The 121,896-nt window shown below is 49.2% G+C and overlaps 2 protein-coding genes across 3 annotated transcripts; both read left to right on the forward strand.

Moving 5' to 3' along the window:
• The first annotated feature begins 7,446 nt into the window (after nucleotides 1-7,446).
• Nucleotides 7,447-27,153, forward strand: E2F2 (E2F transcription factor 2). Its single transcript, XM_055140458.1, has 7 exons — nucleotides 7,447-7,695; nucleotides 14,388-14,493; nucleotides 17,801-18,020; nucleotides 18,988-19,146; nucleotides 20,957-21,071; nucleotides 22,709-22,915; nucleotides 26,884-27,153. Exons 1-7 carry the CDS (start codon nucleotides 7,447-7,449, stop codon nucleotides 27,151-27,153), a joined length of 1,326 nt encoding a protein of 441 aa, XP_054996433.1.
• Nucleotides 27,154-61,023: 33,870 nt separating this feature from the next.
• ASAP3 (ArfGAP with SH3 domain, ankyrin repeat and PH domain 3) lies at nucleotides 61,024-121,130 on the forward strand. Of its 2 annotated transcripts, none has more exons than XM_055138936.1 (25): nucleotides 61,024-61,336; nucleotides 91,083-91,155; nucleotides 91,249-91,394; nucleotides 95,505-95,579; nucleotides 96,759-96,808; nucleotides 106,503-106,614; nucleotides 106,830-106,915; nucleotides 107,200-107,275; nucleotides 107,445-107,531; nucleotides 107,714-107,823; nucleotides 109,111-109,180; nucleotides 110,026-110,113; nucleotides 111,271-111,319; nucleotides 111,408-111,601; nucleotides 111,682-111,815; nucleotides 112,022-112,116; nucleotides 112,277-112,454; nucleotides 113,245-113,330; nucleotides 113,463-113,578; nucleotides 114,369-114,436; nucleotides 114,671-114,778; nucleotides 114,905-115,103; nucleotides 117,199-117,424; nucleotides 117,939-118,029; nucleotides 119,013-121,130. In XM_055138936.1, the coding sequence occupies exons 1-25, from the start codon at nucleotides 61,208-61,210 to the stop codon at nucleotides 119,085-119,087; spliced, it is 2,721 nt and encodes a 906-aa protein (XP_054994911.1). In that variant the 5' UTR covers nucleotides 61,024-61,207; the 3' UTR covers nucleotides 119,088-121,130. The 2 variants fall into 2 exon arrangements, with proteins under 2 accessions (XP_054994911.1, XP_004603484.2); XM_004603427.2 differs by having other exon boundaries at nucleotides 114,908-115,103.
• Nucleotides 121,131-121,896: the final 766 nt, after the last annotated feature.

The following is a 121,896-nucleotide window of genomic DNA, read 5'->3' on the forward strand; positions in this document are numbered from 1 at the left end:
GCTCTGGGGACCATATGGGATGCTGGGAATCGAACCTGGGTTGGCCGCGTGCAAGGCAAACACCCTACCCACTGTGCTATTGCTACAGCCTCATTAATTTTTTTATATGACTTTTTGAAGATCTGCCAAATTGTTTTTCAAAGTGGCTGCACCAATTACATTTCCACCAGCAAGGTCTGAAGGTTCAAATTTCTCCACATCATGCATGGACAACGTTTGTTATTGTCAGTCTCTTTGATTATAGCCATCTCAGTGGGCGTGAATCTCTTTATAATCTTGATTTCCCTTGCCCTAATAACTAATAAAATTGAGCAACTTTTTATGTACTTCTTCTGGTTTCTCTTCTGTGGAGAATTGTCCATTTAATACTAGACCTTCTCAATACATTTCAGCAGTACTATCATTCACATGCAGCACATTTACATTCTATTCCAAATACAATTATTGTGATATGATGCTTCAATATAAGTAATATATATATTTTTTAGCTTTTGGGGTCACACCTGGTGGTGCTCAGGGCTGACTCCTGGCACTGCACTCAGGAATCACTCCTGTCGGTGCTCAGGGGACCATATGGGATGCTGGGAATCGAACCCGGGACGCTGCTTGCAACAAGGCAAACACCCTACCCGCTGTACTATTGCTCCAGCCCCTATAAGTAATATTTAACTATTGCAATATGATACTACAATAGGAGGCAACCATGATAAGCTCCATTTCTCAGGTGAAGGAACTGAGGTCCTGAGTAGTTCAATGATATGCTAAAGAACATACAATTTTAGAAATACCAGGACCTAAATTTTGGGGCATTTAATAAATATTCTTATGTGTTTGTCCAGGGAACTCATGAGTGGCACATTCCAAAAGGTGCTAATATAAACATGTTTGTTATCACTAGCAGGACATCCCTTAAGCCAGAGTTTACTTACTTTTCTAAAAAAGTAATTTTCGGGGCTGAAGCAATAGTACAGTGGGTAGGGCATTTGCCTTGCATGCGGCCAACCCGAGTTCGATTCCCAGCATCCTATATGGTTCCCCAAGCACCGCCAGGAGTAATTCCTGAGTGCATGAGCCAGGAATAACCCCTGTGAATCGCCAGGTGTGACCCTTAAAAAGCAAGCACTGTAGCATTGTCACACTATCGTCCTGTTGCTCATCGATTTGCTTGAGCGGGCACCAGTAACGTCTCCATTGTGAGATTTGTTGTTACTGTTTTTGGCATATTGAATACGCCACGGGTAGCTTGCCAGGCTCTGCTGTGTGGGCAGGATACTCTCGGTAGCTTGCCGGGCACTCCTAGAGGGACGGAGGAATTGAACTCTGGTGGGCCGTGTGCAAGGCAAATGCCCTACTGGCTGTGCTTATCTGGCAGGGGAGACACCACAACCCAAAAAGGAAACAAAAAAAAAAAGTAATTTTCTTTCCAATTACCAAAGGCATGCATGCTCACTGTAGAATGTTGGGGAAACAGAACAATTTCCACAGAGAAACACCAAGAAGATGGAGCCAAGGCTGTCTCCCTTCATTTTCACAACTCCAACTTGGTTTCCATCAGATCTGGGATTCACGGATCAGATAGCATACTGGCAAGCTCCAGAATTGGAGGCTGATGCCTTTAGGCAGTTTCCATGAAATAGTCTGTAGTTTGATAGCTCGGACTTTGAGTAAACAGAGAATCTGAGGCTATTACAGAAGATACACCAGGGGTGAGATCTGCCAGCTGGAACAGGTAGTTTGCTTTGAGACCTTTGTCAGGGCTTTTGAGCTTGGCCAAAACAAGAAATCGCTTCTTTTTTTTTTTTTTTTTTTTTTTTTTGGCTTTTTGGATCACACCCGGCGATGCACAGGGGTTACTCCTGGTTCATGCACACTCAGGAATTAACTCCTGGCGGTGCTCAGGGGACCATATGGGATGTTGGGAATCGAACCCGGGTTGGCCAAATGCAAGACAAACGCCCTCCCCGCTGTGCTATATCTCCAGCCCCTGAAATTGCTTCTTTAGAGTCTCAGGCAAATCATTTAATGTCCCTTAGGCCTCAATTTCTTCATGTGTAAAATGGGACTAAGCATCCTCAGCTTTTCCTTTTTTGGGGGGTTGGATAACTTGGGAATCTGTCCTGTCTATATCTGGCAGTTCTCAGGGGTTACTCCCAGCTTAGTGCTCAGGGGAACATGTGGTGTCAGGGATTGAACCTGGGCTTCATGCAAGCCAAGCATGGGATCCAAACCTTTGAGCCCACACAACCTTAACTTGCCTAGTAGCAGGGAACACTCTATCCACTCCCTACAGTGTCTGCAGCGCTACAACCTCTGGTTCATTTGCAGAATGTTTGCTCTTTGCTAGGAGGCTCTGGGTCTGAGATCTTTGTTCAAACTACAAATTAGCCAGGTCAGTGCCTTAGGAGACAGAGATCTGAGTTCAGATATTGATTTCATCTTTAACCAGCCCTTGGTCAAGTCCCTTTACATGTTTTAGCTTGTTTTCTCATCTGTCCAAATTATGTACCTGTGTTGTGGGGGAGTTGGGAGGTTTCAGTCTAATCGCGTGTGTGAAAGGCATAGCTGGGTGTTCTACACTGAGAGGGTGGCACGGTTATTCCCATCATCATTTGCCATGGCCCACTGAGAGTGCCTGAAACTCTTTGAGGGTGGGGGAAGAGCACAAAGTTGAGGACAAATCACAGGTCCCCTTCCCAAAGTCTGAACTTTATTTACATGTCTGATTTAAGTCTCTCTCTCTCTCTCTCTGCCACATCTGGCAGTGCCTTGAGCTTATTCTTGGTTCAGGGCTCAGGGATGACTCGTGGTGATGCTCAAGGTACCATATAGGGTGCCAGGAATTGAACCTGGCTTGGCCACGTGCAAGGCAAGTACCCTGCCCACTGTGCTGTCTCTCTGGCCCTCTCTTTGCTCACGTCACACCATCATTTGAGTTGCACCTTAAAAATGGTTCAGATGTGAACATAAAGTTATGGAGGGAAGGAAGACCTTGTGAATTTGGAGCCAGGGAAGGAAAATATATAGCTTATATATATATATATATATATATATATATATATTTGGTTTTTGGGTCACACCTGGCAATGCACAGGGGTTACTCCTGGCTCTGCACTCAGGAATTACTCCTGGCGGTGCTCAGGGGACCATATGGGATGCCGGGATTCGAACCCAGGTTGGCCGCGTGCAAGGCAAACGCCCTACCCGCTGTGCTATCACTCCAGCCCTAGCTGAGATATATTAAGTGGCTACATTCCAACCGTTGGGGGATATTAAAGCCAACACTTGTTGACTCCTCAGGGAATAGAAAGGTCACGTTTGCCTTTTCCATTTCAAAGGTGAGAAAATGAAGGTTCACAGTGATCTACAGACCTAAGCACGATGCCAGAAAGAGATGAAGCTAGGCTTCAAGTTCAGGGACACCTCTCTCAGGAATTAGTCAGTTCCCAGGCAGTGAAACTCTAAAGCCAGCCCAGCTGCCCGAAACTCCCGCAGAGAGCTGGCTCTCGGCCCCCTTGCTGGCTCCTTCTTTGGTCTCAGCCCCACCCTGCCACCCCCATTACTCTTCCTGGCCCCAGGGCCCGGCTCCTTCCTCAAACCTGCTCTGCCACAATTCCTTCCAGATTCCCTCATCTGTAAAATGGGGATAATAACAGAGCTTGTCTCAGAAGGGCGTGTGTGGTGAGGATCAGAGGAGATGTCCAAGGGCTCAGGAGCGGCGTGTAGCAGGTTCTCAGACTACTGGCATCATCCCTGCCACCATGATTCTAATAATGTCTGAAGTCCTGTGAGATCAGTCCCGTGGGAGCAATGTTTGTGTTTCCTCCAACCTTCAATGGTGGAGGAACCAGGGGGAACAGAGGAGCAAAAGCCTGTCTAGAGGGGCCGGAGCGATAGCACAGCGGGTAGGGCGTTTGCCTTGCACGCGGCCGACCCGGGTTCGATCCCCGGCATCCCATATGGTCCCCCAAGCACCGCCAGGAGTAGTTCCTGAGTGCAAAGCCAGGAGTAACCCCCTGAGCATCGCTGGGTGTGACCCAAAAAGCAAAAAAAAAAAAAAAAAAAAAAAGCCTGTCTAGAGCTGTTCAGGCAGCAGGTGGATGGTAGCACGTGAACTGTGGCTTCCTGGCCATCTGATTTCAGGGCCACTCTTTGTTGGGAAGAGAAGTGAACCACAAAATCAATACAAAATCAATATTTGTGACTCACCTTCTGCATATCAGGCCAAGACCTAGATGTTGAGGAGCATCAGAAACAGAACATTCTGAGAGAGCACTGAGAGAAGAGAGAGAGAGAGAGAGAGAGAGAGAGAGAGAGAGAGAGAGAGAGAGAGAGAGAGAGAGAGAGAGAGAGAGAGATCAATTCCTGGACAGCTGAAGGAGTTTATTTATTTACTTTTTGCTTTTTGAGTCACACCTGGTGATGCTCAGGGGTTACTCCTGGCTCTGAACTCAGGAATTATTTCTGGTGGTATTTATGGGACCCTATGAGATGCTGGGATTCAAACTTGGTTCATCTTCTTGCAAGGCAAACACCCTATATGCTGTACTATCGCCCCAGCCCACCTGAGGGAGTCACAGAGATAGTACAGGGGTTAAGTCTCTTGCCTTGAATGTGGTTGACTCTTATTCCATTCCCTGGCACCATGCATGGTCTCCTGAGAACTGCCAGGGGTCATCCTGAGCACAGAGACAGAAATAAGAAAGAGAGAGAGAGAGAGAGAGAGAGAGAGAGAAAGAAAGAAAGAAAGAAAGAAAGAAAGAAAGAAAGAAAGAAAGAAAGAAAGAAAGAAAGAAAGAAAGAAAGAAAGAAAGAAAGAAAGAAAGAAAGAAAGAAAGAAAGAAAAGAAAGACCTGGGAATCAAACCTGGGTGGGCTGCGTGCAAGGCAAATGCCCTAGTCACTGTGCTATTGCTCCAGCCCCTGCACGTTCCTCTTGAAACAAACTCTTTCGAGACCTTTACATCCCTTATCTCCTAAGATTTTTCTACAATCCTATGAAATGGTTATTATTAGGAATGAGGACCTGGAGGCTCAGAGAGTTTACAGACATTGTCTGGAGTCACACAGTGAAGTGGCAGAGCCTGGCTTTGAAAGAAGTCTGTTGACTGTAAAGCCTGGATTTTTAGTCATTGCATTATTCCTACTTCATCCTCCCCATCTGAGATGAGGATCAGGCGTTAAGCTGGGCACCAACTCTGAAAGGCTGTGAATTCCACACTCAGACTTATGTAAAATCACACAGCACTAGGCAGGAATCAGCAGGCCTGGAATTTAGCAGCAGTTTCTAGCAGCTCTGCCACTTATAAGTCAAACCTGGCATCTTTAAACCGGAGAGATAAGAAGTGTAAGTGACTTGTCAGCAGTGAATTTTTTTTCTTGTTTTTTTGGGGTCACACCCTGCTGTGCTCAAGTCTTACTCCTGACTCTGTGCTCGGGGATCCTTTCTGGCAGCGCTGAGGAACCATATGGGAGGCCAGGGTTGAACCTGGGTTGGCCAAGTTCAAGGCAAGCACCCTACCCGCTGTACTACCTCTCCACCCAAGTAATGAAGATTTTGAATGGGAGAGGGAGACTCTTACGACAAAAATGTTATTTAGGAGAAAACTGGAGATACACAAATATTTACTGGTTGGGGTTCTAGGAACAGACTGAACAAGAGAGAGCTCTGTGTTCTGGACCCCCCTACTCCTCACTTCCAACCCAAGCAGGGCACAGCTTGGGAGACTGGAGGGAAAACTTTTACAGGAACAAACAAGGGTCTTTTAAACTTTCCTGTAACAAATAAGAGAATGAGGAGGTACTTTCATGGTAGCAAACAACTGGCCTTGCCACACTGGTGGCCAGTTCTCAGGTCTGCTAGTCTCTGTGACTTTGGGCAAGTGACTTTGCCCAAAAAATGTCCATTTTTTTCCATGAAGACCACTTCTCTTGGGCTAGAGAGATAGTGCTTGCCTTGCATACAATAGACTCCTGTTCCGTCCCTGGCTCTATCACCAGGAGTGATCCCTGAGCACTTAACCAGGAGTAATCCCAGAGCACAGCCGGGAGTGTTCCCAAAACCAAACCAAACCAAACAATCAAAACAAACAAAATAGACAACCAAAAACTTTTTCCTCTTGGGGCCAGAGAGATAGCTCAGCGGACTGAGGGCATGCAACGCTTGCTCTGCATGCAGGTTTGGGTTAGATACTGGCAGGGATGGGTTCAGAGCACCAGAAGCAAAACCTAACAAAGTTGGGCGTAGCCCTTGTGCACCAACCCCTCCCCCCAAATCCAACATAAATAAGCAAAAGATTATTCCTATTCCTATGGTTATGGGTTAAAATAAACAATACAGGGCCAAAGTGATAGTACAGGCACTTGCCTTGCACTGACTCAGATTCAATCCAGGGCATCCCATCTGGTATCCCAAGCCTCTCCAGGAGTAAGCCCTGAGTACCGCTGGTGTGACCCCAAAACAAAACAAACAAAACAATACAAGTGCTGAGAGAAGATAACAGGCCCTAAGAGGCTTGCCTTCCACCTGACTGGCCCCAGTTTGATCCCTGGCATCGCATACAGTCCCAGCCAGGAGTGATCCTTGAACACAGAGCCAGGAGTAAGCCCGGAGCACTGATCCATCGGTGTGGTTCCCCAAACAAAAACATGCAGCACAGTATCAGAGTGTTTGGTATATGAAGGTGCTCAAAAGATGTAATAGGCTCTGCTAACCCCCTCCTTCAAGAAAGAGAGCAGATTTCTGGCTTTCCTTTTAGCTGGGTTCGAGGGGCTGGGTTCAGAAGGGGGATATCTCTATCTTTATCTCTATATAGCATTATGCAGGCATATATATGCTAGCGAGGCAGCTGTGGGCACTTCCAAAGGGTGAGAGGCCTAGGAAAGGGACTGCAGGGACTCAGATGTGGAGTCCATCAAACCGCCTCCTCCCCAACCCCAGGGTGACTGGCCTTCCCGTGGGCGCGGTGGGGGAGCCACGCCGCGGGCCTGGCCGCGGGCTGCGGGCGCCGGCAGGTGCAGCGGCCCCTTTAAGCGGGGAGGCGTCGGCGGCCGGCGCCGCGGCGGGGACCGCTCCTTTCCGGGGGGCGGCGCTGGCGCTGGGTGCGGCGGCCAATCGGAGCGCGGCGTTTTCCGCGGGAGATCTGAATTTCGCGGCACGCACTTTGGCGCTAAAAAAAAAAAGAAAGAAAGAAAGGAAAACACCAACACAACCCAGAGGGGCAAAAAAGAAAGAGTGCGAGAAAGGCTCGGAGCTGGGGAGCGCGTGCGAGGGATCCGTGTGCCCGCGGCTCCCGGTGCGGCCCGAGCGCGCGCGGGCACGGCCGCCACCCTCGCCCGGAGCGGGGGCCTTCCTGCTGGGCGCGGGGCGGGGCAGCAGGGGAGGGTCCGGCGGCGGCCCGGAGAGCCCGCAGGTGCCCGACCCGCGGGGGCAGGGGGCGCTGCTCTCGCCATGCTCCGAGGACCCGCGGCCGTGGCTCCCGCCGCCGGACCGCCCCAGAAAGCGATGGCCGCGCTGAGCCCCTCGGAGCTGTGGCCGCCGGGCCTCAGCAGCCCGCAGCTCTGCCAGGCCACCGCCTACTACACGCCGCTGTACCCGCAGACCGTGCCTCCCGCCGCCGCGCCGGGCACCTGCCTCGACGCCACCCCGCACGGCCCCGACGGCCAGGCTGTGCGCTGCGTGCCCGCTGGCCGGCTACCGGTAATGCTGGGGACCCCTGCTCCTCGGACCCCCCGGCCCGCGCCCGACCGCTGCTCCTCCTGCTGACCCGGGCGTGGGAAAGGAGGGAGGGGCGTCTGGGTCTTCCCGAGAGACGGGTTTGGGGATGGAGAAGGCGAACTCCTAGCAACATTCCATCCCCCCTCCCCCCGCACCAATATCTGAGTTGCAGAGCTTTTCTGGTTTAGACTTGGGATGGAAATCAGCTTATCCATTCGGGGTGGGGCACTCAGTGGGGAGTGTGGCGTGTGGCGATCTAGTCCATTTACCACCCCCCCCCATCCCCCGTCCCCCTCAGTGCACCGCGCGACCTTGGAGAATTCCCGGGACCGGGAACCGAGGTTGCTTCATTCATTCTTTCATTCATTGTTTGGCCCAGAAGCCAGCACTGGACTCCAGCTATTGTCCCAGCCCAGGGGCTTGGCATAGGATTACAGTGTGGACTTTAAAGGGTGGTGGTGGGGGTTGTCTCTCAGGTACAGTTTGCTTGGGACCTACTCCAAATTTTCCATCCCATCCACTCCTCCGCAAAAATCTGCCCTCGGTTTCCCCCTCAGTAGTCCCCTCCCAGACAGCCAGCAGCAGGTGCAAGTCAGGGCAGCCCCTGGGCTTCTTGTTCAGATTGTTCCTCCTCAAACCCCCAGGCCTGTTGCCAGGGAGGGCCCGGAGTGTGGTGGCACTGCACAGGGTGTGTTTTGTGGGAGCGGAATTCTTGGAGCCGGTAAAAACTGAAACAGCCATAGGGTGGGGGTGGAGTGGGAAAGGCCCTGGAGGGGTGGGGTGGGCCGAGGCTGGGGAGCCTGGTTTGGGGTTTTGATTGCTGCTGATTCATTGTGTGTCCTTGGACAAGTCTTTGTTCTGTTTGGTGTGAGGGGGCTTTGGGCCTTTGGTTTCCTTCTGCAAAGGTGTGTGTGTTGGGTGGGGGGGGGAGTGGGTGTGGTCATGCAGCTCAGCTCTCCTCCTTGTTTATCCGGTGGGTTTTGCAAGCACTGTCTGGAGGGAGATGGGGTGTTGTGAGTCTGTTTAAGTGTGAGCTCTGTGTAACTTCAGGACCTGGAGAAGCTGTAGAGCACTGTAGAGGCCTGTGTCCGTCAGCTGGCATAGCCCCCTGACAGAGCCCCTACTCTCTGCTACTGGGATTCTGCTTTGCCACGCTCAGGGCATTCCCCTTACTGCACAGTGTTTTCCAAGGAGCAGGAAGGGAGCAGGAATCGGCTTCCCATTTCACGGGTCGAGCAGCTAAGGATAAGTGGGGCTGGCTTCAGCATTCTGCAGCCCAAAGGGTTTTTGTTTTGTTCTGTTTTTCAACTTGTGCAGTAGGTGGCCATAGTAGCTTTTTGTTGCAGAGGAAACAGGCTCAGAGAAGGGATGTGCGGTCTGTTCAGTATCATACAGGAGGATGTAGGCATGACCCCCAATGCAAGCGATCACGAATCTCAGCTCCGCCAGTCTCTTCACTGAAGCCTTAACTTTGCCCCGGTGCAGCCTAACTTGGGAGCTGAAAGTCCCCAGAAGGAGCTCAGTGTGGTGGTGGGGGGGGTTGCAGGCTCTCCTCTGGCCAGCTGCTGTCAGGCACTCAGGCAGAGTCTCCGTAACAGCTGTGGTTTTTAACTGCTTCCCTCCCCAGTGAGCCCAGTGCTACTGTTTGTCCCTTCACCCTGCGGGGCTCAGTGATCTTAGCAAGAATGGCTTTCTTTGGGATTCTTGCTTCTCTTGTGCCGGGCACTGCTTGGCAGTCTTTTCATTTGTCATCTTGGTCAGGGTGTCAGGGATGAGACCTCAGGCTATCCGATGAGGAAGCTGAGCAGTGACAGAAAGTCATCTTTCCAAGACGTAGGCCAAGACCTGAGGTGGGGTGGTCTCCTTGTATCAGATGACCCGAAAAGCTTACCAGACCTGAGCCTTCTTTTTTTCTCTCCTGTCAGCCCCCAGATGTCTATGTCCCCAGCCCTGTGGGCAGGCCTGGGTCCCCTGCTTACTCATTTTACCAGGGTGTGACCTGGAACGGCTCCAAACCCAACCCTGGGTGTGGCAGCTTGCTTTGTGGCCGGGCTGCAAAGTGCAGGGTGTGCAGGATTTGTGGCAGAGCCACTGTTTAAAGGGACCTCAGGCGCTGCCCGGGGGCCGGCAAGCCAGTCTAAGTGAAAGTGAGAGTCCACTTCCCTTCACTCCCCTTCTTGTGCTCTTTCCAGTACTTTCTGGAGAAAGCCAGCTGGCATGCTGGCATGCTGCTATGCTGAGAGCCTGCTCTGGCTGGCCACATCGCCCTCCTCCACGTACCCTGCGGCAGCTGTGTGGAGGGTGGGCAGTCTGCATGGCTCGGCTTCCCTTGTGATTTGCCCATTTTCTCCGAGAGGCCTCAAAGTAAATGAACATTTCCCACAAGTCACCTGACCAGGCCAAAGAAAATCACCATTTCCACAAACGACCTGCCGAGGCCAGATAAGGAAATCTTGGCTCCTAGAGGCATGGCAGAGGGTCCCAGGGCAAAACGCTCAACGCTGAAAGCTTGCTTCTTCCGACTGTGGAGCCAGGACTTCGTGCTTTGGAAGTGCCTGACTCCGCTTCTGGGTAATCTGGGTGATCGCTTCCCCTGCTCTGAGCACAGGTTTCCCCATTTACTGTGGGAAAGGGCTTTGTCTGGTCATCTCTGGGCCCCTGAGGAAGAAACTTTGCTTTTCCCCTTGGGGCTTGGTAAGGTGGGGGGTGTGAGAGTGAGAGAGGGGGTGGGCGGGGAGGAGAGAGAGAGACAGAGAGAGAGAGAGAGAGAGAGAGAGAGAGAGATCAAACTCAGGACCTCACATATACTAGCCAAATGCCTTGCCACATCCTGAGGCCCTGGCCAGGCTTTCTAGAAGTAGCCAAAGGGGGGGACAGGTGTCTGTAGATGTGCCCCCAGATCTTTGCTCTAGGCCCATCCCCATTTTAGTGCACCCTGCTCTTTCTCCTGCTGGCACCCCTGATGCCAGCAATTCTCCCACGTGACCCTTGCCACCATGGGCAAGGCACTTGGCTGCGTGTTTGTCTGAGTCCTGGCAGAGACGGAACACGTTAGCCCTAGTTTACGAAAAGGGCTCGAGAGGTCAATGGATGTGCCCGGCTCATTCGGCCATGGGGTCAAGGGGGTGGGGAGACAAGAGGGGAAACCAGGAGAGACCGGTTGGTTCCAAGGCCTGGGCTCAGCTGCTCCCTCTCCCTTGGCCCTTCCTATGGTCCTCTGTCCCTCTGTCCTTGCTGGCTCCTCTGCAGCCATGCCCGAAGGTATCAGGGAGCACTGTCCTGGGCAAGGGACACTTTTCGGCCTACGGGCCTTAAGGTTGTGTGTGTGTGTGTGTGTGTGTGTGTACACTAGTGGGCCGGAGGTATATGGGCACAGCCAGGCCTTGGTTCAAATTCTAGCAACTCTGGGGTCTGTTGCTAGGATGGCACCGAGGCAGCCTGGCATATGGCTTTAGTGTCGGACTGACGGGAGTCCTGACTCAGCTCTTTGTCTATGTGGCCTTGGGCAGGTGACTTACGCCCTCTGTGTCCCGTGCCTTGTCATACTGCTGGGGCAGGACGGAGCGGCACATGCAGCCAGCTCAGGTCCCCTATTCAGGGCTCTGCAGGCGCCTCCTGTGTCTCAGAGCGTGAACTCAGCAGGGGCCAGCTCCGGGGGCGGGGGGGCTGGAGTGGGGGTGAGAAGCTCTGGGTGAGCCCACCCCGCCTCTGCTGGACCCTAGTCTGACTTTCCCTTCCTCTCCCTGCACTGAGAGCGCCTTGGAGAGGCGGGTGGAGGCTCCTGGAGCAGACCCGGGTGGGATGGCTGAAGGCCTCGGGGCTCACAGGCTCTCCATCCTTCTGCCCTCGGATAGGGATTTGGGGTACTGGGAAGGTTCTGTGCGGGCTTGGGTGTTGGGGGTTGGCCCAGGGCATGTGGAGGTCTCAGTGACTGTGGGCTTTTCCTTAGAGACACGATGAGGGTTGATGAATTACTCCCTAGAACCAAGGAGCTTACCAGTCAGGAGACTAGGAAAGGAATATTCCAGAGAGACCGCAAGAGGAATAAGCAGGGAGGTATTCGGATCCTGTGTAGTGTGAGTAGGAAGGAAAGGGAGATGGTACCCAGACTCTGCCAATGAAGGATCAGGGTTCCTCGCATCAGTCCAGGAAGACCTTCCGGAGGAGTCTAGGGCAGATGACAACAGGAAGAGCTGCTGCTGCATCTCACACCTGTCAGCTCAGTTGTGTCAGCAGCAGTTAGAAGCCTCCGCTCTGCTGAGCGTGACCGCATCACTAGCAAAGGTTAAGTAAAATAGGCCTCAGCAGGCTGCGGTGCATACTTTGCATGCTGGAAGCATGGGTTCGCTCCCTGGCACCACACGGTCCCCTAAGCATCACTGGGGGTAGTCCTGAGTGCCACTGGGTGTGGCCCCCAGAAACAATGAAAAAAATAGGCCTTTCTGTTTCACCTAGGGCAGGGGTGTACAGGAAGTGGGGAGGAGGAAGAGGAAAGCAATGCGCCCTTGTGACCCCCAGCAGGTGTCAGTGAAGGGGCTAAGGTTGCATTTGAGGGAAGGAATCTTCTTCCTTCTTTCCTTCCTTTCTTCTTTCCTTCTTTCTTTCCTTCCTTCCATTATTTGACCATACCTAGCAATGCTCAATGCTCAGGGATTACTCTTGGCAGTGCTTGTGGGACCATATGGGGTGCTGGGAATTGAATCCAGGGCGGTTGTACTATTATTCTATTATTACTCCAGCCCCAGGACTCTTTTTTTTTTTTGCTTTTTGGGTCACTCCCAGTGATGCACAGGGGTTACTCCTGGCTCATACACTCAGGAATTACTCCTGGCAATGCTTGGGTGACCATATGGTATGCTGGGAATCGAACCTGGGTTGACCGCGTGCAAGGCAAACACCCTACCTGCTGTGCTATCTCTCCAGCCCAGGACTCTGCATTTTTGAACAGCCATTACATGTGGAGCCACAGACTGAGCTCAGGGCAGAAGATATTTCCTCAAAATCCTTACAACTGCCTCTTGAGGAAAGTCTCTTTTTCGTTTGTTTTGTTTTTGTGTTGGACTGGAGTGATAGCACAGCGGGTAGGATGTTTGCCTTGCACGGGATTGACCCGGATTCGATTCCTCCGTCCCTCTCGGAGAGCCGGGCAAGCTACCGAGAGTATCCTGCCCGCACAGCAGAACCTGGCAAGCTACCCATGGCGTATTCGATATGCCAGAAACAGTAACAAGTCTCACAATGGAGACGTTACTGGTGCCCGCTTGAGCAAATTGATGAACAAAGGGACGACAGTGCTACAGTGCAGTTTTGTGTTTGGGCCACATCAGCAACGCTCAGGTGTTACTCCTGGCTCTGCACTCAGGAATCACTCTGGCAGTGCTCACGGGTGGGGGGGATGGGATGCTGGGGACCAAACCCGGGTTGGCTGCATGCAAGGCTAGCACCTTCCCCGCTGTACTATCTGTCCAACCCCAACGAAGGTCTTTTTTGCCCCACTTGACAGAGGAGGAAACGGAGACTCTTAGATGTGGAGTGTTTCCCAGGTCACAGCGAGTGCATGAAGGAGAGGCGAAGCTCAAACCCAGGGCTCTGACCTATGCCCCACTGCCCTGGTGCCCGTGCCCTGCCCTTGCCCAGCCAAGAGCAGGAGCGAGGCCCCTTCCGGGGCACTGCAGTTCTGAGCCTAATCGGGCTGGTGGTGGTGGCGTGGAGAGGAACAGATGGGTCTGTGGTTTGATTTCCCCAGCAGGTGTTTCCCAAGCTTGGCGGGAACAGGGCATGGGGTGGGGGGAGGAGCAGAGGGGCCTCAGCTGCTGGTCCTTAAGACACGGGCAAGGCTGCATTGTCTGCCCTTCTGGGCAAAGAATGGCAAATGAAGTCTATTCAGGAGGCCCTGGGGCCCTCAAGCTGGAGCTCAAATATGGGGATTTGGGGGGGTTGTTGTTTGCATTGCTTCCCAATGTGGGCACCTCCCTCGGGTGTGGCACTGAGCCAGGAAGTCCCCTGGGCCTGGGCGTATGCCCAGCCCCACCCTGATAAGGGCCAGCTGTGGGGCTGTGATGGGCACCAAGGCTGGCTGGGCCAGCTGCTCGGCAGGGGAAGGGGGGAGCCTGATGTGTGGGATTAGGCCACACCTACTCCTCCCTCCCCGCATCATCCTGGAGGGGCAGGAAGGGATGTGGAAGTGACTTTGGGGCCTGTTTTTTTGTTTGGTTGGTTTTTTTTGTTTTTTTCTTTTTGGGTCACACCCGGCGATGCACAGGGGTTACTCCTGGCTCACTCAGGAATTACTCCCTGGCGGTGCTCAGGGGACCATATGGGATGCTGGGATTCGAACCTAGGTGGGCCGCATGCAAGGCAAACGCCCTACCTGCTGTGCTATCGCTCTAGCCCCTGGGGCCTGTTTTGAAGATCCCTTGAGTTCTCAGTCTGTCTGGCTCAAGAGCTTGGGCCTGGGGGGGTGGGGGGAGGCAGTGCCGTCAGAGCCCATTCAAAAAAACAAGCCTTTCTTCCCCTGGAATCTCACTTTTCAGGTCATTGATACCCATATGCCAAGTCCTGTGACTGTTTCACAGGCCGGTAAACTGAGGCACGAGCAATGGCTGCCCTGTGTCAGAATGGCTGAAGGTGGAATTCTGCTCAAACCCTGTCTCTCTCTCCTCTCTCTTTCCAAGGCCAAAAGGAAGCTGGACCTGGACGGGATCGGGAGGCCTGTGGTCCCTGAATTCCGGACTCCCAAGGGGAAGTACATTCGCGTGGATGGTCTTCCCAGCCCCAAAAGTAAGCCGCGCTGATCGGGCATCTCTGGGCAGGCTCAGAAGACTGGGGTAGGGTGCGCAGGGGCAGAGGGCAGCAGTCCTGTTCAGTTCACCACGCTGTCCCACTTACAGGCCTTTCTCATTCCCACTAGGAGCCTTGTAGGCAGGCAGGTTTCCCACCTTTTACAGTCAAAGCACTTGAGACTTAGGCCTTGAGTGACCTGCCTGGGTCTCCCAGCTGGTACATGGAGTCTGTTTGGGCCATGTGGACTAGAACCCTAGTATCCACTCCTTCTAGTTACATCTCCCACACTATGGCAACCCTTGTGACTTAAGATGGTGACCAACATTTTACTTAGGAGCATACTACATTTTTTTTTTTTGGCTTTGGGTCACACCTGGCGATGCATTAGAGTTCCTCCTGGCTTTGCACTCAGGAATTACTCCTGGCGGTGCTCAGGGGACCATATGGGATGCTGGGAATTGAACCCGGTCGGCCGTGTGCAAGGCAAACGCCCTACCCGCTTTACTATTGCTCCAGCTCCCAAGCATACTACTTTTAAAAGCTTTTGTGGGTGGGAGAGATAGTACAAGCAGACAGAGCACTTGCCTTGCATGCAGCTGACCTGGGTTCTATCCCAGTGCCCCATAAGGTCCCTGAGCCCTACCAGGAGTGACCACTGAGCACTGAGCCAGGAGTAAGACCTGACCACCTCTGAGTGCAGCCAAAAAAATAAAAAATTATTTTAAATTTAATTCAATCTGATGTTTTCTAAAAGAGAAAATCCAGTACAGAAGAGCAGAGATGCTAGCCAGGGTCTTCCTCTCCGGAAGTGATCTGGGGCTGGAGAATAGTACAGCAGGTAAGGCTTGTGCCCTGCACGTGACTGACCCAGGTTCTATTCCTGGTTCCCCATATGGTGCCCGAGTCCACCAGGAGTGATCCCTGAGCACAGCAAGTGTGGCCCAAACACCAAAAAATTTTTAAAAAACTAAAATAAGTAAGTGATCAAAGGGAAGCAACGGGATTTACTCACTCTCTTGCCTAGGAAGTTATAAGATCCAGAGGCTGCCCAGATGGTTCTTCTTAAAGCTAAGTGGGAGGGAATTTCTGCCTCTTGATATTTGCTCTGGTCACAGCAGACCTGTATTTAGTAAGGATTACTAATTTAAGGGGTTGCACAGCCAGGAATGGCCCCCGCCATCTTCCCCTCCCCCCAAGAAAAGAGGAAATTTGGTGGATCTGAACAGGGCGCTGCCCTGGTTTATTCCTCTTTTGTTGAACCTTGGTTTATCATTATTAAAACAACATAGTATAGTGGAGAAGGCACTTGCTTTGCACGCAGCCAACACAGATTCCTTCTTTAGCATTCTATATGGTTCTCTGAGCACAACCAGGAGTAATTCCTGAATGCAGAGCCAGAAGTAACCCCCTGAGCATTGCCTGGTGTGACCCAAAAGCAGGAAGAAAGGAAGGAGGGGAGGAAGGAAGAAAGGAAGGAAGGAAAGAAGGGAGGGAGGAAGGAAGGAAGGAAGAAAGGAAGGAAGAAAGGAAGGAAGAAAGGAAGGAAGGAGTGATGAAGAATAGGAAGTTTCCTCTTCAGTTGATTGATAGAGGCTGCCCAAAGCTCTTTATTAAAGGAGCCTAAGGGCAATCAATTAGTAATGTCTGCCTTGGTTGCAAAATTTGTGAAAGCAGTACCTGTGTCCTTCAGAGAGCGCAAAGGGCTGCAGTGCATGCTTTGCCTATAGGAGGCCTGGGTCTTATCCCCAGCACCACTTTGGTTCCCCGAGCACCACCAGGAACAACCCTAAGCGCTGGTTACCACCAGACATGCTGTCAAAACAAAGCAAAGCAGTCTGTGTGCCAGATATCTGCCATCTATATGTTAAGTCAAGTCCTATCCCAAGGAATCTGTGACACACTAAAAATTCAGTTTCCAGAACTTGTTTGACCACTATCTTGCTATATGATTTACAAATTCCTTGATTGCAAAAGTCCTTTTGTGGTTTAAGATCTGCATCTGAAATGTGGTCTTGTGACGTTGGCCTCATTAAGAAAGAGACCTTTTTCATGAATCTGCTCCTTTTGACATTCTAGGACTGATTCCTCACAATCATTGGGCAACACATGAAAAGAAAGACCAAGTTGATAAACATGTTCTCAAATCCAATCTTGTTATCCCCTTCCTACCCCATTTCCAAATTCCTGACATAACTGGCAGGATAGGGTAATGATTAAGAAGGAAGACACAGTCTCCTTTCTGCTTCAAGAAGCCAGAATTCCTGGATTTAAATCTCTGCTTTGCCACTTCTAGCTGAACAAGTTTCTTTTTTTGGACCTCCCAAGCAGTGCTTAGGGCACTCGGGGGCCCCTTCCAGTAATACTTGGCTACCCAGCCAGTCAGTTCCACACCAAGGCCTGGTAATGCAGTGCTGCTCCAGTCCAGCAGTACTGGGGTCCACCAGAGTCCACCACACCTGGTGGTGCATGGGGGGCGGGGGGATGATGCTGAGGTTGAACTTGAGGTCCTGCATATGTGAGACGAGCACCCTGACCTCTGTCCTATCTTCCTTAAGAAGTTTCTTAGCCCGTTGTGAGTCTGTATTCTCAGATCTTACAGGGGTTGTAAGGATTAAATTTGTTATATAGGGAAAGTGCTTAAAACAGTGACACCAGTTGGTAAATATTTGGTGGTGGTGGTGGTGTATAGCTGCCCTAAGGTTGTGTGGAATGGTATCAGAATCAGGGCTTAGGGCATGGGTTTTCCAGCCCCATCTCTGTACCTGCCAGAGAAATCTCTTTTGGGGATGAGGAAGAGTTGGCACCACACCTGGCAGTGCTCAGAGGCTACTCCTGGCTCTGTGCTCAAGGGTCACTCCTGGTAGTACTCAGAAGATGGTATGTGACTGCACTGAGATCAGCCACATGTAAGGCAAGCACCTTAACCTCTGTACCATTTCTCTGGCCCTTGCTGGGAGATTTTGTTGTTGTTGTTGGGGAGGATTGCACATCCAATGGTGGTCAGGCTTATTCCTGGCTCTGCACTCTGGGATCACTCCTGGTGAGCTCAGGGGACCATATGGAGTGCTGGGGATTTAATTTAGGTGTACAAGGCAAGTGTCATTCCTGCTGATGGGAGATCTTAAGGAGGCCACTTCCTGTCTAGATACCTGGTTCCGTTTGCACAGTGCTAGTGAGTGACCCCTGCCTCTCAGTGTGCTATAAACTGGCTAGTAGGTGCTGATGTAATGATGGTGATGCTTACTAGGTCCTGGTTAATGGAGGAGGTTTAGTTGAGCAGTCACGGGGCCCCTTTCTTCCTCAGCTCCCAAGTCTCCTGGGGAGAAGACTCGGTATGACACGTCACTGGGTCTGCTCACCAAGAAGTTCATTTACCTCCTGAATGAGTCTGAGGATGGGGTCCTGGATCTGAACTGGGCAGCGGAAGTGCTGGACGTGCAGAAGCGGCGCATTTATGACATCACCAACGTACTGGAGGGCATCCAGCTCATCCGCAAGAAGGCTAAGAACAACATCCAGTGGGTGTGAGTGCCGGGGCTGAGGGTACCAGTGGGTACCCGTGCAGTGGGCAGAGCCAGGGGCTGGCTCCGATAGGTGTGAATGTCAGGTGGATCAAAAGTGAAGTTCAACAGACTTTTGCGAGGTATAAGCTGCGTCCAGTTCTGAGATAGTATTTCCCCCTCCTTCCTCACTTCTACAGGTCTCTGTTTGCATTGTTTTTGTTTTCACGGACCACAGGGTGCTGTGCTCAGGACTTCCTTCTGACTGCCCTCAGGGGTCACTCTTTTTTTTTTAATTTATATTTTTATTTTTATTGAATCACCATGAGATACAGTTACAAAGCTTTCATGATTGAGTTTCAGTCATTAAATGATCAAACACCCATCCCTCCACCAGTATACGTTTTTCACCACCAAGGTCTCCAGTATCTCTCCCTCTGCCCTCAGGAATCACTTTTGGTGGCACGTGGCACGTGGGGAACCACTCCTTCACCCCCTCTCCCCATGACACTTGGAAAATGAATGGAGACTGCGCCCAGCTCAATGCTTGGGAGACCATGCAGTGCCAGGGACTGAGCCCGGGGCTCTGCACTCTCGCCCTTTGAGCCATCTTCCTGGCTCCACTTCTCCCAGGTCTAAATGAAGAGCCCTACAGTCCCTGGCATAAGCCCAAGGAACCTGGGCCAGGGAAGAAACTCCGATTGCCTGCCAGTTTGGGGGAGAAACTGCGGCACAGGATAGACAAAGTTGGGTCCCCTTCATCCCCCAATAAGGTTCATACCTTGACTTGTTAATTCTTCTTAGTGCAACCCCTGGAACTCAAGTTCCAGTCCCTGGCAGTTCCCCAAGAATAGGCCCAGTGCTGGGCATCCATCCCCGTAGACCTTCCTGGTGCTTGTCCCTGCCTCATTTGTAGATGATTCTGCATAGCAGGGCTGGGGTGGGGCTGTGGGGTGGACTGAGACTGACATGGGGGCTGCTCTGTTCTCAGAGGCAGAGCACTGTCTGAAGACCCCACCCGGCCTGGGAAGCAGCAGCAGCTGGGGCAGGAGCTGAAGGAGCTTACGAACATGGAGCAGTCCTTGGACCAGCTGATCCAGAGCTGCTCTCTGAGCTTCAAGCACCTGACGGAGGACAAGGCCAACAAGAGATATCCTCTCACCGGGAGAGAAGGGGCCGGGGGCAGCGGGCGGAGAGGCCTGTGGTTTGTTGGTATCTCTCCAGAGTTGCTGTAGCACTTCCTGCAGGAACTCGCTCGCCCTTGGGGTCTGGCACCTCTGTCTCTTCCTTCCTCCTCTTGGGTCTATTGAAGTGACTTTCTCATTGTAGAATTAAGGCTAAGAGAGACCAGGGTCATAGTACTGCAGGTCAGGCACCTGCCTTGTACAAGACTGACCCGGGTTCCATTCCCAGCATTCCATATGGCCCCCCGAGCACCACCAGAGGTAATTCTTAAGTACAAAGTAATGACAGGAGTAATGACCCCTGAGCACAGCTGGGTTGGGGCCCAAAAACAAAAAAAGAAATAAGACAAGTACAGTGGACTCTAAAACAATGTGGTGGGGCAGTCGGAAATTTGGGTACTTCTTTCTAGTCATCCCCCCCATTCTAACTAACCTGCTGGTGAGTGGGAGTCTGGCCTGTAACAGCTGATTAATTCATGTTTTATATTTACTTCTGTAACTACTTTTGTCTTCATCTTCTGCACAAAATAGGCTCCAGAGGGAGGAGGGTGGGTGGTTCTGCCGCCTCAGGGCTGGAGGAGGTAGCGGAGGTGGAAGGGAAGGCAGCCACACTCACAAACTTTACAGAAATGCATCAGAATTTTTGTCTGATTCTTTTTCAGTGGGGTTTTTTGGCTTGACCTGGTCATGCTCAGGGGTCACTCAAGGAGGTGCTCAGGGGACTGTTGTTGCTGGGGATTGAACCGAGGTTTCCTGCCTGCGAAAACTGCACTCAGCCCCTTGAACTATCTCTGCAGCCCCTCTGTCCAACTTTTGGCCTTTTCATTTCTCTAAAAGTTTCTGTACTGGGGGGCTGGAGTGATAGCACAGCGGGTAGGGCATTTGCCTTGCATGCGGCCAACCCAGGTTTGATTCCCAGCATTCCATATGGTCTCCCGAGCACCCCCAGGAGTATTTCCTAAGTGCAGAGCCAGGTGTAACCCCTGTGCATCGCTGGGTGTGACCCTCCCCCAAAAAAGAAAAAAAAAATTCTGTATTGTGCCAGTCCTTCTACCAGTTGCTTTAGTTTTCAGTGCCCAAATCATAGACGGGTCCATGTTGTAAAAAATGCCAAAAGCTGGGTCCAGAGCGATACTACAATGGGGAGGGCATTTGCCTTGCACGTGGCCAACCCAGGTTCCATCTCTGGCATCCCATATGGTCCCCTGAACACTTCCAGGAGTGATTCCTGAGTGCAGAGCCAGGAGTAACCCCTGGGCATCTCTGGGTGTGACCCAAAAAGAAAAAAAAAAGTCAAAGCAGTCTTGAATAGTTTCACCAGATTCTATAATGCCAATTTGTTATCTAGTTTCTATGTATTTTTTTTTTTTACCCTGTAGGGGATACTCTTCCCAAGCAGTGCTCAAGGAAACAGGGGCCACTCTGGGCCACACTCAGCCGACCGGGTGGGTAGTTTAGTAAGACAGTTCCAGGGCGCAGCGCTGCTTGACCCTGCAGTGCTGGAGGCCACCAGGGTCACCCTGGCAATGCTCAGCCTTCAGGGCCACACCCAGCAGTGCTCTAGGGACCCAGATCGGGCCTCCCACACGCAGAGCTGGCACTCAGCACATTGAGCTGTCTCTCTGGCCCCAGAGTAGTTCTTGTACATTGAAGCTGCACAAAGGAGTCAGAGTGAGCTGTCCAGAGACTTAGCAGCAGGCGTTGGCCCTCTCCACCAGGCTGGGGGTTTGAATTTTGACCAGTCATTTCCCTTTCCCTTAACTCACCCGCCCCTACACTGGCCTATGTGACCTACCAGGACATCCGGGCTGTTGGCAACTTTAAGGAGCAGACAGTGATCGCTGTCAAGGCCCCTCCGCAGACGAGACTGGAGGTGCCCGAGAGGAGCGAGGTGAGTGGGAGGTATTTGGGAGAAAACAGACTGAGGAGGGCCTGGGGCAGCCCTGGCGGCTCTGTCCCTGGCACTGCCCGGCACAAGCTTCCCTCTCCAGTCTGATCCCTATGGCATGATTGACGGTCCCTGGGGTGGACAGAAATAGAAGCTGGAAAGGACAAGGGGATCAGGTTCTAGACCCGGAGAAACCCTCCTCCTTCCTTTGTATCTCCCACCCATCAAAGTGCCATGTGCCCCAAGAATCCCACATGCTTAGCAGAGTTTCCCCCTAAAGTGCGCTGTGCTGCCCTGGCCAGTCTCCTCACCAGCACCATCCCCTCCCTGGGTTTGCTGGGGTCACGCTGACCTCATTTGCCCCATGGAAAGCTCGTCCCTAGAACAAGACCTCCCTGCTTGGCTTCCCTCCAGCCTTTTCCTCTCGCTGGGCTGCTTTACCGTGACCCAAGAGGAATGTTTCTTCTTCCAAGAAACCTAAGACCACCAAGGCTCAGTCCACTCATGCTGTGTCCCCGGCTCAGAGTTAGATGGGTGATAAGGACTCAAGAAATAAGTTATCTCATGGAGGAATATTTGAATCATTAAGGCTCCATCTTGGACTGGAGAGATAGTACAGAGGAGGGCGTTTGCCTTGCACATGGCCGACCCGGGTTCAATCCCCAGCATCCCATATGGTCCCCTGAGCACCTCTAGGAGCAATTCCTGAGTGCAGAGCCAGGAGTTTTACCCTGAGCATTGCTGGGTGTGACCCCAAAACAAAGCAAAACAACAAAAAAAATAAAACAGTAAGGTTCCATCTCTCTTTAGAGGCAATCTGAATAAAGACCCAAACCGGCAAGCAGTGAGGCTGACACCTAGAAACTGAGGAGGTGCTGGGAGAAAGGGCTTGCCGGAGTAAGAACCCAAGGGTGGCTGCGGCCTAACTAGGTCCTGCGGAATGAGTAGGTTTTTGCCTGGCAGGGCAGTGACTGGCCGGAGCCCCTGTGGCCCAGGCCTGCGGGCTGGATTGCATTCCCCTGGCGGGCCCATAATCACTGTGGCTCAGCAGTGGGGCAGGTGGCAGGTGTGAAGCAGGAAGAGGGGCAGTGGACGCAGGAGAGGCGCTTCAGTGACAAGTCACACCACGCGGAGTCTAAGTGGCTTCAGAGCGCAGGGCAGGGAGCTAAGGGACAGGTCTGGGAGATTTGGAGACTGCAGGAGAAACCAGAAGTGGGGGTTCAAATTGCAACTCAAAATCTCCCTCTCCCCCCTCACTCTGCTTTCTCTGTGCGTTCCCAGGTGAGCCCCCCCTTTCTTGATAAAGCCAGACTTTGGGACCCCAGCTCAGTAGCTCGAAGGGGTGGAAGTTTCCATTTCCTCCTCGTGCCGTGGGCCTGACACTGACTGGGCTGGTCTGAGGTTATACCCCGAGTGGCTACTTCCCGCCCCACCCCATCTCCATCATCTGACAGCAGGGGAGAATCATTTCCCAAAGGGACATCAGAGTGTCCCCCTAAGAGAAGGGGGCCCAGCAGGCAGCTTGAGCAGATATGGCCCACAGGGCAGCTGGCACAGGGCTGGGTGCCTGGAGAGAACTGCGAGGATCCTTCCCTACACACTGACCCCGAGCGCCGGGCCGCCTTCTCTTTCCACTCCAGGACAACCTGCAGATCTACCTGAAGAGCACCCAAGGGCCCATCGAAGTCTACCTGTGCCCGGAGGAGGTGCAGGAACCGGAAAGTCCTGCCAAGGAGCTCCTGCCCTCCTCCTCCACCCTCGACCCTGTTTGTGACTCCACCCAGCCCAGCAGTAGCACCACCCCTGGCATTTCAGAACCCATGGCATCTCCAGGTAGGGCCCTCTCTGTCTGGGGAATGCAACCAAGGTTTCCTCTTCTATGTCAGTGTTTGTTGGAACCTTCCTTCTACTCCGCATTCATGAATTGTGCTTTATTCTTTTGTTGTGTTTTGTTTTCTTGCCACACCTGGCCATACTCAGAGGTTACTCCTGGCTTTGCACTCAGGGATCACTCCTGACAGTGCTTGGGGGACCACATGGGATTCTGGGGATCAAACCGTGGTCGGCCATGCACAAGGCAAATGCCCTATTCACTGTACTATCACTCTGCCCTCTATTTTTTTTTGAAGTTGGGGAAGGTTGGGTCACACCCCTTGGTGCTCAAGGTCTACTCATGCTTCTGTACTCAGGGACCACTCCTGGTGGTATTCAGGGGATCATATGTGGTGCCAAGTACTGAACCAGCCTCTGCTGTGTGCAGTCTCCCTGACCCCCTATGGTTCTTTCTTTCTTTTCTTCTTTCTTTCTTTTCTTTTTTTTTTTTTTGCTTTTTGGGTCACACCCAGCAATTCACAGGGGTTACTCTTTCTTTCTTTCTTTCTTTCTTTCTTTCTTTCTTTCTTTCTTTCTTTCTTTCTTTCTTTCTTTCTTTCTTTCTTTCTTTTCTTTCCTTTCTTTCTTTCTTTCTTTCTTTCTTTCTTTCTTTCTTTCTTTCTTTCTTTCTTTCTTTCTTTCTTTTTCTCCTCTCTCTCACTCACTCTCTCTTTCTCAAGTTTCTGGGCTATACTCAGTGGTACTCAGGCCTAATTCCTGGCTGCATGCTCAGGGATCACTCCCAATGGTGTCTGGGGGACTGTATGTGGCTCTGGGGGTTGAACCCGGGTCAGCTGCATGCAAGGCAAGCACCCTGCCCACTGTACTATCACTCCAGCCTGTGCTTTATCCTTTGTACCTTACAAAGCCTAGGCACGGGCCTCATTGCACTGAAGACTGATACCAGAGAGAGGCCGGTCTGAATTCCAGTGAGGTGGCCTTGGGCAAACTGGGCAGCTCTTGGGCACCACATTCCTCAGCTGCAAATTGTGATTCGCAGTATTTCCCTAGCATGTGGGGAGAATGAAATGGGTTATGTGGGTAAAATGCTTCAAACAGTGCTGGCAAGATCTGTTAGCTTTTGTTCTGACAGTGCCTGCCTCTGTCGTTCGTGCTGTTCTTGCTGTGTGTGAGGGTATTGACTGCAGAGTGCCTGGCTGTGGGCAAATGGGAATTTGAAGATTTTTGAGGAGAATACTTAGGAGACAATAACTAAGCTTTGGTTTTTGGTTTTGTTTTGCTTTTTTTTTTGGTGTGTGTGTGTGTGTTTGTGGTAGGAGCACACCTGGTGGTACTCAGGGTTGACTCCTCACTCTGCACACAGGCTCTTCACCAAGATTCACTGATCTAAACTCAGCCCTTCATTTCACACTTGAGTAAACCGAGGTCTAGAGAGGGCAAGTGATTTCCCTAAGGCCCCACAGCACACTGATGACAGAGCTTGAGCCTGAGCTCAGACTTCCTGCTCTGGTAATCGCTCTGGTGTCCTAGCATGGTCCCCAGACCAGTGCTTCTCCCCGACCCGCCCTCTGCTCCTTGGGGCACCTCCCAGTGCCTATCTCCCACCCCAGACTCAGCCCCACCCCGCGCCCCTCCCCCACTCCTGCCTGCTGCCTTTTTAATCCGCTGTCAACACATGCTCCACTCTCAGGAGCTGAGCCACCTTCTCTTGAGTGGCCCTCTGAGAAGCTGGTGGCCCCTGGACAGCAGGCTGAGGTCAGCTTCTCACCTCCCCTTACAGAGCAGGCAGGGTGGGGCCAGGCCAGTAAGGGGGAGGAGATGGGGAGCTTGTAGGGGAGCACCCACCACCACCGCTGGGGCTCTTTGCTATTCCTGCTGAAGAAACAGGAGGATATGACGTGGTCATAGTATAGGGACTCTATCTCTGCACCCCTCTGCCACACACACACACACACACACACACACACACACACACACACACTCAACAGGAGGATATGAAGTAGTCATGGTATAGGTGCTCTGTCTCTCTGCACCCCTTTGCCACACACCCACACACACACACCCTCACACCCTGTACGCAGATGCCATGTCCTGGCCTAAAGCAGGTTTATTTTGGGGTCTGAGTGTAGGGGCCCTGACTGGAGAGGAGGCCGCCCTGTCTTAGGACCTGAGTCTGGCCCTTCTGGTGGCTTTGCCAGGGGAATGGCAGCCCTCCAGGGCTCCTGTCTCCCTCACTGGTTGGCTGGGGCTGGAACTGTTTCTAATATCCCTCTGGACTCTGATAGTCTGCTTTTTTTTTTTTTTTTTTTGCTTTTTGGGTCACACCTGGCTTTGTACAGGGGTTACTCCTGGCTGTGCACTCAGGAAATACTCTGGGTGGTGCTCAGAGGACCATATGGGATGCTGAGAATTGAACCCTGGTTGGCCCGTGCAAGGCAAACACCCTACCCGCTGTGCTATCGCTCCAGCCCTGGACTCTGATAGTCTGAGGAAACCCTCACTATAGCCAAAGGCAGGGAGCAAGAACTGGGTGTGGGGATTGCACTTGGCCCCCTACTCCCTGGGATGTGGTATCTGGGCGTGTGGCTCTCACCCACAGCCTCAGTGGGTGCATCTCTAAAATGGGCCACTCAGAGCTCTGACATGAATATGGAGTAGGTTTCAGTGTGTGGGGGTGGAGCTAGGGAAATGCCCACAAGCCAGGCAGCCCAGGTGGAGGACAGAGAGCAGAGCACTGCAAGGCCTTGGGGGAGTCGAGGCTTTCGCCTGTCTTATCTTGGCAGGTAGAGCCTTGCTTGCCCTCACGAGAAGACAGAGCCTGTGGCCTACCGCTGGGACAGGGTGGGTCACATCTCCCGGAGCCCAGGCCATGTGCCAAATGTTTGATCACTTTGTTTCCCCACTTAAATACAGTTCACGGGCCCTCAGAGCCCGGGCTTCCTCACCCGTTAATAGGTAACCACGCTCCCTCCCTCCGAGCTGAGCCCTGCAAGCTGGGTCTGTGGAGTCGCTCTGCCCAGAGCAGGCTTTCTGCCAAGCAGCTGTGCATTCCCGGGAGGCAGCTGTAAGCAGTAGCCCTGTGGTAGAGGCAAGGAGACAGGGCTCCTCCACGTGAAGTCTTTGGGCCACCTGAGAGTTAGTCCATAGGGCAGGCAGCGTGGCCAGCCTGGGGGTGCTCTGTCCTGTCTCCAAAGCAACCCTGGGTCGGAGTTTTAGGAGTGACTCCGATGGCCAGATTCTGGGCATCGGGATCGCTATGGCAGGGGGTGCCTTGTTTGCTGTTCCCTGACTCCAGGTGAAAAAAATCATCTTCTAATCTCCGGCCCTGGGACTGAGCTCTTTAAAGGATAGGAATGATGAGGGACTAGAGAGATAGTACCGTGGGTAGGGCACTTGCTTGTACACTGCTGGCCCAGGTTCAATCCCTGATACCCCATATGTTCTCCCGAGTCCACCAGAAGTCTTGAACACTGCTGGGTGTGGCTCAGAAACCAACCAACCAACCAAACAAACAAACAACAAAAAAGATCGGAGCCACGAGAGTGTGTGTGAGTGTGTGTGTGCTGGTGGGAATCGAGCAGAATGAGAAAGAGCTGCCTGCGCAGCTGGGGATGAATTTCAGGGACAAGGGCCTTGCTGGGTGGGGGGGGGGGGTCTGGTGGAAGGTGAGCCTGGGGGGTGGATAGCAGGAGACTCCCCCGGGGAAAGGAACCAGGAGAGTGTGGGAAAGCCTGGGCCAGTGCCAGAGCTGGGGGTCGGGGAGGGCGACCCTGTGTCATTGATCTCAGGCACCTGCTGCTTTATTCAGTGGCCCTGCCTGGCCCATTTCTACCTCTTCACACTCACCTGCAAGGGTAGAGGAGAAGGGTCTACAGCTCCCAGATCCCCCCACAGTTGTTCTTGTGTGGCGCCCTGACTGGCAGAAGCCAGGCATGTGACCTTTGCCTCTTTGTCTGCAGCGCCAGCGCTGACTTCCCACCAGGTGCCACCACCCCCACCGCCGCCACCACCACCACCACCGCCAATGCCCCTGGTCCCACTGGAGGCCACTGACAGCATGCTGGAGCTGCCACACCCTCTTCTGCAGCAGACAGAGGACCAGTTCCTGTCCCCGAGCCTGCCCTGCAGCTCCCCTCTGATCAGCTTCTCCCCACCCTTGGAAGCCGACGACTACCTGTGGGGCCTGGATGGGGGCGAGGGCATCAGTGACCTCTTCGACTCTTATGACCTCGGGGACCTGCTGATTAATTGAGGGGCCCGACCTGCCGCCAGGAGCCCCACTCCTGTTTCTACCTCCTCTACCTCCGGAGACTGACTGGCCCTCCGCCTGCACAGGGACATCGGACACAAGGGGCTGCCCGCAGGGCTCGGGGCCTCCTTGGCTCCTTTGAAGCCCCCCGGCTGGGGGATGTGGAGGAGGGAGTGAGGAGAATGTCAGGGGTTGGGTCCAGTCCATCTGTGTGGACGCGGGGCCTGGGAAAGCTCCCCCAGTCTCTTACGTCTGACCTCTCACAGGAAGGGCCACAGGTGAGATGACCAGGTCCAGAGGAAGGCCCTGCCACCTCCTTCTGAGGGATAGTTAGCACCCTCGGCTTATCAGGAAGCACTTACTGCCTTGAAGTTTATTTCAGGTTGAGTTTGGTTTGTTTTCCCTGAGTTTTAGCAGGGAAGAAGATTCTCGTTTTCTTGCTGGACTTCTCTGATGGGTCCAGCACAGGGCAGGCCTTGGCTTCCAGGCACCCAGGCCACCACCCTGATTGCCTCACAGTGATGAGGCGTTGGGCCCTGAGGGGCCGTTCTGTCTGCTGGAACTCTTAATTGCACTTAGGCCTTGTAATTCTCCTAAGCGAGCCTGCCGGTCCTTGGGCCTCCCCTGCCCTCAGCAGAAGCTCCAGTTGAGCTTCCTGGTCCCTGGTCCAGAGAGTTTTCAGGGAGACAGAGACTTCCCCTTGAGGCCCCTGAGGAAACAGGAGCAGCTGGTTAAGAGACACCCTTCCTTTGGAATCTTACCTCTCCTCCCCTCAGAATGTAAAAATAATCCCCACAGGAATGTGGAAGCAGCTGGAAGAGCTTCCTGTGGGCATCTTTCCTCTGTTTTTGCCTTGCCCTGGGGATGTGGGAATCAGGCAGCGCCCACATGGAGAAGGGTGAGATTAAGCCCAGAAATTGTCCCAAGGCCCCTCTCTGGTGGCCATGAATATGGTCCTTCCTCCCTAGAAGGATTGTTTTTTGCTGTTAGTTGAAGGGAATGATTTTGGTTTTTTTTTTTTCTTTTTGGGTCACACCCAGCGATGCACAGGGGTTACTCCTGGCTCTGCACTCAGGAATTACTCCTGGCGGTGCTCAGGGGACCAAATGGGATGCTGGGAATCGAACCCGGGTCGGCCACATGCAAGGCAAACACCCTACCCACTGTGCTATCGCTCCAGCCCCAAAGGGAATGATTCTTTTTTTTTTTTTTTTTTGGTTCTTGGGTCACACCTGGCGATGCACAGGGGTTACTCCTGGCTCTGCACTCAGGAATTACTCCTGGCAGTGCCCAGGGGACCATATGGGATGCTGGGATTTGAACCTGGGTCGGCCGCGTGCAAGGCAACGCCCTACCCGCTGTGCTATCACTCCAGCCCCCCAAAGGGAATGATTCTTGAAGGACCTCCTCCCTCATAGTTCTCACACAGACCCTCCCCCTCATCCCCCAAGGACAGACATGACTGGACTTGGTGACCTGTCAGCTCCTTCTGGAGACGTGACAGGGAGGACTTTTCCATTCAGACCAAACCTTGGCAGTTAATGGGGAGATGGGCTCATGTTACCTCTTTGGGATTGGGGTTCCGAAAAGTCTTTTGACTTCACCACACGCCTCCAAGGACACCCTGCATTATCCCCGTGTCCCAGCTGGTGTGTGTGTGTGGGGCCCAGGGTTATCGGCTTTTCTCCTCTATCCAGCCTGGGACTGGAAGTGCTCTGGGCTAAACCAAGTCTGTGCCTTTCCTCAGGGGCTCAGCTGGGTAGCACTTTTAAGGAGAAGGAAAAAAAAAACATTTGTAGCATTAAGTTGGTTTAGATATGAAGTTGTCCCCATTGGGTTATTCCTGAACTGTCCTGCTGACATCTGAGGTTTAGAAGGTAGGCTTGTTTGGAGATGGTGACACATGGGAGCTCATGCCCAGTTGGGGACAGCTGTGTCTTGTCATTTGCTGAACTTCCTGGGTTCCCCAGTTTGTCCCCTCTCAGGCCTGGCCAGCAGGTCCCAGGTGTCAGCTCTATAAACAGCACTGATTTTTTAAATTTTATTTTGTTTGGGGGCCACACCCTGTGGTGCTCAAGTGTTATTCCTGGTTCTGCACTCAGGAATCAGTCCTGGTGGGCTTGGGGACCATATGGGATGAACCCAGGCCGGCTGCATGCAAGACAAGCTCCTGTCCTGCTGTGTATCGCTCCAGCCCCTAAAAAGCACTGATTTTGTTTGCTTTACAGAAATACCATAGTTTTTCTCTCCCCCAGGACTCACAGGGGTCTGTCAGAAGACCAACTTGGGTGTGTGTGGGGTGGGGGGCAGGAGGACACATTCAGCAGTGCTCAGGAGTTCTCCTGGCTCTGCACTCAGGGATCACTCCTGGTGGGTTCAGGTGACCAGATGGGGTGCTGGAGATTGAACCCAGGTCAACTCCATGTAAAGTACCCGCCCTACCCTCCGGTACTATTTCTCCAGCCCCCAGAAGTCCATCTTGAAGCCCAGAATGCCAAAGGCCATGTGGCCACCTTGGGCTGTGGGCATCGTGTCGGGCTGTGTGGGGCTGGGTCTAGTGCTGCTGTCTTCAGCTCTCTGGTGGGCTGCCAGTTGGCTGAACGCCGCCTCTCAGGACAGCAGTGTTCAACTTCCATCCCTTTGGGCTCTTTCCAGAGCTTTCTGAGAAGTAAATCCAAGACAAGGAAGAAGAGACCTCAGGACCCATCAGGAATGAGCTTAATGGTGAAGTCTGACTCTAATTTAAGCCCATTTCCGAAATACCCAGTCAGAAGACTGGACAAAGGGGCAGTCAGGCCCAAGTCCTGTGCCCCGGCCGTGCTCTGCTGTCTTTTCCCCACTCAGTTTGGCCCAGGGTTCAACTGCCTAGGCCCAAGCCAAGCGACTAGGTGGGAAACAAGCCTTTTCCTCTTTTCGGAGTGACACTTGAAACCTCCCCAGTTCTATTGCGTTCTTTAAGAACATATTTCTGAGTGATAATTCTTTTGGGGGCCAGATAAATTTTTTTTAATTAGGGCAGAAGAGAAGTCAATTTTCTTTCTGTGGTAAATTTTTTTTTGCCAGGAAGTTTCCCAGACTCATCTGCAGCCCCCAAATCACTCCTGTCCCCAGGGACTGAAAGACTGGCTAAGTTGTTCAGTAGACTTGGACAGTCAAAGAGATTTAACACGGGGATGTTCTCCTGTGTCCCTTCCCGTGGCAAGTGTTCGAAAACCTCCTCAGCCGCAGGAAAGGAGCGTGTGATGGTGAAGCTCATAAAACTGGCTCTGATAGCTTTGGCTTTGTTTTTGCCCCCCAGTATTCTCAGCTGCAGTTCTGACAGTATTTAGTTGGTTTTTGTTGTTGTTGCTGTTGAGTGTTTTATTTTATTTTAGCAAGAACTTGGTTGTTCTCGTGCCTGATCCTTGTGTGACTTAGCGCATATTTGAACAGAAGCCTTTGGGGATGGTTTGTAAGCAGTTTTCTCGTTCTTGTGTCCTGAGATTCTCAAAGCATCCTGGGGCCCTGTCCTCCCACGGGGACCCTCAGTGACCACAAGCCCAGCCAGACAGACTGCTGGCTCTTGGGTGCATGAAGAAGCCTTGTCCTAGGCGCACATATCTCGGGAGGGAATGGCCTGAGAAGCCTGACCCAGTGCTGAGACTCAATCAGGGGTACTTGGCCCTGACCGGGTTTCACTCTGTGGCCTGCCTGGAGCACATTACTGAAGCTTCCTTGCGTTGTGATGATTGGGCATTAAACAAACTCAACACCTTGTCCTGTTGTGTTTCTGGAGGTTGGTACCCTGGTGAGGGGGGGTGGGGCTCCCCCTGTCAGGAGCACATTTGGCAAACTCATTTTTCCCCAGAAACAGTAACTGATCTCCACACCTGAAGGAAACCTCACCATTGGACAATGAGCACTTAGTGGCTCCTCCATCCAAGATGTGGACTTCCCTGTCCCATCCCCACCACTTCTCACAGGGCCATTTCAACAGAGAAAATTTCTCAGTATTCTCTCTGCTGCTCACTCTTCTGCAGCCAGAAAATCAGAGGTTTTCAAAGTGTCCTTAGACCAGCATTAGCTGGTAAATTGTAAGAGATTAGGTTCCTGAGGAGCTGGAGATAGTTCAGCAGGGATGGTGTTTGCCTTGCATGCAACCGACCTAAATTTGAGTCCCAGCATCCCATATGGTCCTCAAGCCCCGCCAGGAATCATTTTAATGCATGGAGCCAAGAGTTACCCTTCAACACCGCCAGGTGTGGCCTAAAACTGGGAGAAAAAAGGGGCTTCCTAAACTCTTCAATCCCCTCTGAATAAGAAGCACAATCAACGTGGGACTCAGAATTCTGTTTTTGTGTTTTTGGGGAGGGGGTCACTTTGATGGTGCTCAGCCCCATGAGGGTCTGGGTGTCCACCTGGAGCTCTTGCATTAAACAAACTCAATGCAAGTTTGAGTTTGTTTAACTTGCATTGAGTTAAATGCAAGTTAAACTCAATTGTTTAACTTTGTTTAAATTCAGAGTCCTTTGAACTATCTCCCCTGACCTAAGTTCTGTGTTGTGTGGAGCCTCCAGTGAGCTAATGCAGCTGCAATTTGAGTAAATTTTCTCTCCTGCCCCAGAGAGCCTTCTGGAATGCAGTTCTGATAGTGCCACTTTCTGCCCTTTCTGCCCTCAGAATAAAGGCTGGGGATGCTTGGTGTGAAAGTCCACGTATAATCGTACAACTGGTCGGCTTCACCTTGCCAGCCTCACCGGGTGCTCCGGCCCACAGCCCAGAGCCACAGTGAACTTCTTGGTCAGCTTCTGATAAAGTTCCCCTTCACTCATGCTGCTCATTCCTGCCGTGGGGCCTCTCTCTGCTCCTGCTAAACCTTTTCATAATTAAAAACAGTTCTAACATCAAGATACAGGATAGGGGCTGGAGCAGTAGCTCAGAGGGTAGGGCGTTTGCCTTGCATGCGACTTACCTGGGTTCGATTTCCAGCATCCCATATTGTCCCCTGAGCACCGTCAGGGGTGATTCCTGAGTGCAGAGCCAGGAGTAACCCCTGTGCATCGCCAGGTGTGACCCAAAAAAAAAAAAGATACAGGATAGATGCATGCAAATATAATCACAAATGAGGTGACAGTTATAGTAATATACATTATAGGGGAGGGGCATTAAGGGAAGCTTCCTGGAGGAAGTGATACTATTCAAGTTGTCTTAAAAGATAAATAGGAATAGAATGGGGCATGGAGCACCTTCCTCCCTTGTCCAGCTGACAGGTGGGAATTCTGGGTATGTATTGTGGAGATCTGTAGCTTGACACCCTAAGGAGGGGTACCAACAGGGCTTAAAGCTAAGATAATTGTTTCAGGAGCCTGACTCTGCCAATATGAAGCTCTTCTCTAGGAAAGTTCATTGAGCCATAAGGATTGACACAAGATTCTGTGTCGTAGGATGGGGGGACCAGGTCTGGAGGTGCTATCAGACTATGGGGAACTATGATTAATGAGAAAGGTCTGGCATTTGCCACTCTCATGTCAGTTTATAGTAAAGAAATGAAGACAATTCAGTCCATGCAAAAGAAGCAAGTTTTGAAGTTTGGGATTTAGCATAGTCAAAGCAAACAACAACAGTGCTTATGTCATATCAGATATGACAAGTTTTTATGTCATATCTGAGCCCAGTGCTGAGCTCAGTGTCTCACACATCATACCCTTAATGCTCTAATGTCAGAGTTATTTCTATTTTATTCATGAGGAAATACTCTACTTAAATAAGTTCTCAGGTAATCCTCATACTTTTCCAGTTCAGGATGTAAAATGGTATACCCATTTTGGAAAACAGTTTGACTTTTCTTAAAACACATACAGAGCTGCCATAGAAGGGTCAGAAAGATGGTTCAAAGAGCTAGGGCGCGCGCTTTGCATGCAGGAATACCAGATTCAGACCCCAGTATTGCAGCCCCCGGGCTCTACGGGAAGTGAACTCCCCAAGCACTGATCCAGAAGTAATCATAGTGCTGCCAGGTGTGGCCCCAAGACAAAATAAAGAAAAAATCAGCTACCTTAGGACCCAGCGATTCCACTTGTAAGTATTTACTTCTGAGAAATGAAAACATTCATGCAAAGACAAGATTTGCATATGAATTAATCATAATAGCCCTAAACTGAACTAACCATCAGCTGGTGAATAGGGACAAGGTGTGTTAGACCCATGCAATGATATTATTCAGTCATAAAAGGGAAAGAAGCATTGGCACATGCTACAAATATGCATCTTTGGAAACAAATGTCTAATGAAGTCAATCACAGTGTTGCATGACTCTTGATAGGAAACATCCCAAATAAGCAATCTGTAGAGACGAAAAAACGATTGGTTGCCTGAGATTGGAACTGGGAATGATGTAAATGGTCAGGAGACCTCTTATTGAAAAATTCTAACAAAGGGCCAGATGGATGGTACTGCAGGTAGAGTGTTTGCCTTGCATGTGGCCGACCCATGCCTAAAGACAAAAATGAAATGACCATCTCAATAGATTTAAAAGAAAAAAAAAAAAGCTTAAGGTTTAATCCCCGGCATCCTGTAAGGTCCCCCAGCATGTCCAGGAGTAATTCCTGAATGCAGAACCTAGAGTAACCCCTAAGCATTGCCGGGTGTGGCCCAAAGGCAAAAATAATTCTAAAAAAATACTCATTAGTAAAGCAAATTTAGCAACACGAGTAAAATTAATTAAATACCATGGAATTTATTACAGGAATGCCATATAAGTTTAAAGTTAATATCAGAGGGCCAGAGATAGCCCAGCAGGTAAGGCACTTGCCTTTCACATGTCCACCTGGATTCAATCTGTGGTACCATATACGGCTCCCCAAGCCCTCCCAGAAGGATTCCTGAGCACTGCTGGGTGTGGCCCCAAAAAACCCCAAAATTAAAATAATTTTTTTTTTTTTTTTTTGCTTTTTGGGTCACACCCGGCGATGCACAGCGGTTACTCCTGGCTCTGCACTCAGGAATCACCCCTGGCCGTGCTCAGGGGACCATATGGGATGCTGGGATTTGAACTCGGGTTGGCCGCGTGCAAGGCAAACGCCCTACCCGCTGTGCTATCGCTCCAGCCCCTAAAATAATATTTTTTAAAAAATAAAACCTGAATATCTGTCCTGAAAGATTGTACAAGAATTAAATCATGTGGCCAACAGTGGTTTATTCCCTGGCACCACGTAAGCCTGAGTCCTACCAAGAGTGATCGCTGAGCCTAGAGCCACTCTGATCATCCTTGGTAGTGCAAGAATCAAGACAAAACAAAACAAAACAAAACAACAAAACACAAATCAGAGTATCAATTCATATAATAAATTCACTGTACCAGAAGCCTAAAGACAAAAATGAAATGACCATCTCAATAGATACCAAAAAAAAATAAGTTTAATAATATTAAACACTCCTTCATGATTTTTTTTTTTTTTTCAAAAAAAAGGTGACTCGGGACTGGAGCGATAGCACAGCAGGTAGGGTGTTTGCATTGCACTCGACTAACCCGGGTTCGATTCCCAGCATCCCATTTGGTCCCCTGAGCACCGCCAGGAGTAATTCCTGAGTGCAGAGCCAGGAGTAACCCCTGTGCATTGCCGGGTGTGACCCAAAAAGCAAAAAAAAAAAAAGTGACTCAAACTCAAACTAGGACAATAAGGGAAATTTCTCAACCTGAAAAAGAACATCTATAAAAATCTACAACTATGTAATGCTACATTGTGAAACACTGATGCTTTCCTGCCTTGACTAGAACAGAGACAAGAATGTCTACCACCTTCATTTATGCTCAACATTCTGCTGGAGGCACAAACCATCTCAATTAGGCAAGAAAATGAAACAAAAACCAGCCAGATTGGAAGAAAGAAGAACTTGCTCTGTTTGTAGACAACATAATCTTGTATATAGAAAATCCCAAATACTCCATTAAAAACGACAGCACTGGGGCTGAAGAGATAGTACAATAGGTAAGGCTCTTCCCTTGCACATGTCCAACCTATGTTCAGTCCTTGGCACCCTATAAGGACCCCCGAACCCTACCAGGAGTGATCCCTGAGCACAACCAGATATGGCCCCTCACTTCCAAAAAGCAAACTTGCAGAACTAATTACTTACTAAGATTGTAGAATGCAAGATCAACATGAGAAGCAGTTGTGTTCTTAACAATAACTAGCAATAAACAGCTCAAATAAGAAATTTAGAGGGGCTGGAGTGATAGCGCAGTGGGTAAGGCATTTGCCTTGCACGCGGCTGACCCGGGTTCGATTCCCAGCATCCCATATGGTCCCCTGAGCACCGCCAGGGGTGATTCCTGAGTGCAGAGCCAGGAGTGACCCCTGTGCATTGTCAGGTGTGACCCAAAAAGCAAAAAAAAAAAAAAAATTGGGAGAAAAAATTGAAAATTGCAAAATATATACTCTTAAAACTGCAAAGCATTGTTAAAGAAATTAAAAATAGCTTGATAATTGAAAATACATCTCATGTTCATGGATTGAAATACTTTATTTTTATTTCTTTCTTTTTGGGTCACACCCAGTGATGCACAGGGGTCCTCCTGTCTCTGCACTCAGGAATCAATCCTGTTGGTGCTCGGGGGGCCATATGGGATGCTGGGAATTGAACCCAGGTTGGCCGTGTGCAAGGTAAACGCCCTACCTGCTGTGCTATCGCTCCAGCCCCTGGAAGACTTTATTAATATTACTAGGGGAAAGAATTCTTCAAATGGATTTATATGTCTAACATGACTAACAAAATTCTGGCTGCTGGGGTCTGAAAGATAAGTCAAACCATAGAAAACATGCCTAGCAGGAGGGAGACCCTGAGGTCAGACCATGATACCATGGCCCTGTGGTCACTACTGGGAAACTTCCTTGGTTTCTTTGCAAACTTTGACAAACTGACCCTAAAATTCCTATGAGAAAATAAAGAAACAAGCACAGTCAAGACAATATCCAAAAAGCAAAACACAAACAAAAAAAGAAAGCAAAAAAGAACAACATACAAAAGAAATTAAAAAAAAAAGTTGGAAGACTCTGATTCCCAATTTCAAAACTTCGTACAAAGCTACAGCAGTTAACACAAGCAAGCATTAAGAACAGATAATGAGATAAACTGAATAGAAGAGAATCCAGAAAAAAGACCCTTACATTTATAATTGATGGATTGTTTCTGTCTTATTTTGAGGGGTCATTTCTTATGGTGCTTGGGGGCCAGGTGGTGCTGGGACTGTAATCCAGGGCTCCCATAGGCAAAGGATGCACTCTACCTCTCTGAACCATCTCCCTGGACTACCATCAATTGATATTTTGACATGAGTACCAAGATGATTTGATAAGGAAAGTATTTTTTTTCAAAAAATTTTGTTAAGATAATTGGATATTTATTTATTTATTTATTTATTTATTTATTTATTTAGGTGTGGGGGCGTGAGGGGCTACACCTACTGTGCTCAGAGCTTAATCCTGGCTCTGTGCTCAGGGATCACTCCTAGCAATGCAGAGGGAGCCAGATGAGATACTAAAGATCAAACTGCATAGGAGTCAGCTGCATAGGAGGCAAGCTCCTTACCAGGTGAACTATCTCTCAATTAGGCCACAATTAGATATCTATATTCACAAGAATGTACATACACAAACAAATATCATACACAAAATTTAACTCAAAGTTCTAAATATAAAAGTGAAAACTAGGCCAAAGGGGTAGTGCAGCGGGCAAGACATTTGCCTTGCATGCAGCTGACTGGGTTTGATCCTTCACCACATATGGTCCCCAGGGCCCTGCCAGAGTGATCCCTGAGTGCAGAGCCAAGAGGAAGCCCTACACACAACCAGGTATTGGCCAAAAATCAACACCAATCCCAATCTAAAACTATAAAACTCTAAGGAAAAAAAAAAGTATAGCATAGGGCCAGAGCAATAGTACAGTGGGCAGAGCATTTGCCTTGCATGCAGCTGACCTGGGTTCGATCCCAACAAGCCATATGGTCTCCTGAACACCACTAGAAGTAATTTCTGAGTGCAGAGCCAGGACTAACCCCTGAGCATCACCCTTGTAACCCAAAAAGGGAGAAAAAAAAGCATAGCATAAATAGACTTTGGATTAGGCAGTGAGTTCTTAGATATGATACCAAAAACCTGGGTAATAAAAAAAGATAAATTGGGGCCAAGGATATAGTTCAGCGGGATAGTCCTTACATGGGTCGAACCCTGGGTTTGATCCATGCCAGCACACACACAAAAGATAAGATGTACTTTATTAAAATAAAAAGCTTTGGGCCAGAAAACTCAATGGGCTTAACACATTTTTTGCCCATAGGTGGCCCAGTTTGATCTTTGGGATGACATAGCCCCCCAAACACTGCCAGGAGTGATCCAGAGTTGGGATTAGCTCCTGGGTATGGCCCAAAATCTGAAGGGGAAAAAAAGGAAAAGAAAAGAGAATTTAAAGAATGAGGAGAAGATAGTGGCAGATCACATATTAACTAGGGACTTGTATCCTGACTAAAATGAACTCTTTCAACTCAATAATAAAAATATGAATAATCCAGTTAAAATTGGTCAAAGGAAGGTAGAGGATGTTGGGAGGACCCATTTGGGTTGGAAGATGCGAACTGAAAGTAAACTATAGACCGAACATGAAGGCCACTCAATACCTCTATTGCAAACTACAACAACCAAAAGGAGAGAGAACAAAAGGTAATGCCCTGCCGCAGAGGCAGAGTGGGGTGGTGGGGGATGGGGTGTGGGTGGTGAGAGGGATACTGGGAACATTGGTTGGAGGTGAATGGGCACTGGTGGAGGGATGGGTAAACTATCACTGTATGAGTGAAATGCAAACACAAATGTACATAAGTTTGTAACTGTACATCGCAGTGATTCTCTAATAAAAAATTTAGAAAAATAAAATTGGTCAAAGGAGGGAGAAAAATTGGTCAAAGGATATGAATGGCTAGCTCCAGCTCCCAAAGAAAATAAACAAAATTGCAATAAGTACATTAAGGGATTCTCCATATCACTAACTGTCCATCATGGAAATGCAAGTCAAAACCCCACACAAAGACTGTTAGTGTTAGGAGGAGAAATTTGACACTGCTCGTGGGGTTGTGACATAGTCAGCCACTGTGGGAAAAGTTTGACAGTTTGTCAAGGTTACACAAAGAATCCAGGCTGGGGCTCTGGCTCAGGAGTTGAGCACACACACATGTGAGGCCCAGGGTTTGGTGTCTGGCACCAGAAGTCAAAAATATAAAATCAGCACATAAAAACTTAATAACTTCCCCCAAGGTTATACTTAAGAGAATTGAAAACATATGTTCACACAAAAACATGAGCACAGTATTCATAGCAGCATTAGTCATATATTCCTATAGTAGAAAGACACAAATGTGCCTCAACTGAAGATTGGGTAAATAAGATACAGCATCTCTAGGAGCCAGAGAGACTATACAGCAGGGAGGGTGCTTGCCTTGCATGCAGTTGACGTGATTTGATTCTCAGTAACCCATATGATTCCCAGAGCACCAGCAGGGGTATGTACTTGAGTGCAAGGCAAGCACCCTACCCATTGTACTCTCTCTCTGGCCCTCAGGCTTTACTCTTGACTCTGTGCTCAGGAGTCACTCCTGGCAGTGCTCAGGGAACCATATGTGGTGCTGTGGATTGACCCAGGGTCAGCTTGTGTGTGAGACAAATGCCTTAACTGTGGTACTATCTCTCTGACCCCGAAAAGCCATTAGTTTTTTTTTTTTCTTTTTGGGTCACACCCAGCTATGCTCAGGGGTTTTGCACTCAGGAATTACTCCTGGCGGTGCTTGGGGGACCATATGGGATGCTGGGGATTGAACCAGGGTCGGCCGCGTGCAAGGCAAACGCCCTACCCGCTGTGCTATCGCTCCAGCCCCAAGGCCATTAAGGCCATTAGGTTTTAAGTGAGCATAGGAATTGTACTAGGGGACATGAAAATGTTCTAAATGACTTATGGTGATTGTCATAGATACTTAGTAAAATTTTTAGAAACAATTGCATTGCATACCTGAACAAGGTGGATTATATATTATGTAAACTAAACCTATATAAATTTGCTCTAGTTTTTTCTTCTTGGGGTCTCCCAAACAGTGTTTACAGAGTTCCAGGGTCTTATTCCGGTAGTTTCCAATGAAGCTTGCAGTTCAGAGGGTGCAGGAACTGAACTGTGGTTGCATGCAAGGCAAATGCTTTAATCCTTGCACTATATCTTCCACCCTTATAAAGTTGCTTTTAAAAGGAATTACCAGGAAATGAAGTCAGTGAGAAGCAGAGATGAACATGTATGTGAAAGTAACTTTTTGTTTGTTTGGTTTTGGGTTTTGGGCCACCCGAGTGGTGATGAGGGCTAAGTTCTGGCTCTTTACTCAAGGGCCACTCCTGGAAGTGCTCAGAGGGCCATATGTGATGCTGGGGATCAAATCTGGATTGGCTAAATGCAATGCAAGTGCCTTATCCTCTGTATTATATCACTGGCCCCTGAAAGAGACAGTTTTCTAGAAAATCATAAATATACCAAAACTGACTCAAGAAGAAATATAAATCACATGCTAGCTTGAATCAGCATTCAAGGGTTCTGACTACAAATGAAAATCCAGAACTAGATTGATTAATTAACTTATAAAACCTCAATCTTGAGGGTTGGGATTGTAGTTCAAAAATAGAGCACTTGCCTTATATATGGAAGGCCTTAGGTTCAAGCCCTGAAGTTGCAAAAGAAAAAAAATAGATAATATAAGGAAGAAGTTTATGAACTAATTCATAATTCTCTCTCTCCCCCTCTCTCTTTCTCTCTCTCCTTTATGTTTTTTGCGGGGGTTTGTTTGCCTGCATGCAAGGTAAATTTACTGCCCTCTGTACTCTGACTCTGGCCCCAGAGTAATTTTCTTAAATGTTGAGGCACAAATTTTTAAATATAAATCAGTTGTTGTAAATACAGGAATCCAAGAACATTATCAGCACATCTGCTGCAAAACTCGAAGATTTTCTCATTTGTAGAATGTGATATAGAAAAGTATTTATTGGTGGAATGGGGATAGAGTTCAATTCTAAAGTGCTCACCTTGATGTGTGAGGCCCTGGTCTCTATAGCAGGTTAGGAAGGAAGAAAGGAAGGGAGGGAGGGAAGGAGGGAGGAAAAGAAAGAAAGGAAATGTTATTTTAGGGAGATTTTTCTCAGGAATTATTCCTGATTTATTTATTTGGCAATTATTTCAGTGCCTGGTAAGCTACCCGTGGTGTATTCGATATGCCAAAAACACTAACAACAAGTCTCACATGGAGATGTTACTGGTGCCCTCTCGAGCAAATCAATGAGCAACGGGACGACAATGCTACAGAGCTACAGTGCTACTTATTGAGTGCTGGTTGTTATTTTGGTACCAGTCTATAACACAAATTCCTGCTCCCAAAAATGGAGAGAAAGCAATCTATGCAGCCCTCCACCTTAACAAATCAAAGCAAAAATTGATATTACCAACTTTATCAACACAGGAAAAACAGAAATTTGCATCCATTTGTGATTTTTAGAAAGACAGAAGTGAATACAGAGACTCTTCAAGACTAGAAATACTAGTCTTTAACACCCAAGAATAGTAGAGATTAGTACCAGGAAAATTACTCCACAGCGTGGAAGCTGGCCTCACATGCTGGGGGAAAAAAGCAGCTCAGATAGAGAAGGGACCACCAAGCAAAGGGTGCTAGGTGGGCCCGCTAGAGATGGGAGATACGGGCTGAAAATAGACTATAGACTGAACTTGGTGCCTACTTAATACCTCTATAGCAAACCACAATACCCAAAAGAAGAGAGAGAGAGCAAAACGGAATACCCTGCCACAGAGGCGGGGTGGAGTGGAGGGGACAGGGTGTGGGGCTGGTGGGAGGGATGCTGGGACCATTGGTGGTGGAAAATGGGCACTGGTGGAGGAATGGGCACTCAATCATTGTATGACTGAAATGCAAGCATGAAAGTCTGTAAGTGTAACTTTATCTCATAGTGATTCACTAATAAAAAATAATTAAAAAAAAAAAGAAATACTAGTCTCCTGTAAATAGCAACCATACTTGATAGTAAAACTTTAGAAACTAGGGACTGGAGCGATAGTCCAGCATTTGCCATGCACGTGCCGACCTGGGTTTGATCTTTGGCATCCCACATGGCCCCCTGAGCACTGCCAGGAGTAATTACTGAGAGCAGAACCAGGAATAGCCCCTAAACATCGCTGGGTATGACTCCTACTCAAAAAAAAAAAAAAAAAACTTTGGAAGCTAGACAAGGACATCTACTATCCCTCTTACAAATTAAATCATCCTAGTGATCCTGGCAGAGCAGTAAGATGAGGTGGAGAGTAAAGCCCAGGTCTGTCTATCCTACTCAAGTGTAATTAACTGCCATGCTGCTGGACAAGGGTCATTGATTTATCATACATTTATTGAGACAGTTGTTGGGCTAGGGTGGGGTCATATCAAACATTTATTGGGATAATTATTGAGCTCCTTCCTTGTCAAGAATATTGGCTTGATTTAAGAGTTGGCTTCCTCTTTCCATAGATGGGCACAGCTGGCAAGTAGATATCTATCGTCAAACTCATGAGGTGCTGACCTTCTTAGTTCCAGCAGGGACAGATGACCAAAGCTCTCTAGGGTGCTGAAGGAGAGTGTCTAGTGGGTTCAGCAATGTGACTGTATTATCGTGCTATGAATGTTCATATATTTCATTTGTTCTGATCGTTCCTGCAATCCTGGGAGAAAGAACAAGTAATAAAACTAAAGTTTAGGGGCTAGAATGATAGTTCAGAGGGTAGGGCGTTTGCCTTGCCCACAGCCGACCAGGTTCAATCACCAGCATCCCATGTGGTCCTGAGAGCACTGCCTGGAGTAATTCCTGAGCACAGAGCCAGAAATAACTCCTGAGCTTTCGGGCTGTGACCCCAAAAGCCAAATAAATAAATAAATAAATATTTTTAAAAAACACTAAAGTTTCCCAGATGGAGTGATAGTATAGCAGGAAGAGCGCTTACCTTGCACCTGTCCAACCTGGTTCAATCCCTGGCATCCCATGTGGTGGCCACAGGCTCACCAGGAATGATCCCTGAGGACAAAGCCATGAATATGGCCTGAGCACTATCAGGTGTGGTTTGGGAAAAAAAAGTTTAGAAAGAGTAGGATTCTTATAACCACAAAATGAATTACAAGTAACCAGAGAGATAGCATAGCTGATATAGCACTTGCATTGCATGTGGTGACCCGGATTACATCCCCAGCAACTTATACAGTTCCCTGAGCCTCACCAGAAGTGATCCCTGAGCACAGAGCCAGGTGTAAGCCTTGGACACCACTGGGTATGGCTCCAACCACGCCCCCCCCAAAAAAAATCCACAGAAGGGATCTTCACTCATTTGTTTTATGAACATGCTTTGAGCATCTTCAATGTGCTTAGTGCTAGGACAATCAGGCCCCCTGCTCTTGTAAGTAGCTTACAAGCTAATTCTAATTCACATTATATTGAGTGTATATTTGTATAAGTAAACACTTAGAGCCTCACTTCAGAGCTCATCAAAATCACCTAGAGGGATTTTTAAAACTCTAGCATGTCTGATTCAGTAGGTCAGGAATGGGACTTACAAATGTGAGTTTCTGACAAGTGCCCAGGTGACACTGAGGCTACCAGTTAGGGAGGTCCCACTTTGAGTCTCCCTGTATTAGAAAATGTGCCCACAGTGGGATTTGAATATTGTACTGAGTAGAATAGAAGGGAGGCTGTTCCCATCTTTGAGGAGCCTGTAGCTCCTCAAAAATAGGTTTTTCTAGGCATTCACTCACTCGCTCATTCAGTTGTTGAACAGATCAGGGCTATGCAAGCTTAGTATCATTTCTTTTTCAGGAAAACACTGCCAGCTGGATAGTGTTACTCACCCTGTTTCTAGTAAAAGAGAAAACTGAGGATTGAAAAGTTGGGTAATGTGCATATGGTTACTTGTAAGTGATGGAGCCCAGGATATGGGTTCTTAAGACTCTCCATTCTTAACTTCTTAGTTAAACTGCATGTAAATAACTGAAGTGTTATAAATGCTATATTAAAGAAAGAATTGTGTATGTTAGGAGCTCTCATGGGCTCCATGTGTAGAAGAATAAAATAAGAGAAATCAAACTCTCCATTTTTGGGAGCAAGAAATCAAGGGGGACCTGATGGTGATTTTTAATTTTTTTTACTTTATTTAGTAATTAAAAAAATTAGATGCCATGATTTATGTGATTACAATAGGGTTTCAGGCATCTCATATCTCCACTTCCAATTCTACTACCTCATGACCCCATCTCTGTACCAATGACCCAAAGTTCCCTCCTAACCCTCAATCTGACTCTTTGATAGGTATATATATATATATTTTTTTTTTGGGGGGGTCACACCTGGCGATGCACAGGGGTTACTCCTGGCTCTGCACTCAGGAATTACCCCTGGTGGTGCTCAGGGGACCATATGGGATGCTGGGATTAGAACCCGGGTCGGCCGCGTGCAAGGCAAACGCCCTACTCGCTGTGCTATCGCTCCAGGCACTGATAGGTATATATTTAAGTTTAGTTATTGTAGTTTGAACCTCATACTTTCTGTAGTGTTGGGCCTAGTGGTTTATTTATTTTTATTGAATCACAGTGAGATATGAAGTTACAAGTGGATTAAATGTGTACAGATATCGCAGACAAGCCAAAGGCTCCTAACCTTTGCCCTTATGTTACTTCTGGATCTCCTCTTCTTGCCTTTCCCCCTCCATTTCTCTTCTTTGGCATTTTTACTTCTAGTGTCAATGTTTTGTTTAATTTTGATACCTTCATTCCCTTGGATTGGAGCAATAGCACAGCGGGTAGGATGTTTGCCTTGCACGTGGCCAACCCGGGTTTGATTCCTCTGTCCCTCTCAGAGAGCCCGACAAGCTATCAAGAGTATCCCACCTGTATGGCAGAGCCTGGCAAGCTACCCGTGGCATATTCGATATGCCAAAAACAGTAACAACAAGTCTCACAATGGAGATGCTATAGGTGCCCATTTGAGCAAATCAATGATCAACAGGATGACAGTGCTACAATGCTACATTCCCTAGACATGTTTTTGTCACTGTCACTGTCATCCCGTTGCTCATCGATTTGTTCGAGCGGGCATGTTTTTGTATATACTACAAATTAGTTAGAACATGCAGTATTTGTTCTTTCCCTTCTAATTTACTTCATTTAACATGAGACCCTCTGATTCCACCCAAATTGCGGTGAGTTGCATGGTTTCATCATTCCTCATGGCTGCATAGCATTCTGTTGTGTATCTTTACCACCACTCCATTATCCACAGTTCTGTCAATGGACACCCAGGTTGTTTCCATATCCTGGCTATTGTCCTAAGTACTGCAATGAACATAGGTGTGCATATAGATGTGCATCTATCTTTTCAAATGAATGTTTTTTGTACCTTTGGCATAGATACCAAGCAGTAGATAGTAGCACTAGTTGGTAGGGGAACACTGTTCTTAGTTTTTTTATGGTGATTTTTGCCTTAAGAAACAGAACAGGAAAGAGAAAGAGAAGCTGCACAGTACTAAGAGAGAACTACTCTGGAGGCCAAACATGGTCAGAGCCTGGAGAATAGTGTCTCAGCAAATCCCAATACACTGGTCTCAGGTTCGAGCCAATCTTCAAGGGACCTCTCTAGAGTGACCAGCAGGACGACCAGTGAGTGACTGTTTTAACGCACGCAATTAAGACCAAACCCTCTGTGTGTGTGCGTGTGTGTGTGTGTGTGTGTGTATGTGTGTGTGTGTACGTCTGTCTGTATAGGGGTCATTGAGCTCTAGGTTATTTTCCCAGCATGTAACCACTGCCCTCTGGTGGTCACTCAATCAAGTGCCAAAATCCTGGCTATTAAACTTTTGTCAACTGAGTAGTGAGCAAACATTTTCTCCCAGTCTGTGGGGTGTCTTTTTATTCTGGTCATTATTTTGTTTGTGCAGAAGCTTCTTTGAAAGCTTATATAATTTTTATTTGTGTTTTATGTTCTGGAAGGCTCACCCCATCCTAAGCCTCCTCAGGAATAGTGGTGGGACCAAATGTGCAAATGGATTCACATTCTAATTTTGGTTTTGAGCTATGCCTGGCGGTGCTTATAGATTCTTCCTGGTTCTATGTACAGGAGTGACTGCTGGAAGTGCTTAGAGGATCATGTAACAGTACTGGGGATCTGACCAGGGTCAAGAGAATGCAAGGCAAGCTTCTTAACCCCTGTAAGATCGCTCTAGCCCCTTGTCCATACTCCCTTTTACGGTGATTTTTTTCTTTTGGTTTTTGAGCCCCAAACCCACATCTGGTGGTGCTCAGGCATTACTTCTGGCTCTGTACTCAGTACCTAGTGGGACTTGGGGGGATTTTATCACATGCCAGGGATAAAACCTGGATTGGCTGTGTGCAAGGCAAGCACCCTACCCACTGTACTATTACTCCGGTCCCTACTATGAATATTTTTATGTGTTCACTAAATATCCTTAGTTTTCAACCTGTTGTAAGTTTGTGGACCCTCTGGGAATCTGAGGACAACTGCTGACTAATTTCTGATTAGTCCAATCCTTCACTGAAAATTTTCTCAGGGGTCGAGATAGGGCAGGAGTATCCCCACAGTTACGTGAACTCTGTGGTGAGGGTGGACCCCAAAGGTGGCAGCACACTCTTATGGAGTTGGAGATGAGTAACCAATCCCCATCTCCCTGTTCTTCCAGGAGCCTGGTGGTCATGCCCACAAACTGCTTCTGGCACCATAATCCAGAGACTTATAAATCTCGAAAGAAAGCAACAGGCTGCAGAGATATCTCTAGACCCCCAAAGTCACCATCTAGTTAAAAACTGAATTCCAGCCGTATCACCCTGTTTAAAATATTATAATTCCTGAAGTGTGCAGCAGTCTTTGCAGCTGTGCATCTCATACTCTACCCCACTGATGTATCAAGAGTAGCACACCACATTTGATGGGGGCAGAGTGGAAGGTGACCGAGTGGAAGGTGACAAAAAGAAAAAAAGAAAAAATATAGTACACAGGGCTGGACCTGAAACACCATGTTGGTGGTCTCTTGATGGCTCCAGAGTGAGATACGGCAATCTTCACGTACTTTCCTCTAGGGGTACTTTTTTGTATCATTTTTGGCGGAGTGTTCATAACAAACAACATAAAATAAATTATTTGGGACCTGCTTTGGGAGAAGGTTTGGATGGCGGTGGGAAGGTGTGGTGGTGTTGGGATTGGTGTTGGAATATTGAATATGGTAGATGGTTGCGAACAACTTTATAAAAATCAAATTAAGAAAGTTAAAAAAAAATAGGTAGCAGCACGCCTAGCCCACCCTAGTGGCCACTCCGAGAAACTGCACCTGGGCTTCCAGCTGAGCAGGAAACTGTCCAACTCTTGGGGGCACCGTGACATCGACAATTCACCAGCCTGAGTCGGACCCAGAGGACCTGATGGGGGCTGGCACCAGCCAATTCTCTCACAACGGAATTTTTTTAAAGTTTAATTTAATTTTTATAAGGTAGCTCACATTTAATATTCGAATACCAATCTCACCATTACACCTACCCACCACCAGAACCCCAATCCCTGCCCCAAAGCAGAACCGAAATAATTTATTTTGCATTGTTTGTTATAAAAAAAAACCACTGAAAATGCTCTAAAAAACTTAGAGTATAGGGGCTGGAGCGATAGCACAGCGGGTAGGGCGTTTGCCTTGCACGCGGCCAACCCGGGTTCGATTCCCAGCATCCCATACGGTCCCCCGAGCACCGCCAGGGGTAATTCCTGAGTGAAGAGCCAGAAGTAACCCCTGTGCATTGCCGGGTGTGACCCAAAAACCAAAAAAAAAAAAAAAAAAACCAAAAAACTTGGAGTATAGTGTGTGAAGACTGTTATATTTCACCCAGGAGCCATTAAGCCCTTCTATCAAAGATTATTAATACATTGTTAAGGGTTATATGTTTATATATGTATGTATATATTTCCCTCTAAGACCGATTGCCTTCTATTTTCAACCCCATCAAATGTGGTGTGTTCCTCTTGCAGTATGAGGGGTGTGAGGTATGAGGTGTCCAGTGATAGGTTTGCTCTCGGGTGAGGCTCGGCCTGAGCTTGTGGAGAGCGCCCAGGAGCATGAAGGCAGTTGAGTTCTGGAGGTTTTCGGCTGCTGGGCTGGGACTGGGTCCCTTGGGGCAAAGAGGAACTCACCCGCCACCCACTGGAGCACCCTGAATGAAAAGCCTGGCACAGAGTCCGGAGGCATGGCTGTGATGAGTCATCTTACGCTCTCTTCCGAGAGACAAGGACAATGACTTACAGAAATTCTTTAGTGTAGAGAAAAACTTGAAAAGAAGAAGAAAAACAGAAAGAAAAGAAGCTTCATGGAAAGAGAACTAGGCTTGACTTGCTCTTCAAGTCTGTGTTCTCCCTCGAACATGTATCTCACTTTCTTGTCCCTCTGTTTTTTTACTTGCCTATTTCCACTCTGGGGAAGGTCATGTTCTCTCTTGAACAAATACTTTCCTCATTCTTTCTCCTTACATCTTTCTAAATAAGTTTCAAAAAAGGGAATTGTTTTCTAGAAACAAAAAACAGAAAAGAAAACTAAGTTTTTGCAAAAGATCTCTTGAGGGGGTTGGGAGATACTACAATGGTTAAGACACATGCTCAGCACAGTTTGATTCCAGATTCCACTTGATCCCTTGAGCATACCAGTGGGCAGCCCTGGGGTCTCTAAGCATCACTATTGCATCCCAGCTCCACAGGACCAATGCAGCGTTATATCCTCTGGTTCTTGCACTAAAGTGTCAACCCGTTTAGCCCAGAATGGTTGTGGGGCTCGGAACCTCCTGAGTGGTCCTTCTGAAGGACCTACTCCCCCCACCCCCAAAGATTTCTTCTTTGTTACCCATTAAATTGGCTGCATTTCTTTCTTTTTCTTTTTCTTTTGGGGCGGTCATGCCCAGCGATGCTCAGAGGTTACTGCTGGCTCTGCACTCAGGAATCATTCCTGGCAGTGCTTGGGGGACCATATAGGATTCTGGGGATCATCGACTCAGGTCGGCCGCAGGCAAGGCTAGCACCCTACCCACTGTCCTATCGCTCCAGGCCCATTGGCTGAATTTCTTTCTTTTCTTTTTTTTTTCTTTTTGGGTCACACCCAGCATGCTTAGGAATTACTCCTGGCAGTGCTCAGGGGCCAACCCGTGTTCGATTCCTCCGCCCCTCTCGGAAAGCCCGGCAAGCTACCAAGAGTATCGCGCCAGCACGGCAGAGCCTGGCAAGCTGCCCGTGGTGTATTGGATATGCCAAAAACAGTAACAATAAGTCTCACAATGAGAGACGTCACTGGTGCCCGCTCAAACAAATCGATGAACAATGGGATGGCAGTGACAGTGACCGTGACAGTGCTTGGGGGACCATGTAGGATGCTGGGAATCGAACCCGGGTTGGCCACGTGCAAGGCAAACACCCTACCCCCTGTGCTATTGCTCCAGCCCCGGTTGAATTTCTTAAAGACAATATTTCAGGCTGAAGAAATAGTGCAGAAGGTAAAGTCTCTTGCCTTGTACGCCAACTGCTGTTGTAACCCTGGTTCAAATCCCCGGTAGCATGTATTTTCTCCTGAGCACCACCAGAGGGCACTCCTGTGCACAGGACCAGGAAGTGCCCCTGAGCACTGCTCCTGTGGCCTCCAAGCCCTATAAAATAAAATGTATACATTAAGATTCTAATATTGGGGCTGGAGCTATAGCACAGAGGGTAGGGCGTTTGCCTTGCACTCGGCCAACTCTGGCTCAATTCCCAAGCATATGGTCCCCTGAGCACCGCCAGGAGTAATTCCTGAGTGCAGACCAGGAGTAACCTCTGTGCATCGCCGGGTGTGACCCAAAAAGAAAAAAAAAATCCTAATCTTGCTCACTCACTCTGTGATCACGGAGTCTGTGCTCCTGGAGTCCGTAGTCATGAACTCTATACTCATGGAAGTCTATACTCATGGAGTCTGTGCTTGCGGAGTCTGTACTCAGTCTGTGCTCACTGGAGTCTGTGCTTGCGAAGTCTGTAATAAGGGAGTCTGTACTCATGGAGTCTGTGCTCGGAGTCTGTGCTCGTGGAGTCTGTACTCACAGTCTGTACTCACTGGAGTCTGTGCTCGCGGAGTCTGTGCTCACGGAGTCTATACTCACAGGAGTCTGTGCTCGCGAAGTCTGTAATCATGGGAGTCTGTACTCAAGGAGTCTGTATTCGTGGAGTCTGTGCTCACGGAGTCTGTGCTCACGGGAGTCTGTAGTCATGGAGTCTGTACTCACAGGAACCTGTACTCGCAGAGACTCCGCTACACCCCTGAGTTAGAACAAGGCAAGGACCGGAGAGCGCACAGCAGCCAATGAGGCCGGAGCTGCCTTGGGGCCTGGCCACGCCCACACGCCCAGAGGCCTGCAGGCACTCCCTGCCCCCTCCTGCTGCTCCAAGAATCCCTCTGTGCTGAGCTGGCAAGGATCCTGCACCCGGCGTCCAGGGGTGGCAGCTCCGGACAGAGTCACTGTGCTTCACCCTGTTGGCACTTTCCAGGAGACCACGGGCTCCGACAGTGGGGCTTGGCCACAGCCTCAGCGAGTGCTGCTCAGACCCTGGCCTGGCCTGTCTCCAGGTCTGGCCTCCCCTTCCCAGGGGTGGGACGAGGGCTCTGCTCAGAGCCTTTGACTCAAGAGGCCGCTGACATGCAGGCATGTGACTAGCCCTTGCTGGCTGCCGTGGGCACGCACAGCTCCGGCCACATCCATCGTGTTCACACAGGTGAGCTCCGCTGGTCAGGGACACCAGTGTGTATTCAAAACAAAAATTATGGAAGCCTGTGGCTGCTCTCTCTCTCTCACCGCCTGCATTCGGTGGTCTCAAGCCACATCTCCCACCCTGAGGCTACCAATGCTGAGGGGCGGACGAAGGAGGGAACGAGGGCCAGGCTGGTTGGTATCAATTGCAGTTTATTCCAATCTCATTTCCGTTCTCTTCCTCCTCCTCCTCCTCCTTCCCCAATCCCCTTCATCCTCCTCTTGGGGAATTGCTCCTTCATACTTCTCCTGGATTCTCCTTCATTCTCCCCCCTGATCCTCCTTGATTCTCTCTTGCAAGGGAATTTAAGAGTTGAGACTGATCACCTTTCTGGTGGCTTGAACTGGAGGGATGCAAACAGATATCACATAGCCCTGGACAGCAGCCGCACTTAGTCTTGGCTACTTCCCTGTTCCTTGTGGGACACGTGGAAAGACAACATCTAGCACAACTTGGGGACACAGAAGCTCAAGGTCTGTAAAAGGGTGGGTCAGGCACACACATGGTGAGAAGGATAAATCAGGACACTAGGGAGATGTACTGGGAAGCAAGGACTTCCAAGGGCAGGGTACCAAACCATCTCAGAGCGTCAGGGAAGGCTTCCTGAAGATGTGTAACTTCTAGAAGATCAGAGCCATGAGGATAAGTGGGAGATGATCAGGAAAGGAAGCTAGAAACATACGCAGATGGGAGAAGAGCCTGTGCTTGAACAGAAAAAGGGTAAGCTACGGGCCTTGGGAACTGGGCGGACCTGACTGAGAGGCAGGATTGAAGCAGATGAGGCTACAAAGGAAAGGGGACTATGAACCTGCAAAGGAGTGTGGGTTTAGTCCTAAGGGTTAGGAGAAGCCCCTCTTTGATTTCATTTCTCTTGGCAATCCTCATTTTTATAACTTGTGCTCTCTGACCATCTTACCCCTTGATGTGAAGCAATCTCTTCACTCCCTGGACATAAGCCTAGTTCCCCTTTCAGAAGGCAGATCACAGAGCAGCAGAAGCAGGAATTTGACATCAGATAAAACTGGGCTCTTCTGCCCCTGCCGCTCATAATCATGTAACTTTGGGCATCAATAAAATGCAGGTAAACAATATTTACTTGATCCAGCAAGTTTCTATTTCATGCCTTAATTAGCCAGACATGGGTCAAAATCTAACACTAGGGGGCTGGAGTGATAGCACAGCGGGTAGGGCGTTTGCCTTGCACGCGGCCGACCCGGGTTCGAATCCCAGCATCCCATATGGTCCCCTGAGCACCGCCAGGGGTAATTTCTGAGTGCATGAGCCAGGAGTGACCCCTGTGCATTGCTGGGTGTGACCCAAAAAGCAAAAAAAAAATATCTAACACTAAACTGATAACACTCTGTGCCACACTGCTGCTAAGTTCTTTGCATGTATCATCTCATTTAATAATTTCTATGCGATATGTACCAGTATTTCTCTACTTTACAAGTGAGAAAATTGAGACCCACAGGGACTAAGCTATTTTGACCAAAGTAGGTGACAAAGCTGTGATTCGAACCCAGGCAACCAGACTCCAAACCTGGGCACATAAAGCTCTGATGAGGACCAAGAAGGCTCTGCTCTCAGAACTTCTGAAGTCATACAGGAGGAGACAATAAACAACGGACAGATAAAAACCCAAGTTAAAGGTGTGTTATGGAAAAAATAGAGCAGGGAAAGGGTGATCTGGGTGGGTGGGGGACAGCCAGGGGATTATAATTTAAAGAGGGATGGTGGGCCACAGAGACAGTACAGTTAATATTCTTGCCTTGCATGTGGATTTAAATCTCGGGCACCACACGATCCTCTGAGCACCGCCAGGGGTCACTCTTGAGCACAGAACCAGAATGGATCTTGAGCAGTGTTGGAGTGCTGATGTAGTTCAACTCCTGCCACTCTGACCAGCACAATAATGAAAAAAAAAAAAAGTCATATATGGTTAGGGTATTTCATTGAGTTGGTGACAGTTGAGATAAGACTTATAAAGTGAGGGAGGTGACCATGCAGATATCTATGGAAAGAAAGTGAAAGAATACCTGGGCAGGAAGGGGGACAGTGCAAATGTCCTGAGGTAGGAGGCACCAAGCATATTCAAGGAACAACCACTGAAGCACAGGCAGAGACCAAAAGGGAAAATGATCCCAGAGGGAGCGAGATCAGAAGGACATGGGTTTACATAGGGCCTTGTAGACCATGTAAAGGCTTAGCTTTTAATCTGAATGAAACGAGGGTTTCCAAGGATTAAAATGACCTGCTCTGACATATTTTAAAGCATCTATTGACAATAGACTACAGAGGAGCATCAGAGCAGCAGCGAGATCCATTAGAAGGTTCCTGAAGTAGTGCTGGCAAGAGATGATCATGACTTGGATGAGTCATTAGCAGTTATGTGATGGGAAGTGGTAGATTCTAGATATATTTTGGAGGCAGACACAACCAGATTTCCTGGTGTGGGGTGGGTGCATGGTCTGGGGGTGATTGGGAGCTCAAATTTGGTTATATTAAGTTCCAGATACTCTGTGAGTCTTCCAAGAGGGAATGTGGAGGGTTGGATGGATATAGGAGCCTGAAATTTGGGGGAGAGATCAAGCCTGGAGTTATCACTCTGGGAATGCCAGGGGCTTACAAAGACTCTAAATTGTATTCTGGGACTGGGTGAGGTCACCAAAGAGATGAGCAAAGAGGTAGGAGAATAGAAGCACTGGGCTTTTCAGTGTTAGGAAATCAGAAGGAACAAGAAGAACCCACAAAGGAGACTGGGAAGAAACTCCCAGTGAGAAAAAAAATCAAGACTGCTGGTGCTCTGGAGGCCAAGTGTAGCAGGACGGGGGGCATGGGGAGCCTCTGGGGGCCTAGTGTGGAGAGAACTGAGCACTGTTGCCTTTGGCAGCAATGAGTAGAGTGCATGGTCACTGGTGACCTAGATGAAGACAGTTTCAGCAGTGAGTGGGTGCAGAATCCTGATCAACGGAGTATCAAAGACTAATCGAGCTCAGGCGTGGGCCTCCTCACACTTCTGCTGTTCCCAGAACAGTTGTCCAGGGACTTTGAGCTCACGTCTCACCCTCCCCACCTCCAGTGCCAGCAATGCTCTGGATTCTCCTTTTGACAGCTGGCAGTGTGCCTAGAACCCAAAATAAGCCATACCCATCCAGAGTTGATTGTTCGAGCAGCTGCTCCCGACTCTCTACTTACTGGTTGTATGAAGAAACAAAAAGCCGCTATTCTAAGAGTGCCTATTTAGAAAGTTAGGATGCAGAGGCTGAGAGAAGGTACTTGCAGTACGTAACTCAAACCCCCTTCTACTTTGATCCAATATGAATGTAACCTTGGGTATGACGTGTTGTCAAACTCAGAGATTACTTAAGATTTGACCTTGAAATTAAAGGGAAATTTCAGTGTCATTGAAATGTTCATATACAAATGTTCATATGTAAATGTTTCATATAAAGTTTCATATGAAAATTTCACAGGACATGTTCACATAAAGGAAAAAAAATCATTGTAGAAAACATAGAAGAAGAGGAATTGGTTAGTATAAGGCCTCCCTCCCCCACATATATTTTTGGCCATACTTGGTGGTGCTCAAGACTTAAGGGCTTACTCTTGGCTCCGTACTCAGGGATCTTTCCTGGTAGACTTGGGGGACTATATGGGGCTCCAGGGATCAAAACAGGTCAGTTACATGCAAGCTAAGTGTCTTACCCTCTGTACTATTGCTCCAGCTCTTCTCTCTCTTTTACTTAAAAAAAAAAAAAAGTTTGTGGGGCTGGAGCAGTAGTGTAGCAGGTAGGGTGTTTGTCTTACACGGGGCTGACCCAGGTTCAATCCCCGGCACCCGTATGGTCCCCTGTGCAATACCAGTAGTAATTCCTGAGCACAGAGCCAGATGCAACCCCTGAGCATTACTGGGTTGGCCCAAAACAAAATAGTAAATAAATAAAATAAATAAATAATACGTTTTTTATTATTTCAGGGCCTGGTATGCAGCTGGCCCAGCTTCTATCCCCAGCACTCCACATAGCCCCTCGGGCCTGTCAGGAGTGATTCCTGAGCAAAGAGCCAAGAGTAAGCCCTGAGCACTGTTGGGTATGGCCAAAAAAATTAAAAAAAGAAGTTTGGGGCTGGAGCGATAGCACAGCGGGTAGGGCGTTTGCCTTGCACTCGGCCAACCCGGGTTCGAATCCCAGCATTCCATATGGTCCCCTGAGCACGGCCAGGAGTAACTCCTGAGTGCAGAGCCAGGAATAACCCCTGTGCATTGCCAGATGTGTGACCCAAAAAGAAAAAAAAAAGAAGTTTATTTAGAGAAAATTACTTAGAGAAATGTGAGGGGAGTGAAAGAGATATAAGTGCTAAAGAGAAAACATAGACTTCCTCAGAATGGAGAAAAGCCAAGGGCTCTCTTTTCTATCCCCATCCTAAATCCCATGGCACCTTATAAAATCATTTAATTTTTTTTTTTTCCTTTTTGGGTCACACCCAGCGATGCTCAGGGGTTACTCCTGGCTTTGCACTCAGGAATTACTCCTGGCAGTGCTTGGGGGACCATATGGGATGCCGGGGATCGAACCCGGGTCGGCCGCGTGCAAGGCAAATGCCCTACCCGCTGTGCTACCGCTCCGGCCCCAAAATCATTTAATTTTTATATCTTATAATATAGTTTCAGTCCCTCAAAAACTGCTGCATATCTTACCTATTTTTCACTCAGGAATATACTTAGAAATGTTTTATAAATATTTGTTGAGTAAACAAATAAATTCAGGCAGCCAAATTCCTGCAGGTTAATCCAGGGGTCTGGAAACAGCTATTTCATATTTCTTTTTTTTTTAATTTTCACTAGTGAATCACCGTGAGGTACAGTTACAAACTTATGAACTTTCATGTTTGCATTTCGTTTACATCCCTCCACCAGTGCCCATTCTCCTCCACCAATGTTCCCAGTATCCCTCCCACCACCTTCACCCCAACCCCCACCACCCCATCCTGCCTCTGCGGCAGGGCATTCCCTTTTGTTCTCTCTCCTTTTGGGTGTTGTAGTTTGCAATAGAGGTATTGAATGGCCATCATGTTCGGTCTATTGTCTATGTTCGGCACGCAGCTTTCAACCCGAGTGGGTCCTCCCAACATTCTCTACTAGGTGTTCCCTTCTCTATCTCAGCTGCTTTTCCCCCCAGCATGTGAGACCAGTTTCCAAGCTGTGGGGCAGACCTCCTGGTTCTTATCTCCAGTACTCTTGGGTGTTAGCCTCCCATTCTGCTACTTTATATTCCACAGATGAGTGTGATCTTTCTATGTCTGTCTCTTTCTTTCTGACTCATTTCACTCAACATGATACTTTCCATGTTGATCCACTTATATGCAAATTTCATGATTTCATCTTTTCTAACAGCTGCATAGTATTCCATTGTGTAGATGTACCAAAGTTTCTTTAACCAGTCATCTGATTTTGGGCACTCCGGTTTTTTCCAGATTTTGGCTATTGTAAACAGTGCTGCAAAGAACATAGAAATGCAGATGTCATTTCTACTATACTTTTTTGCCTCTCTGGGATATATTCCCAGGAGTGGTATTTCTGGGTCAAATGGAAGCTCAATTTCTAACTTTTTGAGAATCATCCATATTGTTTTTCAAAAGGGCTGAACCACAGCCCTTCTGGAAAACAATTTGGACGACTCTCAAAAAATTAGATATTGAATTCCCATTTGACCCAGCAATACCACTGCTGGGAATATATCCCAGAGAGGCAAAAAAGTACAATCGAAACAACATCTGCACATGTATGTTCATCGCAGCACTGTTTACAATAGCCAGAATCTGGAAAAAACCCGAATGCCCCAGAACGGATGACTGGTTGAGGAAACTTTGGTACATCTATACAATGGAATACTATGCAGCTGTTAGAAAAAAGGAGGTCAAGAATTTTGTAGTCAAGTGGATGGGCATGAAAAGTTTCATGCTGAGTGAAATGAGTCAGAAAGAGAGAGACAGACATAGAAAGATTGCACTCATCTATGGTATATAGAATAACAGAGTGGGAGACTAACACTCAAGAACTGTAGAAATAAGTACCAGGAGGTTGACTCCATGGCTTCGAGGCTGGCCTCACGTCCCGGGGAAAGGTCAACTCAGAGAAGAGATCACCAACTACATTGTAGTCGAAGGCCATGTGGGGGAAGGGAGTTGCGGGCTGAATGAGGGCTAGAGACTGAGCACAGCGGCCACTCAACACCTTTATTGCAAACCACAACAGCTAATTAGAGAGAGAAAACAGAAGGGAATGCCTTGCCACAGTGGCAGGGTGGGGTGGGGGGGAGATGGGATTGGGGAGGGTGGGAGGGACACTGGGTTTACGGGTGGTGGAGAATGGGCACTGGTGAAGGGATGGGTTCCAAACTTTGTATGAGGGAAGTATAAGCACAAAAGTGTATAAATCTGTAACTGTACCCTCACGGTGATTCTCTAATTAAAAATAAATAAATTTAAAAAAAAAAAAAAAGGGCTGAACCAGTTGGCATTCCCACCAGCAGTGAAGGAGAGTCCCCTTCTCTCCACATCCGCACCAACACCGGTTGCTTTTGTTTTTTCGAATGTGGGTATTTCATATTTCTTGGTCTCAAACTCTTCCTTTGAATAGTCCCTAGGCAGGAAATGTGTATATAGTGTGGTTGGGGGAGATAGCTTTAAGTAATTGGAAATTTCCTCAAAAGCACCTGCTTTTTAAAAAAATTTTGACAAGTTTGTGATAAAATTCTGAGTTTATATTTCCAAATAATACTAATGATACAAATTGATTTATCATTTTCATTTGTTATCTAATTTTCTCCCCAAAGTTTTTTTTTTCCTTCTGTTTTTTGGGTCACACACAGCAAGTTCAGGGATCACTCCAAACTCTGCACTCAGAAATTACTTCTGGCAGTACCAGTGGGCCATATAGGATGCTGAGGATCAAACCAGGTTGGCCATGTGCAAGGCAAAAGTGCCTTACCCACTATACTATCTCTCTGGCCCTCTCCCAAAAGTCTTCTTTTTTTCTTTTTTGGGTCACACCTGTCGATGCTCAGGGGTTTCTCCTGGCTTTGCACTCAAGAATCACTCCTGGTGGTGCTCAGGGGACCGTATGGGATGCTGGGAATCAAACCCGGGTCAGCTGCGTGCAGGGCAAATGCCCTACCTGCTGTGCTATCGCTTCAGCCCCTCTCCCAAAAGTCTTAAAGTTGAATTTTTGTTTTAGAAGGTGAACCAGTATCAATTTTATCTGTCTCTCAGATTCTGAGCGTGGACTTAATGTAAGTAGGCAGAGCTGGGCTATCTCAGTTGAAGTACCATAATTGCTTTACAAAACAGTAAGGAATTTGTTGGCCTACAAGACAGAATGACAAGATACTATACGTAGGGTGGATGGAATGTTGTAATTATAGGACAGATTATATAGAACATATATATCCACTTACTTTATAGGGGGTAATATTTTTTATTTTGGTTCTGAATAGTCAAGCAAACTTACTGCAAGTAAGTTTGGCCTTTCTCCCAAGAGTAAAAGAGGACTCAGCAGCGAAGCAACAGGTATGTGAGATTGAGGACAGGGGAACAGGTGAGGAGGGGAAGGCTGACTAAAGATAGAGAAGCCTAATCTCATTTGTGAGGTACCTAGGAGGTAGTGATTAAGACTTGCTGGTCAGGTGAGGCAGTGGAAGATGGGAAGGCTGTTTCCCGAGATGCATAGCCTTCCAGTAAGGGACCAAGGGCAGGACACAGATAAGGAGTTCAGTAGAGGGAAAGGTTTCTTTCAAGGCTGCAGACAGTTACTTACAGTCTTAGAAGATATGGCAGACTCAAGAGTGACCCCAGAGATATCCAGCTCTGAACTCTAAAACTTGCGTTATTTTGTCTGGCAAAAGAAATTTGGCAGATGTTATTAAATGAAGGATTTTGAAATGAGACGATTATTCCAGATTATCTGTGTGGGCACTAAATGCAATCACAAATATGCTTCTAGAATGCAGACTGAGGGGACATCTGACCACAAAGAGGGAGGTAATAGGACAAAGAAGCTAGATGCCTTTGAAGATGGGGGAAGTTGACCAGGGGCCAAAGAATGAAAGGAATGCAATTCTAGAAGCTGGAAAAGGTAAGGGAAATGTATGTCCCCCTAGGGCCTCTGGAGGGAGCACCACCCGGATATTTTGATTTCAGCCCAGTTGAACTTTTCAGATTTCTGGCCTCTAAGCTTAAGAAAAGAGTAAATGTATACTATGACTCACTCCTTCTCTCTCTCTCTCTCTCTTTTTCTTTCTTTCTTTCTTTCTTTCTTTCTTTCTTTCTTTCTTTCTTTCTTTCTTTCTTTCTTTCTTTCTTTCTTTCTTTCTTTCTTTCTTTCTTTCTTTCTTTCTTTCTTTCTGTTGTGGTGGTGGTGGGGACACATCTGTCAGTGCTCACAACTTACTCTTGGCTCTGCACTCAGGCATCACTCCTCAAACGCAGGCTAGCTGCATGCAAGGCAAATGCCTAACCACTATACTATTTCCCCTGATGTGTTTTATTTTTTTTTGTGTGTGTGTTTCTTACTTTAAAATTTTTTAATGTTTCATTTTTAAGCCACCAAGGTTGCTGTAATTTGTCACAGCAGCAGGAGGAAACAACTGTAGGAGCCACCAACATTGATAGTGATAAAGAAGCTGATGGGGTTGGGTACAGGTGCCCAGGAAGTTGGATACAATGAGAAGAGCAGAATCTCTAGCAGAGAGCTCCTAATTAACCTGACATTTTAGAGGAAAGCTGTCTCCCCAAGCACCCTGAGCAGGAGCAGTAGGAGAGTCCACCAGGGAAAACAGTCATCCCAGAATTCAAGGGAAAGAGTTACTTAGCCATGCCAGAAACTTCAAAGGCAAATACATCCCCTGTTGCACTTTAGAGAAAGATCCTAGTTGACTTTGGGACTAGTCTGGGCTGGAAAGAGATTGGACTGTGCTTGGTTATTTTGTTTTTATTTTATTCATTTTGTTGTTGTTTTTCACACCTACTATATTCAGGGCCTACTTCTGGTTCTGTAACCAGGGATCATTCCTGGCAGTGCTTGGCGGGGAGGGGGTGGGGGAACCATAAGTAATTCCAGGGCTGGAATCCAGGTCAGCTACATGTAAAGCAAACTCCTTAGCCCATGTACTATATCTACCCAGCCCCTGGAGTGGACTCAAGTGTGAATGAGGGATGCAACAGGGTTGTATTTCACAGCATATTCATCCTGAAACTCCACTGGATTGTAGACATTTTCCAATGTTTGATTTTATTACATAAGTAGTATATGTTGATTACAAAGAGTTAGAGTACACAGAGAAAGGAAACATTACTTATAATATCCTCTGTCAGTAATATTTTAGTGTAAATCTTTTCAGTTTTTTCTATGAAAACTATATGATCTGGTCAATCATTCTGTGGGATAAAGCACCATTATCCCTTCTTAAAAGGAGAAATTTCAGACTTAGAGAAACAATTTACCAGCTGCACATAGCAGGTCAATTGCAGTACGAGCATTAGAATTTTGGTTTGACTCCAGAGCCAATAGGCTTTATCACGGTGCTTCACTATTTAAAATTTTTTTCTTAACTGGAAGTTAACTTTTTCCAGAGAACCTCCCTAAGTAAGCTGGAGTGAATTTCTGTAGGGGAACCCCATCCCACAACCACCCAAGGGGATAGTTGGTTTCCAAGAGGTAGAGAATAATGGCGGGGGAGAATGACCTTCTTCAGAACAGTGGTGGTTGTAGCAGGGAAGGTTAGTGATTTTTTTGTTTTGTTTTGTTTTTCAATCACACCCATTGACGCTCAGGGCTTACTCATGGTTCTGTGCTCAGTATCACTCATGGAAGTGCTCTGGGGACCATGTGGGGTGCTGGGGATTGAGCCACGGCCGGCTGTGTGCGAGACAAACACCCCACCTGCTGTACCATCTCTCCAGCCCATTTTCCCTGAAGCATCACATCCAAGAGGACTTCAGACTTCACATTTTGAAGATAAACTAAAGTTTCAAGATGCGTAGTGCCTACATGATGGCCCCATGGGCTGGAATGCAAACTCTGCATTAATGAGCCCCCAAATTAAACTGGCGATAGCATGATTTCCCCATCTCGGCAAGCGAGCGATTGGGCCTCAAGCACCAGTCGGGAGCAGACACCAGTAGCTCCAGGTAGGGAAGGAACAACAACGAAATGGATGTAATTTTCCCCAAACCACAGAAGACTGTGTCCGTTGGTGGAGCAAGGGGCTGAGGACAGGGGCGAGGACCCTGTGAGAGCTCAGGCCACAGTCAGTAGACGCTGAGAGAGGGGTGAGGAATGAGGGAGAGATGGGCACTTGGGCTAAACTTGACACAGACTTGCAAGCCTGCGGGGCAGAGACACCAAGTGAGAGTCAAACGGAAACGGCTCTGGGTAGAAGAGAAAGGGGCACACCCTCTCAGGAGTGGACTGGGATGGGGTACTCAGGCAGTGGGAGGGAGCCCTGAGAGCCGAGTCGAAGCAACGGAGACTGGAAGGCCAAGACCGAGTGGGAGGCGGGGTGACAAGGGGCGGGACTTGGAGGCGGCAGGGCCTAGGGGCGGGGATTAGGAGTAGGAGGCGGGGCTTAGGGACAGGGGGTGGGCTCTCAGTGGCCGGGAGAACTGGGGGCGGGATCTAGAGGCAGAAGGCGGGGCCTAGAGACAGGGGCTGGGCTCTCAGGGGCCGGGGCGACCTGGGGACGGGGCCTAGAGGCAGGAGGCGGAACATCCAGACTGGGACTGTGCTCTCAGGGTCCAGGAGACTTGGGGGTGGTGCCTAGAGATAGAAGGCGGGGCATCTAGATAGGGGTTGGGTTCTCAGGGGGGAGGCCTGGGGGCGGGGCCCAGAGGAAGGGGGCGGGGCATTCGGACAGGGGTTGGGCCCTCCGGGGCGGGAGGCCTGGGGGCGGGGTGGAGGAGCTGTTGGGACCGGGAAGCTGTGGGCTCTGAGGCGGCGAGCGGACGCCGCTGTGACGGGCGAGGACAGTCGGGGGCGGGGCGGCGCGGAGGGGCGGGGCGTGCGGAGGCCGGGACGGCGCGCCGGGAGGCAGAGACTTGCCCAGCGCGGTGCTGCAGAGGCGCCCCTCTCACAGCTCCCGCAGCTCCGGCGCCCTCGCCCCGCGCCCGCCATGCCCGAGCAGCTCAGCGTCGCCGAGTTCCTGGCCGTCACCGCCGAGGACCTCAGCTCCCCGGCCGGGGCCACCGCCTTCGCCGCCAAGATGTCCCGATGTCGGGGGGCGGCGCTGGCGCGGGAGGAGGTGAGGGCGTCGAGGCGGGAGGGGTCGGGAGTCGGGTCGGGGCTTCTCTCTGACCTTCCCAGCCTGACCCGAACTGCCAAGGTCCTTAGCGCCTCCACAGGAATGTGCCTCTCCCTAGGTCTGTGATAACCGACTGCATCTCAGACTTCTGCGTCCCTCACCGTCGAGGTCGGGAGGGCGGGGAGAGGGACTCGTGGTCGCTGCGGTGGTGGCAGACTTTACAAGTCGGGAGAAACCCCCCTCCCTCACCCACTCACCCATGCTCTTGGTGACCCGTGCGGTCCATGTGTGTCTGCACAGAGACTTACTGCTTCTGCTCGGGCTTTCGCGCTCGGAAATTTACAACTTTGTTCCCCAAAATTATTCTCCTCCGAGGTCCTTTCCGCCTCGGTTCTGAACTTTCTTTGCCCAGGCTGCAGGGAGGCCCCCTCCCTTGGCTGCTGATTGTGAGATCCGGCCGTGTTTTGGAATGAACGCGAACGGGAAGGTGCCAGGAGCCAGGTTCACCTTGGCCAGGGCAAGTTTGTACTCACTGCTCTCCTCCCCTCTCCTCTTTGTCTTTCCCAGCAAAGCTCCAAGGCCTTTTCTTTGGTTCTTTCAGACTGCCCCACCCATTCCCCTGCTCTTGGGAGTTCATTCCTCTTTTCCAGACCCGCTGCACTTTCCCCCCTGTCACTGCTGGGTGTATTTGAGAGCAGACACCCCGAGGCTTTGGACTCGGGGATGTGTTTATGCAGCTTCCTTGCAGAGAATTCCCTGAATCCCTTGAGGTGGCCTTTTGGAGGGGAGGAGTGGCTCCCCCTTCATCTTTTGTAAAAAAAGTACTGAGAACCTACTGTGGGGCAGATCAAAGCTCAGTAGTTTTGTAATACACAATTCTTAGGCCTCCAGTAACATCCCCTCTTCCTCACTTTGGCGGGCTGACCTCCCCCTCAGATCCATGTGCATCCCTTTGCAAGGATGACAGAGGTCTGTAAGACCATAGACTTTGGTGGAGACTCCCCTGTGTTCAAATTCTGACTCTAAAATTGGCCAGCTCTTTGAGATTAGAAGTCCTGGTCTGACTTCAGTCCCAATTTTGGCATCTGTAAAATGAGAATGACTACTTGTGGTGTTACATGAGGCAATGTGTATAAAGCCTGTTATCTTGATAAATGGTAATCAGATTAATTGGTAGATATCTTTCGGCAGAGACTGGGTCTCTTTTATCCTCAACTCTCTAACAGAGTACATTTGCCTACTTTTGGCATACATGTTTTAATTAAAATAAGTAGAAGCCAGCAATCTTTGGCTTTTTTCCTTGGGCCGAATCAATAGCTTGTTGCCTAGTTTCTTAAATTGCAGATCACAATCCCATGAGCTTGGGGGGTGAGGTGGGGGTTTACAAAACCGAAAGTGAGGTTGTGAAATATTTTGTTTAAAAAAAATATATGATTTATTATCAACAAACATTTGATGATTTACATATCTGTTTTATATCCATGGGGTTATGTAAAATGGGATCACAAGTGGAAAAAGTTTAAGAAGCCCTGGCTTAGGGTTCACTCCCACTAAATATGGATATTTTACAGTGAGACCACAGAGCCTCATCCTGAGCAGAGCTTCCTGTGGGTGAGATCCAGAAGCGTTGTTCAGTGGTCAACATCCTCAAGGCTTTCACAATTCACCCTACTCTCTGGGTTGTCCATCACATGTGAAATCAGAGCAGGAGCGCAAAGGCCTGGACTCTGAACCCTTTTCTGAACCCTTCTCTTGATGTGCTTTTCTGCCTGTGCATTTCTCATCTTGCTGGGTGTGGTGTGTGTCAGCACTGGTGTTTGTTGGGAGGGTGCAGGTGGAGTGGGGTACGGAGGCAGCCCTTGGAATGGGTCTGGAGTGGCAGACTCTGGGTAGGGCTTAACTTTGTTCCATTTCAAGCCAGACAAAACTTGCCCTCCTTTGCCTCCAGAACTTTGGTTTGATGCGTGCAATTGTTCAATTTTACAACAGGAAGGCATATGGCACCCAAACACAGTTTTTCTCTTTGGCATTTATTTTAGTGTCCCAAAAGCTAGAATCTGACCTTTGGATTGGACTTTCCTGTGGTTTCCTGTTTGATTTTGCATCTGTTTATATTTACATGTAGCTTGATGCTGGCATCCTCCCCCCCTTCACTATTTTTTGTTTTAATTGTGAAATGCATAAAATGTGAAGGAGTATTAAGACTTACAATCATTTTGTTAATCCATTTTCTTCCTGTTCTGGTACTCTTGATTGAGGGAAACACTTTATCTAGTGAGAAGACTAATGAGTCATTTTGGAGACTGGTGTAAATTGGTTTGGGAACCAATTTAGCCATCCTAACCTTTACTGAGAGTTCATGCTATATTGTGCTTCTCTGGGCTAAAGCAGGTCACCACAAATATGTGATCTTCAAAGACTTGTGTTTTTTTTATATGTAATGAAGTTTTAATTGCACAAAAGACTTCATATATATTATATATAATTTTCCCCCTTCTTCCAGTGCTGGGGATGAATTCTAAGGCTACTACTAAGCCACATCCCCAACCAGAATATAATGTTAATTAGAAATTTGAGAAGACATATTAGAAAAGGTGAAAGTCAGATCAGACCACATCTCATAAGTCCTATACTCTCCTCAGAGGTAACTGCTTGGGAATATGTATGCCTCCCAAGCTGTGTCCATAAAGAAAATATATTATCTATGAAGGGATGGTGGTTAGGAGGAATATTTATCTAAGTTGGTGTCATATTGCACAGTTCATTTTAAAACTTTTTTTGTTGTTCTCTGCTGTGCTGGAGATTCAAAATCAGAGCCTCACACGTGCAAGGCAGACTATGCATTGCTGAGCTACATGCCCATCTCATAATGCATAGATTTACATTTAATTTAATTAACTATTTTTTTTAAAGCAAGACTGAGGTGGGAGGGCCTCGGGTCATTCCCAAGAAGCTCTGGGGGCCATGCAGTGCCAGGGCTGTGACCCAGGGCTTCACAGATGCCAGGCACAAATGTACTCTACCACTCGTGCCACCTCTGCGGCCCCTTAATGTTTTACTGGAGTCAAATTTATCTTTTCCTTTGTGACTTTGCTTTTTTTCATTCTTGTTTTACAAAGGATCCATTCCTATTTCTTTATATTCTCATAAATTTTACATTCTGCTTCATTGTGGGTCTGTGTTTGTTTTGCAAATCGTAAGATTTTGCTTTATAAAAAATAATTTAAAATAATTGTGCAATCTTAGAGGTTATTTGCAAGAAGCATAGACCCTCTCAAGCTTGTTTACCTTGAAGGGAAGTTTGTTTTTAAGCACTAGAAGTGCCTCATAGGACTGCAGAGTTTTTTTTTTTTTTTTTTTTTTGCTTTTTTTTTTTTTTTTTGGGTCACACCCAGCAATGCTTAGGGGTTACTCCTGGCTCTACACTCAGGAATTACTCCTGGCAATGCCTGGGGGACCATATGGGATGCCGGGGATCGAACCCGGGTCGGCCGCGTGCAAGGCAAACGCCCTACCCGCTGTGCTATCGCTCCGGCCCCAGGACTGCAGAGTTTTGAGTAAAGGCCTCAGCAGGACCTCACTAGAGGCTGGAAGTGATCAGGAACAAAGGCAGCTGCCTCACTCCCTCTTGCCTTCTCTTGCCTCTCTTCTGCACGTTTGATCTGTGCTTTTACTCCGCTATCATCACATAGGCCCCACAGCCCAGCTTCAGCCCCCACAGTCACATGGCCTTGCTGGTCCAGCATCTAAAGGTAACCAAGCCTGTCTTGTGTCCCACTTCCAAGTTGCTGGCAGGGAGGTGGATGGACCAGCCCAGCTCCTGGCCTCATTCCAGAAGGCGGGTCTCCACCCCTGTTTTCATCAGCAGAGGTCATGGAGGGAGAGACCCAGGCAGGGTAAACATGGCCACAGAAACCTGCTCTGTGGGAGGGACTTCTCCCAGAGAGGGGAAGGGCCTAGAAAGCCCCTCACCACTGGCCCTGCACATGTCCATGGCAGTTCCACTTCACTGGAGCACAGGAGCTGATTCAGTAGCTTGCTCCAGGGAGCGTTTATGAGTTCATCCTGTTTTGAGCCTCCCTGGTTGGTGGCTCAAACCATGTGCACCTCCAGGTGCACATGAACCCCAGTTGAAACATCTGGGGAGTTTAAACGATGGATTGGAGAGCTAAAGGGATACAGCTCCACTTGGGGGGCCATGAATGCCAGTTAAGCATTTGGGCTGATGGCTGGGAAGTGCACACAAGGTCAGACCTGCAGATAGCCACACACAGGCAGTAGATTGGGGAGTGCTCCAGGCCAGTCCCTGTACGTAGATATATTGCTGAATAAAAGAGATACCCTTCCCCAGAGTTTATAGTCATGAGGAAGACAGAGACAGGTAAACAAGCAGGTTAGTAATTATACATTGTGATAAGTGGCATGACCCTTGTGCCCCTGGTTGAGGCCTTCTCAGAGATTTGGTCCTGCATGCTTACCTCTTCACATCCTTACCTCCCCTTGAACAAGCTCATCCACACCTATGGCCTCATATTTCTCCCCTCTTTTGGCAACTCACACAGTTGTACCTCCAGCCCCGACCCTCATGTCTAGCTGTTTTACTCTGACGTCTCAGTATATCTCGAACCGTGTTCCCAACTTTCCCCCTGGCGCTGGCCCTTCCAGTGTTCCCTTGTCAGCGATCACTCCTCCTCCTCTGTTCTCTTACCCTTTGAAAACCTCCAACTTCCACATGTATATTTCTTTATCAGGGATCATAAGTTCATTTGTAAACTTTGAAAGGAACATTAATAGTGAATAATGGTGTGGGGTGCTCCAGGGGAAGGGGGCAGCTTAAATAAAAGTTCCAAGACAGTAAAAGAACCTCTAGTATTTGTGACACTTGAAAGAAGGCCAGAGGAGCAGAAGTGATTTATGGATAATAAGAAGAGCAACATCGATGAGTGTAGCCAGGTAGGCAAAGGCTAGGTCATAGTCAAGCTTGAAGGCCCTGGTAGAGAGCTTGTGTTTTTATTTCTTTTTCAGATAAGCCACATGACCAAATTTCAGTTTTAAAAGATTATTCCACCTGCTCTCTGGAGACTAGATTGGAGGGGTAAGGAGAGGATCCACAGAGGCCATTACAGTAGTTCATGGGAAAGATGATGATTTTTTTTTCTTTATGGGCCACACCTGGCAATGCTCAGGCTACTCCTGGCTCTGCACTCAATAATGACTCCTGGCAGTGCTCAGGGGATCATATAAGATGCTGGGGATCAAACCCAGGTCAGCCGTGTGCAAGGCAAACACCCTGCTTGCTATACTATCCCTCTGGCCCCAAGATGATGATTTTGTGACTGGGACTGATGCAAGAGAAAAGTGAGTAAATGTGAGAAGCAGGGCAGATTGTACAACTAGGAATACCATGGTTTGATGATGGAGGACATGTAGGGAGTGGTCAAGAATGGATGGGGCTGGGAGAGAGTACAGAGGGTAGGGCCTTGCATGCGACTGACCCAGGTTCATTTCTGATTCCCTGAAACTGCCAGGGGTGTTCCCTGAGTACTGAGCCAGGAATAAGGCCTGAGTACCTCTGGGTGTGGCCCCCCTTCCTCAAAATAGTTCCCAAATTACTATTAGAAAGGTGTCATTTCCCCTTCATAAGGGAGGGGAGATCTGGGAGAATAGGTTTAAGGGAAAGTCAGGAATTCTGCTTGTACATAGGTTTTTGAAGCATCCAAGCGGAGCTGTGGATGTGTGAGTTGAGTTCAAAGGCAGATAGTGGAGATACACGTGTGAGAGCTGTCAGCATTGGAGATAGCAGGTTTCATTCTTTCATCTATGTCAGCGTCACCTGGCATCCTTCCCAGAGTCTGACTCAGTGGCTGTGTCTTAGGCTTCTCCTTGCAATAGTAGAAACCACGGTGAGTTGATTTAACCGAAAAGGAGTTCACTGAAAGGGAATATTCAGCACTTGACAGTATTTCTGGGAAGCCGGAGAACTAGGGCAAAAGGCAGCCAGGATCTCAGTCAGAGTCACTGTCCTGCACCAGTTTGATGAGGATACTGTTGCCAAAAGCTAAATGTCACAGTCTGTACTTTTGCCTTCCCTGTGAACTGGGCCATCATCATGGCTATTGTCACTAGCACACCTTCTACTTTCTCTGCTCCTGATTCAGTCTATTGACCTAACCTTGCTCATCTCCTGGATCCTAGCTGCAAGCGAGGCTGGAAAAAAATAGAATTTGGTCTTGTCAGCTTTTACTGGAGGGAGGCAAGCTCTCCTGACTGGTGCAGCAAGTGATTTTTCTGATGTATGAGGGAAGTCAGATGCCAGACTGACTAAAATGGCGATTGTCCTTGGGGGCAGGTTTGTCAGAAGGGTAGCTGAGAATCTGCATTTAACTTAATTTATTTGGGGGGGGGGTGTTGGTTCACACCCTGGTGGCTATTCTGGCTCTGCTCAGGAGTGACCCCCTGGCAGTGCTCAGGGGAACATATGCAGGGATCAAACCGGGGTCAGCTGAGGTCAGGGCAAGTGCCTGGTCCCCTGTGTTCTTGCTGTCCTGAGAACTTGCATTTTAGCTGGCAGCCCAGAAGATGCTTATGTAGACGGTCTGCAAAAACACCTATGCATATATTGAATTCACTGGTGTTTAAAGGTTGTGGGAATGGACAAGAGTGCAAGGGAGAGGAATGAACGGGGCTCAGGATAGAGAGATGGAATGGGAAGAGGAGTTCATAAAAGAGAATGAGGTGGAGCTGCCAGTGAGGACAGAGGGATGTCAAGGCACTGTGGTGCCCCGGAAGGTAGGAGAGGAATGTTTGAAGAGGGTACTGCTTAGCTTTGTCAGAAACCACTGAGATGTTCAGAGGTAAAATAAGAGACACCCTGATCCTTTGGCCTTGGCAACACATCGGGCACAGACAACCTTCAGAAAAAGCTTTGTGCTGTTTTTCCTTCTGAAGCTGCCTGAGGAATCAGAGGAGGGAGCAAATGAGAAGTTTTGAAAAAGACCCAAGATTTGGGATGATGGTGAAGGACCTGCACCAAGAGTATATTCTAGGGCTGGAGTGGCTAGGGTATTTGCCTTGCATCTGGGTTTGATCCCCAATATCCCCAATTCCCCTGAATACTACCAGGAGTTATTTCTGAGTGCCATATCAGGATAACCCTTGAGCACCACCAGGTGTGGCTCCAAAACAAAACCAAAATAAAAAGGATTTTCCAGTCCCTCTTTTCATACATGACCGTGTCTATAAGATGTCGGAGCCTCTCTGGGGTCGTCAGCTTCAAACTCAGTCTTGAAAAATCTACTCCCCAAGTTTCAGTCTTCAGTGCTCACCTCCTTAACTGGTGTTCCGTTTCTGGCCACTCGGGACAGAAACTGGAACTAGAAACTGGAACTTTAGGTTAGAGCAGATGGGCTTTTTCCTGATGGCAATCGGATAGTATGAATATCTGGTTGGCATTATAGGCCCTGCAGGGGTCTGTCTAGTGCTTGGTCCTAGAGTATATGAGGCAGGGAGGCCCACAGGTCCATTGTGAATACCCCAGACTCTGAGGCTGTGCTCTGGGCTCCCTTTGTCCTGGGACCATTGTGACTGGGTTTCTTTGGGATCACTGAAGATGCTGTGGAGGGCATGGCAGTCCAGATAGGAACAGCTGCCAAAAGGTCTCTAACTGAAACTCATTGACTTTCACTGAGCTTTTAAGATTTTGAGGTGCCATAGGCTCTACTGATCCACTGAATCAAAATCTCCCAGTGCTGAGGCTTGGGTGGAAAGCCTTTCCCCAGGGGGAGATTGTGTGTGTGTGTGTGTGTGTGTGTGTGTGTGTGTGTGTGTGTGTGTGTGTATTTGCCACACATGGAGGTGCTCAGGGCTTACACCTGGCTCTGCTCTCAGGACCACTCCTAGTGGGTAATCAGGGACCTTTGCTTTGAAAATAAATCTCAGATCTCAGTAAATGAAGTTCTCGGGGTGACAAGCAATCAGGGTAAAAGCTTTGGGGTTAAACCACTGCATGCCCACTTCATATTAGCAATAAGTTACAGTCTCTTTATCTCTTTATGGGACAGTTGCTGTGTACAGAGGTAGGTAGGAAGTTTCTGGGGGTGTGGGGATAACAAGACAAAGTCCCCATCTGAGAAGAAGGATTTGTTCCCATGGAAGAATGCCTGACATCCCACAGCATGTGGGTGCATGATTGAGGTCCGTGCAGGGCCCAGTCCCTGAAGTCAGACAGATCTGGATTGAGTTCCCTTTGATAGTGTGACCTTGCGTAAATAACACGACCTTTCTGTATCTCAGTTTCCCCGTCTACATGTTGGGGTCTTGACTTCCTTAAGGGGTTGTTTGAGGTGATTTTATTTAAGCAAAAAGACAAATATTGGGACTGGAGTGATAGCACAGCGGGTAGGGTGTTTGCCTTGCATGCGGTGAATCCGGGTTCAATTCCCAGTTTCCCATATGGTCCCTCGAGCACCGCCAGGAGTAATTCCTGAGTGCATGAACCAGGAATAATCCCTGTGCATCACGGGGTGTGACCCAAAAAGCCAAGAGAAAAAAAAAAGACAAATCTTATGTATCTTGCAGGTGTTTGGGAATGAGCCCACTTCTGGAAAAGAAGATTTCCCCCTCAATACTGCCTTCTGCCTATCACTGCTTTCCCTGAAAAATAACAGTGCCTGGGCTGGAGTTATAGTGCAGCACGTAGGCGTTTGCCTTGCATGGGGCCAACTTGGGTTCAATCCCTGGCATCCCATATGGTCCCCTGAGCACCACCAGGAGTAATTTCTGAGTGCAGAGCCAGGAATAACCCCTGAGCATCTCCAGGTGTGACCCAAAAAGCCAATAAAACCCCCCCAAAAAACCCCAAACAGTGCTCACCCAGCGTAATTTCTCATTCTCTTTCCTCCCAGTCCCTGGCAGCTTTCTATGTCTACGGAATTGCCTATTCTGGATATTTCATATCAGCAGAACCCTATGGAACCCTAGCACATGGCCTTTTATAGCATCTTTCAATCACATCAGGTTTTCAACGTTTTTTCATGTTGTCTGGATTGCATTAGAAATAGGGATCAGATACAGCCCCAGGCAGTGTTGTCAGCATTTCCCATATATTTATTTCTGTAACCCCCATAAGGTAACGAAAGCATGAAGAGGTGACATAGCTTGGTCAGCAGGGTTGTCAGGTAACATAGAGGAGGCCTGTGCAACTGGGTGATCTGAGATTATTAAAATACCACTCAGTGATGACCTGGAATTCACACCTAACCATTATTAGGTACATAGTTTGTTTTGCTATAGCTTGCCTCTCTACTATAACCATGAGTGTCAAGGCCAGGATTTGGACTTGGGTAGTTCAAGGCAGGTGTGGGAGCAGTTCACCTCTTACTCCACTGATGATGCCTGGTGAGGCCCTTTTCAACCATAGGGGCCCCAATTTAAAGGTCTGAGGTGAGGCCCTGCCCTTGTTATCTTTCTGCACTCCAGGTGATTCCCTGAGGCACCGTGCACACATGGTTTTCTACTGGGCAGGGAGCTGCTATGCTGTCCTCCCTGTCTGCTGAGCACTGGGCGAGGTGCTTAAATGCCTGATCGCCTAGTGTCAAGTTAGATAGATGCCATTTTTATTCTATTTGGGGAAACAGGCTCAGAGAAACTAAGTCCCTTGCCTCAATTCACATAGCTTGGGGGTTTTGTTTGAGTTTTTTGTTCTTAGGCCAGCTATGCTCAGGGCTTACTCCTGGTTCTGTGCTCAGGGATCACTACTGGCAGGGTGATTCCTCAGCATCACATGCTCTTTGAACACCACCGGGAATAACCTCTGAGTACAGAATTGGGAATAACCCCTGGGGATAATGTGCAGTGCTGGGGATTGAACCCAGGTTTGCCACATGCCAGGCAAGCACTCTACTTGCTGTACTATTTCTCTCGCCCCCACAACTAATAGTTTATTTTTAATTTTTTTTTTTTGCCTTTTGGGTCACACCTGGCAATGCACAGGGGTCACTCCTGGCTCTGCACTCAGGAATTACCCCTGGCGGTGCTCAGGGGACCATATGGGATGCTGGGAATTGAACCCAGGTTGGCGGCGTGCAAGGCAAACGCCCTACCCGCTGTGCTATCGCTCCAGCCCCACAACTAATAGTTTTATTTGTTTGTTTATTTTGTTTTGGGACCACACCCAGCGATGCTCAGGATTTAATCCTGGCTCTGTACTTAGTGACCACTTCTGGTGGGCTTGGGAGACCATATGGGGGACTGGGAATCAAATCCGGGTGCACCATGTGTAAGTCAAGCACTCTGCCCATTGTGCTGTCACTCCAGCCCCAGTAGCTAATAGTTTTGAAACCACAGTTTGGATCAAGGAACAATATGACGTTACAACCAGCATTCTTGGGTTGGAGAGATAGTACAGGGTTAAGGTACTTGTCATGCACACTGGCTACCCCCAGTTTGATTCCTCAGCATCACATGCTCTTTGAACACCACCGGGAATAACCTCTGAGTACAGAATTGGGAATAACCCCTGAGCACTGCCAGATGTGGCTAAAAACAAAAACAAAAACTGGAGTCTTAACCTCTGCTGCTACAGAAACAAAAATAGGGTCTTATTAATATCTAAATTGCTCATTTAGCCATTCACTTACTCCGCAGATGCATATTTCTACCCATGTGCCAGGCCCTCTGTTCAGTACCATAGATACAAAGGCAGATGAGCCCGTCCATATCTGTTTTGAGTTTTCAGCCCTATAGGGAAATGTATAGTAAATAAGGGCCATGATTAGAAGGTCTGATCAAAGCCTGTAGTGGCACATGGTAGCATTAAAGCCAAGGGTGGTTCTGGAGGAATGTGTGTGTTGAGTGTGAGTGTGTGTATGTGTGTGTGTGATTTTTCTGTGTATGTATGAGAGCGACAGCACAGCACCTTTCACGCAGCCGACCTGAGTTCGATTCCTCCGCCCCTCTCGGAGAGCCAGGCCCGGCAAGCTACCGAGAGTACCGAGCCCGCTCGGCAGAGCCTGGCAAGCTACCCGTGCGTATTGGATATGCCAAAAACAGTAACAATAAGTCTCTCAATGAGAGACATTACTGGTGCCCGCTCGAACAAATCGATGAGCAACGGGATGACAGTGACAGTGAGTGATGTTTGAGAGCGAGTGTGTGTATGCATGTGATTATATGTGAGTGTGTGATTATGTGTGAGTATATATAAATGAGTATATATGTGTGTGATTATGTGTGAATGTGTTGTGTGAGTATGTGTGCATGTGTGTGTATATGAGTTGTGTGTATGTGTGAGTGTGTGTGTGTGTGAATGTGACTGTGTGAGATCTATAGTGTCAGTTCTGGTCTGGTGGGGGAGTGCCTTGTAAACTGAGTCAAGGAAGATGTGGTATTTACAAGGCAAAGGGAGAAGGGCTGTTCAGGCACCAGGAGCCAAGGCCTGTATGGAAACAGCGCAGCAGACATAGAAATTGCAGAAAGACAGATCCCTGTTTCAGGGATTAGTGATGACCTCAAGCTCACGTTGGGGGCAGGGAGGGATTCTTGCAGGCCTGGGAGCTAGTGAGTGAGCCAGGGAGACTTGGGACCCTGGGGCTCTTTTGGGAGGGCAGGACTGGGGGGAATTTGGGGCTGGGACCAGGGTTTGGAAGGGAATCTTCAGCAGAGTTCTTGCTTTCTTAGCTCATCACTGCTGAACAGTCTCTTGAGGAAAATCCCAGCCAGGAAACTTGGGCTTTGCAGAAGCCTCAGTATTCACTGAGGGTGGGGCTCCCTTCCTGCAGCCCTTCTTCCTCCCTGCTTCCTACCACCCTGCAAGGGGCAGCTGCTGAGACTGAGCTGGTAAGGCTGGACAGGTTCCCGGGACCGGGAGACGCCAGTAGGGGCCCCAGTAAGGGGGTGCACAGCCCATCCCAGGCTACGGCAGCGCAGGAAGGAAAACAACGAGAGGCAGAAGGCTCCTGAAATAATAAAGTGAGCTGGCTGGAGCCTTCCCTGTCACCGCCTAGCCCCTCATTCCCTGGGAGGAACAGGGCCAATGGGGGGTGGGGGCTGAAGGAGGCAGGCAGGGTCATTTCAGGGGCTGAGCTCTCTGCTTCTGGCTCCCAGACCTGGCAGGGGCGTCAGGCAGGGCTGGGGACTCCTTCCTCAGGGTGGGTGCAGACGGGGCCTGGGAAGAGCCCTGTTCTCTGGCACTTCTCACAGCCTCAGCTTGAACTCGTGCTGGGGGTGGTGCTTATCCAGATGGAAACCATTTGGGAACTTTTGTTCCTGCTGTTGGTTAGGGTTGGAGTAGCCTTGCAGTCACCATTAGCCTTAACTCACGTCCCAGAACATGACCGAGAAAGGGATTTGGAGGTCCTGTCTATCAGCTCTAAGTTATGTAAATAGGAGGGGGCTGGAGATGGAGCTCAGTTGTAGGCACTTGCCTTGCATGTGTGAGGTCCTGGGTTTGGTCTCTGGCACCATTTCCCCTCCCTTTCCCCCTCCCCATTCTCACACACACACACACACACACACACACACACACACACATAAATTCTTTCAGGCAGGGAGATAGCTTAAAGGGCTGGAGAACATTTGTGCATGTGAGAGTCCCAAGCTCCGTCCCTGGGACTGCATGGTCCCTGTTCACTGCAGAGAGTGCTCCCTGAGTGTCACTCTATGTGGGCTTCCCCCCAAATAATTGTACTGATGGGGAAACTGAAGCCCAGAGGAGGAAGGAACTTGCTCAGAGGGAAACAGAGGGGCTGGTCGCAAAAGCGGGCCTGAAATTCAGTGCTTCCTTCCTGGCCTTTTCCCCAGAAGCCCCTTCCCTTGCAGTGTTTCTGCTTTCTTTCTTTCTTTCTTTCTTTCTTTCTTTCTTTCTTTCTTTCTTTCTTTCTTTCTTTCTTTCTTTCTTTCTTTCTTTCTTTCTTTCTTTCTTTCTTTCTTCCTTCCTTCCTTCCTTCCTTCCTTCCTTCCATTTTTTCTTCCTTTTTTTTTTTTCTTTTTGGGTCACACCAGCATGGCACAGGGGTTACTCCTGCCTCTGCACTCAGAAATTACTCCTGGTGGTGCTCGGGGGACCATATGGGATGCTGGGAATCAAACCTGGGTTGGCCGCATGCAAGGCAAACGCCCTACCTGCTGTGCTATCACTCCAGCCCCCTGCTTTCCCTTTCAAGCTGCACTGCATCCAAAGGCAGAAAAAATGTGACCTAACGTAACCTGCACTACAACTGTTGGAGATAAGTGGGTCCTGGTGGGCTAAGCTTCATGGTTTGCTGTGTGTGAGAGAAAGCACGCTGGAGGCAGAAGGGCTCTTCTTGGAGCTACTTGCATGATCTTTAGCTCCAGCCTCACTTTCCTCATCTGTAGACTGGGAAGCAGAGTCCGTGCTTCACAGGGTTGTCCAAGGGAATAAACGACGTAACAAAAATGAGGTGCCTGCCCCTCAGTGAGCGGTCTGTAAGTGGGGTGGTAACAGGATTCGTGACAGGAAGCTGATTCATCTGGGAACTTGGGGTCCAAGTCCTCTTCCTATTTGGCCATCTGCATTGATTGGGCTGTGCTGTGCACCCTGGTTGTCCTGTCACATGTGCCTTTTCTCCCACGTGGGCAATGATTTGCAGCCATACGCCACAGTTGATCTTTCTACCACATGGGTTTATCAAGTCACCTCTCTCTCTTTTCTTGTTTCTCTGTTTTGGTGCCACATCAGAGACCCAAAACTGGGGTCTACTCCCAGCTCAGTGCTCTTGGTAGTACTGGCCACCATGTGGTGGCAGGGATGGAACCTGGGCCACCTGCATGAAAAACATATGGTTCCCGCCCTTTGAACTCTCTCTCTGGCCCAAGTCACCCATGTCTTGTTCAGAATTCTGTAGGAGCACCCTATTACTCATGGGCTACAACCTAGAGGTTAGGTTTAAAAAGCATGGATTCTGGAGCCCGTGGGGTTTGAATTCTAGGTTCTACCATTCACCAGTTGTGAAAGGAGAGTTGGAGCAACTGCATAACTTCCCTGGGCCTCAGTTTCCCAATTTGTAAACCCTCTTGGGAGTGTTGAAAGGATTCTGGGATACACTGCAACTTGTGTCAGGTGCTTAGAAAAGAGCCTGGGGCATGACAGGGATGCAGGAGCATGTGATCAGCCTTCATTAATAGTGGGGCTTCCTAGCTTCATTTCAGGCCCTGCTCAGTCCACTGGTCCTGAGAAATGCTGGTAAACTTCCGTCTGTTTCCCAAATGTGCTGAGCCTCTGATCCAGGACTATTCAGGGTCACCTCTCCTTAAAGTAACCTTTCCCTTTCCTGCTTTCCTGCACTTAGTCACCTCCCTCTTGTAGGTACTGATGAAATGTCATTTCATCCCAGGGCCAGAGCAATAGTACAACGGATAGGGTTGTTTGCCTTGCACGTGTCCGAACCAGGTTTGATCCCCAGCATCCCTTATGGTCCCCTAAGTTCCACAAGGAGTGATTCCTGAGTGCAGAACCAGGAATAGTGTGGGTCTGTCCTCCCATCCCCCACCCCAGGCCAAATGTCACTTCATCTCCAGGTGGGATGAATGCTTGTTGTCTGGGCCTACCCCATCCAGCTTCTGCTCTGTGTCCAGCTTGCCAAGGCCTCCTCTGCCTTCTGCCAATGAGTGCTGGTCAGTCTTCTGAGAGACCTCACAAGGGCAGGGCCGAGCAGTGCCCCCAGGTAAACCTGAGTGGCTTAACCCCAAAGCTTTCACCCTGATTGCTTGTCACCCTGAGAACTTCATTTACTGAGATTTTTTTCAAAGCAAAGGTCCCTGATTACCCACTAGGAGTGGTTCTGAGAGCAGAACCAGGAGTAAGCCCTGAGTACCTCCATGTGTGGCAAACACACACACACACACATACACACACACACACACACACACACACACACGATCAAGGGGTGGCCTGGCTCTGGAGTTGTGAACTTGTTCCTCCTGTGTGCAGGGTCTCCTGCATGTCTACCTGTGCTAGGCATGTCCCTACAGCCCTCCCTCTGCTCTGCTGATATATGGGTCTGGGATTCCAGAGTGGACAGTGAATATGGGAGTGGAACTGAGTCAGGATGCCCTGGAGGGATGCTTGCAAAGACTTCTCTGTCCTACCTTTGCCCCTCCCTTCAGCCACCCAGAAGTGCCCTGTGGTCTGTGGTGAGAAAAATCAGAGCCCAGGTTATGCTTAGATGTTCCCAGTTTCCTTTTCCCTTTCCTCCCTTCCCTCCTCCGTCTTAACTCCCTCCACTCCCTCCTTCCCTTCTTCCCTCCCATCCCTTCTTCCCTTCCTTTCCCTTCCTCCCTCCCTCTTTCTCTCCCTCCCCCACCCCCCCACCCCGATTTTGGGATTGCATATTGTGGTGTGATCAAGGGACCATGTGGTGACAAGATCGAACCCAGGGCTCTCTCATACAAAGCTACACTCCAGTCCTTTGAGCTGTTTCTCCATCACAATCCCGTGTTCTTTTTACTCTGCCCTTTCTGCCCTTTTTGTAATGTTGCTGGGTGACTGCCTTCAGCCAGCAAGTCAGCCTTTGCCCCCTTCTGCTTCCCCCTACAGGGACTGCAGGCCCTCAGACTGACCTCTCCCAAGCCCTGCCCTCTCCCACACCCTCCCTTTCGTTGGAAGCTGCGCCTGGACAGCTGTGCCTAGAACGGATCAGTCAGTAGACAAGGAGTCAAGGGCTAGTTTCAGGAAACTCAGTGGAGTGGTTCCCTGCTTTTCTCAATATCACAATCCTTATCTCCTTTGATTGTATTGTAGAATTTTTCAGACATACACAAAAGTAGACTCACCCAGCCTTAGCAACAATCTCAGTGTATTGCCAACCTTATAGTTTTTCATCTTTTAGCACTTAACTTTTTTCTTGTTAAGGAGAATTCAGCATATTTGGGAAACAGAACAAGATGGTGAGCCCCATTTATCCATAGCCTACTTCTGCCCTGTCCACACTCCTCTCTTCTTCCCTGCTTTCATTTGGCAGTGGAGAAGGAGCTCCCAAGTTGTACTCAGGGGACTTGGCCCTGTGACTCTCAGCCTTTGGGCAAGGTGGTTCAATACTGGGGCCCAGCAGTGCTGGGCTACTTGGGTCCCGTGGTGCTGGGGGCTACTGTGGTGCTTAGGAAGGCTGTTAGGTGCCTGGGATTGAGTTCTGAGCCCTGAGCTATCATCCTGGCTCCTGACTCTCATTTGCAACAAATTCCAAATGTGTATCATTTCATCCTTAAATATTTTAGTCTGTATCTGTAAGCAGCTGGGGACTTCTTTTTGGGTTTGCTTTAACTCCAGTGTCATTATTGTTCCCCAAACATTAATAATAATCTCTCAAACATCAGTTCTTCCTCATTCAGATTTTCCAGTTGTCTCAGCCCTGTGCTGACTTTGTTTATAGTTTAGCTTTCGACAATGATTATTCAAGTGAGGTCCATGCACTGCCATTTGCTGGTGTCCTTTTTTTTAAATTTTTTTTTTTTGCTTTTTGGGTCATACCTGGAAATGCACAGGGGTTACTCCTGGCTCTGCACTCAAGAATTACTCCTGGCGGTGCCCAGGGTACCATATGGGATGCTGGGATTCGAACCTGGGTTGGCTGCATGCAAGGCAAACGCCCTACCTGCTGTGCTATCGTTCCAGCCCCTGCTGGTGTCTTTTAAGTCTCTTATAGTTTCCCCATCTGTTGGTTTTCATTTTGTTTGGGGGGCTTGGTGTGTTAAGGACTCCACACAGCTGTTTGATACTTTCTCACACTGCTCCCCAACTCCCCAGAGAAGGAGAACAAGTTCTCTGTTTCTGTGAAGCTCCAGGGGTTGTTTTGCATTCATTTCATTAGGTACTTTAAATATAACTTGGTTTGCTAATTAAAACATTATATTTTAATTTTCATGTTTAGCATGCAACACATGTAATTTAATCATCTTTGTAGACATCAAAGATAAGAGGAACTGCTTTTTGTCCAGGGCCTATTTCTGTGTTGGTATTCTTGGTGCTCAGGGGACCATGTGATACCTGGGATTGAATCGGGGTTCCCAGATTCTTGGGCAAAGGATTCACTCCAACTCTTTGAGCTATCTCCCCAATCCTCAACTGCTCTTAAATTTTTGTTTGTTTGTTTTTGTGTCATACTTGGCAGTGCTCAGGATTAACTCCTGTGTCTGAGCTCAGAGATCCCTCCTGGTGGGCTTAGGGGAACACAGGGGTTGCTAAGGATTGAACATGGGTTGGCGCTATGCAAAGCAAGTACCCTACCTGGTGTACTATCACTCTGGCTCACTTTCAATTTGTGTGTGTGTGTTTGTGTGTGTGTGTGTGTGTTTGTGTGTGTGTGAGAGAGAGGGAGGGAGAAAGAGAGGAAGAGAGAGAGAAAGGGAGAGGAAGAGAGAGACAGAGAGACAGAAAGGGAGAAGAAGAGAAAGAGAGAGAGAGAGAGAGAGAGAGAGAGAGAGAGAGAGAGAGAGAGAGAGAGAGAGAGAGAGAGAGAGAGACCTAGACCAAGAGATAAAGAGAGACCTGGTGGTTCTTAGGGTGACTTCTAACTCTTCACTCAGGGATCACTTCTGATAGGCTCAAGGGAACCATATATGTTGCTGGGGATTGAACTCAGGTCAGTCACATGTAAGGCAAGTGCCCTATCCTCTGTACTATTGCTGCAGTCTCAATCACTTTTTTTTTGGTTTTTTTTTTTTTTGGTTTTTTTTTTTTTTTTTTTTTTTGTTATTTAGGGTCATACCCAGAAATGCTCAGAGATCACTCCTGGCACTGCACTATGGAATTACTCCTTGCAGTACCCAGGGGACCATATGGGATGCCTGGGATTGAACCTGGGTCATCACATGCAAGACAAATGGCCTTCCTTCTGTACTATTGCTCCGGCCCCTCAACCACATTTTTTGTTTTTTTGTCTTATTGGATCATACCTGGCAATGCTCAGGGGTTACTCCTGGCTCTGCACTAAGGAATTATTCCTGGCTATGCTTGGGGGACCATATGGGATGCCAGGGATCGAACCTGGGTCGGCTGTGTGCAAGGCAAATGCCCTACCCGCTGTACTATCACTCTGGCCCCTCAACTACTTTTTAATGTCTAAGTTTATTTCTTCTGTCCACAGTAGCTTTACTGTCAGCATTGGTTTATTGAAGAATATGAAAAGGACCAAAAGCTACCCTGAATTCAGGAATGCTTGCATGCAGGAGTCCTGAGTCAATCTCTGGTACCTCATGTTTCCCCTGAGCATTTCTCTGAGCCCTGGCTCAGTAGTAGCCCCCTGAACAGTGCTGGTGTGGCCCCTAAACCACACAAAAGCCTTTTACTTGATTTATATTTGGGGCCATAACCAGTGGTGCTGGAGCATTTCTGGGAACAGTGCTTGCAGGGTTTTCCCTACTGTGCTGGAGGGGAGACATGCTGTGCCTGAGATTGAACTTGGGGCTCCCAAATGCAAAGCTTGTGCTCCAGACCTTTGAGCCACCTCCCTGGCCCTCAAGAGTATTTGGGCCCAGAGTGATGGTACAGAGGTTAGGGTGCTCACTGCACCCATGACCAACCTGAGTTTCATTCTCTGGTACCTCATATGGTCCCCTGAGCCTACTGGGAATGAGCACAGGAGTCAGCCCTGAGCACCGCTGGATGTAGCCCAGGCATGGAGGTGTGGTCGGGGTGGGGGGGTGGGAATTGCTTTAAAGCATCTTGAGTCTTGTCTTATTGCTCAGAAAGCAGCATACATATTTGAAGTGTGGTCATGCTAATTTTTTGTTGTTTGTGTTTTAACTACATCTGGCAATGCTCAGTGCTTACTCCTGGTTCTGAGCTCAGAGATCACTCCTGGCGTTGCTCAGAGGGACCATATGGGATGCTGGGGATGGACCCACGTCAGCCATATGTAAAGCAGTGGTCCTTCCTACTATACTGTTGCTCTGGCCTCCAGAGGTCATGCTGATTTGTGAAACATTTTTGATTGGTTAGTAGTGCTTACTGTAAGAGTGGCCCTGGTGGTAACTCCTGGATTTCCAGGACCTGGGCCCACAGACTGAATCAGGGAATGAATCAGAGAATTAGAGTCAGTTTGAGGGCCTGGCCCATCTCCTCCATATTCTGGCTGTTTGAGTTCTGGAGAGTTTCTTCACCTTTCAGAGCCTCCTTGAACATCCAGAGGACAACAGAAACAATGACATCTCATTTGGCTTCTGTGGATTTTAACAGATAGATGTCAAACTGCCTTAAAGACTGGAAATCCTTATGCAAATTTGGTTTGTGTTCTTTCCCTTGTTTGTATTTCCAGTGTGACCTGTAGCAAGAAACTCATCTGAGCCTTTTTAGTTTTGATTTTTTTTTCTTTAGTTTCTGGACCACACCTGGCATTGCTTAGGGGCTACTCCTAGTGCAGGTACTTTGTGCTCAGGAGTCACTCTTAGTGTTGCTTAGGGGACCATATGGGATGTCAGGAATCAAACCTGGGTTGGCCACATGCAAGGCAAATGCTCTACCCAACTCTCCTATTATTCCACCCCCCTCACCTGAGCCTTTTTGCAGTTTGTAATATGGGGAGATAAAATTAGATTTTTCTAATTTTTTTTCTTTTTGGGTCACACCCGGCATTTCACAGGGGTTACTCCTGGCTCTGCACTCAGGAATTACTCCTGGTGGTGCTCGGGGGACCATGTGGGATGCTGGGAATCAAACCCGGGTTGGCCTCGTGCAAGGCAAATGCCCTACCCACTGTGCTGTCACTCCAGCCCCTCTAATATTCTTTAATTGAATCTGTCATGGGATAACATCATGGTCCAAAGCAAAGATAAAACAATTGATTTTGGGGGGCTGTAGCAATAGTACAGCATGTAGGGCACTTGCCTTGCATGTAGCCAGCCTAGATTTTGATCCCTGGCAAGGGTCCTTAGAGCCTTGAACACAGTCCTAGGAGTAAGCCCTGAGTACCAATGGATATGGGCCTCTCCCAATCCCCCAAAATAATGGTTTCTATCTCTAATGTCCATTTCAGTTTAATTGGTGGAAGTTACTTGGAGGGCTCTCTCAGCAGAATGAATGATGACACAAATCCAGGCTTGGTGGGGAAAATACTGTGACTGATTAGTTATGGATGTAATGGTCTGGGAACACCACAAAGGTAATGTTCAGCTTCCATATTAGTAGTCCAAAGGAGTGAATGTCTAATGGTGAATTAAATCTGCAGCTCCCAAGGCCTTCGTTTAGCAGTTCTGTCCCCTTGTCTGAGTTGCTGTGGTAACCACGCTGGCTCTGAGAAATCACAAGAATGAAGAATGGGACCTATTGATGATTACTAAGCCAGGAGGGGAACATGCAAAAGGTCCTCCCAAGCAGGGCAACTGGGCAAGGCCCTCTGCTGCTATGGTCCTTTGCCTATAGAGAACACACACCAGAGAGAGAGAACCAGAGCGCGTGTGTGTGTGTGTGTGTGTGTGTGTGTGTGTGTGTGTGTATGTCTCTGTGTGTGTGTGTCTATATTTGGGGTGAGATTGGGGATATAAAGGACAGTGCACCAGCAGGAATTTCTTCTCTGTCTGGGGCCAGCCAGGCCTGCCCAGAGGACTTCAGTTGGCTTACCAAGTTCAGGCATGGCCCTGACACTGTTTTATCCATGTTTGCCTGCCCAGGTTCTTTTATGGAGCTGCTCTTTGAGCGGACTCTGAATGTCTGTCAGAACTAACCCACACAATTTGAATGCTCAGGCTGTGAATGCTCCAAGTCACCAGGAGCTCACTTCTTCCAGGGTTGTTTAGTCTTTTTGTTTTGTGTTTTTGGCACACTGCAGTGCTCGAGGCTACTCCTGGCTCCGTGTTTAGGGTTTGCTGGTCAGGGTGCTCATGGTCCTGGGATTGCCTGGATGCAAAGCCTGCTCTCTGGGCTCTTGAATCATCTCCCTGGCCCCAGAGGTTGCATATTCTTCCTTTTTAACTTCTGTTGGAACCAAAATCTGTTTGACTCCCTAACTTCCATCTCTCAGTCCTGGGAACCTTTTCCTGGGCTAACCTGGGCAAGTCTATTTTCTTCCTAGAAAGAAGTAATGATTTCCCTAAGAATACAACTTCCCTTATGTGTTTGTAGCTGGAGGGTGTGGGGGGCATTGCTACTAGCCTTGCTTTTAGGGGGAAGACCTCCCTATGTGTTTCATGTTTCCCTTCCCTAAGTTTGAGTGAATAAGGTAGAGGTGGTGGATTTGAGGTTCACCTGGGACAGATGCAACTCCAGAACCAGAGATGCTTTGTTTGCTAAACATTGTGGGGTCTCTCAATGGACTGGAAAGAGCACTGGCCCTGAATCTCGTTGTAACTGGTTTAAAGGTGACTCTGCAGCTGCTCTGCATTGTGACCTGCACATACCTGACGCTATCCTCACCCTGGCAGCTTCCCTTATGAAATGTTTGTTGGCCTCCTTGGGTGACTGGGAGAGTTCAGGCACCTGCAGGCATGGATCAGGTACTTGGGAGGGGGAACACCTGGTCCTCTGTGGCTGTCCTGGTTCCCTCTGCACCTGGGGCTCCTGTATGATGCTGAGCAGGCTCACTGGGAGTGGGGTGGGAAAGCATCTTTAATTAGTGCAAGGACAAGCACCTCCAGGTGTGGACCACCACCAGCAACCAAAAAGCCTGTCTTTGGAGTGAAGCCATGAATTTGATCCCTGGTGCCATTCACATGCACAGAGCATAGTCCCCACAGTACTGCCATCTCGGATTCCCCTGTGCTGCAGCAGAGTTGTCTCAAGCCCTGCAGGCAAAGCAGACAGCCCCCAGTGAGTGTGGCGGCTGGGAGGGCCATCCCTGGCACATGTGCAGGCAGTTCAGCTCAGAGCGCAGCACCATGTCCTAGTCTGTACCACAGCAGCAGCCAGAGTAGGGAAGGGAGGTGCAGAAATTAATGCAATGAAAATTCAGACATTCCTTAACCAAATTTGGTTTAATTTGAAATAGATAACATTAGTTATCAGATCACAGTATTCTAAGCTCTTTTCCTTTATGAATTTATTTTCCTATATGAATTCACACAATCCCACCCCTAACCCCGTCTATACAGGAAAAACTATGATCATCTTCATTTCATTAGTGGGGAAACTGAGACAGAGAAATGCCACATAACAAGTTCTGAATGGGGCTTGAATTCAAATCCAACTCCTATGGGGTCAGTTCCATACTTTCAGCAATGGTGAGTTCCTGCATCTCTGAGGACAAAGTTAGACCAGTAAGCAGCAGACCTCAGCATGTCTGGTGATCTCCAGGGGGGCTCACTCAAACACAAATGTCTGGGTGCTACTCCCAGATTTTCTGTTTCAGCCAAAGAATGTGCACTTCTAACCAGCTCTCAGGTAATGCCAAAGCTAAAATCACTGACTATTGGGGATCAGATGCACCCGCCTGAATCCAGAGGCTGAGTTTTTAGTTTGCACTCTCAATAGTCTCAGGCAGGGGCCATGCGGGCTGAGCTCACACAGAAGCAGAAAACAAACCACAGTTGGAATCAGACTCACATTTTCCAAATGCCTCCAGCCTTGGCCGACGCTACCACATCTATGTTCTCACAGGAACCCATAGAAACTCTCTGAGCCAAGTGGAGAAAGGTTTTTCCATGTTAAATTTTCTCCTATTTTTTATTATTTTTATTATTTAGGTTCTAGGGCCACACCCAACCATGCTCAGGCTTATTCCTAGCTCTGTGCTCAGGGATCACTCCTGGCAGGGCTCGGGATCATATGAGTTGCCGGAGATGTTTGGAGATGTCTGAACCCAGGTCAAACACGTGCAAGGCAAGCACCTTCCACTGTACTCTTTCTCGAGTCCCTTTCTCCCATTCTGAAGAAAAGAGGCTTGGAGAACTGGACTAGATCACTGAGAGAAACAGCCTTGGAGAGGCTGGGGCTTGAATCTCAGCTTGTGACTCATTGTGCTATGGTAGCATCATTACTGGAATTCTGGAAAACTATATGCCCTTCCCTAAATTCCTTTCTATCCCAAGGATCAGAATTTCCTCCTTAAAATAATCTCTTTACCTTAAACCTTTGTACCTTTGTACCAGAGAGGGCCCCTTTATACCAGAGAGGGTAGGCGTTGGCAGTCATTTTTAGTGTAGTATGAATGATTTTCAGATGTTCTTGTGGAGGGTTGATAGAAGTCTCTGCAAATATCTCCTCTGGGGAGTTGTGTTTTATGTGTCTCTCTCTTTCTCTCTACCTCCCATTTAGTTTTTTTTCAGTAGGAGCCTCCATGGTGGTGCTGGGGTTCCTAGGGTCACTTATGGAGATCCTCTGCCCTCAGTTCAGTGCTCAGCGCCTGGAGTGTAGTATGGTTTGCACCTGGCTGTGTTAGGGGCCACCAGGGTTAGACCTGTTGGCGCCCATGAGACCAGGTGGTACTGGGTTCCAATTCAGGGCCTTGTGGATGCAGGGCATGCACTCCAGCTTTTTTGGGTTTGGTTTGGTTTGGTTTGGTTTGGTTTGGTTTGGGGCTATACCCAGCTGTGCTTGGGGCTTACTCCCGACTGCTCAGGGATCACTCCTGGTGGGGCTTGGGGACCGTATGCCGTGCTGGATATCAAACCTAGGTAGGCCATGTGCAAGGCACACCTTACCCGCTGTTCTAACTCTCCAGCCCCTCTAGCTTTTTAAATTTGTTTTATTGTTTTGGTTTTGGAGTCATACCTGACTGTGCTCAGGTATTACTCCTGGCTCTGAGCTCAGAGATCACTCCTGGAGTTCTCAGAGGACTATAATCTGGTGCCAGGGATAGAACCCAGACTGGCCATGTGCAAGACAAGCACTTCATCTTTTGTACTATATCTCCAGCCCTTCCAGCCCTTAGAAAAAAAAAAAATCTCCCTCCTTCCCCTCCCTTTGTTGCTGCTGTTGTTTCAGTGACAATGGATCCGGTGGCTTGATTGTGGTGCTCGCAGTGGGTCACAAACTTTTTTTTCTGTGTTTGTCCTGCACACATGCCTGCAGAGATTGCTCTCATTCATGTGCTCACACATGCTGACTGTAGTTCTCACCAAGGTTGCTGTGGTGCTCCTACACCTTCATTTGTGCTCACCAGGGGTCACACATTTCAGTCATGGACACACACTTCTGGCTGCGGTATCAGAGACTGCCATTCTGTTATGGTGCTGGGGATCCCAAACTATAGAGCCACCAGGATCTCTCTTGGTGCATTTGGGGGCTGCCAGAGCTGAGACTCACAATCCACGTGATCCACACTTAGGAGTTAGGCTCTTTCAGCCACTGAACCATCCCTTGGGCCCCTGTGGGTTTGGTTTTATTTTTTGAAAGGGAGAGGTGTTGGGCCACACCTGGAAGTGCTCAGGGATTACTTCTGTCTGTGTGCAGGGTCCCGTATGCAGTCTGTTTTTTTTTTGGGGGGGGTCACACCTGACTCTGCACAGGGATTACTCCTGGTTCTGCACTCAGGAATTATCCCTGGCGGCACTCAGGGGACCATATGGGATGCTGGGAATCGAACCTGGGTCGGCCGCGTGCAAGGCAAACGCCTTACCCGCTGTGCTATCACTCCAGCCCCCCATATGCAGTCTGGATATTGAACCAGGATTGCCCTCATGTAAGGCAAGAGCTTTACTCCAGTACTCTCTGGCCCCTCCCTGTGAAATTTTTGAGAGGGTTTTTTTTGTTTGTTTTGTTTTTGGGTCACACCTGATGATGCACAGGGGTTACTCCTGGTTCTGCACTCAGGAATTACTCCTGGCCATGCTCAAGACCTTATGGGATGCTGGGAATCGAACCCGGGTCAACCGCGTGCAAGGCAAACGCCCTACCCGCTGTGCTATTGCTCCAGCCCCTCCCTGTGGAATTTTTGAAGGAAAAGACCATGTTTATTGAGGTGAATGAAGGAATGAATCAATGAGAATCAATGGAACAATGCTATTCTTGTCCTTGCCCATCCTTTTTGGAAGTTTAGTCCCTCCTCTAGTAGTTTATCCTCAGGGTCTCCTTACTCCTCGCCATTGCCTAGTCCAGGCTTAGTTTTCTCCTAAGTTCTCCTTCCTCCAGGCTCACACCTGCTGTGCTCATTGCCCCTTAGAGCCCTGACCATATTGCATCTTCAGTGCCCGTTGATTTGACTCTTTTTTCCCTACGGTGGTGACACCTTGGGAGCCAACGCTGTGTCTTTTGTGTCTGTGTCCCAGTGTGGGAACCCACAACAGACACTCAAAAACTAGTTAGATGAATCAATAATTGTGTGGACTTGGGTTGCTGAGTGCAGGAATGGTAAGAAGGAATTTTTCTGATAAATGTCTGATAAGAACATCAGGGCACAGTTCTTAAGTGAATGAAGGTGACCGAACCAGTTAGAGCTAGTTCTACAAGGCATAATGTGCAGTAAAACTGTAGCTCAGAGAAGACAGTCTTTTTTTTTTTTTTTAATGGAAGTCTACTGATAAGTAGTTCAGATCTGAGAGGGTGCCTTTCCGGTCACTGAGGCAGGCTTCTATGCTGTTGCTCCACCATCCACAACATGGACCTTTACCTCATGGTATAAGATGGCTGTCTGAGTGCTAGACCAACACATTCTAGTCAGAAGAAGGAGGTGACAGAGTGCCCCTGTCTCTTCCTGTTTTCTCTTTATTGATTTATAGTTTTGTCGTGCCAGAAATCAAATCCAAGGTCTCACATATGCAGAGAAATCCTCTGCCCCTGGGCTATATCCCTGACCTTCTTTCCTTTAAGGGGCTGGTGAGATAATTCAGAAAATTAGGCACTTGCCTTACACATGACGGACCCCAGTTCAGTCTGCGGCACCACATTTTTGGTCCCCAAGCATCACCAGGAGTGACTCCTCACCACAAAGCCAAGACTAAACCCTGAGCACCTCTGGGTGTGGCCTCCAAACAATTACATTTAAAAAATAGACATAATTTTTTGTTTGATTTTACTTTGGGGCCACAGCCAGCTGTGTTCAGTGCTTACCCTAGCTCTGTGCTCAGGGATCACACCTGGCAGTGCTCAGGGGACCATACAGGGTACTTAAGGATCAAACTCAGATTGTCTGCATGCAAGGCAGGTGCTTTACTGTGTTATCTCTCTGGTCCCTTACATATTTTCCTGTTACAAGCAGTTTTAGATTCACAGCAAAAACAAGTGGAATGTACTAGAAGTACCCGTAGTCCACCCCTTGCCCAACTCCTCATACTTAGAGCTACCCTGTGCTCACCATCCTACACCAGAGTGGTGTATTAGTTACAGTGGATGAGCCTCTGGACACCATTATCACCCCAAATCCATAGTTTGCATCATTGTTCACTCTTGGTGTTTTTCATTCTATAAGTTTTGACAAATAGATCCACCACTTAAGTGTACAGAATCATTTCACTGTACCAAAAATCCTTTGTGCCTCGCCTGTCTCTTTCTTCCACAACCCCTGGACACAACTGATTTTTTTTTTATCACATTCATAGTTTTTTCTTGTTCCAGAATGTGTATCTCTGGAGTCATATGGTATGTAAATGGACTTCTTTCACTTAGTAGTAAGTTTTTATGTTTCCTCCGTGTCTTTTTGGGACACGAAAGCTTACATCTTCTGAGGATTAAATAATACTCCATTGTCTGGATAGATGTATCACAGTCGAAGAATATCTTTGTTGCTTCTGAGTTTTGGCAATTATGAATAAAGCTGCTATAAGCAGACATGTACAAGTTATTTGTGTGAGTGAAGTAAGTTTCCAGCTTATAGAGGTAAACATCAAGAAATGCCACTGCTGGGTCACATGATTAAGAATATTTTGTTTTGATCTCAAACTCTCTTCCTAATTGACTGTACATTGCATCCCCACCTGTCCACTCTCATTCTTACTAGCATCGGAATTGTCAGTATTTAGGATTTTGGTCATGCTAATAGGTGTGTAGTCTAAGAATACTTTATGGAAATGAATACGGTGTGCACTGACCAGAATTTATACAACCATATTTATCTGCAATAGGGGAATGTGGCTTATTTTGAGTGCCCATCTCATTTGAAAAGACAGAGTTCTTACTGTTAAGGAAAAAATGGCCATTGGAAGAAAAGTCCCCTCAAACCAGTTTAAGTACTAAGAGGACAGTTTGCTGGGTGGATTCAGGAGACTTCATGGTGCCCCAAGGAGAGAGAGCATGGAAGGGCCTTTCAGATGTGGGATCTGGAAAATCATTAGGAATCAGGGCTGTTCTTCTGCCTTTATGTGGCATCACAGATATCACTCTCCTCCTCCTCTTCCTCTTCCTCTTCCTCCTCTTCCTCCTCCTCCTCTCCCTCCTCCTCCTCCTTTTTGTTTTGTTTTTGACTACATGGCTATGTTCAGAGCTTTCTCCTGCCTCTTCGCTCAAGGATCACTCCTCCCAACAGGCTTGGGGGACCATATGTGGTGCCAGGGATCCAACCTGGGTCGGCCGTGCGCAAGATGAGTGCCCTACCTGTTGAACCCACTGTACTACCATTCTGGCCTCACTGACTTCTTTCTACATACCTGTTCTGTTCTCATCTTTTTGCATATGATTAAAAAAGCAGTTCATCTTAAGTCTTTCTGATTAGTTAGCTTCCTAGATCTTAAGTTCAAATTCCTTAGAGAGAACATCTGATTGACCTGGCTTGGGTCAAGTAGCTACCCTTGTCCTGTCAGCTGTGACTAGAACAGACAAGGTGGCAAGGGTACTCTCCAGAGGGAAGGCAGTTGTCAGGGAAATGGGTGTCATGCACTCAGAAGACTAATCCAGAGTTACCCAGGATGTGGATTTAGATCTCTTAGGTTAATCCTATCCCAGGGTTTTGCAAACCATCATTCATTTAGGTAAACAAACATTGTGCTGCTTCTTTGTGCTAGGTAAATGTTAGCCATGTGTCTTATCTTCTAGGAATTTAAAAAAAATCTCTTTGGAATTGGTTCATATCCTTAACCTTTATTATTTTTTGAGCAATGTCATAGCACTGTAACACTGTCATCCTGTTGTTCATTGATTTGCTCGAGCAGGCACCAGTAACGTCTCCATTGTGAGACTTGTTACTGTTTTTGGCATATCAGTTATACCACGGGTAGCATGCCAGGCTCTGCCGTGCAGGCGAGATGCTCTCGGTAGCTTGCCAGGCTCTCCGAGAGGGACGGAGGAATCAAACCCGGGTCGGCCGTGTGCAAGGTAGACGCCCTACCTGCTTTGGTATAGCTCCAGTCCAAAAGTAAAGTGGGCTCGTCCATAGGTCCATAAATTAATTATGTCTTAGTTTCCCTCTTCAGGTTTCCAAGTGGGGATCGAGGACCTTTATATGGGGGTGGGGGGAGGTGGTCCACACTCAGTGGTGCTCAGGGCCCATACCTGGCTCTGTGCTCAGGGGCTACATCTGGCACTGGCAGGGGAGGAGGGCAAGGGGGACAGAACCGTAGGCCATGCTGGGGTTCAAACCATTGTTGTGGCTACAACTGCATGCAACACAAATGCCTTCATCTCTGTTCCATCCCTGGCCTGGGATCAAGGACTTTGACACATGATTCCTCATCTGAGTCCTGGGGAACTTCAGGTGTGGCCCTGAAGACCCTTATATCCTACCATTACCATCTTAATTGCTTCTCTTGTGTGTGTGTGTGTGTGTGTGTGTGTGTGTGTGTGTGTGTAGAGCAGAACCCAGGCCACACACAGAGGCCACACCCTATCACTGAGCCACACGTTCCCAGCTCACTAACTTGTTTCATAATGGTTTCCTGAGCTTGCCCCAGGCACATCCTTTCCACCACCAATGTCTCCAGTATCCCCTCCATCCCACCCCTTCCCCTGCTTCTATGGCAGATAACTTCCCCCATACTCTTTCTCTACTTTGGAGCATTATAGTTTGCAAAACAGATACTGAGAGGCTATCACATTTGGTCCTTTATCTACATTCAGCGTACATCTCCCATCCCAATTGTTCTGTACAACCGTCATTTCATTGATGTAGTGATTCCTTCTCTATTCCAGCTGCCTTCTCCCCCAGCTCTTGAGGCAGGATTCCAACCATGGAGCAATATTCCTGGCCCTTGTTCTACTGTCCTTGGGTGTCAGTCTCATATTATGTCATTTTATATTCCACAAATGTGTCTCGGCGATTTCCGTCTAAGCTGGACCCTTTGGACCTGTCCCATCTTCTGACTATCCTCACAGTCTGAGATTTGCTTCTTAGCCCCAGACTTTAAGGCTGCCTGATGTTGTCTCAGAGACGCTGAGTATATACCCTCCTCGCTCTCATTCAACGCCCACTGTGGTGTCCTCTTTGCCCTCACATGGTTGTTTATGGCACCTGGGATGTAATGGACAGCAGTCCTTTGGGATCAAGAGAAGTCCACCTTCTTGCCTTTGGTCTCTTGTGAAGCGATTTGTACATTCATCACCCAGATCATTCAACCATTCCCTGGGTCACTCCATACTCCTACCCTCATTCTGAAGACAAGGCTCAGAGAAGGGAACAAATTCTTCAAGATGGACAGACTACTGAATGTCTGAGCTGAGATGCCAACCTGGTCTGGCATGCTCCGCCATACCTCAGGGTTTTGTCTCACACCCTTGACTCAGCCAGCACTGGAGCTGGGGTCTGTGGTTTTCCTATGTATATAACTTACTCTGTGGATTCTGTGTGGTCTGTTTACATTTGGTGGGAGTGCAGAGGTACCCTAGGAGGAGTCCCTCAGGACAGCAGAAACTCACGGGAAGTGTTTGGGAGGATGGCCTTGTGAAATTTGGACCTCCCTGGAGGAGCCGCTCTGGACTTCTGTCCATGTTTGCTTGCAGATCCTGGAAGGAGACCAGGCTATCCTGCAGAGAATAAAGAAGGCTGTGCGGGCCATCCACAGCTCTGGCCTTGGTGAGTGAGCCCATGGGAGACCCTGCTTTGCCTGGGAACGCACTCCTGACCTAGACTGGAGCAAACTCTGAGTTCTCTTCCTTGCCTCCACAGGCCACGTGGAAAATGAGGAGCAATACAGAGAGGCCGTGGAGTCCTTAGGCAACAGCCACTCATCCCAGAACAGCCACGAGCTGTCCACGGGCTTCCTGAACTTGGCTGTGTTCACCCGTGAAGTCGCTGCACTCTTCAAAAATCTGGTAAGTGCCCTGCTCCCGCCCCCACCACTCCCCTTGTTCCTGGATAACCCTGTGGACTTAGCTTAGCTTCTACCCTTCCTCCAGCTTGCCCATGATCTCTAGTCTCCCTTTGACCTCTGACCCATGACCTGAGAACCCTTTCTAGCCCTGACCCTGTTTTCTTCCCATTCCCTCTTTCTCTCCCTCTCTGTTTTTCCTTGTTCTTCTCTGTGGTGAGTACCTGGGATCAAGAGGAGCCTCTCAGTAGGGGGTTAGCCCCAGGCAGGAGAGGGGAGCTCCTTAGAGGAGGTTGGGGAAAAGAGATGGTGTACTCTGGGGTTCTTCTCCTGGAGCCTCTGCTCCACTCTCTCTGTCTTCTTTTGTGATGGTGGATCTTTTGTGTTGCTGGAATTAAACCCGGGACCTCACACACGTAAGACATATGCTCTACCACTGAACCACACCCCAGCCCCTTGACTGCGTCGGCTGTGTCTTCAAGGCCTGGGACTCGAGTTGCCTCAGCTGGCCTCTTTGCTCCTGTGTCTAGTGGCCTCACGTCCTTCCTGAGTGTATCCTTGGTGTATGATTGCTTCCTCACATTGTCCAAGTCCCTCCTTTTGGCCATAGCCAGATACAGGCACCCAGGTTCCTAGTACTTCCTGAGTGTTTGTATTCACTGACCCTGGGCGCTGTGCTGCAGGGGGTTAGCTTTACTCAATGCTTTTCCCTGTTCCCAAAACCAAGGTCTAGCTCTTTCCACTCAAGGGTTAATACTTGAGGGCAAGAGATGCACAGCAGGTACGGCATTTGCCTTGCACGTGACATTGAACTTGGGTTCAATCCATGGCACCACATATGGTCCTCTAATCTCTCCAGGAATGATCCCTGAGACAGAGCCAAGAGTAAGCCCTGAGCATAGCCAGATGTGCTCTCCGTTCCCCCACACCCTCCCCCCAAAGAGTAATGCTTGAGAGACACGTGTTGATGCAAGCAAACTAGTTTTATTCAGGGGCCAGGAATCTTAGAAGATGTTCAGTTTGTCCCAAAACATCATCTCCCTCTCAGACCGGGACTTGGACTTTATGTAGGGAAAAGTGTGTAGTGGGGCCATGGGGAGAGAGGAGGGCACTGTCTGACACTGTCAGTGGATTCAGGTTGGTGACCTGCTTCTGGGAAGCACTTTGAAATATCGGTCTGTCTCCAGGAGCCTGAAGAGATCGCTCCTTGGTCTGTGATTGTTCCTGGCTGAACATTAAGCACACAGTGTTTGAAAACCCAACTGTACCTTTCAAAAAAAGAAGGTCAGGACCCAAGGGGTGTGTGTGCAAGAGGCTATAAGGACTATCTGTGGCAGCCAAGATGGTATTCCTGCTGTCTGTTTCTTTTATCTTTATATCTTTTTCCCTTATCACTTTTTTTTTTTTGGCTTTTTGGGTCACACTGGGTGAGCACTGTTTTTTGGGTTTCTTTTTTGACTTTTTTGGGACACACCCAGCGATGCTCATGGGGTTACTCCTGGCTCTGCACTCATACTTCTGGCGTTACTCAGGGAACCCTATGGGATGCTGGGAATTGAACCCGGGTTGGCCGCATGCAAGGCAAACTCCCTACCCACTGTACTATTGCTCCAGCCCCCCTTATCACTTTTTAGGCTGAGAAATTAGGACACGAGGTTAAACAATTTGCCTGCCATCAGACAACCTGGCTGGAACTCAGGATCTTTGACTCCAGCACCAGCTTGTCTGGTTCTGCCCCAGGAAAGCCCCTTTCCTCTGGGCTCTGTAGCTTGACCAGTTTGCCTGGCTCCAGTCTACCCTTCCTGCATTGCCTCTGAGAGGCAGTTAGCTTGGTGGTGAGGCACTCAGACCTCGAGCTTATACTGGGATCTTGAACCTTCATCCTGCTGCTCACTGCGTGTGTGACCCTGGCAGGTCACTCCCTCTGCCTGAGCCCTAGGTCTTTCCTCTATAAAATAGGCACAATAATGATGCCTGCCCCATAGTTATGGTTGCAATGGCGATGAGGTAAGGGAAGTGCTGTGAGTAAGCAGGTGCTCAGTAAGTCAGCTTGCCGGCTATCATTATTCCTTCTCTTTGCCTAGTTCTGTTGCACACACATGCCAGCAGCATGCTGAAATTCAGTGGAATTAGTGACCTCCTTCAGTGGAATTAGTGACCTCTGCTTCCCATTTCAGCCAAGCTGGTGTTTCTTGAGAGTTGACTCTGCTGGGTGTCGAACCATTGACTGGTGACACAGGATAGTTGGGCTCAGAAAATCATAGGCTGGGGGGCCAGTGAGCACAGTGGGCAAGGCACTTGTCTTGCACACAGTTGACTTCAGTTCACTCTCAGGTATGGTCCCCTGAGCACGGCCAGGAGTGGTACCTGGCCACGAGCCAGGAGTGAGCCCTAAGAAGTGCTGGGTGTGGCCCCTCAAAATCAAATGAAACAGGAACCATAATCTTGTGGGGGAGGCAGTCTAATGGGGGAGGCATAGTCTGAAGTGTGGAACCATACCAGTACCATGGCACAAATGAGGGACACGGTAACTTGCACCAGAAGCCAAGTGCCACCATGATTCAGAAAAGGGGTATGTAAGCATAGGCTGGGGATGGAGCAGGAGTGATCAAGAAGGATTCTTTTTTTTTTTTTTGCTTTTTGGGTCACACCCAGCAATGCACAGGGGTCACTCCTGGCTCATGCACTCAGGAATCACCCCTGGCGGTGTTCAGGGGACCATATGGGATGCTGGGATTTGAACCCGGGTCGGCCTCGTGCAAGGCAAATGCCATACCCGCTGTGCTATCACTCCAGCCCCTCAAGAAGGATTCTTGAGAATGAGGGGACCCAAGTATACCTTGAGAGATGGTCTAAAATGCTAAGTCATTTGGGGCTGCCCAGTGACAGAAACTCATCTCATACTAGGTTCTTCTTTTTCTTTCTTTCTTTCTTTCTTTCTTTCTTTCTTTCTTTCTTTCTTTCTTTCTTTCTTTCTTTCTTTCTTTCTTTCTTTCTTTCTTTCTTTCTTTCTTTCTTTCTTTCTTTCTTTCTTTCTTCCCTCCCTCCCTGCTTCCCTGCCTCCCTCCCTCCCTCCCTCCCTTCCTTCCTTCTCCACATATGTCAATGCTCGGGGATTACTCCAGGTTCTGCAATGGGATGCCATGGATTGAATCCAGGTTGATGTGTGCAAGGCAAGTGCCTCATCCACTGTACTATCTCTCCAGCCCCAAACTAGGTTAATTTTTAAAAGGAATTAATGGGCCCTGTAATGAGAAGTCCAGGGGTGCCACTGGCGTTAGGCTCCTCCTCTTTCTCTTCATTACTCTTTGTCTTTGCTTGATGAATCTGCCACCCAGATTCAATTTTTTTTTCTTTTTGGGTCACACCTGGCGATATTCAGGGGTTTCTCCTGGCTTTGCACTCAGGAGTTACTCCTGGCAATGCACTCAGGAGTTACTCCTGGCAGTGCTTGGGGACCATATAGGATTCTGGGAATCAAACCCGGGTTCACTACATGCAAGGCAAACCCCTTACCTGCTGTATTATAGCTCCAGCCCCCAGCCAGATTCAAATCTTGCCAGAAGAAAGACCCGGTGTTTTTCCTGGGTCTGTCTTTCTTTCCAAAGTTCCAGGAAGCGGGCCGGGTGGCTGGCTGGGCTCACGTTCCTAACAGGGCCTGTTTCGGATGCAGTCCAGAAAGCTGGAGAAGGAGGCTCCTGGGGCCAACTCCGACTCCTCTGTTTACCCCATGCAACCCCCCAGGAAAGGGTTCCCTACGTGATCAGGAGAGACGGGCTAGCAGGACAAAAGCAGCAGAGGGACACAACAGATGACATCCTGGAGTTAGAGAGAGAGAGAGGTGAGGGACAACTGATCCTGACCTGAGCTGTTCCCAGAGCCCAGACTGATGAGAGGAAGATCCACTGTTTTGCTGGGAGGTTGACTGCACCCCTGCTCTGTCCTTCCGTCTGTCTCCCATCTGTCCAGTGCCTACTTCATCACACTTTTGCCTTTGTCTCCTGCTGCTTCACGGTAGCCTGTACCCCATGGGTACTGGACTCTGTCCTGCAGCTGGACAGAGGGACACTCACTAAAGGTGTTGGGGCTGGGGGGGTGTCTCTGCTTTTTCCAGGTTCAGAACCTGAACAACATTGTCTCCTTCCCCCTGGACAGTATGTTGAAGGGGCAGCTGAGGGACGGGCGGCAGGTGAGTCTGTGTGGGGAACAGCATGCCCAGGGAGGGGGGGAAGGAAGGGGGTGGACAGGAGAGCATAGGGGTGGCAGGGCTGGGCTTGGGCTAGAGAGCAAGGGAGGGGCCCTCATGGGGAGAGGGGCCCTCATGGGGAGAGGGCTGGCCCCCTCTTCTGAACCCCTAGAAGGACAGCGGCGTCTGACCTCCTGTCCTCCGGGCACCTGTGGGGACTAGCCCACATAATCCAGCAACAGCCAGTTGCAGTGTTTCCATGGGTACTGTCGCCCCCATTATGCACCTGAGGAAACAGAGACTTGGGGATTTGGGGAAGCTGCAGTGGTTTCTGAAGCTAGTGCAGGAGGGGCCAGCGTGATTCTGGGGCTGCCCTTTCTGAGCCTGGCGCAGTTAGAGCTTGGAAGAAGGTGCAGAATAATCTTCCTGGGAAGTCTTCCCCATAAGGCCCAGGGGAGGAGCCATTCTCTCCCCAGAGGCTTCCCTCCTTGCCCCGAGCTGGACCCCAGCCTGGGAACCACCCAAACCAGACGGGCAGCTTTTACCCTCGGCTGACGGGATACCTTGAAAACAGGGCTGACCCAAAGGGTTGAGCTGGATGAGCCACAGACAGTCTAGGCCAGGGGCCAGGGATGTGGCTCAGCAGGAGAGTACAGGACTTGGCACCCCACGCCCGCACGCATGCACGCCTATGCCAGGAACTGGCAGGCCTCACTCGCTTGCTGTGTGTCCTGCAGTAGACTTCTTTGCCTCTCTCTGCACATGTGTCTTCCTGTTCATACTGACGATCTCATGCCAGCTGGGCATCAATGCTGGGTTAAAGTTGGTCGAGAAAACCGACCATTCTCCCACCACCCTCACCCTCATGATGGTCTCTGTCCTTCGAGGGAAGGGGCAGACCTAGGACATTTTCCTCATACCTTGAGCCCATCAACCCCCCATGCTGCACAGTGCCGTTAGGTGGGAGGAGGGCCTGTCGCAGAGAAAGGTCATTCTGGGGAAGTGGGTTCATTTGAGAGTATTAGGGGGCCAGCGGGGATGGAGGCAGGGTTGGGTTCATGTGGCTCTGATCAGCACAGCGGAGTGGGTGAACAGTGTCCCCTTAAAGGTGGCTAAGTAGCTGTTGACCCCAGGTCCCAAGCACTGCTGATTTTCAAACTGTCCTTTTGAAACTGTTTGCAGGATTCCAAAAAGCAGTTGGAGAAGGCGTGGAAGGACTACGAAACCAAAATGTGAGTGGCTGTGGCCAGAACACAGTGTCCAGGACAGAGGCTGTGGGAGCAGGAGGGTGGACTGCGGGAAGAAACGAAGTGCTGCCAGAACATGCTGCCCAAGGCACAGAGCCTCTTGCCCTCCAGAGGCGTTTGGGGGCTGGTTTATGCCCCAGGTCTGACCAGAACCTGGCAGCTAAACCACAAGAGACCCCCAAAGGATGTACCTGTGAAGGGGCTTCAGCTCTCAGAGACCTGTTTGCTTGGTGGTCGCTGACATGGGCAGTGACAGAAAACAGCTTCTATTTCAGAACATGGATGTGCAGGTGACTCAGCTCTCCTGATCACCCAGCCCAGGGAGGGAGAGAGCCGTGTCCCAATGAACATGGAAGGCTCAGAGAGGTTAAGTCACATGACAAGGCCACACAGCAAGGCAGAGACAGGATGTCTGAATACTTCATGGCAGAAGGAAGTTGCCTCTTGTGTGTACCAGATAATTAATTAACCATTTCCCCAACTGTGGGGACACTCTGAGGATAGGAATGTCCTTCACAAAGACCGCTTGGGCTCTGCCTTCTAGAGGGCACACAGGTCCCCAGCACAGCCCTCTGCCAGGGCTCAGCCAGACCTCACCTTGTTTGCTCACCTTTATAAACTGTTTGCTCTTGCATTTTGTGGAAACAATACACATTCATTTCAAAAAACTTAGAAAATAGTAAGTAAAAGAATAAAAATTTGTCATCATTTAGGGGATATCTAGTCTGTGCCTGGCTGGTGTTGGGGTAGAGGGAGTGGCCTCCGAAGCAGTGCTTAGGGGACTGGGGCCACTCCAAGTCGTCCTCAGACAGTTGCTGGGTCTAGCAGTGTTGAGCTACCAGGGCCACATGTGGTGGTGCAGGGAGATGGAGGCAAAAGGTATCAGGCATAGAACTCCAGGCCTTGAGCATGCAAAGTGAGTGCTCCAGTACTTTGATCTATAACCCTGGCCCTCAGAAAAGTTTTACACACTCTGGAGTAGTACTCTTTTTGTTTTGTTACTCTGGGGTAGTACTCTGTGTGTGTGTGTGTGTGTGTGTGTGTGTGTGTGTGTGTGTTTGGACAATACCCCTGAGTCTTACTCCTGGCTCTGTGCTCATTCCTGGCAGTGTTTGGGAGACCATATGTGGTGCTCGGGATAGAGCCAGATTAGCCATGTGTAAGGCAAGTGCCTTACCCGCTGTACTGTACTGTAGCTCTCTGGCCCCTGTTATTTTGTTTATTTAGCTTTCTTTCTTTTCTCTTCCTTGTTTTCTTGGTGGGAGTGACAGGGGAAGGTAGCCACACCCATTAGTGCTTAGGCACTGCCCCCAGCTCGGCTCAGGGGTCACTGGCAGAATCACTCAAGGGAACATGCAGTTGGAGGATCAAACTCCGGACCCCCACATGTAGAGCATGTGCTCAGCCCACTGAGCTCTCTCTCTGACTCACAATTTTCATATTGTTTTTACTGATTCATAAGTGATACATAATATTCTGGGATTTCAGGGGATTAGCTCTCCACCTCTATATGTGTGTAATATCACACCTACCACCAAAGTGAGTTGCAAAGTGAGGGTTTTTTTTGGGGGGAGGGGCACACGCGGAAGTACTCAGGGCTTACTTCTGGCTCTGTGCTTCGGGGTTACTCCTGGCGATGCTTAGGAGACCATATTTAGTATTGGGTTGAAACAGGGTAGGCCATATACAAGGCAAGTACTTTAATTCCTATACTGTATCTCTGGCCCCAGCACTTTACTTAATTTTATTTATTTATTTATTTATTTATTTATTTTTGCTCTTTGGGTCACACCCAGCAATGCTCAGGGGTTACTCCTGGCTTTGCATTCAGAAATTACTCCTGGCAGTGCTTGGGGGAGTATATGGGATGCCGGGGATCGAACCCGGGTCAGCCGCGTGCAAGGCAAACGCCCTACCCGCTGTGCTATCGCTCCGGCCCCTTTACTTTATTTTTGTTTTGTTTTTCAATACCAGTGATCCAGCCCAGCTTCTCACATATGCAAGGCAATTGCTTTACTACTGAGCTACATTCTCCACCTTAGCACTGTTGTTTTATAATTGAAAAATATGGGGTGAGGTGCCAGAGTGATATTACAGTAGGTAGGACATTTGCCTTGCATGCAGCTGACCTAGTTTGATCCCTGGCATTCCATATGGTCCCCAAAGCACCGCCAGGAGTAATTCCTAAGAACCAGGAGTAATCCCTGAACATCCCCAAGTGTTTCCCCCCTAACCCCTCCCCCTGCCAAAAAAAAATGTGGGGTGAGGGGCTGGAGAGTGAGTATAATGGGTAGATACTTTCTTTGCATGTGGCCGACCCTGATTTGATCTCCAGCATCATATATGGTCTGCTGAGCCCCGCCAGGAATAACTCTGAGCACTCTCCACCGTCCCCCTCACCCCAAAGTGGGATGAGACTACCAAAAAGTAGGAGAAAGGCCTTCATCTCCAGTCTGGAGTATTACTATCTTCGCAGTCCTTCTTGTTTCTTGTTTTTGTTTGGGGGCCACACAGTGCTCAGGGCTTACTCATGTCTCAGGGTTCTGTACTTAGTGTTCACTCCTGGTGGGGTGCAGGGGACCAAATGGAGATCTGGGAATTGAACCCAGGTTGGCTGTGTACAAGGCAAGCACCCTTCCCACTGTCCTCTCTCTTCAGCCCTCAGTCTTTTTTTTTTTTTTTGGTTTTTGGGTCACACCTGGCGATGCACAGGGGTTACTCCTGGCTCTGCACTCAGGAATTACTCCTGGCAGTGCTCAGGGGACCATATGGGATGCTGGGATTTGAACCCGGGTCGGCCAACGTGCAAGGCAAACGCCCTACCCGCTATGCTATCACTCCAGCCCCAGCCCTCAGTCTTTTTTTTTAATATGTGAAGCAATATTTTTACCAAGATGGAATCATAATCATCATATTATTTTATAAGTTTCACTAAAAAATATATCACAACCATCTTATTCATATCATTTGTTGTTGTGGTGGTGGTTTTTTGGGGGGCACACCTGCCAGTGCTCAGGGGCTACACTGGCTCAGTTTTTAGGGATTGCACCTAGTGGTGCTCAAGGACTGGGCTGCCAGGCTTTGGATGTACTCCAGTCCTTTGAACTCCATTACATATCCTTATACAGCATCACTTCAGTGGGTGCAGAATGCCCACAAATGCATATTCCGTATATATTACTCCCCCCACCCCGCCGCACCCATCACTGGGGACACTTCTGGGAACTCATCTTTGTTCCCATCTGGAGTTTTTTCCTACAATCATCTCCAAGTAGTAGAGCCTGGAGCTTTATTGTTCCTGTGGCTTCCCGGACCAGGCGATCTCCTTTCCTCCAGAGGGAGTTTCTCCTTCTACGCCTAGCTGTGGCTGGAGATCCTGAAGAAGGAGTGGGAGTGCCACAGGGTGTGGCCACCTGCTCTCCTCAGAGGCCCTGGGAAGGGTGATGGATGGTTTTTCTATTTCTGACTTGCTGTAGGTCACAAGACCTTCATCTTCTAGTTACTTAGGTCTTTAGGAGAAAAATCTACCAAATGGAATAAATAAACTCTGTCTTGTGATGTTAGCCAAGCACCTCTGCTTTCATCAGACTTATATATTGAGCTTGTAGTGAGGTTTCATTTAAAGAAGAGACTCTGGGTATTCCGTTCTGGATATGCCTGCATCCTAGCTCAGAGCATAGCATTTCCCGTCCTTTACTTTATGTGTGCTCTCTCTCCTTTCTTATATTTCCTAAATAAAACTGTTTACTTCGCACATACACAATTTAAAAAGAGAGAAACAGGACTGGAATGATAGTACAGTGTATAGGATGCTTGCCTTGCATGTGGCCCCCCTGGGTTTGATCCCTGGCATCCCATATGGTTCCCTGAGGCCACCAGGAGTAATCCCTGAGCTAAAAGCCAGGAGTAACCCCTGAGTACTACTGGGTGTACCCACCCCTCCAAAAAAAAATGAGAGGGGTGGGGCTGGGGAGATAGCTCAAAGGGTTGGAGTGCATGGTTTTCATGTGGAAAGGCCATATTTAATTCCTAGGACCATATGGTCCCCCAAGCACTGTTGGGAGCAACCCCCAAGCCTCAAGTTGGGAGTAGACCCTGAACATCTCTGGGTGTTGCAAAGAGATAACAGAGAGTGAAGGGAAAGAAGGAAGGAAGGAAGGAAGGAAGGAAGGAAGGAAGGAAGGAAGGAAGGAAGGAAGGAAGGAAGGAAGGAAGGAAGGAAGGAAAGAAGGAAGGAAGGAAGGGAGGGAGAGAGGGAGGGAGGGAGAAGGAAGGAAGGAAGGAAGGAAGAGAGGGAGGGAGGCAGGGAGGTAGGTTATTTGAAAAGGCCTAGGGGTAAAGTTAGGGACCACAGTGATAGCTCAGTGGGTAGGGCTTTTGCCTTGCAAGCGGCCAAACTTGGCTTCGATCCCTGACATTCTATTGGTCCCTTGAGCCCACCAGGAGTAATCCCTGATCGAAGAGCCAGGAGTAAGTTCTGAGCACTGTCATGTGTAGCCCAAAAAGAAAAAGAAAAAAAAAAGAGAAAGGAAAGGGGTAAAGCTATTGAGTGAGAGTCATCGACAGGCTTGGACTAGGACCCAAGATTTCTGAGTCCCGTGCTCTCTCTGCCACACGGTGTGGCTTCCTGGCCCCTGCCATGCAGGGTTGAGTCACGTGTCCTGGCACAAGCTTCTGTGTACATTCCCTTTTGGAAGGGCTCCAGAAACAGCTAGAAATAGCAAGCCAAGAGTTGCTGTGTAACTCTACCTTGTTCTTACACAAGTCCGTCTGGGCAGCGCTGGATAGCATCTGTCTGATAGCAGCAGGTGTCTGGCATCCTGGTTGGTCCCAGAGGGAGTGTTTCCCTCTCCATTTGGGCTTGCTGAGTGAGAAAGGCCCACCAGACCCTACAGAGGGGCTGAGTCTGTCTTGACTATTCCATATGACATTGATGTTCTACGTGTTTCTTGCCTGAGAAATGGGTTCAGTGGTCAGTGTGGTATTGGTGTGGAGATATGTGTGATGGACATAAAGTGTATCTGAGCCAGTACTGGGGCCAAGAGAACAGAAGGGACTAAGAGACAGGCGTCCAGACCTTGGCTCTTATCATTTCCGCCTGCCAACTTAGGGCCCTGGGGCCATTATTTTCCTTTTCTATATACCAGCTTCATCATCTTTAAAATAATCCTCAAGAACTAGAGATAGTATGGTGCTTACCTTGCACAGGACCAACCAGGGTTTAATCCCCAACATACTATATGGTCTCCCAAGAATCACCAGATGTAACCACTGAGCATTGCTGGGTGTGGCCCAAAACCCAAAAATAAATAAATAAAATAAACCTGGAATAGGGGCTGTAGAGATAGGACAGCAGGTAGGTGCTTGCATGCAGCTGACCCAGGTTTGATCCCTGCCACTGCATATGGTTCCCTGAGCCTTGCCAGGAGTGTTCCTGAGTGCAGAACCACAAGTGATCCTGAGACACTGCTGGATATTACTCCAAAACTGGAAGAAAAAGAGATGAAGGAAGGAAGAGGAGAGAGAGAAGTCTCATCCTTGACTTTAATATAACATAGTGGATTGGAACCCGAGTAGCAGGTACCAGGGCTCTAGCATCGGGAAAACCTGGATCAGAGCCTCCTCTGCCAGCGTTAGCATCTGTGTGATGCACACAAGTGCCTGAAGCTCTTCAGCTGTAAGCTGGCGAGTAACAATTCCTACCTCATTTTACCTTAGTGTGAAAGAAGATAACCTTTCCTAGTTATCTAGGTTGTCTAGATAGTGAAAGTATCCTAGTTATCCTAGTATTCCTAGTTATGCTAGGATAACCTTTCCTAGTTTTCCTAGTTATCTAGATAGTGAAAGGTCTCCAGGCCACCTTGTGAAAAATTACAGCTTAAAAGCAGTCATCAATGATAATAGCCATTGATACTTACCAGTGGGTAAGTATCTTTGAGCTCCCTTGGTGATGAGCCCTGGACATCAGATTTATTCCCCTAGGCAGGGAAGGGTGCTGTTACTCCTGCTTTATAGATGGAGGGATGCTTTAGAGGGCCTGCTGATGAGGGAGCGAAGAGAGAGGTGGTCAGAGAGATCAGAGCATGAGGCTAGGGCCTTCAGGACAGTGTCTGCAGAAGCATTGGGAAGCAAGACATTTTGTAGAGGGGAATGGTAGGGGGATGGGTGGGCAAAGGCATCATCAGGGAGATGTTTCAAGGTGTCACTTTGAAAGGCCCTCAGGCACCGGGCTTTCCTCATTCACTCCCTCCGCTAGCCTCCTAAACATTCCATGTGGCTCTGGGCCCCATACCGTTGTCTCTGTCTTCTCAGCTAGCCTATTTTTTAGCACTTTTTACTCTCTGTTTTCACATCACTAATCATTATGATTATAGTTGACAGTATCATTAACATCACCATAATCCTGCTATTTATTGAGAGCTTAACATAGCTTAAGGACTATAACTTGTATGTTTCCTGTGTAAAGAGGAAGAAGTGCTTGTCTCATCTGGAACTGAGGAAGCAAAGCTTAGAGATGTATGAAGGGGACCAGAGAGAGAGCTCAAGTGGTAGGGCACATGCCGGCATGTGCAAGGCCTTAGAGTCAAGTCCTGGTGCCCCCACCTCCCCTTGCCTCCCTAAAGTTCAGGGAACCCTGAACACTGGTGACAAGATTTATAAAGGTTAAATAAGTGAAACATCTACCATTCAAGTCTAAAATTCATGTTTTTAGCCATTGCTCTATATTGTTGCTATTTTACACTGGTGACAAGATTTATAAAGGTTAAATAAGTGAAACATCTACCATTCAAGTCTAAAATTCATGTTTTTAGCCATTGCTCTATATTGTTGCTATTTTAGTGTCCATTCACTTAGGGCAAATGCCTTTCCATGTCAGTATTTGTAGAGCTTCTTCATTTCCTTTAATAGCTGTACAGTATATCTATGTATGGCCATAGCATACTTTATTTAACCATTTCCTGCAAAAAGACATTTTGCTTACTTGGCATTTTTTCACTATTGACAGATCTGGTAACACTGTATCTGAGAGATTCCCCTGCCCTGCTAGCCTCTCTACCTACTTAGTTTTCCTCCCTCCTTTGAAAGCTGCTCAGTTCACTATTGCCAATGACCATATCACTCAGCCATCAGGCCAGGGATCAGGGCTGATGTTTTGGGTGAATCTGAACATGAGTAAAAAATGTAGGCTTGATGCACAGAACCTGTCCCCATCCCAACAAACCCCACCATCCTGCCATGAACTCCCACTTGGAATGGAAAATAACTCCTGAGAAGATGAAAACCAGAACTCTCCAGGGCCGAGGAGCTAGCTCAGAGAGCTGGACACATGCTAGCCTATGTAGACCCAGGTTCACTCTGATTACCACACAGTCCCCCAAGCACTGCCAGGGGTGACCCCTGAGCTCTGTGGTGGGAGTAGTCCCGGGCACTGCTGGTATGGCCCCAGAATCAGTCACCCATATTTCATCCAATGGGACTCAGGACTTACTCCTGGTTCTGCATTCAGGGATCTCTCCTGAAAGGGCTCAGGGGTCCATATAGGGTGTGCAGATCTAATCTAGGTTGGCCATGTGCAAGGCATGTGCCCTCTCCGTTGTACTATCGCTCTGGCCCCAGAAACATTTTTGGATAGCTGGGAGCTATCCTGGTACCTCACTGATAAAGATCAGGGCTGTTGCTCAAAATCCCCCAGGAAAGCCCCCCTACAGAAAATTATTCCTTCAAAATTGTGTCCCAAGATGTGTTCCCTGAGTGCAGAGCCAGGAGTAGCCCTTGAGAATCGCCTGGTGTTACAAACTAAGGCGCCATGTGATGGTAAGAGCTGGCGTGTCCTCAATGTTCTCTGTCTTACTTGTCTCCTCTAGGACAGAGGAGGGATACCTGGGCCCAGAAAGGAGAAGTGATGTATCCGTGTCTGTTGTTTCTGCTCAGCGCTGGCACCCACTTAGTTGCAGAACTGTTGGGCAACTGGGTTTTTGTTTTAGAATTTGTGATCATGTGGCCCACCCTCAGATGCAGAAAATTCTCACAGCATGGAATGGGTAATTTGAGGGGTGTGATATTTCAGGAAACCATTACATACATCCCCAGAGAGGGAAAATAGCCAACCCCTGAGAGCTGGCAGGGAAGGCCCAGGTTCTCTGTGGCAACAAGGATGAGAAGCACTTTCTGCCTGCATGCACAGGAAGAACTAAGCAGAGAGAGCTCAGTGGCCTGGAGCACAGGCTTGGCATGCAGGAGCTTTGGGTTTGAGCCCCAGCGCTACGTGGTCCCCAGACACGTCCAGGAGTGACCCCTGAGTATAGAGTTGGGAGTAGCCCCTGAGCACCAGTGGGTGTGACCTCAAAACCAAGAAAGCAGAAAAAAGACAAAACTGAAGAATTTAAAGTTTTAAATGGGAAGCTCCATAGGCTCAGAGAATGAGGCGTTTTGTGCTTGTCTCACCCATGTGACCCCAAAGTCCTTTCCAAACCAGCAGTGGCGGACTCCAACCTGAGCCTTTCGCCTCCTTGTGTATAAAAACCTCCAACTCCTTCCCACTGCTCTTGGGATAAAGACTGGAAACCTTCACAGGGTCTGCATTAGGCCCTGCATGCTCTGGCCTGCCTTTCTTTCTTTCTTTCTTTCTTTCTTTCTTTCTTTCTTTCTTTCTTTCTTTCTTTCTTTCTTTCTTTCTTTCTTCCTTCCTTCCTTTCTTTCTTTCTTTCTTTCTTTCTTTCTTTCTTTCTTTCTTTCTTTCTTTCTTTCTTTCTTTCTTTCTTTCTTTCTTTCTTTCTTTCTTCTTTTTTAAATATTAGTGAATCACCATGAGGTACAGTCACAGAATTAAAAACTTTCGTGCTTACATCTCAGTCATACATCCCTCCACCAGTCCCCATTTTCCACCAGGAATGATCCCAGCATCCCTCCCACCACCCCCACCCCATCCTCACCCCACCCCGCCCCACCCCTGTGGCAGGGCATTCCCTTTTGCTCTCTCTCTCTCCTTTTGGGTGTTGTGGTTTGAAATAGAGGTATTAAGTAGCCATAATGTTCAGTCTATAATCTGCTTTCAGCCTGCATCTCCCATCCCGAATGGGCCCTCCTAGCACCCTTTACTTGGTGGTCCCTTCTCTATCTGAGCTGCCTTTTCCCCCAGCATGCAAGGGCTCTGACCTTTCTTGACCTGGTCTGGAGCCTCTTTCCTCTCCATCTCTGCTCTGAACTCCAGTCCCTTCTGTCCTCAGGTCATCCTGTGGTGTGGGCCCCTCTACCCAGCCCTGACTTCCCATAAGGCTACTTTGCAGACGAGATGCCAGCTCAGATGTTTATTCTATCTAGGCAAGGCTAGGCACTCTGTTAGACTGTTCTGTAGCTTTCTTTTCTGGCTCTGGTCTGTCTTTCTGTGACTACTTTGCAGACAAGATGCCAGCTCAGATGTTTATTCTATCTAGGCAAGGCTAGGCACTCTGTTAGACTGTTCTGTAGCTTTCTTTTCTGGCTCTGGTCTGTCTTTCTGCCCACAGTTCACCTGAGTCGTCCTGGTTCATCACTGTACTTGAGGCCCCGTGTCCCCCATTAGCAGGCACACTGGAGGGTCCCATGCTCTTATGTGCCCACAATAGGAGGATTCAGGCATGGTGGTGATGAGGAAAAGGGGCTGTGAGTGAGCCCAGGCATCTCTTTCCTTGGGGCCCAGGGCCAGGCTGGAGAAGGAAAGGGAGCGTGCCAAGGTGACAGGAGGGAGCCCCAGCGAGGTAGCCCAGGACACTCAGAGAGAGCGGCATGTCTTCCAGCTGCACATGTGCGAGGTAAGGGCTGGGTGTGGGGAGGGATCCTGTCTTCCTCTCCTGAACCCCAGGGATGCAGTCACAGGCTCAGCCCAGGTCCTGGACAGATGGCCCTAGAGATGTCAGCCAAGTTTAGTCATGGCCAAGAAGACTAACCCAGAAGAGGACTGCACTCTTGTGCCCACGATTCTGCTCATATCCTACATCTTACACATCCTTCCCTGCCTTCCCCATAGTATCTGCTCAAAGCTGGGGAGAGCCAGGTGAAGCAAGGGCCTGATTTCCTGCAGAGCCTCATCAAATTCTTCCATGCTCAGCACAAGTAGGTATCTGCCCGTGTCCCACCATGGCCCCTGTGTCACTTGACCCTTCACTGTTGGTGATGCATTGAGTGTTCACCATGCGCCAGGAACTAAGTACCTGACATAGTAATCTCATTCAGACCCACAGTTCCCCTATGAGCAGGTCCTGTGATCACACTCCCATCCCCATTCTTCAGATGAGAAAATTGAGTCTGTGATCCTGGGTGTATCTTCTCCCTACACTTGCTGCTCATGTCTTGTTTTTCACCTCTCTGGTCCCTTGTTTGATCTTGGAATCTCTCAGCTTTTTCCAAGATGGCTGGAAGGCTGCTCAGAGCCTGTCCCCCTTCATCGAGAAGCTGGCAGCCACGGTCCACACAGTAAGTCGGTCCTCAGCCTCAGGCGTGTATGTGATCTGAACAGTCTGGGAGAGTGAGAGCTGGCACCCGCCTCGAGAGGGAGGCCCCACCTCGCTGGGCTCAGGACACAGCTGGTAATGGGGTCTGCACAGGACACAGCTGGTAATGGGGTCTGCCCTCTGTGCCATAGCTGCGACAGGCCCAGGAAGAGGAGCTGCAGAAACTGACCCAGCTCCGGGACTCCCTTCGAGGGACACTGCAGCTCGAGAACAGAGAAGTCAGTCCCCGAACCATCCCCTAGCAAACTCAGCCCCCACCCCCACCCCACCATGGCCCAGCCTGGATGGAGGGAAGGAAAGTAAACCCCTAAGACGTCTCCCTGGGGAGGAGCACTGCAGAATCGGGTCTCCCCGCCAACCCCAAGCACCCTGAGGTTTCCTTTGCATGTCTGAGGAACAGGAGAATCTGAGCAGAAAGAACTCGGGAGGTGGCTACAGCATCCACCAACACCAGGGCAACAAGCAGTTTGGCACGGAGAAGGTGGGCTTTCTGTACAAGAAAAGTGACGGGTAAGTGGCACAGAGAGCTCAAGCAACTTGCCCAGAGTCACATAGTAAATGACAGGACCGGGGAAGCAAATCACCAGAATCCAGACACACGAACATCTACTAAAAATCACTGGCTCATCTTTCTCCTTTGTTGTTTGTTTGTTTGGGGGGGAGGGGGCCACACCAGGCAGTGTTCAGGGGCTTGTCTTTGCTCTTTGGATCACTCCTGGCAGTGCCTGGGGGAACCATTTGTGGTATGAGGGATAGAACTAGTGTCAGCCACAAGCAAAGCAAGCACCTAACTGTCTCTCTGGCCTTTGGTTGTTCTTAACTTGAAGAAGAAAAGCATCATTTGCCAAGTGTAGCTAACATTTGCCCTGGACAACTTCATGCCTTAACCTCCACGATACACTGGGTGGGCCTCTGCTGGCTGAGCCTTGCAGCCCAGTGTAAAGGAATTAGTCTGAGAGGGGCTGGAGTGATAGTACAACGAATCGGGCCCTTGCCTTGCATGTAGTAGACCATGTTTGATCATCTGCAACCCAGATGGTCCCCCAAGCACTGCCAGGAGTAACCCCTGAACACCGCCGGGTGTGGCTCAAAAATCAAAAAGTAAATAAATTTTAAAAACTAAATAAACTGGATTGTGAAATGTGAGACCCTATGGGGTACATTCATGTTTCTACTTGTTAATTCATTGTTATGGGAAATAACTATTAAACCAATGAATACTTGTTTTATACAGCAGAAGTGTGAAGTAACTTTGGATCCTGGATTTATCAGTTTATTTTTGGGGTGGGGAGAATGGGAGTCACACCCACAGGGTGCTCAGGGGTTATTCCGTGGGAGATCACATAGTGCCAGGGATCAAACTGGGGCTCCTGTATGCATAGCGTGCCCTCCAGTCTCTCAGCCCTCCAGATGCCATTATGGAGGGCTTGCTAGTACCTTGCATTGTCCTTAGCCTACACTCATCGGTTACAGACAAATGCCTGCCCTCCTCCCAGGCGGGGAGTGCTGTAAGGTCATGGCCTGGGTCCCTTCATCACACTCTCCACTCTTGGAGATCCAGGGCCACATGGTCTTCTTTAGAATAAGGCCCCAAGAGAGTAATCCCATGTTCTCCCTCCATCAGGCTGGGAGATTCCTTAGGGTAAGACTGTCTCCTCCATTGGAAGGGAGCCCTCGAAGTGAGGAGTGAATGGTCTGGTAGATGACAGACAGATCCGCTGCAGAAAAATCTCTTTTCTGCTACAAGGGAATTAGGGGCGAGCTTGGATCACGGTTTTTCTCTCCCCTGGGTCCTAGAATCCGAAGAGTCTGGCAGAAAAGGAAGTGTGGCGTCAAGTATGGCTGCCTGACTATCTCCCACAGCACGGTGAGGCTGGGCCGGGGGTCGGGCACAGTGGCGGGCCCTCTCCTCGGTGTTATGGACAGACACATTTTAAACCTTCCCTCCAATCCTGGCATAAAGATCTGGATCCAAGTAGCCAGAGGGCTGGGACCCCAGCTCCCCAGCCTAGCCTTGACCCACACTCCACCTTTTATTTTTCAGGGTTTGGAGGTGTTCAAGTAGTGCTCAGGGGGTCTGGGAGTCACCCCGTTTGATTCTCAGCCTAACTGGGGGCCTCCAGGGCCACACCCAGCAGTGCTAGTTGGGGGGACCAGTGCTGGGGATGGTCATCACCTCCACAGGCAAGGCCGGTGCTCCAGCTCCTTGCCACTCCATGTTCTCAAGGTGATGGGAGAGGAGAGGTACACTGTTTTGTTTGGGGGTTGCTCAGGGGTTACTCCTGGCTGTGCACTCAGGAATCACTCCTGGCAGGGCTCGGGGACCATATGGGGTATCGGGGACCGAACCCAGGTCAACTGCGTGCAAGGCAAGTGCCTTACCTGTTCTACTATAGCTCCTGCCCTAGGAGAGGTTCACTGGAGCAGGATTATTATGCCCATGTAACAGATTCAAAACAGACAAGCAAGAGTTTGGGAGGCCCAGAGGATAACATGTATGGCAGAGGTTCCCAAACTTACTTGGCATACCTCCCCTTTTTAGAAACAAACAAAACCCCTCAGTACCCCGTCCCTGGAAATCTACCTTCTTTAGTGCCCCGAGTTGTACCTGAAGTTCCTACCATCCCCCTGGATCCTTCCTGCACCCCCAGCATAGGTGGTGTCAGCCACTTTGGGAAACACGGTTCTACCCCTGCACTCTCACTGACACAGATCAACCGGCCCCCGGTGAAGCTGACCCTGCTGACCTGCCAAGTGAGGCCCAACCCTGAGGAGAAGAAATGCTTTGATCTGGTTACACGTGAGTCCTCTGCCCTCCACCCCCACTGCCCAGGGCTTCTGTCAGACCCCTTAGCAACTAGGGGGCGTCAGTATGGGGAGCATGGTGGTCGTTGTCCAGTCCCACAAGGGCTGCTTCTGCAGGCACAAGGCTCCTGTAAAACATGTTGTGGGTCTGGATGACACAGCTTTGGAACTGCTGTCTCAAATGTTCCATTGCATCCTCTGCATCCTTGGGTGCTCAGCCTGACTGGCAGGCTGCTGCACCTGCACCCAGGTCTAGAAAGCTCTGGTCCTTTGGGAGGGCCAGGACTGTGTGGTGGGGACAAGCAGAGGAGAGGAACAGAGGGAGCACTGCCAGGACCCTCGGGAGCGGGAAGGGTCAGGAAAGGCTGCAGTAGACAAGAGAGTATTTGAGTTTAGCTGAGGGGGATACAAAGAGGCAGAGCTGGGGCAAGGATATCTTAGGAGATAGGATGGGCGGGATGAGAGGCAGAGAAGCAGGAGAGGGGCCCAGCCCATGTGGATCCCCAGGCGGTGGCTCGCTGAGACTTGGGAAACCCTCTTCACCTTGTCTCCAGGCAATAGGGAGCTGTGCCCAAAGAATAATACAGAGGGTCGGGCTCTTGCCTTGCACATGGCCAACTCATGTGCTATCCCCAGCAGCCCATATGGTTCCCCAGCACCACCAGGAATGATCCCTAAGCTCAGAGCCAAGGGTAAAGCCCGAGCCAGCCAGTGTGTCCCAAAACCAAACAAGAAAAAAACAGGGAGGCATGGCGGGTGGCAGGAGGAGCTCCAGAGCAGAGGAGTAGCCTCGTCAGAGTCTGACCTCTCGCTCCCCCTGACAGCTGGCACAGGCTGGGAGAAAGGCAGGAGTGAGGGCACAGAGTGGTGGGGAGGGTGCGGTGACAATAGGACACCCTCCAGCAGGGCCTCATACAGGGGGACCTTTGCGATTCTGCTTGGGAAGTGACATCTGTGGATCTGCCCACCCCCCACTGTCCACTGTTATCAGTCCCCCTTCCACACCCCTCTCAGTTTTCAGAGCTGGCCCCGCAGGGAAAGAAATACCCACTCTGGAACCCCGCCCACACCTTTTTTGATGAGGGGGTCTCAGGCCCAAAGCAGACCCACTCGGTGTCTCTGCGCCTGACCTGTTCCTTCCTGTCCCCACAGACAACAGGACATACCACTTCCAGGTGGAAGATGAACATGAGTGTGAGGCGTGAGTGTTCCCCATGGCCAGCCTGGGGTGGGACAGGGGCGCCTCATGGCCCAGAGAGGTCTGGTGTCACCCCACACACACTCTGCAGGTGGGTGTCGGTGCTGCAGAACAGCAAGGATGAAGCCTTGAGCAGTGCCTTCCTGGGGGAGCCCAGCTCCTGCCCGGCGCCCTGGGGAGGCGCCACTGGGCTGGACGGGGAGCCCCAAGATCTTACGAAGTTGCTCATCGCCGAGGTCAAGAGCAGGCCCGGGAATGGCCAGTGCTGCGACTGCGGGGCCACAGGTGGGGCTGGTGCGACCAGGCTGGGGGTGGGAGCTGAGGAGGGGGCTGCACCCCTGGACACCAGCTGCGCTTCCTTACAGACCCCACGTGGCTCAGCACCAACCTGGGCGTGCTCACCTGCATCCAGTGCTCAGGCGTCCACCGGGAGCTGGGCGTGCGCTTCTCACGCATTCAGTCCCTCACCTTGGACCTGCTGGGTCCCTCCGAGTTGCTGGTGAGGGCGGCTGGGAAGGGAGGGTGGGGGTGTGATTTGATCAGGGCACAGGGCAGGGTCTAGAGTCTCTGGGGAAGCAGTCTGAGGCAAGGTTGGATCCAGAAAGAGGCTGGATTGGGAGGAAGGGCTGCGGGAGTGTCCATCCTCCAGGGGGCGCTATCCCAACCCCTCCATCTTAATCTCCACCACTTTCTTTTCCACCTGAGCTTGCCTTGAACATTGGGAACACGCGCTTCAATGAGGTCATGGAAGCCCAGCTGCCCTCAAACGGTGGAGCTAAACCCTCAGCTGAGAGTGACATGTAAGGGCCCTGGCTAGATCTTGAACAGGGCTGAGGGGAGGCCCAGGAGAGTCCAGGGTCCCCGTCTAAGCGGAAGGAGAGTCTTAATTCTCGTGGGATGGTTCCTGGGCTTCATCGGGTGGACAGTTCTGCTCTGAGATTCCCTGGTTGCCTTCGGCAGGAGCACTCGCAGAGACTTTATTGTGGCCAAGTATGTGGAACACAGGTTTGCCCGGCGAGCTCCGCAAGACCCCCAGAGAGTCCGGACAGCCATTTGCAGCCAGGATCTTCTGTCAGTGCTGGAGGCCTTTGCTAATGGGCAGGACTTTGGACAACCTCTGCCTGGGCCAGATGGGCAGGTGAGAACCACCTCCAAGGTCCACCTATAACCCACCTTCACTCTCATGCTCCCTAATCCCCCTCCAGAACCAGCCATTACTTTCCTTTACCCTACCTGAAATCTGCTCAAGTCCATCCATCGGAGGGGGATATAGGGACCGAGTATGTGGCTTAGTGGTTAGAACATTTGCCTTGCATATGTGAGGTCCTGGGTCCTGGGTTCTGGTTTAGTCCTGCATTATCTCCCAGCAGTAAGTAGTTCCTGAGCACCAAACTAAATGAACTAAACAAAACAACAGAGAAGAAAAAGGGAGAGATCCTGACTTTAGTCAAGCGGACCGAAGCTGAATCATGGTGCAGACTCTTCCTAGCTGAGTGATCCAGAGCAGGTCATTTTACCTTTTTATTGTTGTTTGGCCGTACCAGCAACACTCAGGAGTTGCTCAGCCCTTAGGAATTACTCCTGGAAGTGCTCAGGGGACCATATGGGATGCTGGGAATCAAACCCAGGTTGGGACAGTCTGCACATGAGTGTGAGCTGAAAGCAGGAGGTTAGCAGGAGAAGCGGTAGAGCCCTAAGCTAGGAACCACCTTCTGCAGAGTTAAAAGGATGAAGAATCTTGGAAGGAAACAGGTCTGTCACTATCCTCCCAAATGTGGCTTCATCCATATTCTCTCCTCCCATGGGGTTTCTGGCCACTTCATGTGTGAGGAGGCAGCAAGGGTTGCAGAGAGTACTATGGGGCAGGGGCTGGGGGCGGGTGGCAAGCAGACTGAGGAGAAACTCAAGTGGTTTGAATGTGTATTTAGGCACCTGGAGAGCTTGCCCTGCACTTGGCCATCAGGGTCGCTGACCAGACCTCTCTGCCCCTGGTGGATTTCATCATCCAGAATGGGTAAGAGCCTCCCTGTCTGTCCACGTCCCCAAGCTCCTCCCCTCTCTGTCTTCTCTCCTCTCCTTGTTCCCCCCCCCCACCTGACACGAACCCCTCACCTGGCTTCCCCCTTCTCCCCTCCCTGGCCCCCAGTGGTCACCCAGATGCCAAGGCTGCCGATGGGAACAGTGCCCTGCACTGTGCTGCTCTCTACAACCAACTCGACTGCCTCAAGCTGCTGCTGAAAGGGAGAGCCTCGGCTGGCACAGGTGGGCATCCTCCCCTTCCATACCCCCTTTCTCACTGCCCTCACCCAGTGGGAAGCCCTGCCTTTCTCGCAGATGGACGGTACACCGAGGACCAGCCTAGACCTTGCAGGCATTCTCAGGATCTAATCCTGGTCTGCCTCTGCTCACTCTGGGGACACTGGATTTGTCCCTTCAAGCTTCGGATCCTCAGCATCTTTCTTTGTGAAATGGGAATCAAACTGCTGACCGAGTGGGTCTGCTAGGAAAGATGATATTTCTGAAAGTCCCTAGTCAAACAAACATCAGCTTTATCTGAATAACAGTCATTGTAATAGCTACCATTTGTTATTTAATATTAATATTTGTCTTTTGGTAGGCCAAGTGCTCTTACAAGCATTAAATCATTTAATCCTCTCAATAACCATATAGGCCAGAGAGATTATACTTGCCTGCTGCCATGCAGCCAACCCAGTTCCGTCTCTGGCTCTGCATATGGTCCCCTGAGAACTACCAGGGGTCACTTTTGAGCACAGAGCCAGGAATAGCCACTGAGCCCACTGACTGTGACCCCAACACCTCCCACCTTCCCCACCTCAAAACAAAGAATGCTTCATTAGGTTATTATAAATATCCTTTTCATCTTATAGGTGAGAAAGCTAAACCCCAGAGAGGTTAAGTAACTTGCAGAAAGCCACCTAGCCAGGAAGTAGCAGGGACAAGATTCAGTCTTAGATCATTTGGTTCCAAAGGCCCCTCTTAACCTCTGAACTGTAATGTACTTTTTTCACCCTGACCTTTACCATTCCTACAGTGAACGAGGCAGGAGAGACAGCTCTGGACATTGCCAGGAAGAAGCAACACAAGGAGTGCGAGTTGCTGGTGAGGTCTAATGGGAGACGAGAGCCTCTGACCCTGTCTGCTGAGCCCCGCCCCTGCATGTTCAGCCCCGCCCCTCCCTGCTCAGCCCCGCCCCTACCTACTCTGCCCCGCCTCTATCTGTTGAACCCCGCCCCTTTGTGCTGAGCCCCACCCCTGCCTGATATGTCCCTCCCTGTCTCTCCCTCTGCTAAGCTGCTGACAAGCTAAACTGTCCCTGCTTTTTGTTTGGGGCAGCTGGAGCAGGCCCAGGCTGGAACCCTGGCCTTCCCTCTGCACCTGGACTACTCCTGGGGGGTGTCTCCAGAGGCTGGCTCTGACAGTGAGGAGGAGGAGGAAGAGAAGGTGAGTCCCAGCCCTTGCCTCTCAGGCCTCTAGATAGCAGAAGGGAAGAGCCAAGCTTGGACCTGGTGTAGGCCAGGGCTGGTCTGAAGGAACCAGAACATCTTCCCTCCCACACTTTTGTTCCAGCAGCGCTGCCCTCTGAAACCCCCAACCCAGACCCGCTGGGCCAGTGGGAGACTGGATATCAGCAACAAGACCTATGAGACCATCGCCAGCGTGGGACCAGTCACCCCTCAGAGCCAGAATGAGAATTGCCCCCCACCCTTGCCAGTCAAGAACCCTTCCCGGACTGTGATCCCAGCACGTGCAGGATATGGCAGCGGAGGTATGGTGGCCACCCCAAAGAATGCCTGTTCACTGAGGGCTGCTGTGTGTTGCTGGGTGCTGAGCTGAATGCAGATGTTACTCTGCTTCCTGACAATCACCTGTCAAGTAGGGGTTAATAACATCCCTGAAAGGAGCATAAATACTGTGCAAATGGTCAAGCACATGTCTTCTTCTTTTTTTCCCTTCATATTTAGGCCATACTGACAGTGCTTAGGGTCTACTCTTGGCTTTGCACTCAGGGATCACCCCTGGTGGTGCACAGCAGATCATATAGGGTACCTGGGAATCAAATTCAGACTGTCACTTGCAAGGCAAGCACCCTACCTGCTGTACCATCTCTCCAGCCCCTCAAGCACATGTCTTGCAAGTATGAGGTCCTGGGTTCTATCCACAACTGAGTGTGGCATGCCCCTCCACACTCCATGCCCCAAAGCTCCCACTACCACCACCACCACATCAAAAAAGAAGCAAAAATATATAATGTGCCCAAGATTCCACAGCCAGTAAGTCTCTGATGTAGGATTGAAACCCCGCTCTTGAGCCAGAGAGATAGCACAGGGGTTAAGACTCTTGCCTTGCATAGGTGACCCTGACTCAATCACCAGCATGGTCCTTGAAGGTGCCCCCTCCCCCCGCAGGAGTAACCCCTGAGCACAGAGCCAGGAGCAAGTCCTGAGCACCATGTGGTATAACCCCCAAACAAACAGAAAAACAAAAAAACCCAGATGTGTGCTACTCTTAAGTTCCTGGGTGTTCACTCAAATGAAAGAAAAGTATTTATTGAGCATTTACCTTGTCTCTGGCTTTCTGGAGGCTACCAAGACAGTGTCATAGGGGAGATGTAAGCTGGATGTTTACACACCTAAGTTGAACATTCTTCTGCAAATAGAATGGAAGACACTGAGAACATACAACATAAATCTTAAAGATAGCTTGTATAAAAATATCTTTATGGGGGAGAACAGTAAATATTTTATGTGCTTAAGACATTGTCCAAGGGTCTGGAGTGATAGTGCGGTGGGTTGAGCATTTGCCTTCCACATGACTGACCCAACCCAGGTTTGATCCCTGGCATCCCACATAGTCATTCACTGGGTGTGACCCAAAACACCTCCCCCCACAGAAAAAGACATTGTCAGAAACAAAAATACTCCATTATCCCATTTTCATCTCTTTTTTTGTTTTTGTAGTTTTGGGGGCCACACCTGGCAATGCTCAGGGGTTTCTCCTGACTCTGCACTCAGGAATCACTCCTGGCAGGCTCAGGGGACCATATCGGGTGCCAGAAATTGAGCCCGGGTCTGCCACATGTAAAATAAACACCCTACACACTGTACTATCTCACTAGGCCCCATTTCTATCTCTTTTAACTTGCATGTTGTTTTTGGTTGTGGGGCCATGGTTAGTGGTGCTCAGGGACTCAGGGGATCATGTGGTGCCAGGTATCAAATCCAGGCCTTATTTATGCAAAGAATGTAATCCAGTCCTTTGAGCTATCTTCTCAGCCCTTTGAGCTATCTTCCCAGTCTTCTGAATATTAACTACCTCTCCTTTGTCTCTACATAGTTTAAGTTTAAAGGATAATGATTTCTAAGAAAATGACACACATACACACATGAAGGTATGCAGTTCACTATAGTGTAAGGCACTGCATTATAGGGAACATAAATCACAGAGGTCAGGCATTTGAGTGTTTGAACGTTATTTTTCCCACACTAATATAGTGCCTGGCTGTTCTCAAGAGCTCCCTGTCAAATAGATAAATTAGACTTTCTTTGGAAGTTCAGGAGGGAGAGGGAGTGTATCTGAGAGGGAAGGGTTGACTAGGAAGTTGGGTGGGGATAGCTTCTGAGCTGAACCTGAGTGATGAGCGGGAGAGTCCAGATTGAGGGGTGAGCAGAAGCAGATCAGTGGGCGAGTGCATCATGAATGAACGGGACAAACACGGTGGGGAAGCATCGAAGGGCAGGAGAGAGGTTAATGGCATGTAGGAGCGGGCTGTTGGTCAGAACCAGGATAGACCTAGCGGCTAAAGACTTCTCTGAAACCAGCACAAAAATGGCTAAGACAGGCTTTATCACTTCTGATTCCAGATCGATCAGAAGCTCCCACCCTGAGCTCAGAGCCCCACGGACCCCCTGAGAGCCTTGCAAGTTCAGCTTCCTCCTCCTCCAGCCTCACCAGCCCTCTGGAACATGGAGGACCCAGTCAAACGCTTCCGGGGTCTGAAGAGGGTCTCTGGGAGTCCCCGGGCCTCTCCCGGCCTGGCCTGATGTCTGGAACCGCCCCTGTGGAGACGTACCCCCCTGTCAGATTCAGGTCAGTAAGAGCCCCGCTGTGCAATCTGGGGCATTCTCACACCTCTCTGGGCATCCGTTCTTTTCTCCATGTCAGAACGGTGCCTGCTGTGTGGCGCCGAGCCCCTGCCCACTGCCGAAGTGCTGGGCCTGGAGGACATGGGGATGGGCCTTCACAGTCACCCGCCTCATGCGCTGGAGAGCTGGAGAGGGGCCGGGATGGGGACCTCTTCGTCCCACCCACACCCCATTCTGTGGGCTCCCTGTGGGGTCTCTGCACCATCCCCACCTTCGACCCAGGGCCTAGTCCTCCCTTCTGTACAAACTCTTTCAGTTTGTGGTTTTAGGACTTGGTCAGGAGGTATCTCCAGAGCTCTGTGAGTTCTTGGGCCTGGACAGCCCTGGCCTGGGGACCTAATGGACCTTCCTCATACACTCTCTGCCCCAGCCGTGCTCTCTAGAACCCTGTCTCCCCTGCTGAGGGGTGGGGATTTCTGTGGACTTGGGGGCCACCTTGACCTGTATCTGTCTTCCAGCTCCGAGAGCACTCGCTCCTATCGGCGTGGGGCCCGGAACCTGGAGGACAGTCCCTCAGCCAGGCAACCTCTCCTAAGAAGGAACACACCGGTAGGAGCTCCGGGATGTGGTGGCACTGGGGGTGGCGGGGCCCCGAGGCTTTTGGTCATCAGTAAGTGTGTTGGGGTGGCAGACCTCCCTCTCTGTTTAGGGCACTGGAGGGCCCCAGGCAGCCACAGTGTGGCTTTTCAGGCTTCAGCCCAAGGCAGGGAATGTGGAGAGAGCCCAGGTTTTGAGGGGGCCAGCAGACACAAGGAAGAGCAGGGCTCTGGCAACCAAGATGGTAGCTCCAAGAAAGAATTACAAACCTAGGGGCTGGAGAGATAGCACAGCAGGTAGGGCGTTTGCCTTGCACGTGGCCGACCCGGGTTCAAATCCCAGCATCCCATATGGTCCCCTGAGCACAGCCAGGGGTAATTCCTGAGTGCAAAGCCAGGAGTAACCCCTGTGCATTGCCAGGTGTGACCCAAAAAAAATAATAAAAAAAAAGAATTACAAATCTGGGGTTGGAGAGCGCAGTGGGTAGGGTGTTGCCTTGCATGCAGCAGACCTGGGTTGAATCCCTGGCACCACCTCTGCTTCCTTGAACCAAACCAGGAGTGATCCCTGAACTCAGAGCCAGGAGTAAGCCCTGGGGATCAAACCCAGGTTGGCTGCTGCATTATTGCTTCAGTCCCTCGCTTCACATCCTTATTACCTCAGTTTTTATCATCTGTAAAATGGGTTGGTGGGGGCTGGAGTGATAGTACAGCAGGTAGGGTGTTTGCCTTGCACACAGCCGTCCCGGGTTCAATTCCCAACATCCCATATGGTCCCCCAAGCATCGCCAGGAGTAATTCCTGAGTGCAGAGCCAGGAGTAACCCCTGAGCATCACTGGGTGTGACCCAAAAAGCAAAACTAAATAATGATTATAAAAATAAATAAAATGGGGTTGGTTTCATATAGCCACAATGAGACACTTGCAAAATGGATATAAACAAGTGGAATCTAATCGGTACTTTAGAAGTGCCTTTTTGCACCCTTCTCTCCACAGGCTGGCTTCACCGATGGAGACGGCTCAAGGACTGGGGTTCTTCCAGCAAGTTCTGTGCAGCTTTTGCAAGACTAGCTCCTTGCTGGCCCTCATGTGTCTGAACCACCCCATGCTGGACCCCAATATTCAGAGCTAGGACTTGAACCCATGAGACTGGGGAGTTGTGTTCATTCCCCTCCATCTTGACTTTGTCTGTCCCTTGTGCCTCTGTAGCTGCCCTTCCCTCTTGCTGTGGAGCCAGGACACCGACCCTTCCCAGCCTGAGCTGACAACCCAGTGTCTCCCCCATCTCATTGCCTCCAGACACCAGGGAGCCCTGTGGATGGATCTAAGTGCTGCTGAGCTAGCTTCAGCTACAGAACCTCAATCCTCATCAGACCAGGCCTCATCTTCCATCACTCAGGGGTGTTCACAAGAGTCGGACCAGCCGCTCCATCATTCTCCAGACCAGGAATTCTGCCAGACTAGTTTCTTTTCTGCCATTCTTAGCTTGTCTGCTGTTCCTACGTCCCAGCTCTATGTCTATAACTGTGCGGGGCATCGCAGATAGTGGATGAGGAAGACAGGGTCCTGCAGGTGTGGTCTCTTGCTGGGAAAACTGATCTCAAGGGGAGATGGGTTTGGGGATGCGTAGGACTAGATTTCTGGATATGGTTCTGGACTCAAAGGCAGACTGGTTTGTATCTGTGTGACATTGCCATTATCTATAGCCTTTGTCCACCTGTCAGAGTCCATACTGTGCTGGTTCATAAATAAGTATCCTGAGTATCGCTCCATTTAAGGAACAGCACAGCCTTCCTGGGAACCTCACCAGGCATTCATTCCCCAGCTAAGAAGTAGAGCAATAATTACTCCTGTTAGCCTGTTCCCCTAACATAGCAGGAAAGAAAGGAATGGTTTGAAACTGGGGTGATATTATAGCAGGATGGATACTTATCTTGCACATGGCAGCCCCAGGTTTGATCCCCAGCACCCTGATGGTCCCCAAGTCCTCCAGGAGCAGTCACTGAGTGAAGAGCCAGGAGTAAGCCCTGAGCACTTCCAGATGTGCCCCAACATCCTTCCAAAAGGAATGGTCTGGGGGGCTGGAGCAATAGCACAGCGGGTAGGGCGTTTGCTTTGCACGCGGCCGACCCAGGTTCGAATCCCAGCATCCCATATGGTCCCCCGAGCACAGCCAGGAGTAATTTCTGAGTGCATGAGCCAGGAGTAACCCCTGTGCATCCCCGGGTGTGACCCAAAAAAAAAAAAAAAAGGAATGGTCTGGAAGTTCAGATTTCTCTCTCCTTTTTCCCTCAGTCACTGCAAGAGCAGTGTTAGGAAAGGACTTTCCTTTTAGTCTTAGGAAAGGCGAAGGACAAACAAGGAGCAAGGAGAGTGGTAGATGTAGGAGGGCAGAGACTCAAAGGTTCTGCCTCCAGTGCAGGAGGCCCAGGAGGGTCCCACATCTAAAAGCATCACTAATCATTGATGCCAGCTGTACTGTCACTGGGCTCAGGGCCCTGGGAGGGATGTGCCAGGCCAAGCAGGGAAAGCCATGAGTGACCAACACAGTCTGGCCTGGGAGACTAGCTCTTTTCTCTGGCGTGCTAAATGGTCTGCAATGCCCCCAGGCCAGGGCGGACTTTTGAGGCCCCCTCACTCCCCATCTGCTGGTTTTATTCATCTCAGACTTGTTATTTTGCTCATCTCTAATAAACTATTTTTTTAAATAATTCCATTGGTTTCATTTCTGTGATCTGAAGAGCAGTAGGGAAGGGAATGTTAGGACTTGGCACCATTTCTCCAGACCTGGGATGGGAGAAGCTGAGGGTAGCAGCAGTTGGCAACATTTGGCGATGCAGAGACCTTTGCTTGTTTCTTTTTGGGGGCACACCCAGAAGTGGTCAGGAGCTATTCCCATCTTGGTGCCTGGGATATTGTTTCAGTGCTGGGGACCAAACCCAGGCTCCCCATATGTAAGGTATGTACTCCAGCCCATTGTACTCTCTCCCCCATCCTACTGCAGTTTCAATTGTCGCCAGCTGGAATGTGCTACTGGCATCTAGTGGCTTAAGTCCATGGATGCTGCTAAAGCAATACACATCTTAGCCCTCCTCAGATGTGACTTATCCAATATGTTTGTAGTGCCGACACTGAGAAACCCTGGTGTGGAGGATGGACCACTGGACTAGGAGTCTGAAGATCTGCAGTCTAGCTCAGCCTGGGCTCCAATGTCACTTTTGATTCCCCCTGAAATAAGGATTTAAGGGCAAGTTGTGTATTTATATTTAATGTGAGGAATCACACCCAGCAGTGCTCAGGGTTTACTCGATTCTGTGCTCAGGGATCATTCCTGGCACTGTTTGAGGAACCATGTGTGGTGCTAGGATGGAAGTGGAGTTGACCCATGCAAGGCAAGTGCCTAAACCCCTATAATCTCGCTCTCACCAAAGGGGCAGTTTAATCGTGAGATGATCTCAGGAAATATAAAGGGGGGGGGAAATGATTCAAAGATGATTTTTTTAAAAAGCAATAAAAGGGCTGAAGATGTGACTGCTTTGTTCCTCTCTAGATACCTAGTACATAGTAGGTGCCCAACAAACATATTAAATGAATGTTTTTCCTCTCATGTGAATACTCTCTTCCAACTCCTACCCTGCACTTCTGCGCAGTTTAAAACTTTATATTTTGGAGATGAATGTACCCCAGCAGGCAAATCCCCCTCACCTGTCTCCTAGGTATCTATGATCCTCATCCAGTTGTGATTATACAATTATACAGAATTGGATTTAAGGATTGTGTGTGTGTGTGTAAATACACATTTTCCTTACCCATAAACTGTTCCAAGCTTGCTGTGACTGGGTGGGTATGTCTTATTGATGGCTTGGACATGGCAATATAC

The sequence above is a fragment of the Sorex araneus genome, chromosome 5 (genome assembly GCF_027595985.1).
Source record: "Sorex araneus isolate mSorAra2 chromosome 5, mSorAra2.pri, whole genome shotgun sequence".
Taxonomy (NCBI): Eukaryota; Metazoa; Chordata; class Mammalia; order Eulipotyphla; family Soricidae; genus Sorex; species Sorex araneus.

Coding starts and splice junctions, on each gene's coding strand:
- ASAP3 (XM_055138936.1), top strand. CDS start 61,208: ATGCCCGAGCAGCTCAGCGTCGCCGAGTTCCTGGCCGTCACCGCCGAG. Junction 91,395..95,504: donor CTGCACTCTTCAAAAATCTG/GTAAGTGCCCTG, acceptor TGCTTTTTCCAG/GTTCAGAACCTGAACAACAT. Junction 107,276..107,444: donor TGGCAGCCACGGTCCACACA/GTAAGTCGGTCC, acceptor TCTGTGCCATAG/CTGCGACAGGCCCAGGAAGA.
- E2F2 (XM_055140458.1), top strand. CDS start 7,447: ATGCTCCGAGGACCCGCGGCCGTGGCTCCCGCCGCCGGACCGCCCCAG. Junction 7,696..14,387: donor TGCCCGCTGGCCGGCTACCG/GTAATGCTGGGG, acceptor TCTCTTTCCAAG/GCCAAAAGGAAGCTGGACCT. Junction 21,072..22,708: donor AGGTGCCCGAGAGGAGCGAG/GTGAGTGGGAGG, acceptor TTTCCACTCCAG/GACAACCTGCAGATCTACCT.